Here is a 137,265-nt window from a genome sequence, read left to right as displayed (position 1 = left end):
GTTGTTGTTGTTGTTCGAACTTTCGACTTCCTGTGCCCAAAAGGTTTGCACTTTGCGCCTGCTATTTGGTTTGCAAATTTAATGCGTTCGTAAATTTTCGACTGAAATTTCATTTGCGTTAGTTCATTTCGAGTGCTCCCTCCCTCACTCTCCCTCTCTCACACTCCCTCACTCTCTCTCTCTCTCTCCCCTTCAATCAACCTAACTAGAGTTCGGGCAGGCCCTGGCTAGTTACGGTTTTTAGTGCCATCATCATTTAAGCCTGAGAGAGAGAGAGAGAGAGCATATCATCCTTTCGTACGCTTCTGCCATTTGCTAAGAATGCGTGCTGCATTTTTCGTAAGCTCAGGAAATTAAGTTGGCAACTTTACATAAATCGTTATAGCCAACTAAACTTGGCAAACGGTTTCAACTTTGCATTTTCCATTTATGATTCTGCTATAGAGTAGCTAGCTACAGCAATACTAGATATATACCTAAGTAATGGGAGTATATGCGACTATATCCAAAGTTCTTGAAGACGAGAGGCGACAACTACTGTTTTATCACCAAGTTCTAACTTAACTTCACTAAGTAAACGTAACTCTCTTTGGCAACTCATTCAATATGATCAGTCTAAAGTTATGTGATCAACGACTGCGACGATCATCATGATCAAAGACATCTATCGTGTGTTTTTTTTAGAGTCCTATAAACTTAAATCAAAATAAAATAAAAAAAATATTCTTAAGAGCAATGAAACTAAATTTATTGTTTAGATACTTTTAAGACATTGTTGTTTCAATATAATTTCGATTACAATCATGATTGTTATCAAAGAAATTGTGCTGATAAAAATCATCAGAATTGTACGAGGAATACCTTCTTGGACAGGGCTGGATCTCAAGATTGATTCTATATTCAAAGTCAGAAGTCAATTATCTTTTCATATTTGGTATCCAAAATGATGTTCCATAATGGCAAAGAGGACCTAGTGCACTAGTGGGGAGTGACCGGCCAGGAGATACTCTGAACCCTGCTCAAAGCTACGAGCCCTGTTTTGCTATGCATTCAACCAAACTCGCAGACAAACAGATCGACTCAAGAATATATATAGCTCAAGAATTATATACATCTTCCGTCTGTTACATACATTTTCACACAAACCAATATACCCAGAATTCACAGTTTCACTGGATTTGCCATTTAATCAATCAGTTTTTTTCCATTGCAATTCCTTTGCACCTTCCCCTCTACCTTGTTAGCCAGCTTAAGACAACTCCCAAAGTTGTATTCAAATGACAAAGAGCACGAAACGATGTTCCAGGCAGTGCAGCCCTGGCCATCATTTATGTGTCTTTCTATTGCTCAGAGAGCAGCGCAAAGAGTTCCGCGTTTCGTGTCTTTAATTGAAGCTACATATTCGCGCCGTAATTATTTTAGCAGCGCTCTGTAACAATGCGAGCAGGAAGCAGTTAGCATTAAATTATTTCAACTAATTTGCCGTAAATGATATTTGGCAATGCTCATTATGAAAATGTGTGTGTGTGTGTGTGTGTGTGTGTAGGTGTGTGAGTGTGTGCCGCTGGCTGTGCGTGCTCATAAGTTTGACAGCACAAGGAGCAGCAGCAGCATCTGGGCCAACATGTGGTATGAGTGATGGGCTTCTAAATAATAACAGACTGTTTATTTGTGCTGTTTACCTGGCGTGGGCGAGGCAAAGGCGCGGCCTGCAATGTTTACTCAAATTTACTTCAAATGTAAATAATTAAATGCTTTGACGCAAATTAAAAGTCAGCAGAAAAGGGAATACTTCAACATTAGTGCTACTCCATAGAAAAATAAAAAAAATAATAAAATATTTCCTACTCAGAGCCCATTTATAATATAAATGAAATCGGAAGCGATGAAAGTTTTGTTCCTTCCGCTGCCGCATTTCGTTGGTTTTTTAGGCAATTTAATTACATTATGTCAGTGGCATTCCCAAAGCCTTTCCAATTATATATCAAATGAAAATTAATACAAAGCCAAGACAGCGAATAAACAGCCAACATGAACATGCATTTAACGAAATTGGGCTCACACATAAAAAGAGAAGAGAAAAAAATCCAAAATAAAATAAAATAAAAATAAAAATTAAATATATCTTTATATATATATATATGTGTGTATAAATATCTGCAAATTAGCTTAAATTTTGCACGCACGACTGAAACGCAGTGGCCCGCTCAGCTCAGCTCGATGGGAAGTGATATAATTGCTGGGGCAGGAAACGTTAACTGACTGAAAGAGTGACTCGACTCGACTCAACTCTACTCAACTCGACTTCACTCAACTCCAACTACAGCTCCCGCTGCCGCAACTACTACTCAGCTTAACTGGCAACGGGGATTCGAGCTAGAGCAGATGAGATTATGCATTGGGCAAGTGTAAGACCAGCGAGCTGATGCCTTACATTAATTTCGCATGTGAGAAAATAGTTTATAAATAACTTTTGCCAGAGCAAAGTTAAAAGAAAGACAAATTATGAAAATAGCAAATTAGAAAATGAATATACTCTGTCCACAGGTGGTACAGGGTATTAGAAAGAGCGCGAAAAATAAAATAAATAAAGTATTCAAAGTATTCAAGTTGGCGAAGCGCCCAAAGTGTTGCACACTTGACTGCGTACAGAGCCTGGAGGAGAGGGGCAGGGGGCGGCGGTGCGGGTGTGTGTGTGTGTGGTGGGAACGGAACCGAAACAGTCTGTGGGCGTGGCCAATGCCAATGCGGCTGTACACGGCCCCCATAGCCAGCAGCGTTTCGAATGATGAAACGGGAGGCGCCAGGCACAGATAAAAATTCATTTCACAAATGAGCTTTGCGTTGGCCAAAACCAAATTCAAGATCCATGTTAACTGGGTGTGGGTCAGCTCCTTGCTCTGCGGGAGACTGTCTATGTGTGTCTGCCTGTGTGTATTCCCATTGAGTCCACGTGTGTGCACACATATTCATATTTTACGCAGCTGTAACTTGCCGTTTCTGTGAATTAGCATACCCGACATATTAATATATTTATGTATGCATCAATATTAATATGCGCACAGCGACTAGGCCAATTTACTGGCTGAGAAGGTGGACAGATGTGCTAAATAATTAAGGCTGGGATGGGTGTTATCTCTCTCAGATATGTCTCTATACACGTCTGTCTATCACTTTCTATCTCTATTTATCACTATCTATCTGTCGTTCTCTCTCGCTGTCTTCCCCTTCTTCTTGCCCATACATCTCTGTGAATACTTTTCCCATTGTTACAATTTTCCTCTTTATTCATGGCCTTCTCTTTCTACTCCTTCTCCTTCTCTTTCCTCTTATCTCATTCTATCTTCCGTATTTCGTTCTTCTTTCTTTCTTCTTCCTTTCTTCTTTTTTCTTCTCTTCTTCTTCATTATTTCCTTCTTTATCATTTCTTTCTTTCCCTCCCTTTCTTTCCTTTCCTTTCCTTTCCTTTCCTTTCGTTTCCTTTCCTCTTCTTTCCTTTCCTTGCATCTCCTTCTCCTTCTCCTTCTCCTTCTCCTTCTCCTTCTCCTTCTCCTTCTCCTTCTCCTTCTCCTTCTCCTTCTCCTTCTCCTTCTCCTTCTCCTTCTCCTTCTCCTTCTCCTTCTCCTTCTCCTTCTCCTTCTCCTTCTCCTTCTCCTTCTCCTTCTCCTTCTCCTTCTCCTTCTCCTTCTCCTTCTCCTTCTCCTTCTCCTTCTCCTTCTCCTTCTCCTTCTCCTTCTCCTTCTCCTTCTCCTTCTCCTCTCCTTCTCCTTCTCCTTCTCCTTCTCCTTCTCCTTCTCCTTCTCCTTCTCCTTCCTTCTCCTTCTCCTTCTCCTTCTCCTTCTCCTTCTCCTTCTCCTTCTCCTTCTCCTTCTCCTTCTCCTTCTCCTTCTCCTTCTCCTTCTCCTTCTCCTTCTCCTTCTCCTTCTCCTTCTCCTTCTCCTTCTCCTTCTCCTTCTCCTTCTCCTTCTCCTTTTCCTTTTCCTTTTCCTTCTCCTTCTCCTACTCCTCCTTCTCATCCTTCTCCTTTTTCTCCTCCCCTCCTCCTCCCTTCTCTTGCAGGTTATCAATGCATACCACAATAAATGTTACTGAACCCACGAATCAAATGATTTATTTTATTTTTATCGCCTACGTAAATGCAGTTCGTAAATGTGTAACTAAAATGGAATACTTGCTTTGGGTTCTCGATTTGCGAAATGTGCAAAACTCGCCACTGCTGACCCCATCAATGGGTGCTGCAGCTTTGGTGGAGCACTGGCAATTGGTGCATCGTTTCGGGCTTTTATTTATTCATATTTGATAGCTGCGAGTTGTAGCACTATTTTCAGTTAAGCGCCCGCCTCATTGTTGCATCCATTACAGTCGGGCAATGCACAATAATGACCTAAGCTAACTTCCTATAACGGGGAGCCCCACAATTGTGTAGCTGCCTCCGTGCCCCTTCCCCTGGCCCTCTGTCCAGCCCAGGCCACGGGGAGAGACAGCTTGGCGGAAATTTTGTTGTGGCATTTCGTACTCTGGGGCGAGCATGGGCGCGGGTGCGGACGTGGGTGTCGGCGTGGGCGTGAGCATCTCGTACTCGTGACTCCTCAACAAATATTTATATTGCGCACTCGAATATTCAGTGAGCAAATCGACGCTTGGTCAGCAATTGCATTTAAATAGTTTTTCATTTGACTGGGCAATTCGAGCTGCTCTTATGCCCGGACCCAGCTTCATTTGGACCGTGTTTATTACTAGTGTCCCTTTTTCCAGTATTGTGGACTTTTGCTCTGTCAATGGCTAATTTGCAGATAATTCTCAATTAGTTCTTGCCTCTGAGAAAGTTTTTTTTTTTGGGACTTTGTGCATGGTTCAAGGTATTTAAAAGTATTTCAATTATCGTATATAGACTAGATGGAATCTCAACCCATCCAAATACTCTTCGTATCGGTAAATTAGTCAAGTGTTCAGAAGATTCCTTAAACGAGCTGCGAATTTCTCTATCAAAGTCATTTTTCACTCATTAGACAAGTGAACATTTTTGCAATTCAATGAAAATCGCATAGAAAACTTAATGAACAAGAGAGAAAGAGTAACAGAGCAAGCGAAAAGTTTTGCCTTAGGAGAGAGAGTGGACGTATTCAAGGCTTTTATGCAAATGCGGGTAGTTTGGACTTTGGGTACAAGTTTTCTGGTTTTGAGAATTGCAGAGAAAGGCGAAAAGCTGCTGTAGAATTCAACTGAAGCTGTTGTAGAATTTCTCGTGGCTTCGCTTAATCTCAAATTACTTTTACATAATTTCTCCATGTCTCGATCTCTCTCTCTATTTTACGCTCTGCCTGCTTTTGTATTATTTCCGCTCTCTTCTTCGCTCTTCCTCTTTCTATAGCTCTCAGTATCCATCTTCCTCTATTTCTTTCATTTTCTCTTTCTTCAGGTACTCAGTCGCTCTCTTCGCCTCTTTTTGTGGTCTCCCTCTCTCTCACTTCTTTCGTCTCTTCCTATATCATCTCTGACTCATTCCATTGCATCTCTGGCTCATCTCTATCTCTATCTCTTTATTGTATATAATTTTTCATATCTTTATTTCTTTAACACTAATTTCTCTCTCCTCTCTCTCTCTGTCTGTCTATCTGCCCCGCTTGCATGCTGGGTATCTCTAAGTTGAGCAGTTTCAACAAAAACTGTTTTGCAGAACTTTTGTTTTTTTTTTTTTCTTTCACAGCATTTTGCAGCGTTTTGTTTATTCCCTTGTCCAATTAAACGCGTTTTGCTGCCCGCAAAAATAACAACAAACTTTTTTGATTAAAATTAAAAAAAGTTTTTGTTTTTTTTACTTATTTTTTGCTTCTGTGTGTGTGGGTTTTTTTGGAAGTGGACATAAGTTTCGGCGGGGCAACAAGTGGCGTTGAGCTGTCGTGTGACGTTGGCAGGCGATCAATTCGTGTGGGTATGATTACGGGGTGGGGTGGCGTGTGGTGAGGTGGTTAGTCCACAAGTGCATAAGGCGCTACGTAAGCAAAAAGTACGAAATAAATTACAATAACAATAAAATGAAGTGGCTGCCTAACGGGCAAGTGTCCTGCCTCATCGCGTCGCGTCGCGTCTCGCCCCGCCGCGTGCCAGCGCCTGCGGCTGCTGCGTCTGTTTCAATTGCAACAACGCCTCAAGTTGTTTACTGGCAAAACTTTAACCAGAAAAATTACAGCATCGCCGCAAATTATCTGCGCCAGTGTCGCAGCTTAAGCAGCAAGCAGCAGCAACAAATTGGCATAATTTCGATGTGAAACTTATTCAAAGTCAATTGTTGGCAGGCGGCGTCGCAGCAGCGGCAGCAGCAGCCAACAGCGAGCGAAGGCGCTATGCCACGCCCCAACACCAAAGCGCTTCAATTGCGCACTCACATTCAGCGACAACAACAACAACAGATACAAATGAGCATTTGAAACATTTTCATGGAAAACTTTTTCTTTATCCACGTTCGCCTGCGCGCGTTTTATGTCACTTTTTTTTTTCTTTCTATTTTTTTCGCGGTAGCGCGGAAGTCGTAATGAATAATTTTGTTTTCAACTGTACGGATAGCCCCGACAGCGGCACAAAATCTGAATCCATACAAATATAAGTCTGTATATGTATCTGGTTCGGATCGTCGGCTGCTGGGCTCAGTTTTTGGCTTGGTTTGGTTCAACTTTGCTTCGATGACAACTCGCCTCAGCGGCCAAGGCAGAGGCTGGGGTGGCGGCAGAGGCGTAGGCAGTCGCTGACAAATGCACAGGGGTCCGCAGAGAAAGCGATAGAGAGTACGTGATGGAATCAGTCGAAACAATTGTCTCTAAATAAGATTTCAATTGAGACGACTTTAAAACAATCTGAAATTCCTTAGATTAATAAAGCAGTTAATTGTGTGAGTGTGAGTGTGAGTGTGAGTGTGAGTGTGAGTGTGAGTGTGAGTGTGAGTGTGAGTGTGAGTGTGAGTGTGAGTGTGAGTGTGAGTGTGAGTGTGAGTGTGAGTGTGAGTGTGAGTGTGAGTGTGAGTGTGAGTGTGAGTGTGAGTGTGAGTGTGAGTGTGAGTGTGAGTGTGAGTGTGAGTGTGAGTGTGAGTGTGAGTGTGAGTGTGAGTGTGAGTGTGAGTGTGAGTGTGAGTGTGAGTGTGAGTGTGAGTGTGAGTGTGAGTGTGAGTGTGAGTGTGAGTGTGAGTGTGAGTGTGAGTGTGATGTGAGTGTGAGTGTGAGTGTGAGTGTGAGTGTGAGTGTGAGTGTGAGTGTGAGTGTGAGTGTGAGTGTGAGTGTTGAGTGTGAGTGTGAGTGTGAGTGTGAGTGTGAGTGTGAGTGTGAGTGTGAGTGTGAGTGTGAGTGTGAGTGTGAGTGTGAGTGTGAGTGTGAGTGTGAGTGTGAGTGTGAGTGTGAGTGTGGTGTGAGTGTGAGTGTGAGTGTGAGTGTGAGTGTGAGTGTGAGTGTGAGTGTGAGTGTGAGTGTCAGCTAATCTCATATATTTGTATTACGACATCGTGTATATATATAATACTTTATATGTGATTTAATCCACAGGCAAATTTCTGTTCCACCACTGCCACTGGCACTGGCATTTTGTCATCATAAATGAAAATATAAATAGCTGCTATAGTGAAAATCTGGTTTTTCATTTCGGGAAAAAGAAACTACAAAAACAAGAAACAAACAAGCGAAAAACAATCTTAAGACTGAAATGCGCAACGCGAAAGCAATAAAAAAGCGAAGACAAAATTTACGGGAATGCGTTTAATATATGCGACAAAAATATGCCCCATAAAACAAATGGAATTTTTAATAATTAAAATAAAATCATATTAATTTAATAATCTATGAAAGTATAATCACAATTTTAATAATTATGAACTCATTTAATAAAATAGTAATTACCATAACCGGGACAATTCTTCTGAATGCTCCAATTGGGCTTTAATACGTTGTTTTATTTAAAAAGTTTAAAAGCTCGCTTAAAATATGATACGTTTTTGGTTTATTGGCATAGTTTTGTCTACAATATAAATAATGCTCGTTTATAACTTTAATAAACTTTCAAAGCTTCATTTTAAGATCACATACATTGAAGTATTAGTAATGCCTTCAAAGCCCACTTAAAGCGCTAAGTCGATGTAAAAGCTGATTGTTTAGTTTCCGATACGCTTCATCATTTGTTCTAGCAGAAGCATAAAATAGCTTCAAAACAAAATATTATCAATTCCTATTTTAATAAAGCTTTAATATGCTTTTAACGCTGTGCCAAGCATTTAAGGCTTTGTCAACTAGTTGAGGCTTATTGCTGTGGTAAACAAAAGAATTGTATGCCTCTACGAATTCAGGCGAAAAGCTCTCTCTTAAGTCTTAATGTGCTTTTGAAGCTTTTTATCTTAAAAGTAGCGCATTTTGAGTTGTGCCTATGGCCGACAACACTTAAAGAAGAAGGCCAAGTCGAGCTGACGACTTGACCGCATAGTCAAAGCCATTTAAACCAGTTCAACTGCAGTCACGCTTTACCCTGAAGCCGGTTAGCCAGGCGGCTCTACACCCATTGATGCAACAGCAGCTGCGTTTCCGTGGCAATAAATGCGCCTGCTTCCTTTTTGGCTATCACAAACTTGTTTTGCTCATGCATCAACTTCAGCTGCATCTGGATCTGGACTAGCTGCTGCTGCTGCTGCGCTGATTTAGTTTTGTCTACCCACTCGCAGAGCAATTGCATAATGCGCTTTCCATGCGGACTCACGCATCGCACTTCCTGGCATGTGTGCATGGAGTCAATGCTCAATGTATTGGGTGAGCTAATTAGTTGCCAGGCAGACAGACAGCGGGACAGAGAGACAGAGAAACAGCGAGACAGGCAGCCAGCCAAGTGGCCGCCTTTTTTGGCCAACTCGCTTATGTATATAGTTTTATGGCCAGCTAACTGGGCAAGTGTGGCCAGCATAAAAAGCCAAACTATTCATCATGAAATACCATTTTGTGATTATGAAATGACATTAAATTTAATGACAAGCCAAACATTTGCACAATTTGATTTTTCGCAATTGCAATGCCCCCCTCTGCCTCTCCCTCTCCCTCTCCCTCCATAATTATACAATTTCAGTGAAGCTTTCATATTTCGACAAATATTTCCAACTGTCAACAGTTTTAAATACATATTTTTGGCTTCCAGTATATTCGATTTGTGATATCATAATCAGAGATATTTATATAATTTAAATTTTTGGTAATTGTGCTACTGACTCATTGGACCAAATTGGCAGCAAACAGTGTTTGGCTGTTCAAATTTATTGCTCATTCAAATTCGACAACTTTTGACATTAAAGCACAGCGACTTAGGAGACCTGTTTGATATAAACAGAGTCGCTCCAGTGCGTTCTTTAAGCTGGGCAATTACTTGCCAACTACATGGTAACTAGTACCAGGAATTGTCTTTCATCATGACCAAACTACATACACATCCTTGTTGACTCCTGCCTGACGAGTACTTTGACTGCATTCGCAGCGCTGCTCATACTCAATTTACCTGTTTCTGCTGAGATGCTAAACTGGGCCAACAAATGCTGCGCGTTGGCAATTGAAGGTACAAACCAGCAAAGGCGGCTCGAGTCGAGTCGAGTTGGGCATGTTCGACTAGCAGTTGCTCTGACTACAGGGCTTGTACTATGTTTCCAACTCTATATATTGGTTATGATTCTAATTATTATTAAACAAAAATGTCATCAAATTTTCTACCTTAATTTGCATGTTTTATTGCTATTAATAATATATTTACTTGCTTCGTTATGCCTTAAACTTGTCTAACTCTAAAAAAGACTTAACTAAAAGCGCAGAGCTTCGATAATAAATTTGCTAAAAATACAAAATCGATAATTATCGATTAAAAAAATATAATTAAATTGATTTACCTCTGCTTTAAGCTTTCATGAAGCTAGCTCATTATGATCAGGAAAATTTAATGGACTCATTGATGCTTCCTCTTTGAGCTGCTCCACAGCGCACCATAAATCCAAGCCACTCAACTTAGTGTTAATGAAAGCAGCAACTCAACAGAGAGCGAGAGAAAGAGAGAGAGATAGAGAGAATTGCTGTTGCAGCTCTTTCTAAGCCCTGTTTGTGGAGGCGCAAATTAAACTGTGTCGCTCGAGTCATAAACAGGCGCTGGTAGCTCGTCAGCAGAACGAACCGCAGCTGCTGTTAAAGGATTTTTGTTCCTTTTCTTTTTTGCATTTCAGGCAACGTTTGCACGGCTAATTATAACTGTTTTACACCGGTGCTTGGCCACTAACAGCAACAACAAGAACAGCAATAACAATTAAGGTTGATCGAGGCCAGGCACACAGCAACCATCTGATTCTTTATTCCTTATGTGGCAGCAGCTTTAAACTTGCCACTGCCACACGTAATGTGTGTGTGTGTGTGTGTGTGTGTGTGTGTGCGTGTGTGGGACTGCAAATTGGGGCTTTCATTTGATGTAACGTAGGCATTATGGACATTCATTGTTGTTTCTGTTGCTGCTGCTGCTGCTGCTGTTGCTGTCGGAGTCACTGCTAAGTTTTACTGAAAGCCACTTGAATTTATTAGGAACACTCATAAAGTCATTGCTGCTCTTGCTGTTGGCCAACGGCTGCTAAGTGGGGGCACGCTGGAGCTGGTTTTGCTGGGCAACGCTTGCCAGAGGATGGTGAATGTGCTCAGCTGTTTTTATAGTGCCAAACTCCTAATGGATGTCAAATTTGCCATGCGCTTGTGTAACAGCAGTACGATGTGCCGCAAGTGAAAGGGAACTGCTCGACTAGGAAACACCCTGCAAGCCACAAATGCCACAATCCGAAATGATGAGCCAAGCGCAGATCGAACAGGCTCTTATAATACCACTTAATTGGACTAGGTCCATAGAAATGACTGGAAATCCATATACCATGAAAGTGAAGTGTCTTTCATCTATCTACCCCACTTCGAAGCACTCTCAAGGGCATTGCAGGGTATGAAAAACGGGCAAAAATTCCCATTTAATTGATTAAAATATGTAAAATGTCGATAACTCGACTGCTGCTTTGTCCTCAAGCGTCACTTGAGCTGCTACACTTGCCTTTGTCCGTCCTCCATGGTCAATTAGTTGGAAGAGAAAGATTACAAAGCAAGTTCACCTTGGTCACTTGACGCAAATACACTTTGGTTTTGTCTTACCTGAAGTCTTATCGTCCTTCCCACATGTCCTATATGCTCAGCTGGCTTGCTTTGCTCACAGACTTTTATGTTTACTTTAGTTATGGAAGAGCATGAATTCAATCTGTACTCAATGTTGGAATATCTTGACACCTGCCAGCGCCAAGCTCACGCTGATTCTGCTTTATTCTTATGCTCTCCATGCTTACCTGTCCTTCAGTTCTTTGATCTGGCTTATTTGCTCTGCATCCTGCAACCCGCCCACCCCCCTAAAAACTGTTTAACTTTGTTTAAAGTGCATTGAAATCTCTTCTCCATGTTTACTTTAGCCATGCAAGATCTTTGCTGCAGTAACTTGACACCTGCCAGCTCCAAGTTAACTTTGACTTTGTTATGATTCCCCTGCTCTCCATGCTGACATATCCTCCACGCTCAGTAGATGTTCACCAAGTTATCCAAGCAAAAAGCTAAACAGGCGCTAATTAAAGGGGAAATGGGCGAGCCTTTGCGGATAAGGATTAATAAATAGAAGCTGAGCACGCAATAAATTCCAATGCAAATATGAAGCACAAGCTCGTAAACTAGAAGCAGACGTTAATGGCAAAAGGATAGCAAAGCCACAGAGCCAGGGGCAAAATGAGAAAAGAAAATGGGGCTGCAGCTGCAGTTGGTGGCAGGAACAGTGCCACGACACGGATGCTGCTGCTGCTGCACAAAGAATGACAGCAACATGGCCTGCAACAGACAGACAGGCTGGCAGGCGGGCAGGCGGGCAGCGCCAGGGACACGGACATGGACATGGACATGGCGGGGCGTTGTCGTGTACAAAGCAAACTAGATGCAGCTTGAGGCAGCTACAGCGTTGCCCATTGCCCGCTGACCAGGCTAAGTCTTCATAATGTTTGTTGAGCAGAATTTGCATTTTGCGGGCAGCAAAGTGAAAAACGAGAAAACTCAGAAAGCCCCGCCAGCGACAGCTAATTGGTAGCAATTGCTGTTGCACTTGATGCTCCAGGCAAGGCAACAGCAGCTCACAGCTCAGAGGCGCTGACAATGGCCAAGGCCAGCTAATTATAAGCACTCGATTATGGTCGCGATTATGCAGCAAATGAAAACAAATCCCCGAAACGAAAACGAAATGAAAACGAAATGAAAACGAAATGAAAACAAACAGCTGAATAAACGCTCTTGTTGTTCAGGTGCTTGCACCCATGTTGCAAGCTGCATGTTGCATGCTGCCACAGTGCCTATAAAATGTGCTGCCGTCGCATTGCCAATTTCACTCTCACTTTGTTAGCTAACACGCCAGCAGCAACCGGCAGCCGGCAACGAGCATCGAATCGCGCATACGCCGCGTATACGTAATATTTAATTACTCGCGTCGCCCGCTAATCATATTGAATCTCAAACCAAATCCGTTTTTAATACAGTGTGAATACATGAATTAAAATTTTTTGTGTTTGTTTTGTTTTGTTTTTCTTTTTTTTTTTTTTTTGTCGTTGAGATACATTTAAAACAAACTCAATAAACAAAGCGTCCGTAAACAATGTCGCTTTTAAAGGTGAATACGAAATGGCTAAAAAAAACTGTAAATATTATAGCAAACCACAACTTTGTTTACTCCATAATTCGCGACACTATTTACGCTGATTAACTTGTGATTTAGTTTATAAATAAATTTATATATATTTATTTATTTATTTATTTAATGTGCTTAAATTTGATTCCAGCCTTTGCGCACGAATGGCTAAATGCTTCATAATTCTATTATTTATTATGCAAAAATCATGGCAAAAAAACGAAAATTATAAATTGAACAATATTTATGTATATATAAAATTATGTGTTTGCACTTAATTAATTTTTAAACTATAGATAATTAATTTTAAATTTAAATAGTCTAGCATTTCAGAGAAAGATAGATTGAAAGATGGAGAGCAAGAGAAAATAAATTAATAGTTGGATAGATAGATATATAGATAGATAGATATATAGAGAGATAGATAAAGAGATAGATACAGATATGTAGCCAGATAAATAGAGATAGGTAGATAGATAGATAGATAGCTAGATTGATGGATAAAAATATAGATAGATAGATATATATATACGTAGATTGATAGATTTACAAAGAGATAGATAGATAGAAGGCTATATAAATGGATAGGTAGATATGTAGATGACTAGCTAGATATATGGATAGATATAGATATATATAGATATAGATATAGAGATAGATAGATAGTTAAATAGAGAGATAAATGTGTATATTCCCATATATATTTAGCTACATATAACCTTAAAGAATTTGGTATTTCAACTAGTATACTCGCTCGTCAAATGAAAAGAGTATATTGGGCTTAAGCAATGTCAACCTAAAGCCTTGAAATTTGAAATTTATACGCGTGTTTATTATTGTCTAAGATTTATATTGTCTAAGATAATTATATCATCTAAATATTAGACAAATCGAGAATTTCGACGATATAATTTGTGAAATTTGGAAGGTTTAATATAGATTCAAAATGTTTAGGCTTTTGTTTCTTACTATGCAGTTGCTGTAGCGACTTGCAATGGAGTATTGGATAATAGGATATAAAACTAGACTTATTTCTTCGGGTAGCTCGGGTAGCTTCTATATTAAAAACTCCCATTAGTGCCATTGGTTTATTCTCTAAATTCTTTCATGTGTGGCAGAATCTTCTGGGAAGTATGTTCGGTTGGGAGCACCGCTTGTAGAAATATGTCTCTCTAGGCTCATAAAATTCTTCAGGCATCACTATTGAACTGCTCCACATCAAGGCCTACATAATATATGGAAAATATTCATGCTTCAGTGCCGTCAGTTATTTACTGAGTCATAGGCAGTTCACGCTAGCAGTCAGCTGCTCAAACTATAAGCAAATGCCAAAGCTGAATATGATAACTTGAATTTTGCTGAAAGCAACAAAAATCTTAGACATAAACATTTGACGGCGGCCAAGCCTTGGCTGCAATTGAAATCAGATGCAGATCGGACGAGAGCTGCTCTGAGAGAGTTGCGAGCTCTAAGCTCTTTCATTTACTCAACAAAAAAGAGAATCTTTAAAGTACTTTCACTCCTTGGGAGGGTCACATGTGGCATGTTTACACTTTTGTCTCTGTGGATTTGTAATTGAATTGCTTTGAGTTGTGCTGGGCTTATCGCATCTTGTATACGATTCGAATTTATGCGCAGTTTTCGTTGCTTGAACATTTGTTTTCAATGCCCAAATGCCGTGTCAATTGACAGAATTGTTTGGGTTAATGAAATTTGCGCATTGTTTTAGCAGAGCTGTGTTGTGTGTGGTGTTCACGTGATTTGCTGTCACAGGCTTCAGTTGGCCATAAAGTGCATCTGGTCGACAGGTCGACAGCAACTTGGCTCTGGGCTGAGCAAAAACAATGTTTGAAAACTAATTACAATTACAGCTGCTAAACAACTTGAACTGCGATCAGGTTCGTTGGCACGTGACACTAGACTCCATGTGTGTGTGTGTGTGGCAAGATAATTAATAGTTTTTAATTATGTTTCACAGTGCAATTATGATTGTAATTTCAACAGCAGCGGCAGCAACTGCAACAACAATTTGCTTAATCGTGTGCGCTGTCGCAATTAAAATAATAATTCAGGTCAATTTAATAAAATTATTAAATGAAATTACAATGCAAAATCAAATAGTCAAACTTGCAACGTGCAACATGGCCTCAAATGCTGTTCGACTCTCGCTCTGTCATGGAAACGTGCATTAAAATCTTATTAAAACTGTCATTTTGAATGCGCTTAATGAAATAATAATAATTTTTAAATCTGTCTCTCTCTCTCTCGCTCTCGCTCATTCTCTCACTCTCTACCTGTCAGCTTGCAGTCTTTGCGCTGTGCTGCTTCCTGCTTGGTCATGCCGCCGAGCTGGAGACGAAGCCAGCGGCTGAATTAGTCCAAGCTGAACCCGTTGCTACCACCAAATTAACGCCCAGCGTCGAGGAGCCAAAGAGCAAAACCGAAAAACGCGATTCCTCGGATCAGACAGGTGAGTAAAGCTGCTAAAAACTCTGAACATTTCTATGCTTAAGGCCTTGAGCTGCAGCTAAGACATGTGATGTGAAGCAGGCATATAAAATAACAAACTATATATATTTCTACTATATATATATTTTTTTATTTAAGCATTTGATAATTTATATTCAAATGGCAAGCCTTATTGATTATAAAAACATCTAATTTTTAACAATAAGTTAAGCAACTGTTTAAATATATTTATCAGAAATAGTATCACTCTAGCTGGGTCACTCTATGTGAGCATAGATAATGAAGCATTGCTTACCTAAAGCTTAGCAGTCATAAAATAAAACAATCTGATGAATTCATTGTTTCACTGTTTCACTAAAAATAACATTATTAATGAAAAAAGTTGAACGTTTCTAAATATTTGTTGGCTTAGCCAAAAGATTTTAGCATTCAGGTTTAGTTCTAAGTCGAGATTAACAGAACTAACTAAACGCAAACCGAACTCTACTTTTTGCTACATCTCAATCTAAGCTCTACTTTTGAATCATTATCTATGAGCAGAATAGTTCTGCTGCTAGTCAAGCTTTGATTTACTCCAAGGTGCGACAACTTGATATTTGAGCCATAATCTTTGCTGAGATAAAATTTCTTCTGAAAGCTGTCTAAATTGCATTTTGTTGTGCTTTGAAGGCGCAGCTAGCGTATGCCATTATAAGCTGTAAATTACAGGGTATATTTAGGTCTTCTTATGATAGTTAAGCCAACTTTTGCTTTAATTAATTTGCTTGGCTCTTGCAGCTTCCGTTTATACAAGCAAAGCAGCCAAGGAGACGGCCTTTCGACCCATTTACCCATCGGCCGCCTACTATGAGGCCGCCGAGAGTGGGCCAATCTTTGAGCCCACGACAGTGCGCTACACGGCAGCCGATGCAGCACCACAGGTATGCAGCAGCAGCAGCAGCAGCTACAGCAGCAACAGCAGCAGCAGCAAATGCATTTAATTAACACAACACTTGCAGAGCTACTACGATAAGCCGGACATACGGTATGTGCCGCCCACAGCCGTGGAGCAGAAGGGTAGCTTGCCAGGTCCATTGCAATTTGCACCACAGCAGCAGCAACAGCAACAGCAGCAGCAGCAGCAAATTCCGCATCGATTTAGATTCGCTGTGCCGCCGCAAGTGGAGCTGTATCAGCGAACAGCGAATGCCAAAGCGCCGCAGAGTCCAAGCTACAGCTATGTGGAGGCAGAGCCAAGCATTTATGAGCGCGCTGGGCCACAACAATATCAATATGCAGCAACCGCTGCACCGCAGCAGCATTTACCACTGTCCGGGCATCGCATACAGTATATTATCGCCATACCGCTTTCCTATATGCGGCAGCTGCAGCAGCAATTGAGCGCCGGCCTGTTGCCAGTGGCGCCTAGCACCGCGGCCAGCAGCACCAGTCCCAGCAGCAGCACCACCACCACCACCAGCACCACCAGCAGCACAACAGCGCCGCCAGCAACAGTTGCCTCCGCTGCCAGCCAGCCCATCATGCAGCTACTCGGGCCATTGGCACGCGACCATCAAGGCATCTACAGACCATATTATCAGTCGGACTTAGTTAGTGCTCCCTCGGCAGTGCCCACCCCAATTGCCGCCTATGGGCAGCATTATTTACAGATACCTGCCAACGTATTGCTGGCTGCTGCACAGCAGCTTCAACAACAGCAGCAGCAGCAGCAGCAGCAGCAGCAACACCAACTGCAAACTATTTATCCGAAGGCAGCTCCAACAACGGCTGCTCTCTATCAGCCCATCATTTATCAGCAGCCGAAGCTGGGACCTCTGCACCAGCCCCCACATCAGGCCCAGCCCCAGCTGCACCTGCAGCGCATCTATCAGCAGACCCCAGCGACCTATGTCGAGCAGCCGGCGGGCCAGCAACACTCTTTATATGGTAGGTAAACTACTATCTAGAAAGGGAAATGATCAAATCTCGAAAACTGTTCATGATGCATTCAGTTCGTTCGTCCGTCCCTCTCGCCCGCCCTCTCTCCGTTTGTCCATCCGTCAAAAGTTATAGACTTAATATTCTCTGAGTAGACGCGTGCATGCCCTTCGCACAACAGGAGTCAATTTTTAAATCTCGAAAACTGTTTCTTGCTGCATTCTGTCTCTCCGTCACGCTGTTCGTCCGTTCGTCCGTCCGTTTGTCCATGCGTCAGTCTGTATCCAAAAGTTAAAGACTTTCTATAAATAGATTCTTGTAAGCCGCACGCTTTGCAGCATTGCATTTCTATCGATAACTCGTCACAAGTTCTTAGTATCGATAATAATCGATTATTTACTTTGACTTAATAAGCTCAGCGAAAGAGTTGAATCTACAGATTATGCTTGCTGCTTATTTAGCTCTAACCAAGCTAACCAGCCTCTGGGAGCTCAGAGTATACACTATAACAGTAACATTTTAGGCATAGCTCGAATACTCTTAGAGCTAGAAAACCTTAATTTGGTTTATAGCTAGATGTGAACTCTAGGCAGACTAAGCATAGCTCACTTTTTGGGTATCTGCTTCATTTGGTTTAAGTTCATGATGATAAAAGGCCTTAAATAGATTCCATATCCAAATTTGAACTGGCAACATTTGCAACTTGTGCCCTGGTCTGCCGTTGGTGTCTGGGGCAATGTGTCGCCGGTTCATGCAGCTAGTCAATGGAACATGAATCGCAGCTAGGGTCAAGCCACGGCATTTGTGTTCACTGTCATGAGACAAAGTCGAAAACTAAACAGCGAATTACAGGCATGTTGCTGCCGAGCGGGAGGGCAGCAACATAGCACAACACAACCGCATCGACATTGCAACTGGCAATTAGAGTGAGCTGAATGCAGCCTGGTAATGCCAGCGCTAATTGAGCCGCGAGTGAATTGCCTTTGGCATCGAGTGCTGACGCTGCCGATGACAACTACAACTTGCAGATGGCTGGTTAACGATTTCAACAATTTTTCAGCATATCCGCTGCACCAGCAACACCAGCAGCAGCAGCAGCAGCAGGCGCGACTATTGCGGCTAGGGCTTAAGCAGGCGGAACAGCAGCATAAGTATGCGTCGGCACCGTCAGCAGCAACGCCATCCGTTTCAGCGCCAGCAGCAACGGCACCAACAACAACAGCAACATTGGCGCTGCCCACACCAGCAGCACTGCACGGCCAACAGCAGCAGCAGCAGCAGCAGCAGCAGCAGCCCATTGTCCACTACAATCCAATTTATGTACAGGCGCCAGCCGAACACCAACATCAGCAGCAGCAGCAGCAACATCAATTTGCAATATTGCCACGTTTTAGCAATAATAACCCAAAGGCGACATACAATCTAGGACATGAATCAACGCCGCCAATTCATGTTGTCAGATTGACAGCAGCGAGCGCATTAGGACACCAGCAGACGCAGCCGTTACACCATTACCAACACTATCAGCCAATGCAGCAGCAGCACTTCTATCAGAGCCATGCTGGGCCCTTGGCCAGCTTTGTCGAGGAGCAGCAGCAGCAGCACCAGCAGCAGCACTCGGCGAGCCCAGCCGTAATACCATATTTTAGCCATCCGGGCGCTGTGCATTATGGCACGCATTTATATCATCCGGCCTCGGCAGCAGCAGTCAGCACAAAGCAACAGCAGCAGCAGCTGCAGCAGCGACTGGCAGCGGCACCAACCGCAACAAGTGGAAGACTGGCAGGTGACACTGGCGCAGGTGCTGCTGCCAACAAGCAGGCAACGGCCGCTGCGAATATTGTGAAATATCCCGAAGCGACATCAAAGGCGGCAGCAGCAGTCCCTCATTTATGATAGTGTGTGTGTGTGTGTGTGTGTGTGTGTGCGTGTGTCCATGTGTGTGTGTGTATTTTTTGTGCAGTATTTGCTGCGGTTTTTTCTTAATGCTGCTCATTGCTAATCATTTGGCATTATCTTTCAGCTGCACAGATTTTATTATTATTTTTTTATTTTGGTTTTATGTTTCGTGTGGCTCTGCTGCGTATAATTAATAAAGTTTAATTGCCTTAAAATATTTTTTTTTGATGCTCTTTAAGTTCTGCCAACTGTCGCTGTGGTTTTCTGTGTAAATATTTTAAGCCTCAAATATACTCGATATGTTTATAAATAATATTTGCAATTTGTCTTTCATTGCTTTATGTTTAAATATCGATATTGTTAATCAAACTATTTTTTTTGCAGAAATTAAAGCTTTAAAGTATTCCATTTAATGTGCGCTGGCAAATAAATTTGTTTCAATTTTTTCATTTTCCACTTATATTCAATTTCGCTCAATTTCACTCATATTTCACCTATCTAAGTGACTCACTCAACTCGAGCGAATTACTCAGATATTTTTGATCCAGAACTTGAGAGCTTCAAAAAAATTAGTCTGGCCTTACTAGCTTTCCGCTCTTCTTCCACTTTTAGCCGTGGAAATTGCATATGTAATATTTAATTTATTGCAAGTTTGCTCACTCGAAAAGCTACGCTTGTATAACTACTCTATAGATTTTGTTGGCTTATGCTCTAGAATTTAACTTTAGTCCAGAGAGATATATATTCTTGATCAAGAATATCCGCATTTTAAATATATTTTCGACAAAGCAGACAAATGTGTACTGAAGCTCTGCTTACCCTAAGGAGACACAACTTTATCCTAGTGAAATTCTCATACTCAAAACTTAATATAAGATACACACTAAATGTGTATATAGAAATATATATGTATATATAAAATGCCTCGGCTTATAGTGTACATGATTTAAAGTATCTTATGGATGCAGAGCAGCGAATGGCAATCGTAGACAGAGCCATTTTAATAACGCTGATAATTTATTGGCAATGACAAATCGTAAATCGCATATCCATTAACCGACTTATGCGGGCTTTGGCTGGGGCGCGTCTCATTGTCGTTTAATTGAAAACATTTCTGCAAATGTGATTAAGCTGAATGCGTAAGCTCTGATTTGGTCATAAGCGGGATGTCAACCGCAGCAGTGGCATCAATTAAAATTTTTGCATTTAATGAACGCCGATTGAGAACTAAAGCAGATGCCATGCAGATGCAGCGTGCTGCTTTTCTTTTTTTTTAATATCCTGTAAATTCATTTAATAATGAGCAACGGGATTATGTAATAAGCGCTTCAAAAGTCCATGGCCGGTCCATTGCGTCGCTTCAGTGTCAGTGTCAGCGGCTCATAAAAGTCACAGACCCGCAAATCCGTTGACAAACACAAGCAAAAAAAAACCAAAATAAAAAAATGAGCACGGATAAAAGGGCTAAAAAGGATAGTTATCTCCGCCTGGCCAACGAAGCAGAAATGGATATTATCTGTATACGTTTTTATTAAAATCAGTTTAAAAAGTTCAATGCAGCTCAAGCCCAATGACAGACAGATCACTGACTGCGCTACACTCTGAGCTGAGCTCACAAATGAAACTTGCCTAATATATATATTAGTATATAGAACTGCAGGTAGCATGTAAGTCTATAGATGTGCAGCTCTGACTGAGGTAACAGAGGTATTCAAGTCGTATATAAAAACTCAAAGTAAGAGTAAGACAGTGAGAGAGAGTCTGACAGAGAGGGAGAGTGTGTGAGAGAGAGACCAAATATATTTCAACTTCTTCATTTTGTGATTGGCCTGGCCATAATATTTTCAATTTCTTACTAAGCTTTGCCCTGATTTTTAAATTCTCTGTTTACTGACAATCAATGCTCTGCTCTACCCAATGAAATCAAATACAGTTTGCTAATAAATTTCATTTTTTTTTTTTTAATAATTTTTTTATTTATTTTTTTCGGCTCTCTAAACTTACTTGCTTATTCGTACTTCTCTTCTTTGCATTCCATACTAAACTAAAAGTGAGCTTCCTTTTATTTTTCCACAGAAAAACTACGCTTTCCTTGTCTTTGGCTAAAGTTTTCTACAGTGCAGCACTACTGTTTTCATGAATATATATATATATATATATATATATATATATATATATATACCTCATTTATATGACATTTTCATAATTATATATTATCAACTGCTAGGGTATTCGCCGCGTTGCTGGCGGCACTGGCATAAGATAAACAACTTCCGCTGGACGCCATTGGATGACACTTGCATAAAATGCGCATTTCCGTTTGCAGCTGAATGTGAAAATGGCGGCGCGAGCTCGCACGCATGCACTGGCCGGAACGCAGCCCGTCGATGGCCATATGGGTGAGCATTCGCCTCAATGGACTCGCATGCCCAGTAGGTGAGCTCAATGTGGGGAGTAATGCGAAATCTGCCCGGATATGTGACAAAAGAACGAAATCAATTTCTGCTTCAAGCACAACGAGTATCGATATTTATCGAGCTTAGCTTAGATCTAGTGGCTGAAGTAGCCTTGGTGCTCTGTGCAAGGTATCTTCTAGTCGATAGCAGTCCTACCTTTAGCAGTGCGTGCCAAATATTTTAAATAATATAAAGTCTTGCTGTGAGATTGTGTCTGTATCTGCGTATGTTTGTGTGTGTGTGAATACTCTCCAATTTTTACAAGGCTTTACAGGCATTTTGCCAGCTTCACACGATGCCCTTTAGCTCTTTGATTTGGCTTCATTCAACAGCGTGAACATAGTATAGGCTCCCTTGATAACCTGCAAAAGAAGCAATAAAATAAAACAAGATTAAGGACTTAGCAAAGAAATTAATATATTATATAAAATATATATTTCGTTATAGCATGTCCGATTTGCTCTGTAATATTGTATAAAATTGTCTATATTCTTGTCTGTTCTTCTGGTTGGCCGTCTGTCTGTCTGTTCGTCCCTAAGTCTGTTCCTTCATCTGTCCATCTGTCTGTCCGTCCGTCCATATGACCATCTGTCCGTCTTTCCATCGGTCTGTCTGTCGGTCTTTCTGTCCGTCCGTCTGTCCGTCTGTCCGTCTTTCGGTATATCCGTCCGTCTGTCTGTCCGTCCGTTGCCCGTCCGTCTGTATGTGCGTCCATCTCTCCGTCCGTCTGTCCGTCCGTCTGTCCGTCTGTCTGTCCGTCCGTTACCCGTCCGTCTGTCCGTCTGTCTGTCCGTCCGTCTGTCCGTCCGTCTGTCCGTCCGTCAGTCTGTTCATCCGTCTGTCCGTCCGTCTGTCCGTCAGTCTGTTCATCATATTCGTCTCTCCACTCTACCTACCGCGAACAGTGTTGTCATGCGCACAGGCAAAATATTACCAGCCACAATACAAATGGGGCGCTGGGAACGCATTAGCATGAACTCCAAGTCGCGACGGAAATAGACGGGCTGATTGATCCAATTGGTGTCATAGATCGCATGGGCCATCTGCTCGCCCTCGTGGGTGACTTGCTCGGAAGCATAGCATATCACCAGCGTTTCGATAATGATGCCCACTAACGTGAAGAACACATGAAATATCCGCAAGAAGCTCATCTCCATGTAGATGACTATAAAAGAGAGCGTGCACAGAGCGGTAGCCGTACAAACGAACTGAATGATGCAGGCCATAGACAGCGAGGTGTTTAAGATGTTCAACAATCTGTGAATGGATGACAAGCGCTAAATATATATGTAATATAATATGCAGCTGGAAATATATTTACTGCAATATGATCTGATGGTCCTTGATGCACTCGATCAGCTGCAGATGCGTCTGCTCCTGCGTCGTACCCATATAGCCCAGTTTAGCAATACGCAGGGCCAGCGCCTTGCAATGAGCTGCGACCATAATTAGATAGACCACCGGATACGTGTCGTTGTTTGCGGCTATTAGTGCTAGCAAAAATATTCCCAAGCTTTGCATTGTAAAGGTTAGGGCGTAAGAGCTTTGGGATTGCTGCCAGTCCCACGGAGTCCAGGACGGAAAAGGCAATTGCCGTTCGGGCCCAAAGACAGCAAAGCAAATGCCACTAGCAAAGACCGCCAAAAACAGCCTCAATACATAAAGACAGATTTTGTTCGACTCATCGATTCTATCACATATAACTTGACGCTCCGATGACGACTGTAGACGTCCGTCCAACTGGCGCAATACGCCATGCATCTCCAGCAAATGGCCACGCACTCGAATCACATTGAGCAGCTTCAACTGCTGCACGAAGGTTATGGCGGCCAAATAGAACGCCTCGCAGAACTCGGTCAGTGAACGACTGAAGAAGCACTCGAAATAGAACGATACGGGCATACACATCGTGGGCAGCACATTGACCACAATGCTGTAAGCCCCATATTGACGTGCCCAGAGCGAGTCTCCTGCAGGCGGATGCAAGCCAATCAAGCGCCAGAAGCACCACTGATACTGAAAGGCACGCGTCGAGTCTATATCGCTCAACATCTCGTCTGCCATTGCACTTTGCTCTGCGAACATTAGCTCCTTTTTATAGCCGATCCGCAACGCTCCTGATTTATGCAAATTGCCAACAATTTGACTGAGACCCTTCTCCGTCCATTGTAATCGTCTGTCATCCATTAATGGCCACAGTTTAAGTGCATCTATTTCAGTTCTCAGAGCCTTTTCTTTGAGCAACAAATTATCGTGGACTTTACTAAATTATGCATACCAAGTAGCACCTATAATACAAATGTTCTGCCCTTTGAAAGTGCCGAACTCAATTGTTAATTCTATTCCATTTAACATTTGTACTCTAGCTACATATATTCATGGTGCTAAGTAAGGTTGCTCTAATCGATAGCTTGAAAGTTTGCACATGGAAGGAACGGATGAACTGAAGCGTCCGCACAACGCCGGGTTATTTCATAAAAGTATATGTGGGTATTTCTATGAAAGAGTTGTGAATGCTCCCTCAGCTTATGAAGATCACTTTATCGAATCATTATACGATCTATATAGTTGCTATCAACTATACCAAAATTAAAGACATTTTCTTAAATATTCTGATATTCTGATATGTACCTAATCGATTGAGTGGTTAGGATCTACAGGATCTGTATAGGTGCAGGTATTTTTTAAGCTCAGCAGTTGGGACGACAAATGGATTTTAGAATAAATATAGTTCTATGATCAGATGTCGTAGCTGTTAAAGGATCTCAAGGATAAACATAAAAAGGGAACTAGTTCAGCTTAAGAATATAAAATCTATAGAAAGCCATAGATGATAGGACTTTAATGGCTTCCGAGTTGGATATGGCAGATGAGAAACATTTAGAAGATTGTTGGCTACCGAGCTCAGGCAACAGTCAAGATTCGACTAAAAAAAGAACAAACTAATTACTAAAATATGCATAAATAAAAATAAATATACTAAATGCATGTAGAATAACTTTTTCTTTAATTAAGAACGCCAAACCAGTTTGTTGACCAAATTCGAAACGTTTTATTTGGCGATTGTGTGAAAGCAATTGTATTAGGAATTGTGAATTGTGAATTGTGGGCGTGGTCTGCATTTGGAGTTGCTCGGATAGAGAGCTGGCTGGGGGCGGTGGCGTTGCTTTGGGCTGCTTGCACAGGTGTCAGGCGAGGCGTGTATTCAAATTAATAATGCCAAATTGATTACATAACATTTGTCACTGGAAATCTGGTTTTCGGACGAGTCTAGCATGGGCTTAGCCCATCCGTCAGATACACCGCAGAGCGTCATGATTGAATATGATTGATTTAGGCGGCATAAATTATGAATAGGCCAGGGGTCGACTCGGGTTGCCTCGGGTCGCCGCAGTGCCGCAGTGCCGCAGGTATTCTTGCCACTCGCCTCCAGTTTGATTTTGTTTGCCGCCCGGGCCAACGCGACCTTGGGCATTTGACAAATGAGCTGCGTAAGCCGTAAGATTTGCACAAGACGCACAATTAAACGACTGCCAGGCGGCAAATTGACATTGGCTGTGCAAAAGGACACAAGTGCCCAAGGCCAGCAGCTGTTGGCCACCTTTTGTCGTGTCGCGTCTCAATTCTCCAAAATGAATAATGTCAATTGCAGGTCAATTATTGGAAATCGAAATATACTTGTGAAACTTAGCAAATGGCAATTTGACAATTTCAAGGCGATTGCCAATTGGCCCAAACGTGATTCACATTCAAAGCGTCTGCATTTCAAGCAGTTGTCGCACTGCCAATTAGCCACGGGGCACGCTTATCGGATTGAGCAAAAATTATTCTACAAATTATAGAAACCCTTGAACTTGCCTTGAACTACTATAACATAGACTATAACATATTTATTAAGAGTTAAGTATTCTTAACTGCATCTGTCTAGTCTTATTTATACATAATATAATATGGACTTATCGATAATTTTATATTGCTTATCGAAACTACATTCACATTATATTGACTCACAATAATTACAAAATATAGCATATTGAATAAAAGGTTTGGTGTTACTAGCTTCTATTTTTTGTTATCGATAACATCGATTAACGATTAAGCAGAATCACAATTGCAGCTCAAACTCTTCATATAAATATTTATTACTTTTGTGAAATTAGAACTAAGACGTCCCATGCCACAGCTTGCAGTAAATTTTATCTATAGCAATTATCGATTAATTTATCATATATCGAAATGTTATCGATAGCAAATACCGGCTAACATAATATATGTAATTATAAATTGCATCGATTTATCTTGGCTTAAGTGACTTACTTATCAAAATGAATAAAGTTTCAACAAAAATTTGATGAATAACAACGATAAATTCTAAAGTTGATTGATAGACAACATATCGATAACTGTGAGTTGTGCCAGATAATAACATAGTTCAGTTAAGCGGCTTACTATAATACAGCTACAAAGTGAAGTTCTCTTTCGGTCTGTTAAAAATCATTAAAAATTATTTAAGCGCGTTTTTTCCACAAATTAATTTTATTTAGAACTTTTTTCGGGCTTTATTTGCTTTTGTGCGCTGACATTTCAGCCAGAAAAAGTTTAAAAATAAAAGCGACAAACCTAACAAGTTCCATCCACATTTGCTGTATTTATTTAGGCATTATTTTCATTCTTTTTTTATTTATTTTTTATGAATAGATATTTGTATAAATAATAAAAAAAATTCAGAAAGCAAACTTTGTCTTTTGGGCCGACGGAAATTAAATATAATGAAAATGAACAAATCTATTTACAAGCAAGCCTACATATTTTCTGTTTCCTACAGACTTCCGCTCGAACTTAAATTAAAAACAAAGCTGAATGGAAAAAGAAGAGAGTGCGCGACTAGGGAATACCCTACAGACCGTGTCGTGCACTTGGCTATGCAAAGAGGGTCAAGAAAAGTGGATTACTTGTGTCTATATAACTAAAGATTGTTATCGATTTATGTGATATCGATTATTTAATAAGACTTAACTTCGAGCTTACCTATAAATATAATTAGAGTCCGATCTCATTGCTCCTGATCTTGAATATATCTATTAAGGTATTCGTCACGCCTCCCCCCGCCTGTTAGATGCATTTCACTCTGAATTTTCATTTTCAATATCCACACGTGTTCTCTAAACCTCTCGCCATCAATGAAAATATATATTTAAATGTAATTAGCTAGTTATACATCTAAGTATATATATATATACATATATGATATGTTAAAGAGATACGAATCGCATCTGTATATCGGCATTTACAAGCCCCGTGTTTGGATACGTGGAAAGGAAAAACAAACGCCTTCGTTCAGCTACAAATTGCTAGCATGTAGGCATTAGCATATGTTGATAATTTAGTATACACCTGACCATGTTTGGCAGCTGTGTAATTAATAATGCGCACCCAAATATATATACTATATACATATATATATTTATGTAGCTAAGCAATCAAAGGAATGTCTTAACTATATCAAATTAAATTACGAATCGCCAATAAATTAATTAAACGAGACGAACTTTTGGCAATTTGTTTAAGAAAAGCCAAAAAAAAAGCAGAGCTATGAGAGACTCTTGTATACCCTGTAGCAGTTATAGCTTTTAAGCCAATGATGCAGTAACATAGATTTTCTAATACAAAACAATCTTACTTCAGGGAACTTCAATTAACTGTGAGAAATTAATATATACTTTATATAGTAGTTCGAAATATAAATATATAAGCACAAGTCTAAAACGCAGCTAGTTCAGGTAATACATAGCTGGAGAGAATGCAAAACACTTCAAGTAGAAACATAGAGACCCAAGTATGACTTCATTATAGCTATAGAAAAATATATATGAAAAAAGTACAAAATATAGTTTCCCTAACAAAAACTTATGATTGCTTAAAATCAATTATACTCTCTTCTCTTTCTTGTAGTGTCTTCCTCTTTCGTTATATACCTCTCTCTCTCTTTCGCATTCCCTTTCTCATTCTAATTCTTATTCTCATTCTCATTCTCATTCTCTTTCTCTCTCTCCCACACTTTCTATTTCTTATTCTGCTTGTTCCACTTTCGCTCTTTTCTCATTCTCTGTCTCTTTCTTCCTCTTTCGTGCTCTGCCTGTTTCACTCTTACTTGCTCTAACTACATCTCTCTGTCTCTCTCTCTCTTAGTAGCTTGCTGTTTTGCTCTCTCTCTCTCCTACTCTCCTTTTCTATCCATCCCTCTCTTCCTTCCTGTCTATTTCTCTCTCTCAGTCTCTCTCTCTATCTTCATCTTGATCTGTCTCTCCCGCTCTCTTCTTCTTTCATCCTCTCTCGCTCCCTCTAATCATATGTTCTCCTTGAGTTGTCTTAAAGAGCAGCAACTACAGGGTATCTAATAGCACACCACATTTTGTTTAATTGTTTCTTTGAGCAACTCATTAAGACAATGTTTGTCTTGTCATTTGTAATGCATAATTTTATAATTTCTTAAGCTTAAACAAAGTTAAATATATATGAGAAATATATATTCTGTACATAAGAGCACATAGGTTGATATAACAATTAGTCTTATTAGGTGCTAGATGGCACAAAGCCAGTTTTGAGCTTATAATACAAAGAATATGAAATAAAGACGCCCACGCATATGATGAGAGCCTCCTAACCAGTCCAAAGTTGTCAAGTACGCGCTTATAAATAACCCAATGGCTAAGCTGGGCGCTTCACCTGGTTTAATGAATGAACAAGCAAATGTGAGTGAATGGCTGACTGACAGACGGACGGACTGACAGACTGAATGTATATTCGCAAAGAAGCAGCAAATGTGATTTTCAGCTCAGAGCAATGCTGTTGCCATCGCAGTCGGGCGTAACTGACTGCAAAACACACGCCAAGAATAGCTCAGCTTAACTAAGAATCCCAAAATATGCCTAATTTGCCACATTCTCAGTGGGCAAATTCCATAAATCGTAAGACTTTATCAGACGAAGGCGAAAGTACGACAAACCCAATATGCCCGCTTCGCCACATGATCAGGCATTCAAGCCAAACAGAACGACAATAAAAAGCAGTTCCGACTGTGGCAAACAGAGGCCCAAGTTTGTCAAGTCAACTGAGTCGTGGATTGAGTCGATGACTGACGTCTGGATGACGCCAACATTGTCTCAATTCTCAGCTGTTCTCGGCGACCTTTTTGGAGAATGAGAGAGTGAAAGAGAGAGAGAGAGAGCGGGAGAGACAAACTGAGACTGAGCTGGACGGAGGCGTTTGCCTGGCCTGGACAGAGACTTATAAATAGCCCAAGTCCGTCTAGCAGGCGCTTCAGTTCAAATTTAACGCTTCGAGTGGCATAAATATTTAATATAACTTTTGTTATTAAATAATACTTAAAAACACATATATATAACGAGTCTTTTGTTGTTCTTAAGAACTGTAGCTAGAAAATGGTGAGTGCCAAGTACCAAGTGGAGACAACGTTTCAATGTAAACAAAACGCTTCAAAATAATGATGTTGATTTTTTTTTTAATTTTTTCTTATTTTTGTTTTTAAATACAACACAAAGACAAGACATAAAAAATGCATTAACTACGCTACGTGAGCAATATATTCAACAATAACAACAACAACGATACAAATAAATAAATAAAACGAAAACAAAAAAAATATTCAAAGTCGGCGTCACTGGAAAATCCCTCAGCTCGAGTTCTATTTGAAGTGTTTACTTCCGGCTAGGGGCGAAATGCCAATAAATTAGAGTGTTAGCTTAATGCCAGCCTGCTAAACAGAACAATTAATTTAACATGAATTGGCCAAGTTTAGCAAATTGTCATATTCCAATCGTAGCTGCCTCTGTGGTACGGCCCAGCAGAGAAGAGTTCTATAGTTCTTCCTCAGATTAGAGAAAATCTAGCTATATATATATATATATATATATATATATATATATATATATATATATATATATATATATATATATATATATATATATATATAGATATATGTATATATATATATATTTAAATATATATATTTTTTTTTTTCATTATATTGCAAAGAACTTTTATCATAATAAAATAAAAAGTAAGAGTGCTCACGCTGGGAGTGCCCAACGAGCAAATACCCTGAAGCCTTTGCCATGGCGATTAAGCGATTATCTGACTATGAAAAAGTTATTTAAAGAATATATATATTTATGCTAGATCAATTTATAAAATAAATTTGTTATCTTTGGGTGTTGAAACATAGGAAATGTGCTCAAATAGGTATAGCTTAATATCGATAATTATCGATTTCATTGTTCCTGCTTACAAACAGATATAAATCGGCTAAGCCATTGATATTGATCAATATATATATACTTAACATATATATGACTTTGCTCTAAGTAATCAGCCACGCCCCGTTTCAGATAAAACCCGTGCCCCACTGCCCTCTTAAGGCAAAAATGAGTTTTATAGGAAAGCTTGTAATACTCCTAACTATTTATTTGTATTGGCACTTCAGCAAATGACTTAAGCTCAGTTAGACCTAGGCGAATCTATCATGGCAGATCAGCAGATTTACGCTTCGTAGCTTACGAGCCAATTAGATCAGAAGCATGGCTAAAAGGTGTTACCGAGCTGAGATCAGTTCGAAGTGCCGATAAAATTTGATATATGGTACACAATTGAGGAATTTCATTGGAATTATTATCGAACGCCCACGCTCTGGTAATTGACCTTGTGGCAGCTGCCGTACAACTAAATTATATTCATGCCCAAACGGGCCAAAAGCGATTCCGTCAACCAGCTGCCAATTTGCATAATCTGGCCAAAGTGATTTGATTCATATTTAAGCTGAAATCGAACAAGTTTCACTAAATGTGTCATGCGCCAGGCAATGATCAGCTGTGTGTGTGTAAGTCAAGATGACATTTCTATATAGGCCACAGAGCAATAAAGCCATCCCAATTGCCCCAGCTACCAAAATTGGTAGCAGCTGCTGCCCAAGCGCAAAAGTTTCGATTTCAAGTAGCCCAGCTAAATCGTAGCATTGCCTTGGCCGGACATTGACTAAATGTTTAATCGTCGATGACGTCTTTTTTCGCTTTATACATACAAATATATATGTATGTAGGTATGTATATATATACTCTTTCAGCGGGCATTATGATTCAAGCAGAAGCTTATCTCTAGCTAGCAAATACATCTTAGCCACATTAGTCCGTAGGCTGACCAAACAAGTCTGATACTATTTGCGATAACTATATTTTAGCAGTTGTTAAAGTTATCGATAACAATTTACTTTTTAAATATTCAGTAAAATTTGCCATTTGATATGTTTGTATTATTATACTTATAGTACTTAAACGAAATTAAATAAAATAAGATTACCAAGAATCAATTCAATGCCAAATTGTCATACATTTGTGAATCTGGCACCTGAAGCACTCGAGCACTGCCAGCTAAACTGATGATGGTTTTTGAGCTATATGCAACTTCATACATAATGGCATGAAAGAAGCTTCAAGATATTATAGACACCAAAGCAGTATCTTAAATCAGACTGGCTCTCTTGTAAATTATAATCCTATCGCTCTTAGCTGGTCAACCTAGATAGTCACAAAAGGCATTTGTGTATCGAAAGCCTTAGAGTTGAGGGTATCTAAACTTCGTTCGATTGTTTTTTATATTTTGTTTTTGCTTTTTAAGTAGATGCGGTTGGCTCTGGTCAATCCCATGACGCATTGCGTCGCACGTTGAGCGAATCGACGAGTCATACTATGTTATAAAACCTGATCTTTGACTAGAGACACTTTGTTAAATATAAACAATATAAAATGGAATATTTAGAGGGTATGTGCCAGTCGACTGCATAGAAATCGCTGCTAGAGTATGAAAAAATGTGAACTATTCCAAAATTTTAATGCCTCTTTCTCATTCTTTCTCTCTCTCTCTCTCTCTCTCTCTCTCTCTCTGCAGCTTCCACAGCCATCTCAGCTTCTGGGCGTGGCATTGCTACTGCTGGCCCTGAGCTGCCAGAGTACAGTTGGGAAAAAGTTAGAGAAACGCTGTGTCAACTGCTCATATCGTACGTATTATACCTACGGCGATGGCCGTTCCCTGCAGCGCGTTATCTATCAAGATCCGGTCTACACTCGTGGTATTTAAAGAACAAAAGCAATCCAAGCACATGTCTTACGTCTATGCTAACAGAACAGCACCAACTACTGACCCAACCATGTATCTGTGTGGCAACTGTATCTAAACTATTTGATATACCTAATGGAGAGCAGGAATTGTTGTAGTTACCTAACTCAGCGAGTAGCATCATTAACACACGCACACTTCCTCTCCCTGTCGCACTCTCTCACACACAACACTGACCCCACTTATATGCCATCTAATATGTACATACGTATAAAATCACATAGTATAAATTAGCATATCACACAATGCACACGAGACACGTTTATGCAATGTTCCACACCTTCTTCCCACTCGTCCTTGGATTGGTGGTCCTTTAGCTGCCCAGACTTACGGCTGCAGTGGAAGTCCGTGCGGCGTGAATGCCGTTTGCCAGGAGGCTGCCGGCGGCCGTCCGGTCTGCTCCTGCCCGCCCGGCTATAGCGGTAATCCGCTTACGCACTGCAATCGCGGCGAATGCCTCGACAACGTCGACTGTCGCGGCGACCTCCAGTGCAAGGATAATCGCTGCGTTAACCCTTGTGTCGGCGCCTGCGGCATTGGCTCCAACTGTGACGTGAGTGCCATATCGCCCTCTGACCATCCATTGGCTAAACCACAAACTATCTACCTTTTTCTGTTTTTTGTTTTTTTTTTTTTTTCTTTTTTCGCCTTTTCTTCTGCTTTCAGGCCAGAAATCATGTCGCCGTCTGCAGCTGCCCCGCTGGCTACAATGGAGATCCCTACACCGCCTGCCATCTGAATGATCCAGGTAAGTTTGTCTATACCTTCAGCACTTGATACTCTCTGCTAACAGATCTAGGCTGAGTTGTCTTGACTCATTGATCAGATAAGATCTTAAGGGCAAACGAGCATAGCTTCGTATAGCTAGAGCCCCAGAATTGTTAATAGTGCGCTAAGATCTGTTAGAATTAGTAAGGGAATTCGGAAAAACTTGTATTAGTGAGCTAATGATGACCCTCTATCATATCATATATGCCTCAAACTACTCTATGAAACCAGCTCTATAGATTGACCTATATATTAAGACAAAGCACTCTGACAATATCGCTCAACTAAACTCGTTTAGATTCGAGTCTTCTGCAGTCCACTAAATAACTTAACTTGGCTAATATGGCAAACTGCTAGCTAGATACTATAATATACTACAAGTATATATAGTATATGCCCTGCTATACTACAAGCATATAGTATCTACCTATGGCGATTCAGTTCAGCTAACAAAATAAGTTTATCAAAAATAAATAAATAAATAAAACAAGAATCCGGGTTCAAATCCCAGCTAATAGTTGAATTGATAGCTTGCACATATCACCCATATCTATATAGACAACAATAACTTGTCGTTATTGTTGTTGTCAATTGTTTTAAAGTCAATTAACTGGTTTCGACCAAAAATCGCCTTCTTTGGGGCTAGGTCGCAGTAAACACACTTCGTATGTAGGTTGGATCTGCTGTCATGCATAATAACAACAACAACTATAAACGCCCAATGTGAAACGCACTTGCTCTTTGTAACTTTATGGTAATTAGCTGGGTATTTTGTTTCGTAATTGTCAAGATCAAGGACAGGCCAAGTAGGCGAAGGCGACGCCACAACAGCGCAGCAAACCAGAAGCGAGCGCGAGCCGCGTTACGCGCTTCAAGCAGCTAGCCAAAGGTATAGCTGAAATGTGAACCAGTTTGAGCACATGTGACGGAGCAGATAATATATATATATATAACTATATATATATAAAATAAATTACAGGGTATCTCATAGTCATTACGCTGCAGTTACTGGCGCATGTTGCAATTCCAAGCGATATGAGATTAATTTCTAAATAATTAAAATAATATAATTATCAAATTGAGCATCGATTTCGACTTTAAAACTGTATTAAATGCAGGCTTAAGCAACATCGATAACAGCTATGGGAATCGATAATTGCTTTTATTGAAAAAAGCATTGAACAAAATACAGCAAACAGCGAATACAGCCGATTGCAAGCTTTGTTAGTAATTACCGATAATTACGCCTATAAAATGATCGATAACAGCATAATTTAGCTGAAGTAAATCAACACAATTTGAGCTTACTTCAAATTTGTATGTTATCGTTATACATCAGATAGGCCAAGCTGCTAATTAATCGATACGTGTTCTAAACACCTAACGATAGTTACATTTACAAACTAAACTTTGCAATTATCGATAATAATTGGTTACATAACTAAATGTTAAGAAAAACTATATACAAATATATATGAGTATAAGCCAGATAGTTTTTACCTAACATATATCGATAGATTCCATTATCGATAACATTGCATAGAAAAAGCGGCTCAACTGACTGATTTTATATAGATGTACCTGGAAGTGAGTTAGGTACTCAATACTTGTCGCCTATCGATAACTGCACTTATCGATAACTGCACAAAGTAAACGATTGTAAAGAGAGGTCGCTCCTTAATCTACATATATCTGAGACCTTAAGCCTAATGACAACAAGCCTTGGCGTTGCTTTCCCATTGTAGTGTATAACATTAACCGTAATTTGAAATTTGATGTTGTTGTTGTTTTCGTTGTTGCTGTTGTTTGTTTATTGTGTGATTTATGCAGGTTCATGTTATGCATATACAGGTCTTCGGATGCCTGGCATTGACCCCTTAAGGACGCCCGCTCCACGCTCCAAGCACACACCTCGCTCTTATCCTCACACGCACTTGAGCATAACAAGAAAGCGCAAATAATTGTTACTGGGGGGAGTAGGAGTGGCAGTGGAAGTGGGAGTGGGAGTTGCAGCTTTAGTTAGGTGGCGTCCCACTTGAAATGGCACTGAATAAATCGGCATTGAGGCCATTCCCGCACATTCTGACCCTGTTCAAATACATAAGTAGTCAAAGCTCATTTATGCGCATAATTTTTACTTATAATTTACTTTTTCCTTTCCTTTCGGCTCCTTTCCAGTGCGTAGCCAGTTGGAATTTTCTGTTCCTTAGTTCCTTAAGCGCTTAGTTCGTTTGTTCTCTGTATGCGATTCATTCATTCATTCATTGATGATGATGATTATGATTACAATGGAGGCAAGTTTCTAAATTGGTATTTGTTGCCATGACAAAAGTTGTGCCATAATCGCTGCAATGGCTAAGAAAAAGTCAACTAAGAGCCAAATGCTTATATTTATTTATAGAATTCCTCAATTTGATACGCGCTGCCCAACTGCCAACTGCTTCCTATTCAGTTGCCCCAGCTGCTCAGCTTGGTGCCCAAATGACTCTGGCAGCCGCTAACTAAACTATTCGCAGTTCAGCAAGCGGTCAATCTCTACATATATATATATATGTATATATATATATATATATATGATTTACATAATATGGCATATATATATATATATATTCATTTATTTGTTCATATATTTTCAAGCCCTCAATTTATGGGCTTAAGCCCAATGCTAATTGTATATGCTAATAAATCAGATTTGAAATACATTTTCATGCAAATTGGAAATTTATTTAAATGCTGTAGATGCAGGCAAGCATTTCATATATATATATATACATCGACAATTATATATATATATATATATATATATATATATATATATATACATATATATTTAACAAAAATAAATCAATTATTCACTTTGCTACAAAATACGTTTTCAATTCTAGAAAAAAAATATATAGATATTCAAAATGTTATTGAAATACGAAACAGGCGAACTACGGGCCGACCACATAGACGTTATAGTAAAACAAATTACAATAAAAACATCTGGAGCTAACATCTGACATTATTCTCTGTACTCGTCTCGTAGCCTCATTCATGCTTTTTTAGAGCCAACTCAGATCCATAGTTCCAAAGTGCATGGCTTAGACTAAAGACTACAAGTTAAGGGACACCAATTCTCAGGCTCAGTATTAGATCCTCGTGCGGATGACTGCTTATGGGAATATTTTCAGGCGCAGGACGATTCAAGATCAAGTGGCAAATAGCTAGAAGATATCGATAACTGAAACAGCTGCAGAAATATAGTTATCGGAAATAGTAACTCAAGTTATATGGCTATAATTATAGTCGATTATAAGAAAAGCTATCGATAACTGTTGACATGCAATTATCTCAAATAGTGGCTGCTCTAGGTATAACCGATTAGAATTAAAGTGATCGATAACAACGGAAATGTAGTTATCGAAAATAGTATATCAATGCATTTGGGTCCTCTAAGTATAATCGATTGGAATAAAAGTTATCGATAACTTATTACATATAGTTATCGGAAATCATATCCCGATATATATAGCTGCCATAAATATATAATCAATTATAATATAAGTTATCGATAACTTAAATATAGTTATCGGAAACTGTATCCCGATATATGTGGCTATATGTGTAGTTATCGGAAATAGTAACTAGATGTATGTGGCTACTATAGGTCTAATCGATTATAATGAACGATAACTACTGAATCTTGGTATATTCCTTATAACTATCCACCTGCTTTCATACAATTTAATAATTCTTTGCAGAGGAACAGTGCCATCCGAGCCCGTGCGGCATTAACACCAAATGTGAGATTATTAATGGAGTGCCCACCTGCTCCTGCGTGCATGGCTACCTGGGCAATCCGCTGAGCGGCTGTCGCCATGAGTGCGAGCGGGACAGTGACTGCGGCGGCCGTGACATGTGCAGCAATTTCAAGTGTGTGCCATCGTGTGGCCAGTGTGGCATTGGCGCCAACTGCCAGTCGGTGTCGAATCATCGGGCACTGTGCGAATGCCCCAAGGGCTATATTGGTAGTCCGTATACGGAATGCCGGCCGGAATGTTATGGCGATTCGGATTGTCCGGCTGGCCGACCGGCATGCTTCTATGGCATTTGCAAGAACACTTGCGATGGCGCCTGCGGCGTGGGCGCCGATTGCAATCTGCGCGGCTTGACACCCGTCTGCAGCTGCCCGCGGGACATGACCGGCGATCCATTTGTGCGCTGCCGCCCCTTCACCAAGGAGGATCTGTGTGAGCCGAATCCATGCGGCACCAATGCCATTTGTGTGCCCGGTCACGACAACACCGGACGCGAGCGACCCGTCTGCAATTGTCTGCCTGGCCACACCGGCAATCCGCTTTCCCATTGCTCACGCGTAAGTCAATAGCCCAATAGCTGGCAGAGCCCAATAACCAAATCTGTGTGTTCTAGGGCGAGTGTCTCAGCAACAATGAGTGTCCGGACCACAGAGCCTGCATTAATTATCAGTGCGTCGATCCATGCATTGGCAAGTGCGCCACAGGTGCCAGCTGTGAAGCGAAGGCACATCTGGCAGTCTGCCGCTGTCCACATGGACAGACGGGTGATGCGCTTGTCTCCTGTCGCCAGACACGCACCTTCCCAGTGGCCAAATACCACTAAGCTGGCCCATCATCTATCTGAGTGGTTGGATAACAAACGCCGGCCGCACTGCCTGCCAACGCACTTTACACTTGCAGCTCACAAATCAGCTTACAATCAAATCGCAATGAACGAAATCTTAATTTAATGCACCTAATTCACTGACAATTTTCGACTTACACTGCAATAAAATGAGCTACATATTTATGTTTTATAATAAAAAAAACTGTTATATATTATTTCTTGAATAGTAAAGATTAGGTATGATTACATAAGCTGAAAATATATAGTTCGTTTAATTCAAAAATGGTGCCCATTGTCAGCGCACATTCGATACACAAATATGGCTGGCTAATGTTATCGATAGGTTGCCAATATCGCACAAATAGAGTGCTGCCACCTATTGAAAATCGCATTTAGAAACTGAATTCATTCAAAAATGTATATATATATATATATATATATATATATATATATATAAATGAAAATATATAAATATATAACGACAACGGAACGTTCTTTAAAAATTGAATTAATTTTTATTATTTGATAACGTTCATATCATTTTTTGTGTCCTTTTAATATGTATGTATGCATGAATTCACATGTATATATATCTACATATATACGTATACAACTAACCCTAGTCAAGTACTACATATATATACATTTATAAATATATATATAGTATTTAACTGTGCACTTTCTAAGTCTGTCCTTTAAATAAGTATATTTGGTGTTGTAACACAACAAATATGTATACGATTTTCGACTTTAAATTTTTGATGAGTCTATATAAAAATATATATAAAATACGCTCTCATATACAAAAAAAAGTATATATCAGTTTCATATCTAATTGGCCTTTCTAAATAATTTGCAAATTAATTTACAGTCACGAATACGAAATGAATCTGCAATTGTAATTAATTAACTAAATGATTAGTGAACTGAGTTATATGGAAGTCGATTAGCAAAAATATGGAAGTTCTTAGCTATGATCTATATATATATATATATATATATATATATATATATATATATAAGTTAACACAATTGATCAGCAGAACGTAAATATTGAAGCTGACCATGCATTCTCAGCATAAATGCTTACGACACCAGCTGTCTCAAGCGGACATTGCACAACAGCGGAAGCGTCCACGCGCAACAATGTTGCTGACCAGCGACCTAGTACTGTATGCAATGCCAGCGTTTTCAGGGCTTAGGGCTAGCTTCTATTATAAGAACGATTGTCAAATAGAGTTAGTTGATTTTTGGAAATAAAGAACGTCGGTCATCGCCACGGAATTCACAAAGTCTTCTCATTTTTCGAATAAGTGTTAACGCCGATACTCCGTACGCGCTTAACATAATTTCGAAATCTTAAAATAAATAACTGGCGCCCAACGAAATCGGAAAAAAAAAACCCGAACTCAATTAAACAAATATTCAAAAAATAATTTGTGAAAAAAACCCGAACTCAGTTAAACAAATATTCAAGAAATAATTTGTGAAAAAAAAAAAAACCCGAACTCTATTAAGAAAATTTCCAACAAATAATTTGAAAAAAACCCGAACTCAATCAAACAATTATTAAAAAAATTTGTGAAAAAAAAAAACCCGAACTCAGTTAAACAAATATTCAACAAATAATTTGTGAAAAAAAAAACATTATAAATTACAACTAATACGCAACAAAAAAAGTTCACCGAGGGATTCATCAAACCATCAGCTCTACGAAAATAATATAAGAACATGTAAGTAGGGTGTTCAAAAAAAAAAAAAAGAATAATAATAAATAAAAATTGTAAAAATACAATTCCAACTGTTCAACTAAATTTTAATTGTATAAAAAACACTACACATATCTTATTTGCATGTTATGAGTGATAGTGAGATACAAGATTTAGTAAAAAAATTTCAAAGTATAGATACAGGTGAAAAAATAAAAATGTCTTTATCTAACGAACAGTTAAGAGCGATTGTAGAAGGCGCAGTTACAAGCGCATTAAGAACCCAAAAAGAAAACTTTGATCAGAAATTACGCGACATAGAACAACGTATTGGTTCTGTACAAGTTAGCACTCCTGAAGTAGAAACATTTAGAGAGGCCGAGATCAGGGCAAGCGTCATTTGCAATGAAACCCTTGACATAATGAAATCCCTTCCAGAATTTGAAGGAAAAAATGAGACTTATGTATCATGGAGGAAAGCTGCGCATACCGCATACAAAGTATATGAAAAATATGATGGTAGCTCGAAACATTATCAAGCTTTAGGAATATTAAGAAACAAAATTAAAAACGCCGCCGATATGGTACTCTCTTCGTTTGACACTCCTCTGAATTTTAGGGCCATTATAAATCGGTTAGATTTCACGTACGCAGACAAAAGACCGATATACCTAATTGAACAAGAGCTGTCAACACTCCGTCAAGGAAATCTGACACTACTACAGTACTATGACGAAGTGGAGAAGAAACTGACTTTACTCATAAATAAGACAATCATGACCTATGACGCCAACGTTGCCTCTTCGTTAAATGAGAAATACAGGGCAGACGCTCTACGAGTATTCATCTCAGGTACCAGGAAAACTTTAAGTGATGTCCTATTCTCAGCTAGACCAACTGACCTTCCGTCTGCACTGGCATTAGCCCAAGAAGTCGAGTCTAATCATGACCGGTATATGTTTGCCACGAATTTTGCACGTAGTTTAGAAGAAAAGGCTCAGAGAACAGTACAAAAACAACAAGGCAGAGATAGGAACCTAACTCAAGACCCAAAATACAACCAGCCAGGGAAAAGCCCATATTATAAGAAACAAGAATTCTCACCACGACGAGAACAAGTTGAACCAATGGACGTTGATACATCCGCTCGCTTCGGACAGACGACCCAATACCAGCAAAACACGGCTCCCTCAAAGCAAACTCAGTGGTCGACTCAACAACAAAACACAAAATATGAAAGTTACAATAATCAGGGACAAGCAAACAAGAGACCAAATAATAGTAGTGCACGACTCACAGGACCGAAGCAGCAAAGAGTTAACTATTTAGAAGCAAGAGATTCAGAATATGAACAGGACGGTAATAAATATCGGACCATCGCAGAAAATGAGGCAGAAGACATTGAAGACGAATCCGACGAATATGACCAGGTCCATTTTTTAGACCTGGCTCCCTGCTACCGTTCATAGAAAGATCAGTGGCAGGAAGGACAATAAGATTACTTATAGATACAGGGGCCTCTAAAAACTATGTTAAACCATTAAAAGAATTAAAACATATTAAGCCAGTAGAAAAACCCTTTCGAGTAAAATCAATTCATGGCTATAACGATATTGACAGGAAGTGTACAATGCATCTTTTTAACACAAATACAACATTTTTCTTACTACCAAACCTTACGAAATTTGACGGTATAATTGGACTTGATTTACTAAACCAAAACAACGTTATATTAGATTTCAAAAACAAGAAGTTAATAACAAACTGCACTTCCGAGACTATTAAATTTCTAAAATGCCCAGCCGTAAATTTTACGGATGTCAAAGAAATAGAAACCCCTCAAGCCATAACGACAAACTTTCAAACAATGCTCAAGAAACGAACAGGAGTCTTTGCGGAACCAAATGAGGCACTCCCGTATAATACCAACATCATTGCCACCATTAGAACAGAAAATGAGGATCCCATATATTCCAAACTATACCCATACCCAATGGGCGTATCGGAATTCGTAAACGCAGAAACTCAAGACCTGTTAAAAAACGGTATAATACGTCCATCTCGTTCACCGTACAATAACCCCGTTTGGGTTGTAGATAAAAAAGGTACTGATGAACAGGGAAGGAAAAAGAAGCGTTTAGTCATAGACTTCAGAAAACTTAACCAAAAAACAATAGACGACAAATATCCAATCCCCAATATTGCCTCTATCTTATCCAACTTAGGAACAGCAAGGTATTTTACAACCCTAGATCTGAAATCCGGATTTCACCAGATCTTACTTGCTGAAAAGGACAGAGAAAAGACAGCCTTTTCTATAGGAAGTGGAAAGTATGAGTTTTGCAGGCTCCCTTTTGGCTTGAAAAATGCACCCAGTATTTTTCAAAGAGCCATTGACGATGTGCTCAGAGAGCAAATCGGAAAATCTTGTTATGTTTACGTCGACGACGTAATAATTTTTTCTGAAAACATGGAAAACCACGTCAAACATATCGCCTGGGTCTTAGATAAGCTATACGAGGCCAACATGAGAGTTTCGCCAGAAAAATCACACTTTTTCAAAGAAAGCGTTGAATATCTAGGTTTCGTGGTCTCAAGTAAAGGTATAAAGACATGTCCAAGTAAAGTTGAAGCGATTCGTAACTACGAATTACCAACAACTCTGTTTAACGTCAGATCATTCCTCGGCCTGGCAAGCTACTATAGGTGTTTTATCAAGGACTTCGCATCTTTGGCAAAACCTATAAGCGACATCTTAAAAGGCGAAAACGGCAAAGTTAGCGCAGGACAATCAAAGAAAATACCAGTAAAATTCGACGAGAGTCAACTCACGGCATTTGAGAAACTAAAAGAGGTTCTCGCATCCGAAAATGTAATGTTACTCTACCCCGACTACAAGAAAGCGTTTGATTTAACAACTGATGCTTCGTCCTTTGGTCTAGGGGCAGTCTTATCCCAAGGTGGAAAACCAATCACCATGATATCAAGGACATTGAAAGATAGGGAACTTAGCTTTGCAACAAATGAAAGAGAATTACTTGCTATAGTCTGGGCCTTGAAAAGCCTCCGAAACTATCTGTACGGAGTAAAAAATTTAAATATCTTTACGGACCACCAACCCCTGACGTTTGCAGTATCTGACCGTAATCCAAACGCAAAAATCAGGCGTTGGAAAGCTTTTATAGACGAGTATAATGCAAATATCTATTACAAGCCAGGGAAGGAAAACTACGTTGCTGATGCGCTATCGCGGCATAATATTCATGCCTTGGAAGACGACGCACAGTCAGACAGAGCTACAATGCATAGCGAAGTATCACTCACGTACACTATAGAAACAACAGACAAACCAATCAACTGTTTCCAAAACCAAATTATAATTGAAGAAGATAGAGTAGCCTCTGATCGTACAGTCATTATATTCGGTAAAAAAATCCGACATACAATTCACTTCTCAGACAGAAATTCGTTAATCGAAAGAGTTTACGATGTAGTCAAAAAAGACGTCGTTAATGCAATCCATTGCGAGTTACCAGTACTGGCATTCATACAACATAAACTAATAGAAACTTTCCCAACAACAATATTTCGATATACAAAACATATGGTAAATGACATTTTTGACAAGAACGAACAAAAAGAAATAACTGTAACAGAACACAATCGAGCCCACAGAGCAGCTCAAGAAAATGTAAAACAGATTTTACAAGACTACTTTTTTCCAAAAATGACAAAACTAGCTAACGAAGTGGTTGCAAATTGCAAAATCTGTAAAACAGCTAAGTACAACCGTCACCCACAAAAACAAATACTTGGAGAAACTCCTATACCTTCCTATGTGGGTGAAATGCTACACATTGACGTATACTCAACTGATAAAAAATACTTCCTTACATGCATAGACAAATTTTCAAAATTCGCAACCGTTCAACCCATTGCTTCAAGGACAATAATCGACATACAATCGGCAATTTTACAACTTGTAAATTTTTATCGACATATCAAGACGATCTATTGCGATAATGAACCCTCCTTAAAGTCCGAAACAATAAAATCACTATTAAACGGCCAGTATGACATTCAAATCGTAAACGCCCCACCACTCCATAGTACTTCAAATGGACAAGTCGAGAGATTTCATAGCACCCTCAGCGACATCGCAAGATGCCTAACAGCTCAAAGAAAAATTACAGATACCGTTGAAACGATACTCCAAGCAACTATTGAATACAACAACACAGTTCACTCGGTAACAGACAAACGTCCAATCGACATAATCCACTCATCCTCCCCAGAACTTAAAATTGAAATAAGAAATAAAATTCAAAAAGCACAGCAGCTCCAAATAAACAGGGTAAATGAAACAAGACACGATAGACAATTCCAAGTAGGCGATACAGTTCTTGTAAAGGCAAACAGACGTTTAGGGAACAAATTGACACCACTGTACAATGAAAACAAAATTGACGCAGACTTGGGGACAACGGTCTTAATAAAAGGGAGGGTGGTCCACAAAGACAACCTAAGGTAAACAAAACATTAAACCCTTTTTATTTCTTTTTATCTTTAGGATTTGGGCTATAATTCTCTTCGCCACAACGGTAGCGGCGAAACTTACCGATTATACGAACACAGATTACATACCGATCTCAGACGGATATGTAACCATTTGGACGGATTTCCAATATTTAAAACATTCAACTAATCTTACTCTATACTCAGCAATAGTAGAGGACACGAAGAAATTAAGACAAAATTTTCCACGATCACATATGAGACAGTTATTAGACACAGATATACAACATATAGAAGCACTAATAGCCACAGTAAATATCCATCATAGACATGCTAGGAGCATTAATATGCTAGGCACCGTTCTTAAAGTCGTAGCTGGCACGCCAGACTCCGACGACTTGGAAAATCTTAAATTTACACAGAAAGAACTTGTAGAATCAGAAAACAGGCAAGTAACTATAAACACAAAAATGCAAGAACAAATAAATAAGCTAACCGACACAGTAAACCTCATAACAAAAACAAAGCAAATAGATACAGAACATTTGTATGAGACACTGCTCTCAAGAAACAGAATAATTATTTCAGAACTAGAAACCTTGATGCTATCAGTAACACTTGCAAAGGTTGGAATTGTAAACCCCTCCATATTAGATTCTTCTGACTTAAAAAATATTGTTAATGAACACCCTATAAATATCACTATTACTGACTTAATGGAAGTATCTCAAGTTAAAGTCTTGCTAAATAATAACTTTTTACACTTTATTATAAGATACCCTAAGCCTAACATAGTATGTAAAAAATTAACAATATACCCTGTCCAACACGATGGCATTGTAATCAATTTCGCCGAAGACTACGATATAGCTGTTTGCGACAACCATGTAATATCAATAGGAAATTGTAGCACAGCCCTCACAACAACGTTCTGTAAGAAATTACCCTATACAACGTGCGCGCAACAACTGCACTCAGGTGGCACTGCACATTGCTCAACTCGACCCAGCCATCTTGAACCTCTAACCATCATCGACGATGGCGTTATCATCATCAACGACAGAGTGGCTATAGTTGACGAGCAAATGGTGAAAGGGACATTCCTCCTTACCTTTGACAACGAGATAAAGGTAAACGGCACCGTATATAAAAATCCAAAAAAATACGTGAGGAAATCCCCGAGACCAGCGGCATCCACGCTTCTAAATATAACGGATCATCAGGAAATACCGAGCCTGCCGTACCTACAGAAGCTAAGCATAAAAAACATCCGGGACATTGCTCAAATAGAAGAACAACTGGTAAAAAGACCAATAATATCTGGACTAACCGTGGTCATCATTCTACTTTCCTGCTACGCCTCAATGAAACTTTATCAAAGACATCAGAGGAGCAAACGTCAACTTGATCTTCAAGCGGTAATTAACAGTTTGAAGAACTCCGAGGACGTCATTCACCTAAGTGGGGGAGGAGTTAACACAATTGATCAGCAGAACGTAAATATTGAAGCTGACCATGCATTCTCAGCATAAATGCTTACGACACCAGCTGTCTCAAGCGGACATTGCACAACAGCGGAAGCGTCCACGCGCAACAATGTTGCTGACCAGCGACCTAGTACTGTATGCAATGCCAGCGTTTTCAGGGCTTAGGGCTAGCTTCTATTATAAGAACGATTGTCAAATAGAGTTAGTTGATTTTTGGAAATAAAGAACGTCGGTCATCGCCACGGAATTCACAAAGTCTTCTCATTTTTCGAATAAGTGTTAACGCCGATACTCCGTACGCGCTTAACATAATTTCGAAATCTTAAAATAAATAACTTATATATATATATAGGTATGTGTATATGTATATATCATAGGCAGGATAGGATCAGCCGAACTGAACTGTAGAAAAATAGTTGCAACTGTGAAAAAATACAATCTATTTATAATTTTAACAATATTCTTTTGATATATACTAAGTCTGTAGTATTTCCAGTTTCCATAACGAATGTCAGCGATGGGTAAACCATATTAAACCATATTCTAAATTTGTCCTCAATTTGTCGTCTGCTGCATATTCGCAATTATTGTTTGATTTCTCGTTATTATTGTAAATACAATTTTCTTTGTTTTGCTTCCTTTTCTTTTATATATATATGTATATATATATATATATATATGTATATATATAAATATATACATATATAAATATATACATATATATATATATATATATATATATATATATATATATATATATATATATATATATATATATATATATATATCTATATATATATATATATATATATATATATATATATATATATATATATATCTATATATATATATATATATATATATATACATATATATATATGTATATACATATATAAATATATTCTTGTATAAATATGCAATTTGTTTTTTTGTTTTGTTTTCTTGTTTACTTTATATTTATACATATATGTATATATATATCTATATAAATATATACATATATATATTTATATTTATATATACATACATATATATACATATATATGCATGTATGTGTATAATATGTATATAAATTGCTAAATACAATTAATTGCGCTTTACACTTTTTAACGGCTCTGAGGCATTATTTAAAAAATTAAAACAAAAAAAAACAAAAAATTTGTCTTGTGTATGTGTGTGTCTGTGTAAACTACATATGTTTGTCTAACTGTGTTTAAGTTGTATGTGTTTCTGTGTGTGTGTGTGCCAAATGAACCTGTACTACGCGCCCCCACAACGTAACCTCATCAACATGCTATCGATGCTGCTCCTGCTCCTGCTCCTCCTGCTGCTGGTGCTGCTGCTGCTCCGTCGCTTTCAACTGCAACATTTATTAGATTTCCCCTTGTTCTTGTTTTGTTTAATTATGATGCGATCCTTCTGCTGTTCATCAGAGGCGGTGCGTAGCTTATGATCCAACACCTGTCGCGTTATGGACAGAAACATGTCCTCCACATTGAGGTTGTCTTTGGCGGATGTCTCGAATAGCTCAATATCCATTTGTCGCGCAAAGCGCTGCGCGTCCTCCGTTATGACCACCTTACGATCCGGATCATCATTCTTATTGCCCACTGAAAAAACAAAACTCATTTCAATTTGCTTCAATCGCGCCTTGACCTTTAGAGTCACTCACCTAATACTTTGTTGACCACATCGCAATTGTTCTGAATCTCCTCCAGCCAACGGCGTACATTCGCAAAGGAATCCCCATTCGTGACATCATAAACAATGATGACGCCGTGCGTGCCGCGGTAATAGGTGCTGGTGATTGTACGGAAACGCTCCTGACCAGCGGTATCCCAGATCTGGAGCTTAACGCGCAGGCCATTGATCTCGACGGTGCGGATCTTAAAGTCCACCCCAATTGTCGTTATATAACTGCCCGAGAATGTGTCATCTGAGAACCGTATGAGAAGCGATGATTTGCCCACACCTGAAATAAACAACAAATCATTGAAAATTTGATCGATTGAAAGAGCTAATGAAGTCCTCATACATATAGAGATGTATTTGTTTACATGAGCAAGTGTGCAACAATAGTTGAAGTTTTCTGTTTATACAACAACAAATCATTTGGTAGCTGGCAGCTCTCTAATTACAATTTGAGTGGCACCCAACGCCCTAAGAGCTGGCTTTGCGATCTGTTTATAAATTCGCATTAAATGGAGACATTGGTGCAAAGGTAATTTAAGTATAGAATTGTCAACAAACGTTATATCTAAATAAATTCCATTTAGAAATTAACAAATACGATAACAAGAACGTCAACTGCGTAACGTTTAGTTCCTAATCGATTTAGCCTCATTTACATCGATAACAAATGTTTTAGATGAAAGTGAGACAGAAAGAGACAGACAGAGAAAGAGATTGGTGGGAAAGGAGATGCCACAAGATGGCAAATTGATTATGTTGAAGTAGTCAAGCGATTTCTAATTTGTTTTACATTACACATTGAGCTAACAGCAGACAGAGAAGGAGATAGAACGAACAGCTGATTGGGCGCAGATAAATCCAAACATAAAACACAAACAAGGAAATCAGCCAAAAACACAAGCCGAAAATACACAAAATGGGATTGAGCACAAGCAGTGCAGGTTTATTCATGTTTTCTTCTTCTTTATCTTTTTTTAATGGTTTGTTGCTATTTATAACGTTGTTGTTGTAGCACTGTTGGGCAGGTGAAAAAAAGCATGCAGGCATGTTGTATGTGCAAAATATACGTATGTATAAATGTGTGTGTTTATGAATGCATATAGCATGGGTATGGAAATATTTGCATTTGCACTTACCGCTGTCGCCAATTATAAGCAACTTGAACATATGATCAAAGTGGCGTGCCATTTTGGAGTTGCTGTTGTAATTTACAGTTAGTCGGCGTTAAGGTTGACGCTGGCTTTCCAGTTGAACAATGCAAAAATTTGTGGAAAAAAAATGTTCTGCTGCTGCGGTTGCTACTACTTTCTGCTGTTTGTTGTTGGTGTTTCTTTTTGCCTTGCCTGTGCCTTGCTCCCACACACACACACACAGACAGACACACCCACACACATATACACAGTCGTACGCGTCGGCCTCTCGTTCGCACTCACAGCGCTGACGATGCCTACTGCTGCTGCTGCTGCTGCCGCCGGTCACTCAAATATGATAAACTGTTGTTCTTGCTCGCGGCTGCTGGTGCTGCTGCTGCTGCTGGCTCTGCTGCTGCGGGCGTGTGCGTGTGATAAGCTCGCTATTGTTATAAATGTTGTTGTACGAAGAGTTTATAGTTTTACTTGTTATTTAATTTACGTTAAATTCGCGTTAAAGCACTTAACGCAACTGCTGCTACTGATGTTGGTGTTTCTTTTTGCATGTATTTATCAGCAATTCGATTGGGGAGGCGGCATTAAAACGTCAGACAGAGGCCGACTTGTTGTTATTGTTGTTGCTGCGGCTGATGTTTCTTCTTCTGCTGGTGCTGGTGTGGCGGTGGAAGCGCTGCAGCACTCTTGCTAACGTTGATTACGTTGAATGTTTTGGCTTCTAGCTACTGTGCATGTTTAAAAATATTACAAATACAAAGCTATTAATGTCACACTGACATCGAACACAACGCATACGCACAATAAATTAGCAAGTTGTCCTATCTCTTTCGCACACACAATGCCAGCAAATTATGTTTTTCTTTTTTATTATTATTTGACGTCGTTTGTTGAAATCCTACACACATATATGCACTTTTCTGTTTAAATTATATTTGGTTTATTTTGCACCTGCTATGCTGACTGCCTTCAATAACTTAATTACATTTATGTCCCTAAATTATATGCATTTTATGAGTAAACTATTACTAACGCACGTATATATATGGAATGGAGTACGGATATAAAAAAAAAGACATCGATCTATCGATTATACCAGCGATATACAAATATGTGTGGTGTTTTTCCACACTGAATATATCGTTTATGACTAAGGCAGAGTGCAACATAATCATTATCTGAAATATATTATAATGACCTGCATCAACATCTGAACATAACTCAAATATCTAATGCCACTTCGAAATAAACAGCACTTTAAAGATCATTTACCAATACCAAGAGGCGCCGATTATTATTTAGTCTATTATTTGCCTGGACAATTATATCGATATATTTATTTTATATCGCCTACGAAAATCAATGTCATTCTCATTGATTCCTCATATTGCAGTTATCTCCGACTTTTGACTTTTCAAATAAAAACAAAATGAAAAACAAAAAATATATTATGAGATTTTATTGTCTTAAATGTGTTTAGATTTCCACTTGGATATTCCATATTCATATTCTGGAATTTAGTCTCTAAGTCTGCTATGAAAATGAGCAAGATACAGTTCTCTCTCCTTCTCTATCTAATTTATAGAAATGCATGAGAAAATAGAAATTTTCACCCACACATTTTAATATATCATATATGAAAAAAATTAAAGAAAAATAGTTAGAAACTAAAAAATAATAAAAAATTAAATATTTGAGGAATACAGAACTATCAACACTTAATATAATTCCTACTTACTTTTCATAAAAATAATGTACGAAAAACTTATATCATTTTATTGATATATACAATGGGAAGCGATCTAATCATTACCTGCGCGAGCGAGCGCGAGTGCGATTCGCCACACAAGATATATCGAATGGCGAACTGACCTCTGTGTTGCGCGAGCGCAATCGCTGTCGTCCTCGCCAGATTAAAGGACTTGTATCCATTTGGGCGCGGTCTGGCGATTGGCGATGATTTCGAGAGGAGCGTCGCTCCACCAGTTCACCTACTGGCGATCTAGATCGAGTATGACTTGAACGCGAACGAGTGCGCAAACGGGTGCTCACAGTTTCAGCGGCGAGAGTACGACGATTGCCCATGCCTCTTTGTTGAATGTTGCGCGTGCGCAGTTGTTCATTATTGGGCTGCATTACGGTTGGCGCTGCAGCTGCGCTGTTCACATTATCCTTCTCATTTTTAAACTGTGTAAATTTTGATATATCCCAGTCAAAATCCGATTCAGAGTCGGACTTTGTTTCGGGCTTGGTAGGGCGACTGTGTGAGCGAATGGTTGCGCTGCTCAATGTTGCTGAATTCGCCATCGAAAGAAACTTCTCAAGTGGATCCAAATCATCATCGTCATCATCATCAGCGTTGTTATTATTATTGTTAGCATCATCATTATCATCATCGGCATTGTCCTTGTCCTCATTATCATTGTCATCATCATCACTGTCATTAGCATCATTATCCTCATCATCATCGACGTCATGAGACTCAAAAACCTCTAATGGCCTGTTCAAAACGACGGAGCAGTCCTCGCAGCAAAAGTCCTGGTTCTTGATCGATGTACACTCAGTGTGCACCGGATTCGAGCCGCACATTATACAATATAATAAAGTTTCCATGCTGCCTTTGCGTCCATTTGCGTTGGCACAGTTTCGGGCAGTGCAGTCTGTGGGTAGCACCAGCTGATCTGCATATGCATCGTTATCCTCCCAAGATGCATCGCTGTAGCGGCAAGAAAATAGATGATGCTGAGAAAAAAATCCATTTTTAACTCTTTTAGTTTCACTTACCGATTCGGCACGGAAATGCCCCACAAAGCAACCAAATTGAATCTCTCGGTATCATTGCACAATGGGCACTTAAAGAAGTAACCAGCCGAATTGGCGTACCGCTGCAGACAATCCTTGTGGTACCAACCGTTTTTGCAGCACTTGCCATAGATATACTTGGTGCAGCAGAATCTATGATTTTTCTTGATCAGCGTTTCAAAGCAAATTACACAGGTATCATTGTGCTTGGGTCGCTCGGGGTACGTATTTACGTGCATGTTGCAGAACGATTTGAATGTGCCAATAAACTGATTCTGAGAGCAGTTCTCCAAGCCACAATAAGTGTGGAAAGTCCGACGGCAGCCGCTCTTACAGCAGCCAACGTTGGCGCCTCTCCTGTTGCAGTAACAGCAGTGCTGCAATAAGGCAAGTATCAAAATATATTAATATTGGCTTCCGATCGAAACACCTGTCCCGAACGTTATGTTTAATGCGAGCATACGCATACTTTACAATCCAAATAAACATCTTGCTGATATTTTTTGCAAAGGCTATGCGATGGCTTGCGTTTAATGAATGTAAACTAAAACCCTTACCAAATATTTGGTGCGTTCCGATTCAGCTAGAATGTCGTTATATGTAAAGTTCAGAATACCATTGCGGCCATTGCCCCGTTGCACTAGATTCGAGCTCAAGTACTGTAATTGATTTATTTGTAAATATTTTAGGTGTTTGGCTTTTCGTTCATACATACTAAACAGTTTTGATGGACTGCAATCTCTCCACGAAGGTATAGTTTGCCTAGCCGTAACTCATCGACTGCGGCTAAGCGGCAAAGTATGCATTTTCTCATGCTTAATAATTATTTTATCCGATTTAATAAATCTTTGTTATGTTCACAATGGGTACAGCCCAAATTTTGTATTATGCGTATGTAAACATATATTGGCGGGAATACTATGTAGAATGCTGACGTTTATTAGCACTGTTCAATGTTACAGTGTTAGTTAAATCTTGATTAGCGTGTTATCGATACGTATAAAACAGCGTTGCCATACAATAAAATGCGCACAACCAGGCGAGAATTGGCGGCAGAATGTTGAAAATTGGTGTTTTTTTTTAGAGAAAAAAATGACAAATTTTTATAAATAACTACAGTATATTACATTTTATCCGTATACACATTTATCTCAATATGTCAAAAACACAATCGAATATATATATATATATATATATATATATATATATATAAACCTTGATACACAATGGTTGGTTAACTTCTTGAAAACCTAATACAATCTGAATACACATTTAGCTTAAATTTGAATGTTTGTAAATATATTTAAGTCATACACGCTATAATTCCTTGGTACATGCATGCATATTCTTTTGGATAATTAATTATTTGGACAGTCGCACACAATCGACAATTACGATACAATTATTACACAAATTTTATAGTAAAATACAACTAACCATAATTTGATTGCCCTAACGACTTAACTCCTATTAATGACTAATTATGTATATATAAATATAACTAGATTTTACACATTTCTCAAGCGATCAAGTTCTAAAATGCATTGCTATTTCCTTGATCTCCATATATGTATATATATTGCGGCTTTGTAATGAACCAAACAGTAAAACAATAACGAGTAAGGCGATCACTCAAGTAGAGGGAGAGAGTTAGTATAGTTAAATCTTCCAACATCTCCTTATATACCTGCACGCTCCAATGCAGTTAGCTGGCTACCCAGTCGTTCCTCCTTGGCCTTGCGCTCTGCGCTAATTTTTTTGGAGCTCTGATAAGTGTTAAGAAAGGTCTGAACATCGATTTTGCCATTCAGAAAATGCTCGACATGGCGATCGCAATCACCGTCCGCATTTGATGCGGCTATTTGCAGAAGTTCCTGCATGGAAAACGTTTGATTACAATCGGGAAACATTATTTCAAATCTATGATCAATTTACTCGAATGTGTTGCGGGGCATATTCTTCCGATTTCTTTAAGTACTTTTTATTTAGTAGATCGCATTTTTCACCGAGCGTCTTAAGTGCCGTATAATCGTCGCTAAGCCGTCGTTTTAATTCAACAAGATGTGTGCCCTTGCTTTCATTTTCACCTGTAAATTGGATAAGGTTTTGATTAGGTAAGTTTTATATGGATTCAGACGCTAACATACGTGATATGTTCTCCACTTGATTCATCATGGAATCAAGTTCCTCATTTAAATGTTGTACCACTGACATTTCCTCAATGAAATCATCGAAAAATTCAGGATCCCGATCAAGCTGCTTCAGCTCATCCAGCGATAGTGTTGACAAATTTGGCATGTTATCTTCTTCAGCTTTCAGTTCGGAGTTAACTCCATTGCTCTCATCGTTGCTCAGTTGCTGGTGCTGCTGCTGTTGCTGCTGCTGCTGCTGAGACGTCTGCTGCGCAGTAGGCATCTTACAGATTGGCAGCAAATGGCTAAAAAAATGTTTCCTTTCTGTTTGACAATATAAAAATATCATTTAGGCCTACTTTACAACATTTGTATATAGAATATGGTATTACGAATTTACTCACTTGTTGCTTGGTTAAATGAAACGTATGTAAGTCAAGTTGTCGCTTGATAAATTGAAATTAAAAATGGAGTTGTTGTTCTTTTTAATGTTATGTTATAACAAAAACAACATTCAATCAGCGTTTTCTTGAAGGAGTTGCCACCTTTTTTGATATTGGATACCAATCAGATGGTCAACTAATGTAAATTCAAATCGTTTTATATTGAGATATATATTATATAGATTATTTCATAACAATTGCTTTATGTAGACACATCGATTTTCATCAATAATTCAAACATGTTTTTTTTTGTGTTTTGCTATTTTTGATGAGCTTGCTCTAATCCTGATGACACTTTAATAAAGTTGACTACCCTGGACAATTGGCGGTAAACTAAGCCTGTAGATGAGCACAAAACATACAGACAAATATATACAATGAAACAGCTATAATAAATATTTTTGAGAAAATAGTTCAAAATCATGAATTTTTATAAAAAATGGATCAATATTACTTGCTTATGACTGCACTGTCATTCGTGTTGCTTACATTGGCTACTCTAACAGTTAGAGCATCGCTCATCTCTATCGTCGAACAGCTGATTGCTGTTTTTCTTCTATTTTATAATTTTGAGTATCGTGTTGGTAAACTGAAGATAAAAAATTTTATATAAGAAACGTAAAACCTAAAACATGGCGTTATTTCAAATGAAATGGCTCCGTCGCTTTGTGCGCCGGCACACAAATCCGATACCAGAGCAACGTGCCGATATGTGGAAGCGGCGCTTGAGCATTGGCTATGCAATCCTAGCCTGGCAGGCGTTCGGAATGGTATGCTATATGGTCTACACTGGCCGCAACGATTGGGCACAATATTATGGCTACAAATCGGAGGAGGATATGGCCCTATCACCGTCTCAACAATTTGCTAAACATATTCGAGTGGAAGGCACCGGCAAAATTATACGTTTTTCAGGATTTTCTAAAGTTGATGAAATACCATTCGACTCAAAAGCCGTTGAGCATGTGAAGGACTGAACTGAGCAGATAACTTAATTGGTAATTTACCTAATATGTTTTTTTTCTGTTTATTGTTGCAAAATAAATTTGAAAAAAATTGTCTAAATATGAACTATATTGGTATTTTTACGTAAATTAAAAGCGGTCACACTGACAGCGAACAGAAACAGACGCCGCTGCAGCAAACAAACAACCAAAGACAATGCTGCTACCACGCGAGCAGCAATAAACATACAAATTATAGGAACAATAATCTTTAAATAAAAGTAAATATAAGCGCTCGTGAATGTGTTTTAAATAGTTCATTTTATAAGCTTTATAACAGTTGCTGTCAATACTGACCTATTATTTGTACGTCGCGATGCATTTCGTCTATAAATAAAACAAGAACAACATCATCTTCGGAATCTATTTAATGAATATTAATTGGCTATCAAGCGTGCACTGCAGTCGGAGATGAAGTCGAGGTCACAAAGTCTGCCTCTCAGCCTCCTCTTCATTTCTTTGTGCTATGCCAATGCCGTGTGTGTGTTTATGTGTATGAGAAATAACGGGACTAACAGACAAACAACAATAATAAATGGCATTTGCGCTGCTCTTGTCTAATTGGAATTGTTGTGCCAAAGAAATGCTTAAAATAAGCTCCAGCCGCAAATAATTGCTAATTAGTTGGTTTCTATTTTTTTTAAATTTGAGGTCTTGCAAGGCTTCATTCCCGACACGCATACGAATTTCTAATGCAATTAACGTGCGCTTCGCTGCCGACGTCGCAGTCGCAGTCATCGCCGCTGCTGCAATAGCAGCTGTGTTCCAAACATAAATGTGTATTTTTTTAAAATATTTTTTTATATATTTCCTAGTGTATTTGTATAAGCATAGGATTTGTGTTTTTTTTATGTGGCTTGCTATCTCTTTAATTTTATATTGTGATTGCAGGAGAGAGAGTGTGAAACAACGTGGTCGTCTAACGGCATTTAAGTGTATTGGCAAAGCTACTAAAGAAAACTCATACGTGCACACACAAAACACACATACACATATGTATATACATTGTACATATGTGTATGTTAAATGTACCGTTGATTGATTATTACTGTTGATTGCAGCTGCCTCTTGCATTGCATCTCTTGCGGGTAAGTGTTGAACAATTATTACAATTTATAGCCTATCTTCGTTCACCATCTCTGGCTGGCGAACTTTGAAGATAATTAAAAACTCATTAATTATAAAGTCTGAGTGAAATTTTTGTAAAGTTCACTTTCCAATTCTAAGACACAATATAACCACAACAAACACACTAAGAAAGCAAAACGTAAATCATTAACTGGCTATGTATAAATATTAAACAGAAATTTGTTTAGAAATTCAACAATAACAACTTACAATAACAACAACAAGAGCTAGACGACAGACTACGAAAGAAAAAAACGTTAGTTTCTATTTTTACCTTAATAGCTGGAGTAAAACTGAAACCTTTTTTCTTCTAAAAATACATAAATTTCGTTGTCATTTTTCTATCGAGAAACGAAAGGAAAACGGATTATAAATTCGTTTTTTACAATCGAATAATAAAAGAGCGTTATACAAGCGCCGCGAAATGTTTAGCATATGGTAGAAATGCGAACAAAGCGTGCGACAAACTCACACAAACATAAACACACATGTCAACAGAGCATATTTCGAGCATGCAAACTGGAATGGGGAATTGGAACGGGTGGAGCAGGAGGAGAAAAGGCATGAATTGATATTGAATGGAGCATCGAATAGCTAGGCACCCTACGCTGCCATTAATTGGCAACTGTTTAGATAAACATGATATTAACAATACTAAACGATGTGTTTAATCAAGCTAACGGCATAGTTAACATCAATTATCGATGCCCGTTAACTGACATTGCTAAATGTATTTTATTGGAAATCATTAAATATTAAATACGAAATTACATTATTATAAATATTTGAAATATATTTAAATTATAAATTGATTTTGTAATTGATCAATTAATGTTAATGATTACGTTTAATCGTGATCTAAGCACAGCTCTATAACTACAAATTATATATAAAAATCGTAATTCTCTGTTAGATCAGAATTTGTAATTGCATAATTAGACAGCTAATTATAGATGCATAATCGGCTGCCCTTTTTCGTACACTCCAAACGGGTAGAGCACCGTTCGCGCAGGAAAGCCTTACACAGCATAGACCTAGGTACTACGACGAAGCAACAAATAAACCACGAGAAAAACACAAGTTAACGCTTACAGACCATAGACTGGATCGACGCTCAAAGCGACTTCTGGGTTAGCGTTTTTTGTATACCCATTAAACGGGACAAATGGGTCTGTAAATGGGAGAAGAAACGTAAAGAAAATGCCTGAAGCTCAAGTTTTTTTCGACCATAAATCGAGACGTAACAACTGAAACAATTCCTTTTTTCTTCTTTTTTAGTTTTGAAACCAAAAACCAGTTATAAAGCGTCAGAAATTGACTTTCTTGCATTACAATTTTGATAGAAAATCCTGTGAAAATATCGGCTCTAATATAAAGCTCTCAAATAAGATTTCATCAGCTTAAGATTTCTATCATTTAATAGATATGTTCTAAAAGTATTTACCCAAGAGATACATTTTATAGTACATTCATCGACGTGTACACAGAGTATCTAGCAGTCGTACATGCCCTGCGCATCTATCTGTTTTTTTATTTCTTTAATAATCTTATGTCATGCTCGCTGACTTGCCGACTGGCGGACTGCCTGACTGTCTGCCTAGTTAACTGCCCACTGGGTTTCTCAGGTGCCGCTGCCGCTGCCAAACGTAATGCGATCCGTTAACGCGGATCACAGGTGCAAAAGGGTGCGGGGGCACCCACTGCCGGTGGGGGTACCAGACGACGCCTCTAAGCGACGCGATAAGCGACATTTGTTTTGCGGATGGTCATAGACCTCGACGAGTCGTCGGACTGGCCAGTTAGCTGGCCGGCTGGCTGACCAAAAACCGAAACTTAAACAATAAAAAAAATAGAAGAAAGAAGCAAAAATAAATACCGCACAGTGCCGACGCGGTTTGTGGCTTTTGCGGTTCCGGTGCCCCACCTTTCCGCTGGCTACCTCGATTCGCTCGCTTTCTCAGCTCGATAAGCGCACGCAACAGAAGCAATCGGGTCTAAACAATTCGGTCCAAAGAGATGATGTAAAAAATAAGACATCAGAATGGAACCCGAGTAATCTACCGTATCTACTACTACCTGAGCGCATTGTTGATTGCGACCGTCTGCTCGCTCCGCTAAATGCCAAAGAATACGAAAGAAAAGGGAATACAGATATATATATTGTATGTGATATGATGTATGAAATAAAATGAAACTGAACTGTCATCAATGGAGACAGGTTGATTGGCCCAGAGGGACCGGCAGATCATTAGCGCCTGGGAAACTCTCAAATCGTCCCCTGAGTGAGCCGACATTGTGTAATCGATACAAAGATATACGCCCCTCCCCCTCCAGCACCTTTTTTAATACTCGTTCACGCATTGAGAAGGGCATACTCGGTTTGTCTGCCTAAATATTTCCCATTATAAATTTAGGCAAATCGGAAAAAAATTACATTACAAAATTTTCAAAATTAAATGAGCTATTCTCACTCTCTATAGATTAAACTAAATGGAAATCTACCTATATATTCCATAGAATCGCCAAGATCATATATTTTAAAAAACAAATATATAAATTTTCCAATATATATGCGTGGTAGCTAACTTTCAGAGTTGGAATTTTTCAAGTCCTCTATGCCCCATACATAGATTGATAGATATATTATATAAAAATAATAGGATCGGTTCATTAAATAAATGTAAGTGAAAAAAAAAATTGTTTCCAAATAAATTTTTTTAACAAGGCTAAATTGTTAGCTGTTTTTATATCCATTTGAGAGATCAGTCGATTATTATAATTTAAGATATTTCAAGTTCTCTATGTAAATTGTACTTCTGAACAGATTTGAGATTTTATATTACGAAAATTGAGCATATGTATATATATATATATATATATATATATATAAATATATATATATGTAGATATATATATATATATATATTTATTTATAATAATCACATTATTTATTTATGAAATTTGCATTCTTTATATACATTTGTATATGGTTACTTTTTGGGTTGTGTTTGTTTTGATTTGCTTTAAAGTGGCATGATTTGTGGATTGAATGATGTTGGTTCAATATACCAGATCTGCGCTCCGTTTAGTGGACAACTAATATGAGGAGCGTAGAGTTGTGTCTTCAGCATTTGCGCTCGCAATTTCATTTGAAGTGTTTGGAATGTTTTTTTCTATGTTAAAAATACGTATAAGCTTAGTCTGTTCAATGCTATTGACATGGGCAAACCTACGTTCTGGCTCAGAGCTGAGGCTGTCATTACTGCTGGAAACCACATTAAGGCCGCAACTGCTCCACAATGTGGTCAGAGATGATCCAATGTTTTCGAGTGCCGTCAGCTTGTGTCCCCCCTCGAATATATCTGTCGTTGGCATGTCAATTTCTTTTTCTTTCGTCTTTTCATCTGGTATAGGGCTGCGCTTAACATTGCCGTTTAACATATTCTTAAAGAACGACATAATTTGGATCTAACTCGAGGAAATATTTCGCCACACGGGACAGCAGAAAAAAATAAACACGTACTGTGCCCCTAATTGTTGCTTGCACAGATTTATAAAAATATGACGACAAAAAAAATAAATCACGAAATATTTGAAGAACCGAACTGTTTAGATTTTGCTTTAAACTGAAAATTCAACTATCATTTTTTCAACACATTATAAATTTGAAATTTGATAGAAAGCTTGCTTATTTGTTTTTCAATTTTTGATCGTTTTTATGACTTCGCGCGTTTCTTATAAGTGTTGTAAAATACGTTTGCAAATAGTATTGAACATCGGGCTACGCATGCGCTGTTATCTAAATGCATAACATAGGTCTGTTGTTAACAGACGCGCGCGCCGAATCAAACATTTTGCGTTCCGCAACTACGGTCACACTGCTGACAGTAGATTCGTTCAGAAAACGCGCGTCGCGTCGCGTTCGCGTTTGTTGTCAGTTTCTCAGCTCTTTTTCCGTGCGCGCTGTTTTTATTCTCTTGTCTTTTATTTTTGTTTGTTTTTTTTCTAGTTCTTACGTTCTAAGTTATTTACATGACTAGCACTTTGCTTTGGTATGCTTTATGCGTATATATATATATATATATATACATGTGTGTGTGTTAATCATGGCCCTTTTACAGTTATTTGTTGCAAACAATTAAAGGCGCATATATACAAATTTGTGTGTGTGCATACATATCGAAATCCAGAGCGTGTGTACGTGTCTCCATGCTTGGCTCTGTAGTATTTGTGTGTATATGTGTGTGTTCAATTCATTGTTAAGCGGTTGCGACGGCTTAAGCTGCTCTGCAGCTTTTTTGTTCTTCTGTGTGAATTACACGCATGACATTCTTCAAGTGCTGTAGTTTCTTTTTAATTTACTCTCGTCAGCCGTTTCTCATTACAGTGACCGTTTTCAGTGGCTGCCGCAGTAACAGTTATATTTGTATTGTTTTTCTTTTCTTTTTTTTTTTTGTAAAATATACGCACACACTCCAATACGTTTGCATCCTGTTTGTAGTCTGCACTCTGTCTCCTGCTGCTACATGTGCAGTGTTGCAAAATGTGTGCTAAATGGGCGCGCGTGTTATACATATTCAATTATTATTATTATTAATTAGCATTCAAACGCCAAATGAGTTCACGAGCTTAGTTCTGCGACTTTTTCCGTGGTAATTTGTAATTATCTAATGACTATGGCACTTATCGCTGTGCAAACAGATAGATAAACCAAAGCCACTCACACAACAGCATTAAGACAAACATGCTCATAAGTATAACAATTTCTACACTCGTCTAATTGACCCACGCACCTGATTAAACTCGCATGTTGTCAGTAATTAACGAAATTGCGACAGCCCAACACATAAATCAGATTTGCGTGCATGATGTCATATATTTTGCATTTGTTTTTATGTTTGTGTTTCAATTTAAATGTCGCTGTGTCGTCAAAACTTGAAAGCCTTTAAACAAAATAAACACAACTTTGCGTATATCGTGTGGGCAGCAACAGATTTCGAATAAAGAGATGTCACGGCAAAAGTGCTTAGATGCTACGTCACGGCTGCTAGGGCAGCACAAAAAAAATTAACGAAAAACGATTCTTAAATTGAAAGAAATTTCCCAAAAAATATTAAAAATTATCCAATATTTCATTTGATTGAACATTATATTTGAACAAATATATAAAATGATCTGATTTGATAACGTGACGTCACGATCCAATGGGAGCGTTGAATGTTGTACAACTCTTTGCTCAACCTTAGCTTACAAAATCTTGAATAATGGCTACCATTGGGCCGGCCGGCCATAAACGGGCAAGAGGCAGTTTTTATGATGCATATATATGCATGCATGTGTGTGTGTGTGTGAAACGCGTAGATTATATGTAGTAATTCCCCATCTTATTGCACATTTCAAGTTCTCGATTCACTAGATGAGTAATCAACACGCTGGCCACATTGATGACAATGAAAACTGAACCACATGAGCAAATATACTCACACCCATGCATATAAATAGATACATTTGAGCATTTAGCTAAACGTCAGCCAACGTATGCAGTTGGAGTCCCATTTGTGATTCGAATTTCAATTGCAAATAATTGTTAATTGCATATAAATGATGTGGCCGTGATTTTAGTTTGTGTTTATCTTAGTGCTGACTCGACCGCTGTTATTTAACATAACAGTGCGCTGTTACGCGCTCTCTCTATCTCCCTTTCGCTTAGTCAATCTTGTCTGCTCCCCCACTCACAAATTTCTTGCACACACTGAGAGCGAGCGCAGCTTAACAATAACAACAATGCATGTGATTGTCAAAAGAGTCAGCAGCAGCAGCAGCACCAACAACTGAAACGAGTTATTGTTTTTAGTTGGCATGCAACAGTTGTGCGCTGTTTTATTAGCATCTGCTTTGAACTTTCATTCATCGTTTGGTTTTCGCCTTCACTTGCATTGCATTAGCTGTGAATATGGCTTGTAGATATTTTACTTTCTTCTCCTGCTTCTCTAACTGACATCGGCTAAGGCGCACACACACTCACGCACACATAACTAACTGAGCAGAGTGTTAAAACTGACTTAACCATGTGATAACAGCAGATAAAGCGCGATAACGACTCATTTAAAGAACGATAATAAACGAACGACGACGACGCCGACGTTGCCAAATTTCAAGTGCAACGATAAATAAATAAATAAATTGAAAAAGAAAAAGCAGCAGAAATAACAAATTTCAATCAAAGTTGAAAGTTAATGATTAACGTTTTGCACAACCACCAACAACACAAACCAAACGACAACGACAACGTCTAGTTAATAATACAACAAGATGATTAAATTAAAATCATTATTCCGCAGAGGACAAGGAACCTCGAGTTCTGCCTCCTCCAACAACTCATCGCACAAGCAACAGCAGCAGAATTCGAACAACAATCGACAGAAATCGCAGTCCAGCACATCCCTGAACACTGCGCATGAGCAACCACAGCAACAGCAACAACAACAACAACAGCAGCAGCAGCAGCAGCAACTAAACAACTCTGCGACAACAACAAAATTTTATTCAAATCACGAGGCGACCTACGAACGCGGCGTCGATGTGGGTGACGAGGCTGCGTTGCTGTTGACCACACAACAGCAGCAACAGCAGCAGCAGCGACGCCAGGCGCAACAGCAGCTGAGCAACACGCTGCCGCAGAAAAAGTCCAAATTTAAGGGACAAAAGCAGCCAAAGCAATTGCCACAACAGCAGCAATTAGAGCAACAGCGGCAGCAACAACAACAACAGCAACAGCAACATCAACCGATGACGTCCATTGCTGCTGTGCCGACGCCAACACCAACACCAAACAACAGCAACAGCAGTCACAGCAATAATAACAACAATAGCAGCAACAGCGCATTGGCCGCGTTGCAAGATGGCGGCGCTGCTGCCGCTGCCGCTGCTGATTTTTACCAGCAATTAGCAGCAGCCGCAACAACAACAACAGCAACAAGCGCCGCAGTCAGTGGCAACAGCAGCGGCAGCCACAACACTGCTGTCAACAAAGCCTTCCCAGCCGCAGCAGCAGCTGTTGCTGTTGCAGCCGTTGCGGCAAGCAGCTACCAGCAGCAGCAGCAGCAACAACAACAACAGCAGCAGCAGCAGCAGCAGCTCATCAACAACGAACAACAACAACAGCAACTGTTAGAGGTGCGTTACGTGAAGCAACAATTGTTGATCAAAATATAAATATATTGCTTAAACATTTTCAGGCTAACAACAAAATGCAGGAGCTGCACATACAGCTGGAACGAATGGGACGTGAGCAACTGCAACTGGAGACGCGCATCACAGAGCTGCTGCCATACCAAAGCGAGGTGACCAAACTGAGGGGCGATCTGCTCAAGATGCAGGTAAAATCAAAAGGCAAAGCACTTCAGAAGCAATCAGGCTCGAAACTCAAAGCCTAGCTAGACTTAAGAGATGCTCAGGATAAAAAGAATTAATTGTATTAAGCAAACATATGCCACGAAGCTATATTGGCCACATCTCTGTCCGTCTCTTGTCAAGCAGCATGAATAATTAAAAGCAGGTCTTCTCGCTGTAGCTAGTTCCAGACGGCTTGTCGGTTTGTTCGTCAACTAACCACACAAAAAGCTGTCAATTATTGTCTAACAATTGTTGATGTTGCTGCTGTTGTTGTTGTTGTTAGCTGCATCGGATTCTGGTCGACAGACAGCGCACTGCGTTGCGTTGCGCTTCGTTACTTTAGCCAATTTCTTGATATTCAATATGTTCCTTTAATTGAGAAATCGTCGCTCAGCGAACGCCCAAAACAGTCTCTGCCAAAAGTATACGTGCACCTGAAAAACAATAATTGAACATTGTTCGCATTAGAAAATCAGGCCAGCAAAGCAGGCGTAGTTGTTTTCGTATCAGGTTTGAGTCGTATTTCTCTCAGTTCATATACAATTTGTGCTTAGCGTTAGGCATGTTTAGGAAATCGAATCAAAATAATACTCATAAATTCACGACTGTCTCACACTTTTTGCTTATAGAATCAACTAGAGAAAACACAAATGGAGATTGGCAATTTGAAATATGAAAATGAGTCTTTACGCAATCGGTTGCGGGACGTCGTCAATTCGCCACTGTCGGACGCGGAGAAGCATCAGATCATTCAAGAGTCGCAACGCTTGCACAGCTCGGCGCCCGCCTCCATAGCACTGCCCAATGTAGGTACAATATATATATATATATATATATATATATATATATATATATATATATATATATGTATAAATATCGATGGCATAAGTAACAGTCTCACTTGCATTCTATAGTTGAACGAAGCTGCGCACGATGGAACGCCATGTCTCACGCCGGACTGGGACAAACACTCGTCGTCGAGTGAGATTTCAGTAGCATGTCTGCAGGACAAGATCATACAGATGGAGGAGACGCACTACTCGACAAATGAAGAGTTGCAGGCAACGCTACAGGAATTGGCCGACCTGCAGGCGCAGCTGAGTGACACACAAACAGAGAACGAACGTTTGGCCGATGAGAAGGATGTGCTCTTCCAATCGCTGTGTCGCCAAACGGAAATGCTGAATGAGTCGCGTACACAGATCAACACGCTGCAGGAACTGTTGCTGCGTGACACAAAGCAGGCCGAGGCGTCCACCACGGAGCGCGAGAAGAAGTTGCTCGATTTGATAGAGACGACGCAGGAGGAGCGTGAGGCGCTCATGCTCAAGCAGGAGGAGCTCAACGCTGAGCTCGGCGAACTGCGGCAGTCGCGCGACACCGCTCAATTGGAGCAGCAGCGACTGCGTGAACGCAACGCTCTGCTCGATTCGCAGCTGGATGCGGTCAATGCCGAGCGCAAGCAGAGCGAAGCGCAACTTTCATCGGCCAAGGAGGAGATCTCACAGCGTGCCATTGAGATGAGCAGGCTGAGCACGCTTTTGGAGAACGCACGCTCCAAGATCGAAGAGCTGGAAGCTGATCTCGCACGTGGAGACAAGACTGATCTAAGCGATGTGCTCGACGCGGCGCGTCGGGAGAAGGATGCCCTCGAGGAGCGGTTGGCCGAGCTACAGGATCAGTGGTCGCGCAGCCAGGCAGAATTGCGGCGTTTGCGCGAACAGCTCGCTGGCCTCACCGAGGAATGCAAGGTAGCCAAAAACAATGCCAAGTGCGCTGTCTCGCATCTGGAGTATCAGCTGGAGCAGCTGCAATCTGAGAAGGATAAACTAGCCGGCGATTGTCAGACACTGGAGGAGCGTATCAATGAGCTGCATGTGCAGTGCAAATGTCATCAGGACGATAAGGCGCAGCTGCAGCAGCTGCTGACCGCAACGCAGCGGCATTTGGGCGATGTGGAGTTGCAGCTGGCCGATAGTGAATCCCGCCTGGAAAAGGAGACGCAGCTGCGCAAACGCGACGCTGATGAATGGCAACAGTTCCAGGCGGATCTCCTAATGACTGTGCGTGTTGCCAACGATTTCAAGACTGAGGCGCTCAGCGCACGCGAGCAGCTGGTGCTCGATAACAAGACGCAAAAGGAAAAGATCCGACTGCTCGAACAGCAGCTGGACAAATTAACCAAACAGCGTAAGTAACCGACGAGAGTTTTTCATCTGCGATTTGTGGCTAACCCTCTGAACCTCGCAACCTTCACAGAATTGCAGCAGACAGAAACGCAGCAATCGGTGCTGACATCTGTGCAGCAGGAGATGGCATCCCGCCGCAGCAAACTCAGCTTTAGTCGACAGGACTCGCGGCTCTCTGTCAAAACACTTATCGAGAGTATCGAAAACAACAAACAGGTAGAATTGATGCTCAATACACACAATGTGCAGCCATTGTTTGCTAATGCTTCTCTCATCATTATCGTTTTACAGCAAGGCAAAACGGATGAGACGGAGTCGCATTATAGCTCGACGTCGAGTCTAAACAGCGGCACTCCCGAGGCGGGCAATACGCCCATTATACTGCCCGGATCAAGTGACTGGCACGAGAGCGTAAGTTGCAATTGAAATTGGAAATGCTGTGCCTTGCCTAATCAGTTGAACATTTGTGCACAGCTTCGTCTACCTGTGCTACAGAGCAGCAATCTGCATGTAAATGTGAACACAGCAGCAGCAGTTGCTGCAGCCACAACGATACCATCCACAGCAGCAACAGCAACAGCAGCAGCAACATCAGCTAACACTACCAAAGCAACACAGCAACAACTGCAGCAGCAGCAGCAGCAGCCGCCGCAACTGCAGCATCAACTGTCGCAACAGTCAATGACAAGTGTAACATCATCATCATCGACGCAGCCATCCACACCAAACACGCCCAGCAGCCTGCAACAGCAGCCGCCCAGCCTGACAACGCCAGTGCAGACGCCAAATAGCGCCCTAGTGAGCAGCCTCAGCTTTGGCAATGTCTCAAAATCCGTTATCAGTGGTAAATGACTCAAGATAGATAGATAGATAGATCATGATTATCAAAGAAACATAGATTTAAATATATATTTGTTTAATTTGTATACTAAGTTGGCCTATTCGACATTGTTATTTGCAAAATAGTTGTTTAGTTAATGGCTTAACATTATGTGTATGCCTTGCAGGTGAACGCAAGGATCCGCTCAATATGCTGGCTAAAAACGGTGGCTCCAAGCGCAATGCGCTGCTCAAGTGGTGCCAGAATAAAACCGTCGGCTATCGCAACATTGACATCACGAACTTCAGCTCATCGTGGAACGATGGGCTGGCATTCTGCGCCATTCTACATTCCTATCTGCCGGATCGCATACCCTACGACACGCTCACTCCGGCCAACAAGCGTCGCAACTTTTCACTAGCATTTGCCGCCGCCGAGTCGGTTGGCATCAGCACCACCCTGGTGAGTCACTCGCATTACCTTCATTCATGATCAATCGTTTATTAATCGAACAACCCATTGCAGAACATCAATGATATGTGTCAGATTGAGCGACCTGACTGGACGCTGGTCATGTCCTATGTAACAGCTATCTACAAGTACTTCGAGACATAATCCCGACGCAGAAGAACTGAATCTGGAGCTAATGTGCACACACCTTTTGTATATGTATTTCTTTTCCTCTATGCAACTATTTAGATTTTTACAATTCCGGGCAACTTTAACAATGATAAACTGTTTTAAGGGCTTAACTTAACTAAACAAACAGAGCTCATTCTTAACTATAGTGTGTACCAAGCTTATCTTTTCCATGCTATTCTTTATTGCTATTAACTTTTTTTTGTGCAACTTTTTTGTTTACTCATAATATAGTTATAGTATGTACTGTCAGGTTAAAACATTTGCACAGGAGTTGTGGCAGATTTTAATACTTATTGTCAATCGCTGATTTCAGAGTTTATTTTAAATATACACATACATATATCTATATAGATATATACATATTTATACATATACGAATATAGGGAACCTAGAGAAATCGAATGGCCGATTAGCTTTAGCATATTTATTATAAAAACACACAAAAACAAAATAATTGTCTTTTTTCTACACTGATTCTATACTGAATTATAGATCATCCATCTATAAACAAATCTCGATCAAACAGGAGCAAAAATGTATATTTCCATACATCACAGTTTGAGAGTCACTGCCAGTTCATATATTCAGAGTCGATTTTGTTTGGCAATTATAGAGTATTGAGTCTAATTGCAAATTTCTTGCCTGCTCTAATCTTCAACAAAATAAATGATATCTTTAAAAATTGCATTTGACATGATTATTTTATTATATTCTATAAATATTTATGAATTGGGCGCGCTTCAAGATATTTGGAAGCCAACAAAATATCAAATATATATAACACTCTGTTAAGTGCTAAGCTGTGGAGTCACTGTTAAGTGAGGAGTAGCTCTGGTATAAAATGATATCTAGCTCCGATAGGCTCTATCGATAGCTTGCAGTTCTAGTAAGAATATCCAAATTCCTTAATAAATTTTAAAGCAAGGCAATTGCAATGATAAAATTAAGCAAACAATAACAATCAAAGTGTGCTGCAATGGAAGCGACGGAAGAACAACTTATACTAGCCACTGGCGGCTACGACCATACCATCAAAGTGTGGCAGGCGCACACCGGCAACTGCATTAAAACCATGCGCTTTGTGGAGACTTCGGTGAGGGACAGCTGAAAGCGAAGCCACGCATTTTAAATGTAATTTATATTTTTCGCAAACAGCAAGTTAATGCACTGGACCGTACGCCGGATAAAACACGCCTAGCCGCATGTGGCTATCAGTGTATACGTTTGTATGACTTAGAATCCAATTGCACGGCGCCGGTCATCAATTTCGACGGTGTTCAAAAGAATGTCACACGGCTCGGCTTTCAGGAGGATGGCAATTGGATGTTCACAGCCGGCGAGGATCATCGTGTGCGGATCTGGGACATGATATCAGCACCGCCCCATTGTTCACGTGTCTTCGATTGCCAGGCGCCCGTGAATGCCGCCTGTCTGCATCCCAATCAAGTGGAAATTGCAATGGGCTCACAAAATGGCGGCGTCTACCTCTGGGACGTAAAGTCGGAGGTGCACGAGCAGCTGGTGCCCGAGGTGGATGCCTCAATACAGGATGTGGCCATTTCACCAGATGGCCATTATATGGCCGCAGCCAACAACAAGGGCAACTGCTACATCTGGCAGCTGAGCAGCAGTCCCAGCCAGCATTTGAGCACAATGAGTCCCAAAAAGAAAATCCAAGCACACAGCCGTTCCATACTTCGCTGCAAGTTCAGTCCCGACTCGCGTCTCCTCGTAACAACATCGGGCGATGGCACCGCCTGCATTTGGAAAACGGAGGACTTCACCAAATGGCGCGAGCTCTCTATTAAAAACTATTGGGTCTGGGATGCTGCATTCAGCGCCGATTCCAAATGGCTATTCACAGCCTCCTCCGATGGCATTGCCCGTCTCTGGAAATTGCATACGAAGAACTGCGTGCGCGACTACACGGGCCATACCAAGGCAATTACGGCTCTGTCCTTCAAGGATGAAATTGTGGCCGACTAACTAATAAGCATAGCCTTAGCTCTAGCTGTAAAAGAATAGACAAATAGGTATACAAACAGAGAAGCAACAAATTAGTCATGTGCATCGTCCACTCTGGCTGATGCTTGATAATATTGAATAGGAACAGCAAAGAACCGATTTAAAGATGAAGCCCAATGCTTCAGAATGCGATACTTGAGAGTAAATCCTTTTGGAGACAGTCGGGTCCGAGGCGAGATTTGGAAGGGCAAAGAAAAAACCAGAACTGACTTGAGTTCTACCTCTAAAAATGCGTTTTTGCTTTTGTGGCGACATTTTTCATAAATTTTTTTATATATAATCTACTGCTAATATATATATATATGTATATGTATATGTATATATTATATATATGAGGAAATGCAATTTAATAAAAAATCCTTATAGGCATACAAAATACAAAATATATAAATACAGAAATGAATAATTAATTTGCTTGGTTGGGTGCGACAGAAAAAAGCATAATGACTGGGGTCCGTCGGAGCACAAAAACAGAAACCAAACCGATACGATACAAAAGGAAAAGGAATAGGAAACGATTCTTCAATTGACGTTCGCAGTGAATTCACTCCACGTAGGGAATGCCTTGTGCCACAATTGACTCCTTAATGGGATCCGGATCATCGCCTAGCCTGTAGCCCACAATGCATGTGACGTCCACCGGCTTGCCAGTAGGATTCAGCAGCAACATCACTTGATTGATTGGCGGCGATGGGCGGAATGGTTTGTGCCCAGCCATAATGTTGCCCGTGGCTGGCAAAAGGCGCACCTTACAGGGCTGCAAGTGGAGAAGGACACAGGATGAGCTAAGCTTTCTTCTATAAGTCGATTTGGTTCGGCTCCACCCACCTTTTTCACGCTCGCCTCGAATTGAAAGTCTTTGACGGGCTGGCGGCTTTTGTTTTGGGCCGATATCACAATTACGGACACATGGCAACTGGGCCGCTCGCCCGTAATATTGAGGCACAACAGCATATCGTCGTCGTCCAACATAACACGCTCCTCGCCAATGCCCTGAATATTGTCTAGCTCTATATTGATTTCGCTAAGGTGCTTTACTTGTTTTATGGCAGCTGGCGGTGCTTCCACAATCTCCTCTTTATTTTCCTCCACCGTTGTGGGCGGCGGCGGCGGCTGCCACTGAGGTTCCAGTCGAGGTTGACGATGTGACTGACTAGGTGCAGCGCTCAGCAATGGTACATCATCCAAAGTCTCTGGAGCAGGCTTCTCTGCAGGCTTTAGCTTATTGCGCTCGCACGCCAAATCGTTGAGCGATAATTTCTCTGGATCACGCTTAAAGCTGCTCATGCGCTCCTTTGCTGGCAGTATCTGCTGGAACAGTTTTTCGCTCAGCATATCGATTTCGGGCAATTTGCGCAAGGCACCAATCTGCTTGACATCCACATCCGCAGCGCCACAGCCATTGTCCGTAGCGCCGTTGCTTTCCTTTTTCGTTGCACTGAGAACCTGTGGTGCTAGCACGTCGCCAATGCCAGCCAGTTGAAACTGGTCACAGCTTCTTTGCGACTGCTCCTTTGTGGTCTCGCTCTCGGCCAGAGCGCTGCTAAAGATATCACTGAGATCCTCCAAAACATTTGTCTTTTTTGGGGTATTAGTTGCAATAGTCGCGGTGGTCTCGGGCTCGGCGCCACCCAGCAGTAAATCACCCAGAAGTTCGTTGATCAAAGTTGCATTGCTGGAGCCCGTTGCAGTCGTTGCTGCACCTGCTACTTTAGATGTGCTTGTGGTCGCAATTGTGGCTGCAGGTGGAACAGCGGAAGCTGCGCTTTTGGCCGGTGACGGCAAAAGCTGCTTGTATCGTGCCAGAATCGCCAGCAAGGCTTTATTGGTCTCCAGCGTGTCTTCTGTGAATGGCCAAGGGTAAATTGTGAATATATACTTATAACATATTGTTAAGGTACACTGCACTTGCCTACTAGCTGGGTATCCGAGTCACCCAACAGCTCAGGCAAATGCTGAAAGATGGGCTTATGCTTCTTGCAAGTCTTGTAGAGCTCTCTAATGGTCTCATTGACATCACAATCATCGGGATTATAGTTGTCTAGCATTTGACTGAGCAGCTGCATGGCCTCCTGCGCCTCAATGAGCACAAGTCGATGCTGGGCAAGCAAATCATTACGACGCGCCTCCTGTGCCATGCGATATTGCAGCAACAGATTGGCGCGCTTGTAGTTCTCCGTATCCTTGCTCTTGATCAGCTTGGCAAACATGGCCTCGTCAATCGTGCTGAGCACGCTCTCTCGCTTGGCCAGTGCAGCGGCCGTTTGGCTGTGATCGATGTCGTCTTCCTTGCGCAGCATATCGTACGCCTCCCGAATCTTTTGACGTTGTGGAAACTCGGTGGTCCACAGCAGCAGGCACTCCATGATGCGCTGTTTCACCACAAGTGGCGTATCGGCTCCATCGTATTTCTTTAACACCAAACGTATTAGCTCATTCAGAAATCGGAATTTGGCGGCCTCCTCCTGAAATACATCGCCGCACTGGGTCATGCATTCCTCCAGCAGCTAAATGTAAGGTTTTTTTTATAATTTGTTTTTATTAAAAAGAACACAGCTAACGAAAACTTGTGTCATAATCGCAAGCCACAAAATTGTTGTACATGTATGTGTGCGGAACAGAGAACACCTTTGTGTGTGCGAGTCGGGGCGTCAAACTTACCGCAATTGCTCGCAACGCCTCGTTCACATTGCTCGAATGCACCTTTTCCACAATCATTGCTTGGGCCTTGTTAACCAGTTGACTGTTACTGCGGACCACAATGCAAAACATTTGCACGCCGAGTTCATCGACTCGCTCTTTTGTTGGATTCGTTGCACGATCTGCATTGCGTTGTAGAAAAAGAGGATTTTAATAATAGAAACAAAAACGGTAAACGCTGGAGTAAGAAAGCGAAACTCACCCAACATCTCTTTCATAATACTCTCGTCAGTTGTCATCTTTACATTAAATGCTGTCTATTGGGCTTAAAATACCTGCGAATATTTAAGGAACGTACGTTTTCCGGCGTATTTAAACAACAATCATATTGTTGTAGTTGCTTTAATTATTATTAGAGCCGTGCCGTGAGCCGACCAAAATATCGATAGATATGCATGTATAAGCTTTCGTATTTAGTACGCAGTTAATAACATTACAGTGAAAAACAGCTGTAGAGATAGTACTTAACACCTTAACATTATGTAAAATAATAAGTATTCATAATATTGCATGCATCTTTACATTTATAGAAGTCATTTCTGCAAATAGTACATATCGAAATTATATATGATCGAAAGACAGAGCACTTCATATCTTTAATTTAACAATAGCGTTAGAAAAGTTGTTTTATGAAAATCATATTTGATTTCTTCGAAACTAAAGCGATTAAGTCATTATATTCGATTGCTCATCGTTTTGGAAGCTCATTGCAGACCTGCATGTAAAACACAACCCTGTGCTCTGGCCGGAAACCAATTTTTGTGGCATTGACGCACACTGCCGCAACATGTTCTTTTTCAGGCGTACGCCTTTGCGCATACATCGTACACCGATTTCTTCTGTGAAAAATGTAAGATTTTTTTTGTCAAAATAAAAGTGTATAAACATAAAAACTTAAGCAAATGGATATTAAACAAAGCGGCGATCTGCTGCACTCGAAAACTTCGTGAAATTCATTGTGCAAAAGATAATAAGTTGTTGGTTTCGTTTGGCCACGCACAATGAGGTTAAAAACGGTGCCGTTTTTTTTTGTTTGTGTGCGTGTCTGTGTATGTGTATGAGCGCCCACCGTCGTCTCCACACGTGTTTGCATATAAATGCAGGCAATTTTTATTAAATTTTTTTTTTCAAGTCCATAACTAAAACCGCAGCAGTGAAACGAACGTTGTTGTGGTATTCAACTGGACTATATTATACGCCATGATATACTATTCCTCTTAAGGGTATCGGCTTGAAGATATTAACCTTAATAAAGTCAAAAATCAACAACAAATAAGTACACAAATTTAACTGAATGAGCGTATAATATTGTTTGGATTTTGGTTACATTGCAGCATGGCCGAAGTAGCTGAAAACGTTGTCGAGAACTTCGAGGAGCCGGCGCCATTGGAAACGGAGGCTGCCGAAGCTGTGCTCGACACAAATGTGGTCGCCACCACTGAGCTTCCAGAGATCAAACTGTTCGGTCGCTGGTCTTGCGATGATGTGACTGTCAACGATATCTCGCTGCAGGATTATATCTCAGTGAAAGAGAAGTTCGCACGCTATCTGCCCCATTCGGCTGGTCGTTATGCCGCCAAGCGTTTCCGCAAGGCACAATGCCCCATTGTTGAGCGTCTGACCTGCTCCCTGATGATGAAGGGCCGCAACAACGGCAAGAAGCTGATGGCCTGCCGTATTGTCAAGCACTCTTTCGAGATCATTCACTTGCTCACTGGCGAGAACCCACTGCAGGTAAGCAAATCGTGCACTACAGACGATTTAGTCCAAACACCGTGCCATGCTAAACTGAGCCCATGCTAAAAACAAACCACGCGGGCTACAGGTAGAATGCGCACGCAGACTAAACAAATGTTTCAATATCCTAGTGTTTGAAGCGCAACTCTTCCTACTCTCTTGGAACTTGAAACTACAAATACAAACTATGAAAACAAATCGAGTATTCAGGCTATATATTAAGCAGTACTATTCAGTCCTCCTCAATGCCAAGCGACTTATTGTTAATTGTTTTTTGAGCATCTTTAATTGGACTCATATTAAATATGAGGTTTTAATATCCTAGTGCTTGAAGATTTGAAATCTCTTCCCGCTCTCTTGGAACTTAAAACCACATTAATTTTATCACATTTGTCAGAGATCGGCTTATGTCCACAACTAAAACCGCATCAGTGACTCGCACGCTGGTGTGGTATTCAATTGGACTACAGTGAACCCCATGGTTAACTATTCCTCTTAAGGGCATTGGCTTAAAGATGCACACCTTAATAAAGTCACAATCAACATATGAAACTTTTATACAGAATATTATTGAATTATGCACTCTAGTCCTACTCTATGCTAGCTAGTTTCTAATCAATGCTGTGCTAAGCATCAATTTTAATTGGACTCATATTAAATATGACGTTCTAATATCCTAGTGCCTGAAGATTTGAAATCTCTTCTTGCTCTCTTGGAACTTAAAACGACAGCTATTCTCAAGGAGTTCCAAACCAGTTCGAAGTTGGTCCAACTCAATGCCATTCAAGTGCAATTTACCACTGTATTGAGCATCTTATCTTAATTGAACGCATATTAAATGAGGTCTTAATATCCTAGTGCTTGAAGATCAGATTCTCTTCCCTCTCTTTTGGAACTTAAAATCACATTAATACTATATTTATCAGAGACTGCATTATGTCCACAACTAAAACCGCATCAGTGACTCGCACGCTGTTGTGGTATTCAATTGGACTACATTGAACCCCAAGGTTAACTATTCCTCTTAAGGGCATTGGCTTAAAGATGCAAACCTTAATAAAGTCTAAATCAACATTAGAAGCTTACATATACATCTGTATAGAATACTCGTATTGTAGTCCAACTCTATGCAAGTCGGCTTAAAATCCATGCTGTGCTGAGCATCTTTTTTATTGGACTAATATTAAATAAAATGTTTTAATATCCTAGTGCCTGAAGATTTGAATCTCTTCTTGCTCTCTTGGAACTTAAAACTACATGAAATAATCTAGACAGATATTTGAAATAGCTTTTCATTATAATGTGTGTAGTCTGTTTAACGTGTATTTATGTTTTGCCTGCAGATCTTGGTGAGCGCTATCATCAACTCTGGACCTCGTGAGGACTCCACGCGTATTGGCCGTGCCGGTACCGTCCGTCGCCAGGCTGTGGATGTGTCGCCCTTGCGTCGTGTCAACCAGGTAGGTCCATTTCTTGGCTGTTCTTAATATTCTTCATTTTGGCCAGCAACGATGGCGCGCAGTTCGAATGCGGAGACTGCGTTCTTATAACGTCCGGCTATAACAAACATCTATCTTATCCGTAGCGTCACAATGTGTAATAAACCGACATTTGGCGTATGAACTGAAGAGACATTTTTCATGCTTTTATTTTAATAAATTGGAAATATTTTAATAACTTTATTCATTATAGGCTATCTGGCTTCTGTGCACTGGTGCTCGTGAGGCTGCCTTCAGGAACATCAAGACCATTGCTGAGTGCTTGGCCGATGAGCTCATCAATGCCGCTAAGGTAAGCTATATGTATATATAGGTATATACCAACTATTGTGCAAATCAGTCGTCCACTCTAATGCCTCGCATTGTATGACCAAAGTGTGTCGCCTCGCTTGTGGACGAGATTAGGATCTACTCGGCATTTGTTGCTCTTTGAGAAGCAGGCAACAATCAATTGTGTGTTTCCCCGTAACGTTCGTTACATTTGATTACTTTTTACATGAACATATGCATATGTATTCTTTAATATGTCCAGTCTAATTCTGCATCATGTCAATCGGATAATGTAGCAGACTCGCTTTTGGACAAGATCAATATTATGTCTTTTATTATCCTTGTGCTTGTGGCAACACTCAGCTCAATGCACACGAGAAACGTAGAAGAACAAATAATTAAGCTAATGTTTAACAATTCGCTATGCTGGTTAATCCAATTTGTTCGGATTTTACATGCGTATATATATATTCTGTCCAGTCTAATTCTGCATCATGTCAATCGGATAATGTTGCAGACTCGCTTTTGGACAAGATCAATATTATGTCTTTTATTATCCTTGTGCTTGTGGCAACACTCAGCTCAATGCACACGAGAAACGTAGAAGAACAAATAATTAAGCTAATGTTTAACAACCCTCTATGCTTTTTAATGTTTAATTATCTAAACTTATCTGTTACATCTCTATTACAGGGTTCATCCAACTCGTACGCCATCAAGAAGAAAGATGAATTGGAGCGTGTTGCCAAGTCTAACCGTTAAGGATGAACAACACATATACAAATAACAAATACCGTTTGTTTAATGTTCGATTAAAACTTGATACTTTACGTTTGATGTAAATTTGTATGTAAACAGAAGCGTTTTGATCAATTTTAAGCGTGCATTGAATAAACAGGTGGGGTGGCCAGGAGCTAAAGATACACATGAATTCTTCAGTAAATAAATCTGTGTAAAAATAATAATAGGACACAACGCTTTTTTTTAATAGCTATAGAGTTTATAAATAAATCTTTTAATTTTGTACGTACCAACACAAATACGTCACGAGCTGAAAAGAAGCAGTTTTTTACGTTAGCCGATTTCAGTAATTTGTGCTTGGTGCTAAAAAAGTTGGCAACGTTGATTTGCAAAGTGGAGGCTCGATAACGATTGCGATCACACTGAAAAAGCTGTCTGTACAACCCTGAAAAATGGTAGCTCAACAAGGTTGCCAGATCTTGCTACCATTTTGTAAAAGAAGCAAATTTGAATTTTGCAAATGACTTAAAGCGCTAGGTTAGATAAAATGTTCAATGTGAATACAGTAATTCAAACTCAACAAACTGCACTTGGTACAAATACAAATAACACTTCAAACGAGAATACTTCGAGTGAACGGCATAGCCAGTAAGTATTGTTAAGCTTTTAGATACAAGTTCAACAAGATCGCATATCAAACGCACAAATAGATTTCACAGCCAAACATTAGTCCAGCAATTTTGTCGAGCAACGCACCTAGGAAAATTGATTGAGGGCACCGTCAACAGCTTTCTGAGCAACTATAGGCGCACGCGTAAACCGGAGGACGCGCTGGGGCCGCTGTTGCTGCGCCTAGATTTCAACTACGCAGAGCTGGTGAATCACGCACCGCAGCTGCTGAACCTGGCCGTAGCCGAGCCTCTGCAGTTTGCCGAGGCGATCAAGTACTCTGTCTACGGGCAGGTACGCGACTTGCTAAAATCAAACGCGAACCCCAACGAAAGTTCTCTCAAGGCAATTGACATCGCGCAGCTGCATACGCAGTGGCGTCTGCTGGATTTGCCACTACAATCGAATTTAGTCTTTGATCCATCAGAGTGGCTGTACCCACTGGGCTTGGCTTTGGTGGATGGCATCTTGTCCGCTCTCACGCTGCCGGAGGTATTAGTGTGAGTTACTTGTCAAACATTTATAGCCCTGCTTGAAAGACTTACAATCTTATACATTTACACAAATGAGTCTTATCTAGGCCAGCTGGAAGCTTGCATCTGTCTTCAATATCAGCAGGGCTATTGAATCTTCATCTTAATGGGTATATCATTTTGTTGTTTGTTCTAGGCTGCAATCAATTTGGTACTGCGCCAGCGGTTGTATGAGAAATGCTATTCAAACCAGCTCCACTGATGGTGAGTAAGCCCATTCGATAGCTCAAAAGCTCCAAATACAAACGAGTATCCGTAGTCCAGATGCTAATCAAAGTGGGCGTTTACTGTATGTAGAACACAATATATTTGTTAAACATTTGCTGGTCATTCAGTCTCACTACGTCTCACATTTAAGATCATCTCTAGCATTATTCTACGATTGTAAATTTAATATATATTTGTTTTGTTTTTCGTCCTGCCTTGAATCTCCAGCACCATTGTGCCCAAACTGCTCGCGTCCTATGAGTGAATACCAAAAGCTGCGCGTAACAGAGAATTATCGATTGCTTGCCGTTTTGCCGAAAGCCTGTGCGCAGACTCCGCGTACTGTGGATCGCATCTATCGGCCGATTCTGGTGCGCGTGCGTGGTAAGTGTCACTGAAAAGCATCATTAAAGGTACAGACAATAATGCCGCTCTGCTTTCTCCACTCATCAGCTCATACGTACGATTGTGATCTGAAGTTGGGCGCCAATTATCTGATCACTGGCTACTACTGCGGCACGGCTACCACGTATCAGTTCGAAGCATGCCATCTAAAAAGAGTTTAAGGACCACACAAAATCGTCGTCAGCCCGTTCAGCTGATTGACTTTTTGCGCGCCGACGTTGATCATCCAAACTCGATGCAGTCGACGAGCAGCCCATCTGCTGTGTTAGTGGCTATAATATTTTGTTTAATCATAGACAAGTGTACTCATTGTTTCTATCTTCAGGACGAACGTCAGCCCCGTCTTAAGCGCGTTTCACACAACTGAAGCCCCCATTTCTGGTGACTCCAGGCGTTTCAGGGCCAAGGCGCCCAGCGATCAAAATGCGAATAATAATAATGTCGTTTGCTTTACTCCGTGCGATGAGGATTTCCCCGCTGTTGGAGCCGTTCGTAAAAAGCCCAAGCCTATTCGACTTCCGATCGTTGCCCCAGCAGAGCCGCCAACTACTTTACCAGTTGCTCAGCCCACTAGTCAGCGTGTTGGCGGTGGCTCTCATGTTCGTCACTCATCGTCGGCCCATTCGATCGACAAGCAACAAGTGGTTAACAAATGGCTCAAGTCTGTACAGCAGCCTATGGTTCAATCTCAGCTATTGGCGTCGCCTTTGCGGCCCTCGGGGCTTTCGCAATTTGAGGGCTGTATTAGTGCGCCGGCAGCTGCCGCACAGCATCAATCGCTAGTCATGAATGTCAATGAGGCTCCACCAGCATTTAGCTCCAACCATTTAATTGGACAGCAGGAATCACAGTCGCAACTTATGCAAATTGCGCCACGCCCGAATGTGTCTTTCTCACTGCCGGTGGGCAGTGTGGTGCACACCACACCAAACATTCGCTCTATATCTGGAGCAGAAAATGTACATCCACCGAATCGCCAATGGCGTCGCAACGAGCGCCGCATGCAACGTGAGCAGCAACCGCCGGCTCCGAGTTCGCGTATTGAACATTCGGGCTTGCCGTCGCATATCCCCGACGAGCTGATGATGCAGCCTAACCGTTCACGCAACGAACCTGATGACAATGATGCGTCCTTTATGCGTGAGCTGCAGCAGGCACTGGCCGCCAATTCACTGCCATCGCAGTCCCAGTCCCAATTGCCGCTGGAAAGCATCGCTGCGCACAGCACGCTGAATTGGAATGCCAGCGAGTTTTGTCCTAGTCAAAGTCCGATGAATATTAGGGAGCCAAGGATCAGCGTAAGTAATTAATTATGCACTAATTGTTTTATTAACTCTTTTACGCCTGCAGGAGCGCCGTCGTCGTCAGCGCTTTCATCGCACACTCAAGCCCCATGCGCTGTTCGAGCTGGTATCGCTGCCAGCCGAGGGACTGCCACAGTCGCAATTGCAATCGCAGTCAATTGCCAGTAGCCAGGGCCCGAGAGCCACATATAATCTATCTTCCAGTTACTCTCAATCGAGCAGCGCACCAATTCCTGCCGGCTCTACAGCCCCACGCAGCCAGCAACTGCCGCCAACCGGTAATGGCAACCAGTCGGTTTTTCGGCTCAGCAGCCTCCCCAGCACGGGTATCGGGACGGCGTACAGTACCATCAACAGCAGCAGCATCGCCAACAGCAGCAGCATCGCCAACAGCAGCAGCAGCAGCAGCAGCAGCAGCAGCAGCACCAACAGCAGCACCAGCAGCACCAGCACCAGCACCAACAGCAACAGCAGCAGCAGCACCACCGCCATTTCCGTGACAATATGCGATCCCACCGACGCTACTGATATGTTGCATAGTCGAACACTATTGGATATGGATCCGGAATCTCAGCAAAGTGAAGCGTTTCTATTCCTCGAACCGGGCAATATTAACTTGCCCGTCAAATTGGGTGCCAATAACGTGATGACTGAGAGGAGAACCGGGCCACGTCATATAATATTTGTAAAATGTGACAGCCCACAGCGTCGCAACGTGGAGGTTGATTTGAATTTTATGCCACCGAGCATCAAACAGTTGTATGGTCTAATCTGCTCCAAATACTCCGACTATTCCTTTGTCTATGCGCTGAGTGCGCAGCTGAACCAGGACTGTGTACCCATGGAGTGTTATGTCTACCTTAAAATGGCTCTCTTGAGCAGCCTGGCCAGCCTTGAGCTGGACGAGATGCGTGCGCCGATTTCGTTGTGCATCATCAGCAACGACAGCTACATGGCCCATTTGCTGCTGCACCACATCGGGCAACTGGCACCCCGTTTCATTGGGCCCCATGAAGGGGGTCAGCAACCCATACAACATACGGCGTTGTCATCCCGTTACAAATGGGCAATGGCCAGCCCATTGCTGTTGGCGCAACAGGGCGTGTACTACGCCGGCGACTGGAATCGGTTGACGAGTGCCCAAACCGAGGAGCTGGAGAAATGCATGGAGAATGGCAGCGTTCCAGTGCCGCAGCTACAGAGCGAGCAGCCGCTCAACGCGGCCATTTGGACGTATTGGCAGCCGGAAAACGCAGCCAACCAGTCAACGGCGTTCGCCAAGCTGTGTCCGTGAGTAGCTGAATTAGTCAATATATATATATATATATCTATCAATTATCTCGCTTCAGCATCTTTGGCCTGCCTGTGTACATGGATGCGCAGGCGAATAATACGTTGTGGGACTTTGTGCTCGGCCAGCATCAAAGGGATGTCCAAGACGAAATACACGATGTATTCAATATACCCAAAGATGATATCAGAACAATGGTCAGCTTCCTCCATCAGCGCCAGGTGGCCTTCACGGGCGAGGCGGAACAATTGCTGCAAAAATACTATGTTGTCTCGCGCATCGAGCAGCCAAGTGAGCGAATCTTGCATTTCATTTCGATTCATGGTACTCATTCTCTCTCTCTCTCCCTCTCTTTCTCGTTATGTCTGCATTTGTCTCTGTTGCGCTTGCAGCTGCATTCAGCAGCAAGACTTATGTTGTGCTAAAGCAATTTGCTGAATCGATTGCCAAGCTGTCCATGCGACTGCTTGTGCTGGAAGCCGATGTGGCCGTTGCCATATTCCACTGCGAGAATTTCGTGCGCAGCATCTTTGGTGCTGGCAACTGTCCGCCGCCTGCTGTGGTCAATTTGAATGTCATCTCCCGTGTGGACCCGTACATGAATGAGTTCGCGCGCTGGCTATATCAGTATTTGGATCGCTATGAGGACGATATGGGCATCGACAAGGCACAGCCAAAGCGTCAGCGCATTGACAGCTTCTAGGAAGGTGAAAACTAAATGTGACATTGAATGTTTCACAGATGAAAATACTTAACCTTTAGATATATATGTATATAATATATATATATATGCGAGCAAATAAACGAATATCTGTGCCAGCATTTAAAGCAGTTTACAATAATTTTTTCATCAACTGAATATCTCACTTTATATTTGTTAAATATAAATGTTATTTGAAAAATGTAATAAAAATCAATTATCGGTTTACAAACGATTCTTTATTTGCTATTTGCCGTAGCGCCTTACATTTGCATAACTAATTTAATTATGTTAATAGTTTTTGATTATCATTTTATCAGTTTGCCTGAGCACAAATTGTTGAATCATGGTTGGGGCAGGAGTTTACCACAGTTGCTACTCTCCAACGTATTTGTTGCATTGCGCAGTTTTATAAAAAAAAATACAAATTTTTATTGAAACTTTAATAGTAGTTACATAGTCAGATGGATTCATTTGGTTAACGTATATAAAAAATATTGTATATAAGTAGTTGATGAAATGGTTGCGTTATATGCGTTGGGCTGTCTGTCACACACATACACATACACATACATATATATATATATAGATATATATATGTATATAGTATTTCTGTGTGAATGATATATGTTTTGTATATAAATATAGTGCTTAGTTTACTAAAATTATGACAAATTAAAAGCATAAAAAATACATTCTTCACTTTGGTCCAGTACTGAAATCTCGGATTTCGTTAGTTGCCAAAATTGGTTGCTTCTAGTTTCTTGGTATTTTATGTTTCTGTTTCCGTTGTTTTTCTTTTTACATACAGTATATATGTAGGCTATCCTAACGACTATATTTAATTGTCTTACATATCTACAAGTTTACAATTTAGTTGAGCTAAAACCATTTCAGTGTGTTTGGTAAGCCGCACAGGGTTTCCCTTGCGCTTTTATCAATAGTCCAAGTTTCCCTGTGCGCCCGTTATAATGGCATCGATCCAGATGCGTGCCGCTGCATCGGAAGCCGCCTGCAGGTTATAGCTACGCTTCTTCGTCTTCACAATGAACGTACAATGCGGTCGACCGCTCTTCGAGGCATTCAAGTGATCCAAATACACCTCGTCAATGGTCTGTATAATAGAGTAAGAATTATTTTGATGCTCTTAACTGATCTGCTGCTCTATCGACTCACGGCAAAGTAGGCGCCACCGCGTGGCTTCCGCTCCGACTTATCCGAGTAGTAGATGAGGGCGCTGCGCTGCCTATCGAGCACAAACCAACGACGCGACCAGGCATGAAATGTTGCGCCCAATTTGTGCAGGTAACTGAATGGAGCATACAATTTATAGATATCATTAAAATATATATATATGTCTATATATGTTTGGCTTTGATAATTACCCGCGACAGCTGTGCGCATCGACAAACACATGCGGACAGAGATCGATCTGATGGCCGGCTGTCTCGATGTGATGGCGCAGGTTCAGGTCTGGCGAGAAGATGGGCAGGTAACGTGTCAGTGGACGCTGATGCTTGGGCAGCATCCGCTTACGTTCGCCGCCATTGGCGCTGGCGCTGCTGCTGCCGGTGCCGGCGCCACTGCTGCTCCCACTGCCCGCCGAGGCCGTGTCCTGTGAGTTGCTATTGCTGCTGGCGCGCTTGTTATCCGGCATGCCGGCATCGCCGTTGGCGGCAAACTTGGGCGCTTCGATGGCCGCCTCACAGTTGTTCGCCTCCGACAGCGGCCGCGGACTGCGCGCCACCGTGCCGTGAGCAGCGCCAGCAGCCACCAATCCATGATGCTCCAGTTCCGGTTGCGAGTGACGTTGCTGTGGACAAAAACGAGCGCAATTAATTCATAGTGCGACGAGCGCTGTAAGTGGGCTAAGCTCTATAAATAGCCAGCCAAGCAGCGGCCACGCATAGCCAAAGCAAAGCAAAGCATCTCTTTCTCTCCCCCTCTCTGACTCACTCTCGCTCTTTCTCTCTCTCGTTTGCTTTCTATGTCAAAGACAAAGCTGCGCATTCCGCTGGCCAACGGCCAATGGCCAATGGACCAATCCGCTTAACCCTCAAATGGGTCTAGGGGTTAAGCATCACGAGCATACGTAATCTTGAGCTGGATTGAGGCTTTTGATTTAAGCTAATTTGCTGCAGGGAGAGAGAGACAGAGAGAGAGAGACAGAGGTAACCCTTAATCAAGGACAAAAGGACAATTTCTATTACAATTATATACAGATGCTTATCTATAGTCATATACACACACACATACCAACATACACCTGCATATACACTTTAGCACTTGGTGGACGGGAAAACGTAAACATTTAATTATTTATTTACATTTTATTCAGTTAAAATCTACATAAAATGGATCAACTAATTGCTAATTAGCGCACAGGTTAAAACAGTTAAGACTGGATTCTACATTTTGTTTATATAATATATACGCACACATAACTAAGTGCTCATGGAATGTGAGCAGTGAGAGCAAAAATATAATAAATTATTCAAGTATATTTATTTATATTATTATTTTATTTTATTTATTTATTTTAATTTGTTTATTATTTTATTTATTTATTTAGTTTTACATTTTAAGTATTGATTTATGTATCCTAATTTATTTATTTATTTATTATTTTTTTATATTTTTATTTTTTTATTTATCTAATTTTATTATATTTTATTTTATTTATTGTATTTATTATAAAAAATTTTCATATTTTGTTGATTTACTTAATTTTAAATTAAATTGAATTTTATATTATTTTATTTATTAAATTTTTTTATTTTTTTTATTTACTTTTTATAAAACAAATTTAATTTAATTTATTTCTTATTTATTGAATTTTTAATGTTTTACTCATTTTATTTTTTTTTTTTATTATTTTATTTTTAAATATTTTTTTTTAATTTATTTTATAATGTTTATTAATTACTTTATTTAATTTTCTTTTTTTTTATTGTATTTTATTTTATTATATTTCATTTATTATTATTTATTTTATTTATCTTCAACTCAATTATATAAAGTCTTTCATTAATTAATTTGGGTCTTTGGGCTCTTGACAATGTTCGGATTAATGAACTGTGCGAATTATTGAACTAATATTATAAGTTTAACACAAGAAATGAAATGGAGACAGCAAAGACGACATAATTTTCATACTTTTTAGTGCAGTCGAAGATAAGTGAATCTCGTAATACAATTATCTAATAGAAGAGCTGCTAATAGAGTAGCTCTCTCACTTAATGGAAAATGCAATTGCATGAGCACAAGTCAGATTGATAAGGCACAACACACACACACTCACTAGATAATAGAGCTCAGTGCGCTGTCTGGCATTGGCATCCATGCGACGATGCTGCACATAGGTCATCCAGACGGACATGATGATGGCGATCCTTTGATCTGGTGTCTATGTCCGTTAATTGGTTTTTCGTATTTCTGGGAATTTCTTGGACGCGTCTCAACCGTGCGTAGCCGACCGTATGCGAATGCGGAATACCGAAACCACAAGAAAACAAAAAAAAAAGCTGAAAACAAACGTGAATCTATGGCCAAGAATGAAACGAGGCGCACACGAACATTGTCCAGTCGAGGCGCTGGACCGGGATGCGAGAGTTGTCGATCGGCCAATTATAATGGCAATCGTAATGGGCCAGCACAATTTATGGGGCTATTGGCGCTGTGCGAAGATGCTGGCAATAATCATCATTGCTACTAGACCCGAAACTTGTAAACAACATTTGCGATCAAGGTAAACAACAACAACAACAACAACAGCAACAACTACTAAGAAGTGCGCATAACGAGCAACGGACAGAAACTGACGACCGCAAACGAAAATCGTCGGCGGCGAGTATAAAAGAAAAAGATTATTATAAACTTATTAATAAAGTGTAGTCCATATAGAAAGGAACAGCGCGCTACGAAACGGATCGGAATGGAATGGAATGGAACGGAACGGCTCTGCGGACTGCGGGGGCGTTTCGAATTTAAAATAAACATTGCTAAAAAGAAATGAAAAAATATCTAAAATAGCAAACAAATTGACGAGGCGCTGAATAGCTGAATAAAACTCGTGACTAACGAGCTGATGATCGATTGCCAGAGAGCTTCTTGCGATTCAAAAGGAGAGAGAGAGAGAGAGAAAGAGTATCGCGTAAAGAGCAGAGTAGGAGAGTAAGAGAGTAGGTGATTAGGAGAGTAGAATGAAGAGAAGAGAGAAGAGAGGCGAGAAGGAAGGAGCAAAAGAAGAGAGGAGAGATGGGAGAGTGATAAGCAAGGAGAGAGAGAGAGTGGAGAGAGAATGAAAGGAGAAAGACAGATAGAATGGATATAGAAGAAGTAGTAACTGGACAAAGTGGCGATTGGAGAACATAGAACATAGTAAAAGAAACATTGGTGAGAGATAGAGAGTGAATAAGTGAGAAAGAGAAGGAGAGGGACGATAGTGGAAGAGGGAAGGAGTGAGAGAAGTAAAAGAAGAAAACAATTAACAGTGTTGCAAAGGGCTAAACAGAAAGACATACAGAAAGTAGAGTCCTGAGAGGAGAAAGAGTTCGTGTAACGAAAGAGAGAAAGGATACGAAGAGATATGGAGAAAGCAAAACTGAAACATAAGAAGTCAAAGCGACTCTTAAAGAGAGATGATAAAATAAGGGGAGAAAAGTAGTAAAAGAGATGAATAGAGCAAAGGGAGAGTGAGAGGAATGAAAGACAGGGAATTTTAAGATTGAGAAATATATATATATATATATATATATATAGAGAAAGAAAGAAAGAGAGAGAGAGAGAACAGAGATAGACAGGAAGTGAAAAAAGCAAATACAGATAGAGAGTAAGAGAGAGAGAAAGAAATGAATAGAAAGGGAAGTAAAGCGAGAAAAAGTGGGAGAAAGAGGGAGGGAGAGAGGGAGAGAGAGAGGGAGAGAGAGAAAGAAAGAGAGAGAGAGAGCATAATGGATAAAAAAGTGAGAAAAATCTTTTAAGAAAGTAACGACAGAGAGAGAGAGATAGAATGAGTAAGAGAAGGAAAGGAACGGCAGAGAGAGAGAGAGAGATAGACAGAGAGTAAGTGAAAGAATGAAACGAATGCGTGAGAGAGAGAGAGAGGGGGGATAGAACATGCTCCAGCTGATGTGCGCACAAGTTTGGGCCTAATCTATAATCATGCAATTACTTAAGGCTAAATAAAATGTGAAATAGCCCAATTCGAATACAGAAACTTGGACCGACGCAATAGGCTAAAGATAGCACTTGGATTATGTCTTTGAGGGATCTGAAAATGTAGTTTCCACCTTTGAGATTACATGAAGTGCGTTGAGATTTCCAGGCAAATAACCTTTATCTCTGCACGTTGTTTACCTTTTCTTTTGAGCAAATATATTTATACGATACTAAATATATATATTTGGGGCCTTATTTGCTTTTTATTTAACTTTGCGTGAATTCCTAACAGTTTTTACTGTTGACACGCGGCAATTTTAGGATTCTTATCGTTGCCAAATTGCGATTATAAATGGCATTTGTATTGAGAGGCTAAAAGTGCGCCTTTGAGTTAAGGCGGAGTCAATGTTATATATGATCTGATAGGTCATATCATATATATGCAAACATATTAGTATTTTATGCAATTGCAGGGTATGCAGCACCGTTTCAAGTGCAGCACAATTCAAGTCTTCGCGTACAACTCACATGAGCCAAGGGAATTGTTTATGGCAGATTCGTGTTTACACACTCGACCAGGCACAACACACAACAAACGTCAGATTACTTAAGTTACGACGTGATATTTGGGCAATGAATATGCCCGCCCCCTGCCCCTGCGCTCGCCCACGCCACTTCCCCTAGCAAGGTAGTCATTATATGGTCAGAGATTGAGCAGAGTCTGCTCAGAGGCAAATCATCAAAATCGTATCGACGATTGATTGTGGGCTTCGTAAGTCTTGCCAAAGCGAATGTCGAGCATTTGCAGTTACAAATTACACAGGTGTGCGTGTGACCTCGACAGGTAGCAGGTAGAAGCGAGGGCAAGGGGGGAGCCACGTAAATTGAAGAGTTTTGTTTTGCTTTGCTTTGGCCTAGGTTAACTTTCTTGGCTAACTCACCTGTTGATTTGCTGTTGGCGTCGACGTCGACGTCGACGTCGTTGTTGTTGCTGCGGTTTTCGAACTGGCGCTGCCATCACCTGACGCATTTTTCTCTTTATCATGCTGTGCCTTATGTTGTTGTTGTTGTTGTGGAGCTGTTTCATCGTTGAGCTTCTGCATTTCGAGCTTGTCAAACAGTTTGGCATCTTTGCCGCCGCTGCAAGGATAAGAAGAAGAGAGACGTCGAGACGTTAGGCAAGTTGGTTGGCTTCACTGGCGCGGGGCTTCTAGCTGCCGTACCAGCATGGAATCAGCGCATTTAGCTTATCCATTTCGATGACTAATGCAGCGACTGCGACTGCGACGCGCTGCGCTGCGCTGCGTTCGACTGACTAAGCAACAGGCGCTGCGTATCGAAAGCAGACGTCAAATCGGAATAGGAATCGGAATCGAAATCGAGTGCGGGACGTCTATGTGGTATGGATGAGACCGGCGGTCACACAATGCACAAATGCGACGTCTGGCAAATAAATGAACGCGCTGCCACTGTCGCGCGAACACACTTGACTTCTATGAGCAACAGATAGGGTGAGAGAGATAGACACACACAGAGAGAGAGAAAGAGCGAGAGAGCGAGCAGCAAGTGAGAGTGGCGCAAACAAGCAGTTGATAAGCTTATCAGCAGCAGCAGCAGCAGCGACTGCAGCACGCTTGAATTTCAGGTGTTGCCTCCGTCGTCGTCGTTGCCGTCTAACTAACTAACTAACCAACTAGCTAACCAACTGACCGACTGAACGACCAGGCGACCAGGCAACCAAACGATCTTCGAATAACTTTGAGAGCGACAATCGGCATCGAATTCGATAATGGGTGTCGTGTGTCTCCGTCCGTGAGTAAGCCAAAAGCCACACTAATCAACACGCAAAGCATTTGTCATCTCTCTCTCTCTCTCTGACTCTGACTCTCTCTGTTTGTTTCTCTAACAATTTGAAAATCGACACGTAATTTGAAAACTTAAAACCGGTTTTATTTTCCATCTTAAACACAATCAGCAGCAGTCGACGTCGTCGTTGTCATCGTCAGCGTAGACAGCGACAGCGACGTCGACGCCGTCGCATTGTTTTGCTATTAGCAAATAATTTGATTAATTATAGAGACAGCGGGTTGAGTGTGCACGCCACCCAAAAGGCATTTACACTGCACAACACACAAAATACAGAACTTAATTCATTAAGATTTAATAATAATTAATCATGTTTAATATTTGTTATTTTTTTAATTTTATTTTCTTTAATTTTTAATTTTTTTTTTATTTTTGTATTTTTTATTTGCTTATTTTCATATTTTTATATTTTCATATTTTTATACTTTTATATATTATTTTTTTTATTTTATATTTTATATTTTATATTTTATATTTTATATTTTATATTTTATATTTTATATTTTATATTTTATATTTTATATTTTATATTTTATATTTTATATTTTATATTTTATATTTTATATTTTATATTTTATATTTTATATTTTATATTTTATATTTTATATTTTATATTTTATATTGTATATTTATATTTTATATTTTATATTTTATATTTATATTTTATATTTTATATTTTATATTTTGTATTTTATATTTTATATTTTATATTTTATATTTTATATTTTATATTTTATATATTATATTTTATATTTTATATTTTATAAACAATAATATGAACATATTCAAGTACTTTGTAGCACAGTGTAAGGGTGGATGCATCGCAGCTTGTGTCAGCTGCACAATTAATTAAGATAGGGTCAAGCATGTGGAACGAAGAGTGCGCCATGCCGGAGGTTAGGCAACGCGAACTGAACTGCTACGGAGCCGACTTCAGTTGCGTTTAAGCCGCGTTGATTCAATTAGAGCAAGCGAACGGAAGGGCGGACGGACAGATAGACGGACAGATAGACGGACAGACAGACGGGCACTGTGGTGGGGCGGTGGGGCAAAGTTTGTGGTGGTAAAGGAACATTCACTCACTTGGCGTTCAGTGGAGCGTGCTTGGGTGGCGGTCGTGGTGGCTCAATCGTCGACTCTGTTGTCTGCTGCATGGAGAGCAAATACTGTGTGCGTGCCTCGTCGTGGCTCTTCTTCTTCAGATCGTACATCTTTTGGCGCTCGTGCTCAATGACCTGGTGACCTATATATATATATATATACAGATTGATGTATGTAGATGTCAGAAATTGAAGCTCAGCTTGCTTGGAGCGCCGCTCACCTTGCTGGGCCAGCAGCAGCTTTCGATTGCGTTCGATTTCTTTGATGCTGTCGAAGATTTTGGTGCTGGCTCCTTGGCTGGTCGAAATCGGCGCATCGTTGGCCACTTTGCAGCTGCGGTCGATGTCATCCTGCGAGGGCACGCGCCGCTCCAGCGGATTCACTTCGAATCGATCGCTGCGCAGCGATAAATTGAAGCTAATCTGCTCACAGCTGCCGGCGTCGTAAATCTGCAACGGCGCCCGCTTCGGTGTGCTCGTCACCTGCCCACCGTGTGGCAGTTCGATTTTGTTGTTGTGGAACATGTTCTCGTTGACGCTCTTCGACATTAGATCCTCCTGATTGTGCCGCTTGGGGCACAATAGCTCAGCGGAGCCGAACAGTGACTGGGACATGACGCCATTGATCAGATTGCTGCTGCCATTGGCAGTGGGCGTGCTGCGTCCGCTTGTGTTGGACACTGCGTGCGACTCCTCCTCTTCTGGCTGCTCGTCGCGTCCCAGCTGTATGTGCAACGACGCCAGCTCCGTTTCCAAGATGAGACGCTGCTCCTGTCGCTTGAGGTCCTCGTGGCAAGCATGATGCTCCGACTCCTCCTCGAAATATTGAAACTCCAGATCCTCAAATGCCTTACGATCGCTGTCCAGCGACTCGCACACATGCTCCAGCTCCTCCTTCAGGCAGGCATTGTTCGGCTTCTGTTTCAGCATGGCGCGCAGTCTGAAAAATCAAAAAATTACGATTAGAAATTCGAACTTCCCTCGTGCTTTTCTAGTCAACAATTGGAAAACTCAACTGAAGTTTAACTCTAAGTGAACTGTTCTGTAGAGTTCTATAGAGTCGGGCATACGAGTAAAAACTCTGTCTAAACGCCATTAAATGCTATTAATACCCTATATCTGCTACAAAAGGGAGTCTTCAACTAAGAGGCTGCGACAATTTCTGGTATAAATCTCACTCGTCAGTGCTATGTCTTCAATCTTCAAGGCTGCCCTCGCGTTCTGTTGCTATAGATAACGCCTTCAGTTTTGATCCGGTTTCATTTTCCCAAGAATTCGTTACTCATCGGAAGAATTGTAAAAACAAAGCTGATAAAAGGGTATCTTCACGTCGATAATACCGAATCATGCCTAACTAACATTAACATTTCCTTTTTCCTTTGCTGTTTTTAATGAATGAATCAACCTTATAAAGCTGTCAATTTGCATAGGTCCAGATAATCGGCTGGAAACTATAAGCTTTTATGTTAGCCAAATCTTGTATGCAAATGGAATATTTCCTAATGGAATATTTGTGTCAGATTACGCAGTATCTACCTAGCTACATAGGTTTACATATTTAACTAATGTATTCTGTTGAGCTCTTTCTACTTACAGGGTATTTCCTTAACTGATTTTACCATTCAGTTAAGGTATTTGGTTTTACAGGGTATTTGCTTAACTAACCTACTCACTGAACTTATATTTTAAAATGCTATAATTAAGTTTACAGAGTATCTCCTGAAGTGGATTCAACAAATGACTTCATCTAAGGTATTTGAGTTTACAGGGTATCTAACTAACTGCTGCATACATTGAACCCATGCATTCAGCTGATGTGATTGGATTTACAGGGTATCTTCTTAGTTGTTCCACATATTCTACAAATTCAGCTAAGCTTTTTTGATATACAGGGTATTTCCTTAACTAATGTATTTTGATTTAGGCATCTACACATTATACATTCAGGATTTACAGGGTATTTCCTTAGCTGATGTACCTCCTAATCTAATCTATCTATTCAGCTGTTGTCCTGGCATTTACAGGGTATCTTCTAATCTAATCTATCTATTCAGCTGTTGTCTTAGCATTTACAGGGTATCTCCTAATCTAATCTATCTATTCAGCTGTTGTCTTGGCATTTACAGGGTATCTCCTAATCTAATCTATCTATTCAGCTGTTTTCCTGGCATTTACAGGGTATCTCCTAATCTAATCTATCTATTCAGCTGTTGTCTTGTCATTTACAGGGTATCTCCTAATCTAATCTATCTATTCAGCTGCTGTCTTGGCATTCACAGGGTATCTCCTAATTTAATCTGTCTATTCAGCTGTTTTCCTGGCATTTACAGGGTATATCCCTATAGCCTTATCCATATATCTACATCTATATACTCTTACTTATTCAGCTGATCCTGCTTCATCTCAATGGACTGCTTCAGCTTGGCCTGCTGATTCTCCTCCATCACGCGAGTAGCATTGCGCTGCGCCTCCAGGCGATGGATGCGATTCTGCAGGGCCAGCAGCTGCTGGCGAGGAGTCGACACGGGTTTCGCTGTGGACGTGGCCTGCAGTTCATCTGGCGCCAGCTGCAGGAGAAATTGGAACGTTAGATATATATATATAGAGAGATGGAGTATATGCCCTATGGATAGGTTCTACCTCGTGATTGTTGGCGGCGTCTGGCAGTTCGCCCAGCTCCTGCTTGAGCTGCGTGTGCCGCTGATCCAGCTCGCGCCGCTTCCTCTGCTCCGCATTGATGCTGCGCGGCGCGGGCGCAGGCTTGCGACTGGGCTTGGGCGATTGGCTGGCGGATTCGTTTAGATTGAGCGTAAGATTGTTGATGTTCTTGTTGGAGCGCTTGGCCGGATGTTGCTGCTGCTGCTGGTGCATTTGCTGCTGCTGCTGCTGCTGCTCGATCTGCTGCTTACGCTCGAACGATTTGAACAGCTGCTCGTAGTCGCGTTGCTGATTGGGCGCCGGCGGCTTGGGCGCCAACGGCGGCTTGACCAACGCCATCGTTGCTGGCGCCGCCGGCATCGGCGTCTGCGTCGGCGTGGAGCTAGCCAGCGCAAAGGCGCTACTAAAGGATGCATCCTTCTTGGGCGACATGCAATTGGTGCGTATTTTGGTGCGCGGACTTTGTGGCACATACTTGGTCGTGCCGCTGGCCAACAGATTCTCTGACGAAGTGGCAGCGGCTCCTCCAGTTCCGGCTGTGGCAGGCACATGCAGCTGGCCATTGATCTCGACTCGATTCGGACCCAGTATACGGACATTCTCATAGCCGGAGGTGCTGCTGATCAGGGCCAAATTGGAGCTGCTGCCCGCATGCTGCTGAAACGCTGGCTTCTTGTCCCGGGGCAGCGAGCCGTTTGTCTTGATACGATTCTGGACAATTGGCGAGGAGGTAATGCTGCCGGCGCTGGCATTGTGCAGCGCATGGCTGCTGCCGCTGTTGTTGGCGCTGTGCTGCAACTGTTGCTGCTGCCGGTCCGCATACTCGGTGCAAATCTTGAGCATATCCTCGAGCTCGGCGCCGCTGTTCAGCTCCGTATTGAGGCCGTTCATGGCGAATATTTGCAGGCCGCCGGCGGTGTAGGTGCCCGGTTTTGGATAACGATCATATCGATCATTGTTCACCTTGCCCAAGAGCTCTGGCTGGCCCAGCTGCTGCTGCTGCTGATGCCCCAACTGTTGCTGCTGCTGCTGCTGCTTGAAGACAGCCGCATTGCTGGGTACGTTGCAGTAGCCGGCATTATGGCCAATTCCGTTGGCCCCGCTGCCGGTTAGGGCTTTGGCATATTGATTGTTTAGCTGCTTCTCGCTGCGATGATTCTCGGCCAGATTGCGGGCGAAGCTCGCATATTTCTGGCCGAGCACATCGCGGGCGGGCATATTCACAGTGACCAGATCGGAGCTAAACACCTTGGGGCACTGCACGCCATGCAGATCCATGTTGTGGCTATTGCTGTTGTTGCCATTGCCGCTATGCTTGATGGGATTGATGATGCTCTCGTAGAAGCTCTCCATTTCCAGTGTTTGGCTATCGCTGGGTCGCGACGATTGCGTAAAATCGATGTGCGGCATGGAGATGCGCTCGTTGGAGCCCATTGCTGAGCGCATCATTTGCGCCTCGTCCGGATTGTTGAAACGCAAATAGTTGGAGTTGCCAATGGTTATCATGGCACCCTGTGTCAACTTCGCCTCCTCTACGTCATCCAAAGGAGCGCCGTCGATGAGCAGCCGCGCCTCCGGCTCTGGCACCAGAGTCACCTCGTTGCCCTCGCTTCTATATATGGTGCAGTGCAGTGGACGGACTCCGCTACCGTTAAGCGAGATGCTACAGCTTGGCGCCGATCCGATTGTTGTGTCGCCTGTCAATCAAAAAATGTGTTTTTTTTTTGTTTGTTTGCTTTTGTTTTTGTTTTTGTTTTTGTTCTCGTTTTTATTGTAAGCACTGAGCAGTTACAGTTACAGCTGTAAACTCTAACCGTTATTGTCGCCCGTTTTACCGTTGCGACAGTCGCTCTCGTTCGCTCGCACGTGCGTTCGGCTTGCGATTGAGTAGAGCAGAGTAGAGCAGCAACAGGCTGAGCCGAACCGGGCTGAGCTGACAACTGCGGGCGCTCTTATCTCAGCTCGCGCTGAGAGCAACAACAACAACAGCAAGAAGGGGACGTCCTCGCCAAGGCATGTTACCGCTATACCGTTGCGCCGTGTCAAAGATTACGCACACTGGACTGCGTTTTATTTGTTTGGCAGCAATAATTTATTGATTGCAATTCTTCGAATTATAATTAACGGTAATTCCGTCAAGTTTGTTGAAAATTGTTGTTTAATGAACTTATTAATTTTAATAAAAAAATTTTCACATTTTTATTAATTAAATAGCTAAAATTTAATTTCAGCAAGACGAAAATTTGGCAAGATTTTTTTGAGCAATTAAATAATAAATGAAATATAATTTTTTCTACAAAATGTAACTGCATTTTAAAGCAAAATAAATTTGTCTTGTAACTTAGAGCTAGTTTTCAGGTGGAAATATTTGAAAGCTTCTAACGATATGATATGAGGCTTAGACGCATAATCTTTAAGAGCGCTATCTTTATGATGGTATTTTGGACATACACTTGCCAAGATCCTAAAAGCTTAGAGACTCTTTGGCCACACTGTGCGGATCTTATCGCAGCGCACAATAAGAGTTCCGAAAAATATGTGTTGTTGTTGTTGTTGTTGTTGTTTATTTTTATTTCGTGCGTGGCTTTCGCGCGCGTTTCATTTGCCTTTTGAATTGTTTTCTTGAATTTGAGTTTTGCTTATCGGCTTACAAATGACCTTGGTATGTGTGTATGTTTTATGTATGTGTATGTGTATGTGTATGTGTGTTTATGTCTATGTGTGTATATACTTACCTATATGTATGTAGTGTATGGTGACAGCGGTGCTGAGGCGACCGCCGCCCAAGCTAACCAAATGGGGATCAGAAGCAGCAACACGCAGCGACGGATCCTTTTTCGTCAATGACATCTGCAAGCGATCAAAAGAGAAGTGCGAAAAACATCAGCGATCAGAACGAATTTGAATGCGAAAAGGAGCGACAACAAGATGACGCGATACGTGTATTTGGCAAGGCGTGAAATTGTCAACTGAGATGCCTGTCGGCGACTAGTTCAAGTCAAACACAAATAATGTACACCCAGACACACACACACACACACAGGCACACGCATGTACACACAGATAGAATTACACCTACACGCGTGCGCAGCTGCTCTAAATTGCTTTTGTTTCGTTTCCTTCATTCTTATTATTTGCAGGACGCTCGCTCACTCTCTCATACATGCACACATACGACACACACACGCACACATGCATTCACACTTATGCGTACATATATGGCAGGCGCGCGCGCGTCAACAGAGACACGTGCGTGCGTGCGTCCGTGCGCGCGCTCTCTTTGCCAGCTGCGCGTTTAGATGCTGCTGCGGCGTCGGTGTTGCCAGATCGTTAGAGCCCATAGGAAATCAATTGGAAAGCTAATCAATCAACGGTGTTGGGCAAATAAATAAAGAATGTGGCGTTTGATAACACGCACGCACACAGACACACACAGGCACGCATCAAATACTCTAGAGAGCATGCGTGTGTGGGGGAGACATGGAATGTAAGCGAGCGACACACACTCATTTAAGTTTTTACTTTTATTTTTGGGCGCGGAAATGACTGCGGTGGGCCGTTTACGAAACGTTTCAAGCGCCAAATTGGGTCATAAGCACCAATAGTGGCCGAGAGGCTACTTGAGAAAGTGAGACAGAGAGAGAGAGAGTGAAAGAGAGAGAGAAGGAGGGAATGTAGGCAGGAAGCTTAGTCAACGCAACAGCTACAACAACAACTGCAACAGCAGCAGCTAAAGCAAAAGCAAAGTGATTAAGCTACATCATCGTCATCATCATTATCATCATCAACAGTATGTGTGCCTTTGAGAGTCTCTGAGTGTGTGCGTGGTATGTGGGCCAAACGTATGGATAACTAAGAAATGAGAGCACCACGCTGCGCGCTGATAAAGCTTTCATTGGACACGCATCATTTTCATTTGTTACAATGTGCTGTCATTGTTGTTGTCACCGATTTTACTCCCGCCACATAATCACTATCAGTTGTTGTTGCTGCGATTGCGCGTGTTATAATTACAGTTACAAGTGCGTATCTGTTTAAGTGTGAGTGTATACGCGCGACACACCGGCTCTGTATCGGTCAGCGTACATCTATGTAAACACACATACACATACATACAGTCACATGCATGTGTGGACAGTAATTTCGTTAAGCTCTGCACAATTTGATTGTATAATTACACATTTGTGGAACGCATGTAGATCAACTCATGATATGTGTAATGCATGTGGATTGCAAATCATCTAAACTGCTGTATTAATTGTAATTTAAATACGATATATATTCATCCACACATTTTGCGATCCACAATTTACTTCGCGTGCTGCAGCGAGCACATGCTGCACACACCGCACACACACACTTTCCAGTGGCGTCTAGACTGCCGCCTGGTTTGACAACAGACTGGCCAGTGGATCGTTTCCACTGCCATTCCCATATCCATTTGCCCATTACAATAAACATTATGAAATGCATTTTTTGTTTTTATAGCTCACTTTGCAGTTGTTGGCAACGCTTTTAGTTTGCGTCTTTTTTTTGTTTTCGTTTGTTTTTTTTTGTTTTCTTTTCTTCCGAACGCCTCACACGTCATCTTCGGCATAGTCAGCGTCATCAGACAGACGGGCAGGACGCGACGCGGTGGGCGGCGCGGGGCTGACATCAAGAGTGCCAAGATACATATGTAATAAATAATCAACGAAAACAGCAACAACAACAACAGCAGCAACAATGAGCTGCCATATGAGTCACAGAACTGCTGCAGTTACAACACCAAGAAGAAGCTGAAAGACGAAAAGGAAAAGCAACAACAAGACATGCGCAGATAGATTCCACAGCTAACTGTATTTGGCTCTGCCTTTGTATATTAAAGCTCTCATTTATAATGCGCTCTTCGCAGAGTGTGAAGTGAGGTATATTAGTTATATACAATTTATGCATTAATTAGGCATTTTTCAGTTTTAAAGTTTTGTAGAGTATAGCACAGTTGGTTACAGACAGTTTTTTTTTCTTATTTTTTATTTTTAATGGGGCATCCGAATTTAGTTTATTTCAGATAAGATAAAACGCAAAACAATTTTAAAAGATATATAAATAACGACTTCCGCAAGTTACGAATTTTCAAAAGAAATTCTTATAAATACAATTTATAAATGCATATATAATTGCAATGTTCACAATAATGTTCTCCATTTGATTGAGAATGCATCATAGTAAAATGCGTAATAAAAATTTTATTTAACAAGCTAAATTTTAACCGGCTAATTAGTCACAATCTAAACAGGCTGCATAATGAACTCTCGAAATTTGCTGGCAACTGTTTGATAAAAAGAGAAAAAGCGAAAACAAAAACAAAACCACCAAAACCGCACTTCATCAACGTATGGTAGATGGGAGAGATAGGAATTTGTGAAGCCACACAAACAATGGGACAAACAGTCAACAGAAAGCGTCAACGCAATTAACGTTTCATTTTTTGCCATTGCCAGAGCTTATGCATATCTAACCTCTACACACACACAGAGACTTGTATCTATACATCCCCCAGACTACTTATTGGAGTTCCAATAAACCGTTGGCCACCCATTTCCAGCACATCCCGCGGAGCTGATAAATTGTTTGCTTTCGCTGCAGCCGCAGTTTCCTCTCCCTCTCCCTGTCTCTCGCTCTATCGCACCTCTGTCCGTCTCAGTCACTCCTGCGCTGGCTGGCAGGTCGTAAACATTACAGGAAAAATGAAAACGCATACATTGCCATTTTTAGTTGCCTTTATTTATAGAGCGCAAACACAGCTGTGTATCCAACTTGAAAGTAAAAACACCGTTTCAATAATATTATAGTGCGGGCGACAGAGAGAGCAAATGAAAAGAGGGAAGGGGGTGTCTGGAATGAGCAGGCAATCGGCATATATACTCAGTCACTCACATACACAGACACATGCGCATACATACATACAAATGGGACGAGTCAATGCATTAGCGCACCAACTGTCAATACTCTTATTTTCAATTGGCAAACGCTGTATTTGGCTGTCAAATCATTTGGCTTTAGTCTTTTACTTTTATGTCGTTCATACTCATTTAGCTTGGAATCTGGACAAGGGCAACGGCGGGCTGTGGGCGGGCTTAAAGCGTTCGCTAATTGAATTTGCCTGTTAAGACAAAATATTTGCCATGACTTTACCGTGGGCTGGAAAGTATGTATGTGGATCGCATTGGCGTACAATTCCAAAGAAGAGATATTTCTCTTATGTTTTTCTCTATTTTTTTCGAGCTGTCAAAAAATGCGAATGGGTTGCAAAAAGTATGTCAAACATTTTTAGTGCTTTGGAAGAGCGTGGGTTTTTCATTTTTCTTTTCAAAGTGGACCTCACACTAATTCTCAGCTCATTTTCGTAAAATTTCAATTCCAATTAAAGCTTGACTGCTTGTCCCCTACCACTGTATATGCTGCTTTCGAATTTACTTGACCGCCTACACTTCCAGAGACTGATGATTGTATTGTCTTCTGTTGGAAGTTGCCTGGAAGTATTGCTGCAGCTTCTCTGCTTGACCATATGTGTGTATCTGCTATTTCACGCCTGCCTGTTCCCTCCGCACTCGCACGCTGAAGTGGATCGTATGAGTGAAGCGGAGTACGGGAAAGAGGGCGAGCTTTTAAGCCAATCTGGGACTTACCTTGGACTGGCAGCCAAATTGTGGATGGCATTTTGGGCTAGACATGCAAACTAGTTTTCATACACATTAGCCACATAAATAAAATGTGACACATGGCGGACACAATTACGAAAGGTACACGACATGTACAATGCCTTTATAATTATGTACACACATATGTATGTATGTATGTTAATAAAAATAAACATTTACCTACACGGACTGCGCAATTTGAATAAAAAAAACGGCATGCAGAGCGTAGCCAAAAATTTAAAATAAAAACAAATATGTTTTTTTTTATTTTGCTTTTATTTGAGGCCGCTGGGGTCGACGACAAATCTAAATAAAATCGCGCGCGATTTTATTCGCGTGCGTTTTTACTTTGTTTATTTTGTTTATGGTTTGTGAAGGTCACTCTGGCAGCAGTGGCGCCGACGCCTGCGCACAGAGGGAGTTAAATTTACATACATACATGCACCCATTCATACATGGCAAATATCCCATTCGTACGTGCGTGCAATAAGTAAAACAAAAAAGAGAAAAAGTCACACGAATGCACGCATGCATACAAACATACATACAAGCCGAACTGCATACAGGAATGTATACACACATATACTTAAGCACGTACGTATGTATGTATGAGTGCAGCGTGTTAAATTTAACGAGCTGCTGAATTTATTATTGTCGCTGTAAAAGGGTTTAAGTGACATGAGCACATACACATTTACATACACGCATACTTGTGGATATTAACGTATTAGCCCCAACCACACTTTGCCACCTAACGGTTAACTGTGGGGGCGCCACTTGAAACTGTCAAAAATGAAGCTGTTTAAATGGCTCCCTGTGTCTGTGTGTGTGTGTATTTGTTTGTTAAGTGGCTTGTTAATTATGCCTATAACTCGCCGCATTACCCAAACCATGCTGAGCAACAATAATCAGAGCCCTGCCACTCGAGACCCTCTCAAAATGACGAAAATCTAATTAACACAACAAACACTCACAAATTCTTAAAGATTCTCGAAATTGCCGCCTGGACGCTGCTTGACTCAGTTCGATGCTCAAATTGAGTTCAATTGAAGTAACTGTTTATCATTTGACAGCAATAACAATATGGCATCATTTACGCATATTCCACTTCACTTCCACGTCTGAACTCTCTTTCTCGCTGGCCATCTCTCTCTCCCTCTCGCTCTCTCTCTCTATCTTAATAGATTTACTCATACACTGGAAATTGCACAGAGCAAAATGTGAAATGCAAATGTTAAGAGCTGTTTGCTGATGTCATCAACGGAACGGCAACAACAAAGACAATAACAATTGCATGTAACAACAAAAGCACTTGGATTTTGAACAATCGTCATATACAAAACGACAAAACTTGATTTAACTGGATGACTTCATTAATGGCAGCAAACAAAGCGCGCATAAATATGCAAATAACTGAACAAATGTGTTTTTGCATACATATACATACATACATATTTACATTCATGCACGCATATAAACATGTAATCATAAAGGCAGCTACAAAACGCTTGCAGGCGTGCGTAAATGTGTGTGTGTATGTGAGAGAGTGTGTGTGTGTTTCGTGCGTGTGAGCGTGCGTGCGCGCTCGCTCACTGGCAGTCAGCGCACAGAAGAATAAACAAACAAAAAGAGCAACTAGAACAATACGCGCGCGCACACTCACGCCGCATTGTGCGCACTTGTCTTGCGTGTCTGGTTGAATTCGCGCAAGTTGGCAGCATTATTTCGCATTTTTTTTTTGTTTTTGTTCTGCAGGCGTAGGTGCGCAGAAAAAGACAATTCAATTGTAAATGTTAAGTGAAGTCTATTGATTCAATTGGCATCGACTGCGTCTGCGACTGCGTTTTTAATTAAAAGACAAGACAAACGAAGGCTACGCCTGCCATTCCAGCAACACATACCGAATTCGAACAACCCCCACACGGGTGATGCGTGAGGTTCTTGAACTCATCCGTTCCATAACAACTTGGCCTTTCCATACATGAATAAGGGCCGTTGTTATTTTGTCTTTGTTGCTGCTTTGCTGTTATTTTGCAAATGACGATGACAACAGCAACCGGAAAACGGATGCGCCCTATTTGGCTGTTAGCTGTATATATGTATGTATGTGCATAATTATATTAAATATGAATGCCTAAATTTTATGAATGTGCGTTTAGGGCGTGGCAAACAGCCATATTTATATCTTCTTTTTTCAATTTAGGTCATTTGGAATGGGAGCAGCTTGGAAAGGTGTTGCCATATTTTAAAAGAGCAGGAACTGGTTCGTTTGATGAGCGACTTAATCGATCAAAATGTTTACTATGTAGTTTGTGTATATTGAGTCAGATAGTTGGAAGTGCATAAAATTTAAAATGTAATTTGTTTATTAAACAATATATATATAAATGTATATGCATATATTTAATTATACATAAACAACTAAAGCAGTTAACAAGCTCATAGTCATACTTTTTGGACCACTAAATTTATTCATCAACTTGAACAAGAAAACTCAACTCACATACATATGAATGTGTGTGTGTGTGTATGTGTGTGTAGGTGTTTGTGTGTCATGCATCACGCACTCACACGTCGCGATGCACCATTAAAGATCAGTGTGACGGGCGGTTGACAAAGTGCGTTCGGTTTGAGCGTTTGCTCGGATGCAAATGTCCAAGGCCTTCGGTGCTGGTGCTTTGCTGTTTGTTGTTGTTGTTTTTGTAGTTGGTGCCAATGAACGCATTGAAACCGTTATGGCCGCCTTCAACACAATATATTGGCAATGTGCTGTTGCTGCTGCTGTTGTCGAAAAGTTTTCCCCTCAATGGAAAAACTATGCAGCCGGCAGGCAGAAATGCGCACAGCTGCAACAACAACAACACAAACACACAAAACGTGCATCGCATAAAAAGAAGTGTGAAATGGAAAAACACATAAAAAATAAAAAAGAAAAGAGAAATAAAACTCATATAGGCAGACACAGTTGCAGCCACACACACACACACACACACACACACACATAGGCTCACACATGTGAAACGAGAACGTTACAGGAATTTCATTTGAATTTAGTTGGCAACGCTGCGCGACCTGCCAATTGGCAGCTGCGTTTACCAAAAAGCTTCGCTTTCTAACTGCACTTTAAGTAGCGACACTTATAAAGCTCAGCTCAGCTCAGCTCATATTTGCATTTGCAAATATGTGTGTATGTATGTATGCAGCCATGCAAAAGTTCTTTACAGACATCTCATTGTGTTTATACCCTGTAGGTAAAGTGGATAGGGCATATAAAAGAGAACGTTGCGATTCTAAAGAAGTTTCAAATTTCGCAAGAAGACGGTTCTTATGCCCTGTTTGGCAACAGTGAAAGGGGCATATGTGCCCATACCGTAGCAGCTGGCTCAGTTCAATTTGCGCGTAAAACTGGATATACCCTAAATCGAACTTATATATTAGAGCATATGAAGCCGTAGAGTTAGAGTTGAGTTGCGAGACGGCACAACCGCTGCCCGCGAATGCGTGCAGAGTATCGCTCAGTCGGCACGGCACAGTGGTACGACCTGAGTGTAATTTGATGTGGCACAATCTCTTGCATCTTCGCTGAGGATTCAGATTTGAATTCGTATTCGTGTGCGCATTCGCTGAATCAGTTAACAATAAAAACTGCTGGCGTTGACGTCTGCTGAGCCAATTCTGAGGCACAAGTCACAGTTCGCGTTAAACGCGCTGCATGCAACATGAGCACTTCGTGGCATCCAATTGTGAATGCCAGCAAAAGGGATATAAGAAAAACTACATATACATACATACATATATACATATACTGAAAAGATGAACGAGACCCAGAGTTAAGCGCTTCATTTGAAAATTAAACTGAATCGTTTCATTGTAACTGACGCCCTTTCTATGCGATTTTCATAAATTCAAATCTTGTTTATGCAGTTGGTTGAAGTTCCCGTTTCACAAATTATATGTTTATTTATAGTTCTCTCATAACTGGGATCTATAATAGTACGTTTCCAGCAGTAGAGTTTAGAAAGGTAGAATGGATGTCCAATTGTGCTTTAAAGTCTACATTTCGTATACCCTGTTTTTGTTACAAGCAGGAGTTGCTATATATGGTCTGTATATAAAGTATAGCTAAAAGCATATGTATATTATCCATCAGGATCAACAGTCCTATATGTTCTGTCTTACGTCTATGTATAAGAAATATGAAAGCTAAAGCCTTTAAGTCTTATATGGACTTATTTCCAAGAAAACGATAGAGAACATGATCGATCTTTAGCTAAATAAAAATAAATGTGGTATCGTATAGATACTTCCAAATCATGTTCATTTTCTGTATGTAAATATATTAACAAATAATCTATGCTGAGTCCAGGGTATCTGCTAGTCGAGCAGTGCTCCACACAACTTGCTATTATATTTAATTCTAGTTAAATTATTAGGAAAGTTTCTAGTTATCTATAAGGTATTACTGCTCACAGTTGGTAAGCCTATGAAGAACCGTTAGGCTGCCAGTGTTGTAAAATGAGTCTATTAGCATTACGGTAATTTCAGAGCTTGTCGCTTGTTAGGAAAGATACAAAATTGGCAAGGGCGACACAATTGGTGTCACTGTATATATATATATATATATATATATATATGTCTGTGTGTGTTTGGCGCTGGGTTCCCATTTTGGCCCATTGCATTTGGCTGGCTGTCAGAGACATGTGTTTTTTTGTTTTTGCCAATATTTTTTGGTCTATGTCTTGCATCGTTGATGTTTATACGAGCTGCCTAATGGCAAACGGATGACAATGACAATGATGATAATGTTGCTCATGCTGATGATGTTGCTGCTGCTGCTGCTGCACATGCATCTGCATCTGCAACTGCATCTGTTGCTGTTGACAATTTAATTGTGGCGCTACACTAAATTTTGTTGCGCTCATAAATATTTTTGGTCGCAAGTGTCGCTGGCGGCATAATTATGACAGCCACTGTGTGGCACACAGTCTTAATGCTTATGCTACCTGGCCGCATCGTGTACCTTTACGCAATCGAAAATCATATAATAGCAGCTCAAAAATGCTAATTAAATACATTTGGCTATGATTCACAAACATCTGCGGAAAGGGAAGCGACGAAAACAGTTCGAAAACCCAATTTAGAAATACTCTATTCGGAAATGTATATACCTAAAGATACATTAGTGTGATGTAAAAGCTCTTACTGAGTTGGTTATAGTCTTTGGATATATCTGAAGATATTGTTGCCTAGATTTCGATCTATATATCATATACTGTGCTATGCATTCTTTACCATCTGTATATAATGTATATCTATAGTATATTATATATATATTATCTATACGATACATCACCTATATAAGAGTCGGTCTTACGCAAATGAGCTAATATATTTGGTATATATATATATATATATCTTTGTTCGGAAGAACACAGAATTGGGAGAGAAGAAATCTCAAGTCGCCAATAGAGGAGTTCTGTAGCTCAAGAAATAATTAACAATTCTTTAACTTTTGACTATTGAGCTCGAACTAATCTAACTCAGTCCTAGCTTTACTTCTTAGCATATTACATTGGCAACTCATAATACCCGCCCAGCAAGAGTAGTCAAACGAGGCGTGGTCACAGAGTGAGGCCAAACAACGAAAAGCAAGACCATTAATAAATCAAGTTGTAGCTGTCATAAGTTTCTTACAATATTATAGGGTATATGCTGGTATACGTACAGGTATAACACGCGCAGTACTTATGAAAGCAACTGAATAACTGTAAATGTGTAACAAACACAGGGTATATGCAACCGGCCAAAGTGATATCAACAAACATTGCCCTTTCGGTATCTGAAAGCTTTAAAAAAGCACGTTTGAGACACTTTTTACACTGCTCGGAATTTCGAAAGATATAAAGAGAAAAATATATAAAAAATAAAGGTGAAAAAAGCCACAAAATGTCGAACAAAAGAACAAGTTCTCAAGCAAATAATAAAATATGTATCTTTTATGTAGATGTACATATATCTATGTATGTATATATGTGTCATTATTGTTGTTTTTATCTTTTGCTTTTTATTCAAATTGAAATCTTTTTTTTGCTCAAGCCGCCAATTTTTTTTAAATTTACATAATTTAATGGGAGATACTTCCATTAGTGTGTGTGTTTCTTGTTTTTATGGCCTGTGGAATGCATGTGGATTCTGTTCGTATCGAATTTGAACTGTTAGAGAGGACAACCGCTAACTGGAACTTTCTTGAGCTGCGAAAGTGCCATCGTAAGCAGAAGCCCAACCCAAATAATAACAAAACCAAAAAAAAAAAAACTTGCGACTCGTCGTCTCTGCCGGCGTCTGCAATAACTCCTGCAGCGAGACGCTCTCACTTGAGAATTGTATGCCGCCGCCGCCGCTGACGTCGCCGTCGTCGTCTGGCAGTTTGTCTGCTTTTGTGGAAACCGGCTAAATTCCATTTGATTGGGATGCCTTTGCCTTTTCTTTTATTTTCTCATGCTGCATTTCACTATTGAGTTTCTGCTGACGTCGCAGTCGCGCAGCTGTCAAGGGCGTTGGGCATTTGGATAGCCGACGCGGTCTGCAGGCAGGCAGCGACGCAGCTTTCGATACCGTTATGATTATTGTAGTGGGCGCAAATCTTATTGGTCGGCCACTATAAGCGCAGCTTGGAAGCTGACGCATGTAAATATATATGTGTAAGTGTGCTTTGGAAGTGAACTTGCATGCACATGTACGTGTATGTTGCTTACCTTTTACGTTGTTATTTTATATATCTTTTGCCGCCTCAACTGTTGCTACAGTTTATTAACTGTAGTGGTTGTTGTGTTTGCCAGCGTTGGCGTCGTCGTTTGGCTCTTGTGGTGGTTGCTGCTGTTGTTTTTGTTGTGGTTGTTATTATGTAGCGCGGCAAAAAGGAATGCATTGAATATAATTTAGTTCTTTAATTCAATTTTCCCCATTAATTTTGTTGTGTGTGGTGCATGAAATTTGCATCTGAATGCCGCGCGCAACATCACACAAGCAAAAGCAAGAGCAAAGGCAAATGCAAACAAATACAAACACACCGTCTGTGTTGGTAAACGAGTTTACTTTACTTTTGGCGTTTTAAAACCGCAATAACAACAATAACATCGACTTGAATTGATCAATTACAACGCACGTAAATCACATTTACGGACACTTAATTCAAAACTTTTTTGTCTCGTTTAAATCAAAACAAGGCTTCAATGCACAACAAAAACAAATGGTAAAAAAATAATAATTGTTAACGCACGCAGACGCCGTCGTTGCCTGTCCGCTCAATGAGTTGTGTACGACTGAATCCAAAAAGACGAATGTTAAGTTAACAGAGCAACTGAGAACGCAACAGTTGGTTAACAGTTTAAAAGTGAGAGAGAGTAAATGATAACAATTATATGTACACCGAACAAATCGATAAAACAGACTATTTTTGGTAAATATAGAGGTATATTTGAATAAAATATTTTTATGTACTATTTGGCTATATTATTTATTTAATAGAGAACTTAGTAAACAAACATGGCTCTTGTAACGTAAAACTAACAGAAAGTATGTGCAAAATGAGTAACTTAAACGCAAATATCAGTAGACCAAACGCATAAAGAGCAATTGGAATTTTTGCATTTTCAATTTTTGCGCCAAAAAATGTATTTCCAATTAGAACTAAATAGATGTGTTTTTTTTTTAACGGCCTAATAAAAATGTCTTTTTAATATAAAAGTATTTTTATATAATAATTTGTAAGACATATTTGGCTTTAATGGCAGGAAACTTTTTAAACAATTACGGCTTATTTAACGTTAAGGTAACAAAACGCATGCGCCAAATGAGGGACAAACGCAAAAGTGAGTTAATCAAACGCGTTAAGAGCACTTTTACATGTAAATTACAAGCGCACTTAGCGCCAACTTATATTTATTTATAATAAAAAAAAATGTTTTCTTAAAAGTTCTGTTACTACACCTTCCCCTCAGGGACCTTAGCCGACTTTTTTGCTTTCTTTGCTAACTTCTTGATATGCTCGCTTTTGTCCAGATTGTTCTGGAAGAAGGTCGTCTCCTTGCGAGCCTGCGAAACCTCCGTCTGCAGACGTTGCTTATGGACGGCCTGCTCGTAGTTCATCCGTTCGGTCAGGTGCACCCACTTAAAACGAGGCAAATATTTCATGCTCCACAGCGAGTCGAAGAACTGCGACTTTTTCCGAGACGAGATTTGCTTGTTGTTTAGTAGCGGAACAATCTGCTTGGCCACACGTTTTGACTCAAACTCCACCCAACCTTCAGTGAAATGAATGTTGTATTTCTTACGCTTGTTCTTTTTCGCCTTATCGCCACCTAAACAAAAAACAATACTTACATATATTATATTGGGAAAGTGTGCACGAGTTGTCACTCACCTGGTTTCTTTTCCGGCTGCAAATATACACGCCCGATCTTGCCGAATTCACCAAGTATTTCACGGAGACGTGTCACATTCATATGCTTTGGTATATTTGACACATAAATGATTCCCTTCTTGCGTTTCTTCGTTTTGGCGGTTGGTTTAGCGCCGGCATTGAAATTGGCCAAATCCATTTCGTCGTCGTCGTCCTCATCGTCTTCTGTGTTGGGTGCAGGGGTAACTGGTTCCACAATCTCTTCAGATTTGCCGTCAGTTAGCTCGCTCGTGTCCACTGCCATCTCCTCATTGCTTTCCACTTCAATGGGCAACGATTTGGATTTTGATTTTGACTTTTGCTTCATTTGTTTTTAGTACAAAACGTGCGAACTGTGTGACCGTGCGTGCATAACATGAAAATCACACATATGCAATGTTTATTATTTACTCCACACAATGTTAACTACATTTAACAGAATGTTTATAACACAACGTAATGCAATTTAACATTTTTAGCACATCTACGTTAAACTTTAAAACTTCGATAACCATTCTTCGATATAATCAGGGCTGAAGTATTTCCCGCATAAAAAGAACTGCTATTGATAAACAGAAAACTGAATTTAGTTGTTTTTAAGTGTTGGAATTCAGTTGATCGCAATCATTTCAAAATGCCAGTAAGTTGTAGTAGTGAAACTTATCGCATGACAAAATATTATAATAATCGATGAGTAATTATGGATGTTATTTTATTTTATGTCTATGTTTCGTTTACTTAAATAATAAACGTTATTAATAATGTAATAGGCTTACCACTCGGAAATCGAAGAGTTCCATAGGCAGGTGGGAAACATGGCAATCTTGCCTCTTCGCACCAAAGTACGGGGGCCAGCGCCCAGCGTGAATGCTGATAACGACATTATCGATGAGTCACTTTATTATTTCAAAGCAAACGTTTTCTTCCGCACATACGAGGTCAAGGTAGGGCTGCGTCTACATAGAAAATTAAATAATATTTATTCATATTTTTATAATTGCAGTCAGAGGTGGATCGCGTACTTATCTACATAACTCTCTACATAACCGAGTGCCTGAAAAAGTTGGTGCGCTGCACGAGCAAGGATCAGGGCCAACAGGATCTTTATGCCTTGGCCATTTCGAGCTTTGCTTTACCTGGCGATGCGGGTTTCCCGTTAAACTCGGTCTATACCAAGCCGGACAATGCCGATCTCATGCGTGAGTATTTGCTGCAGTTGCGCCAGGAGACCGGCTATCGGCTGCTTGAGAAGGTCTTCGATACCACAGATGGTAAGCCAAACAAATGGTGGATGTGCTTCGCGCGCAGGAAGTTCATGGAGAAAAGCCTTTCGGGTCCCGCATAATAAGAATATTTCGAAAATCGACTGTTAAATCAATTTGAAGACTGTTAGAATGTTGTTGCAGCCTTGCTGCATGCTGCGACAGTGTTGGTAAACGACCACCGTTCGTTACTAAGAGGGCGCCAATTTTAAACAATCATGTAAAAGACAATGTGTATTCATACATTAAAATATATATATTTTTTGTTTTATTTTCTAGCTGTTTCATTTCACCATATCCAATTAAGCAAAGCTGCAATACGTTATATTTGGTAGCAATATAAATAGATTGTGCAAATTAAAATGACATCATTTTAAAGGCTGTTAAGGCGTTGCAGCCCTGTCGCTTACTACGACAGTGCTGCTTAGCGCCCAACAACTTTACATAGTGCGCCAATTTAAAGTAAGCTTTTAACAGACAATTTACGATCATTTATTAAAATATATTTTTTGTTTTTTTATCTAGTTGTTTCGTTTAACTGAAAGCTTATTAACAGTTGACTATTAAATAATCGGGCCACATACGAAATAAGCACGGCAGGCATATCTTAAAATTAATAACAAAAAAAAGTTATATGAAAAAAAATTACATAGACATTAGACTTAAAACTACGAGGACATTTAAACATTATAAGGTATTCACACGGTTACAGAATATTTACAAACTATTTGGCAAGCTTTTGGCCATAAATTGAGCCGAACTATTTAAACTCTCTAATAATCTCAACGACGCTCTGATAGGTGCCAGTGACAATTCCCAATATTGCGATGGTCAGAATGACGATATTCTTCAAATAGATCCAGGTGCCAAGGCCTTTCGGTACCTGGGTGCGTGTAACAAAGTCAATTATGATTGGTATGACAAATGCCAGTGATGTTGAGCATAATGCACCGATTAGTGAGATAAATAGGTTCAATTGAGGCACAACCAGGGCGACACAAACTAGAAAACAAAAGCCAAAAATAAATACATAAATATTAATACTCATTTCGTTGTCCACTTACAGGTCATCATTATCATGATGAAACGCAGTGCCACCTGCATTGTGATCGGATATTTTTGAGCGCAGCTATTGTTCCGCTTTACGGGCGGCCACAGAATCTTCATCATGACGAAAAACTGTATGGGGTAGCCAAAGAAGACACCCAAAGCGGCAACCATTTTGACAACTTGCGACATGCTGACAAAAGGCAATTCAAATATGATATACATTAGATATGCTTGGAGTGAACCATGTCTGCTAAATACATACACATCCTCCACGTCCAGATTGAGCGTTATGCTGCCAGCAACATCTTCGCCCCAGCGCATATAGCTGACGAAGCCCGTAAAGATGAATATCGATGTGATGAAAAGCATCGTTACATTGAGGACACCGAAGCGACTACTGAACTTTTCCGGCTCACGCATCGAATTGCGCAGCGGCAGGATCAGTGCGATGCCCTCGTATGAGAAGAGTGCGGTGCCAAAGAAAAGGGCCAGTTGGCTGCCGCCTGTAAAATAATTTCGCTCCTTTATCGATGGCATCGGGCCCTCGGAGAAGGCGATCGACAGCGTGGCAATCAACCCAAAGAGCAGCGCACAATTGGCCAGCAGCGATACTGGTGAAATATATTTTAGGTTTGTCATCAACGATGGTATCATCGCGGGCAGCAGAGTGATCAGCATTACCAAGCTCATGCTGATGTCTATGCCATTCTGTTGCATCACCTGAAATGTATTTAAAAGTGTTAGTGTTGCAAGGTGTCTAAGGGCTTGGCACAGAGCAGTGTTGGTAAAGTGCACGAAATAGTGCGTTATTTTGATTTGATTAGGAATTAAACTGATATATAGTAAACTAAATGAAATGTGAACCATTTCGCGCTCACCTGATAGAGATTCTCCGTAATGAAGACAAAGTAGATGGCACAGAAGCCGAACTGCGTCACACAGAGAAACATCTCGACAATGAGCTTCATGGCACGCGACATGCAGCGCAGCGGCCGCGGCCCATATTCGAAGCACTTCTCGACCGTCTCCGGATAATCGTAAAAGGTGGCGCCTGGCGTTTGGGCAACGGCCAGCAGGGAGCCGCGTATGAGCAGCCGTTCGCAATGGACGCACATGATCGCAATCACAGGCAGCATCAAAGTGGAGCCGATTAGACCGCCATTTTTAAAACAATCGCCCATGGCAAAGAGGCCGGCGCCTACGCTGCCCTTGAACAGATGTGTCGCTGCTTCCAAATTGCTTGTGGCATGACGCCGCTTCACAGTGCTCTCCACGTCCACCTTTTCTGGGTTCTTACCTGTCGGTTGTTGCTGCTGCTGCTGCAGCTCTGGCTTAGTTATTTCCAATGTTCTGCCCATGTCGCCTGTTTCGATGACCTTTTCGGCGCTACACTCTCGCTGCTGCAAAATGTAACTTAGTTTAGCCAATTTAACTAAATAATTGTGAATATTTAATTTTTTTCAACTGTTGAGATTCGTCTCGAGCGACACAATTTGAAACACAAAGGCGAGTGCAAAAAAGAATTGGAAAAATGCGAAAGTTCAAAGCAGAGCAAAAAGTAAACGGTTTCTTTGGATTGGAGGATAAGTGATCGAGTATGTGGAAGAGAGTGCAAATGGGGCTCACTGTGCTAACTGTGCTGTTAACCCTAGAAAGCCGGCGGATTAGACACGGCTTTCAATTTAAAAAAGTGGTGCATTCCAGGGCGAACATTTGTTTTAATTTTCGATCGGCACGTGTATTAAATTCACTTTTTTTTCTATAAGCACGATATGAACAAAAGCACCAATTATAATTCATATTTTTTTAATTAATAGTTTGCGTATAAAAACACAATAAACACATAAATAAAAAATTACAACAGAAAAACATCTGAACAAAATAATAAAATAATTTGGCTTATTTATATAAGAAAACATTGACCTTTTTTTTGGAAATTAAAAAAAAAACATCAACAATTTGTAATTATATAGAAGTGCTAAACGCGTCATAGAACTTCTAATTGGGGTGTTAATTGTTTCTGAAGTTGAGTGAGAACTTAGAATATATATATATTTATTGAAAACACTGCGATATCAGCACTATATGACACTATAAATCAAGGAGAGTGTTCTATAAGTATTGCAAACGTAATATCTGTGGGTTGTATGAAACGAGAATTGGCAACAGTGAGTGCAGATAAGCGGCCACCCATATGGGTACAAATCATAATGGCAAATCACAAATCAATTTAATGCTTAAATTAAACAAAAAAAAATTATTGATATATATTTTACTTTTAGTATGGGCGCGCGCGCTGTGCGATTTTTCTAATTTTTTTTTATTAGAAGCGTGTTGACGCGCCAAGAACTCAAACCAGACTCAATTCATAATATTCGAATTGGCTAAGAGCAGAGTATGAAAAGTCAGGCAGAGCGACAGTGACGGCGACGGCGACGATTGCGACTGCGACTGCGACTGCGTCAGCTGCTCTTGCATATGTAACAGTATTTTTGTGCTTGTGTGTGTGCGCGCGTGTGTGCTAACGGCATTTTTGCTTTCATACCTTGCACTTGAGGGCGAATGCCTGCCTAGGCCTGCGCCTTTGCCTCTCTCTCTCTCCTTCGCTTACGTTCTCTCGCAAGCGGGCAGTGCTGTTATCGTTGTTATTGTTGTTATTATTTTTGTTTGCTCATTGGCACGGGATTTTCTTTTTGCATTATTTTTGTTGTTGTTTTTTATCTCATTTTTTTGCAAATTCAAGTTTAGAATTGTTTAAAGTTTTGATTGTTCTGGTTTTGCTTTAAAAACATTTTTTCTTTTCGCTTTTTATCGAACATTGAAAAGCTGTTTAAATCGGTTAGCTTATCGCTAATTTTACTTTTTCAGCATTGCAAGCAATTAAAAACAAATAACTCATTTAACTTTTGTAATAACTCATTTTAACTTTTTGTTTCCGCACTTTAAAAACTTCACCATTGCCTACGTCGAATCCAGTCATAATCATTTAAAAATAGATTATTTAATTTTTTTAAATTTGTGTAAACAACTAAATATTGCGCGAAAATTATAATGTATAAATAAATAAAAATATTTGATTAAAAATGAACAAAAAGTCAAGGCTTTGCGCGAACGTGTTTAAAATGTAAAACGCATTGGAATTTTTTTGTTTTTTTTTTTTTTAAATAAAATACTTACAATATTATGCATATTGCTTTTTTTATATTAATACTTGGTTTATACAGCTTTATTTAATTTGTTTGTTTTTTTTTTCACGAAAAATTTGTTGTGTAACATAAATGTTATGTATGAATGTATGAATGTATGAATGTATGAATGTATGAATGTATGAATGTATGAATGTATGAATGTATGAATGTATGAATGTATGAATGTATGAATATATGAATATATGAATATATGAATGTATGAATGTATGAATGTATGAATGTATGAATGTATGAATGTATGAATGTATGAATGTATGAATGTATGAATGTATGAATGTATGAATGTATGAATGTATGAATGTATGAATGTATGAATGTATGAATGTATGAATGTATGAATGTATGAATGTATGAATGTATGAATGTATGAATGTATGAATGTATGAATGTATGAATGTATGAATGTATGAATGTATGAATGTATGAATGTATGAATGTATGAATGTATGAATGTATGAAGGTATGAATGTATGAATGTATGAATGTATGAATGTATGAGTGTACATTAGTGTACATCTACATACATATGTAGATATACATGACCAAAAGTCAGTTAGTTAGTTACTAAGTTAGATTAGGCAGCTTACAGCTAGTTAGTATTGAACTCTATGTATGGGCAATTAAATAAATGATTGACTAAGCAAATTGAAGTCAATTGCATTGGAATATGAGATTCGTATCAAGTATCAGGGTCAAGTTATGGGCAGATGGAAGCTTCACCCAAGCTTCAGATGAGTAAGCAAGTCTGATATACCCGCCTCTGAGCGGGCATCAGAAGTCAGTGACTGTGCGGGAAGGAAGTGAATGAGGGCTGTGTTAAATGTTAATTAAACTGGCACCGATGCCAATTACACGTCTCTGGTTCAAGGATGTGCCGTACAATGCGGCGTATGAGCAATTTATGCACGTGCCATTCGGGCAATGCCGCTATAAACACATGTGTTATTCTATGTGCATGACAATATACCAAATTCTTGGCCGTACGCCTCCGTTGAGGGCCAGGCAGCCGCATATTTGCAAAGGCGCATTGCATTTGTGATTGAGCAATCACCGATTGATACACCTGCCCAGCTGCCCCGCGCACTTGCAACGCATGGAAATTTACAACATTTAATTGATTGATTGTCTGTTGTTGTTGTTGTTGCTGCTGCTGTGTAGCGCCAGTTAAATGAATTGCATGGAATTCATGAGTTGGCTTTTCTGACCATTTCGTCTTCCATGCACAGATATATGGCGCGCATTGATAAACAATCAGTGCAACAACAGTGGAAACAAACCAATCGAACGATCTATCAATGTTTACGGAATTCTACAATTGGATTATATAAGCCAGGCAGCGAACCCAGCCAACCCAGCCAACCCAAATGCCCAACGGAAGCATCAGAATTCGCTCACTTTGGGATGGGCAAAGATCGCACAGATCGTGCGAAATATCGCTCAAAAATATTGTATATATATAGTACCTTTATATGTATTGGCTTTTTTATTAGAATCATTCAATCATTTAGTGAATCAGTCAGCCAATCGATGGGTAACTCAATGATTAATCGATTAGTCAATCAAACTACCAATCAATCAGTCAAGCCACCCATCGATCGAACAATCAATCAGATCAAATTAGTAATCAATTAATCAATCAAACAGTCAGTCAATCATTATAGGCCATCATTTACTCAATCAGTCAATCAATTACTCAATCTATCAATTAGGCAGTCTATCAATCCATCAATCAAACTACTAATCGATCAGTCCAACAATCGTTCAATCAATCAATCAGCCAGTCAATGACTCAATCAGTCAATTAGTTAATCAATCAATTAGTCAATCAATTTTTTTGTCAATCAGTCAATTAGTTAATCAATCAATCAATCAATTATTTAATCAAACAGTCAGTCAATCATATCTGTCCATCAATCAATCACCCAATCCATGGAACGCTCAAGCAAATTCTTCAATTTATATAGATTTACGATGTTTGTCGTGTCCCGTGTTCCGGGTAATAAAACACGATGTTCGCTTGGCTCCATTGTCGATTCATCAAGCTTCACATGGCTTTGGGCCAATTCGAAGGTCGCTGGGCGTGCGCTGGGCAATGGCAAAACGGTTTCGATTAGATTGATTTAGTTTCATGCGGATTAGATTAATATCAAATTCTTTGAATTCGTCACACGTTTTATGATCAGCGGCAGCAAAAGATTGTTGAAACGTTTCACGTTTACAATCGGGCGATACTTGGACTGATAACTATATTATAATATATATATATATATGTATATATATATAAGTACACAATTATATAGCCATAACTGTAGCTATCTAACGATTCAATCTGAATAGATTTAGATAATATTTTTTTTTCACATTCAGCTATTCATTCGACTCTATTGCAATTCATCAAAGGTCAAGTCTAGTTCAGCCAACTTCATTCGACTCCAAATGAGCAGAAAAACATTGTCATGGGGTGCTGATGGGGTACTGACTGCATAATACGCGTTCAGGGCTGACAAACAGTTAAGTTTACTTTGGCTCTATCTTTGGCGCAGGTCAAGGATGATTTAATGATTTTAGCTCTATAACTTTGGAAGTTAGATATGTGATTTGCCACGCCTTTCTAAAGAGGTTTTATGCACAAATTTTGGTACATTTTGAGCTAACAGAGAGAGGGAGAGAAAGAGAGAGAGAGAGAGAGAGGGAGGGAGAGAGTAAGAGGCAGAGAGAGAGAGAAAGTTAGAGTTAGGGAGAGTGAGGGATAGTGGGAGATAGAGACGGAGAGGGAAAGGGAAAGAGAGAGAGGGAGACAGAAGAGAGAGAGAGAGAGAGAGAGTGAGAGAGGTAGAGTGAGTGAGGGAGAGGGAGATCGCGAAAGTAAGAGGCAAAGCCAGAGAGAGGTGGAGTTAGGGAGAGTGGGAGACGGATAGAGAACGTGAAAGAAAGAGAGAGGAAGGCAGAAGAGAGATAGAGAGAGCTATAGATGCATACACTATATAGATATTTATACATATATACTCTACATTTCTATATACTCAATGGATCTACCGTTCTCTGACTAAAGCCCATCAACTTCAAGTTCCATCTCAGCCCAAAAGAAGAAATAATAAACGATCTATTGCTTTGCGGGCTATGAACCCATCATTTATTTACACTTATGAAGTAAATATTTATATATAATATATGTAAAAAAAAGATGCTAAAATAAAAACAAAAAAAAACTTTGCTCTTCACGAGACGAACTGAAACTAAAAACTATTTCGCGGCACATGATTCATAAGTAACTGTCATATATCGTCGTCTCATTCGTGGCACTCGTATCAGATATATATGTGTATAGTGGTGGTATCGCATGACCGATACGCATAAGATATATATATAGTTAATAATCTATGTTAAGGCTATTCGAGCCTGTTACTTTGTGGGGCACGGGCTGAGTCGCAGTCGCGTTGCTAATGGAGCTCCTCCTCGCCGAAGTGCTTGACAATCTGTTTGAGGCTCTCGTAGGAGCCGGTGAAGAAGCCCATTAGGGCCAGGATCAAAATGATTAGATTCTTGAGGCAGATCCAAACGCCGGGCCCCTTGTTCGGTTCGCTGCGCGCGATCAGCTCGATGACCGGGGGAAAGACCAGCGCCAAGGCCGTCGAGCACAGGGCTCCAATCAGCGAGATGAATAGCCCCAATGCCGGCACCAGCTCCGCTATGGCCACTATTATAGATGGGAGTTGGCTTAAGCATATCCGTTCAGTGGCTGGCTCTACTTACGCGTCAAAAGCACCAGCAGACAGCGAAAGATCAGCTCGCCGGCCAGTGAGCGGCCCTCGATGCCGCACACCTGTTTGGCGCTCGGCCACATGATCTGCACGGCGACAAAGAACTGCAGCGGATAGCCGAGCAATACGCCCGTGGACACCATCAATTTAACCGACTGGGCCAGGCTAACAGCGTGTGAAAGAACGTGTTATGAATATGATATGCGATCTCTTCAAGCGAGCTGGCTATAAAAGCGATCCTGAAGATGGGCGCGTGACACGAGGCAAGTTTCGATCTTACTGAGATAAGGCTGAAGCATGTCGTTGCAAGTTGAGTTTCGAACATAACGTTTCAGCTATCGAATAGCGCACATATCGAATGGCTATCGTAGATTCAAATTCGATATATTGTATATTACGATATTGAATAGATTTGATGCCTAGACAGAAATTGTGCTTTGATCATATTATCTGAGGTAAATAACTGATTTTCGAATATATCGAATATATCGATTTTGAATTGAATTGAACTTAGCATATATTGCATTTCACTAGATATCGAATAGAAATGATGCCTAACCACTTAAGTGAATATTGAGTAGATATGATCCCATATAGATCGTTCACATTGATATCGAATAGTTAAAAGCAGTTATCGAATGGTTACAATAGCTGAATTCAGTTTTCTGCATTGAAATGGAGCTTTTTATATAGCTGGAAATCGATTAGATATCGCATAGGAGCAATCATCTTAAGTGGATATCGCAATAAATTGGCCATATCGAATATCGCAGCGTTATCGAAATGATAACGGACTAATGTCTAAAGTGGATACTGAATGAAGTTTTCAGTATCTATACCAATTATCGTCCATGCTTCTTTAGCCTTACTCCAGACTTAGTTTGGTCTAGATTTGGCTTTGTTGGGACTATGCCGTTAGCACGCGTGGCTCACGCGCCAATCTTCAAGAGAAGCCATTTGATTGGGCTGGGCTTGCTCACATGGTATCGCCGAGATTGAGTGTTAGACTGCCGCCGACCTGTTCGCCCCATTTCATGTAGCCGACGGATCCGGCGAACATGAACATGACGGAGACGAGAAACATGCCCACATTGAGGACGCCCAGCGTGCTCTCAAACTGGCGGGGCTTGCGCATGGCATTCTTCAGCGGCATCACCAGGGCAATGCCCTCGAAGGCAAAGATGGCGGTGCCGAAGAAGAGCGCCAGCTGGGAGCCGTTCGTCCAGTAGGCGCGTTCCGTCACCTCCGGCAGCCCATCCTTGAGGGCATAATACAGCGTGATGGCCAGTCCAAGGATCATGCAGACATTGGCGAACAGCGACACCGGCGTCAGCCATTTGAGATTCGTTATCAGGGAGCTGAGCAGCACAGGCGCGAGGGCCAGCAGCATCACCAGATGCACATCCATGTCAATGCCGTACGCTTGCAGGATCTTAGGGTGCGGGAAGGCAGGAATTCATCAGCTGTCGCCAACTGAACGCCCACTGCTGCCAACTCACCTGCTTCACATTGGTGCTGATGAACACGAAGTAGATGCAGCAGAAGCCCAGCTGGGTCACGCAGATGAACACGTCCACCAATCGGCCCATGGTGCGCGACCAGCCACGCAGCTTGATCGGCCCATTCTCGAAGCACTGCTCGACAGTCGCTGCATAGTCGGCGCAGACGGCATCGCCGCGCAGATCACGCATCTTCTTCGAGCAGGCGATCAGCACGTGCTGGCAGTGGATGCAAATTACCGCAATCACAACGGTGAGCAGCGGCCCCACTATCAAGCCGCCGTTCTTGAACGCGTCGCCCATGGCAAAGAGGCCTGGTCCAATGTTGCCCTTGAACAGATGCACGATTGTCTCCAGATAGCTGCATTTTAATGAAGGCATGCAAAATCGATAAAGGATATCACACGATGTGATCGGTTATCGATTATCGGTTATCGGTAATTGGTTATCGGTTATTGAGTCTGGTTCAATCATTCAGGATAGGATTAGCCGGGATTGGGTTTTAGCCGGGATTGACACGTCACACTTAAGAGTCAAGTGGGAAATCGATAAACGATAACAAGCAAAATTATTGATTTAGTCGCTTGGAATAGGATTAGCCAGGCTTGGGTTTAGTCGAGAACTGAACTTCACACTTAAAATTACAGTTAGCTGCGGTGTTATCACCGTACATTTCTCACCACGAAAATCGATAAGCTATCGTTTCTTGTTATCACACTGGTTATTATCGGCACAAGAAATCGGCGTAGGATTAGTTAACATAAGCACTTAATACACACTTAAAATTATGGTTAGCTCAATCTACAAAGTTAGTCAAAGCAACTCATAAAATATGCAAAATCGATAAACGATAGTACGCACGATTATCGTTTCGGCTTGGTCGGGATAGGATTAGTCGGGACTTCCACTTCACAAGCAATACTATTGTTTTTAGAAGCTGGAAGCGTAGACACATTTTTCACTATACAAAAACGATAAACGATAACAGATAGAACTATCGAAATAGTTAAGCTGTATCAGGCTTAGCGCTTTACTACAAATGATGGCAAGCTGAATCAAGACACATGCTAAATGGAACCTTTTCAGCATGCAAAATCGATAAACGATAACACAAAGTTGGTTCTGGATAGAATTAGCTTCGATTATTACTTAAGCCTTAGAGCTATGGTTAGGATGGGTTTGGTTTTGTTGGTTTTCTGGGTTAGTTGGTGTTAACATTGGTGCCCATTTGTGGTAAGGGAAGTGCATAGATAGTGGTAGTTAGATCAGTTAGCTTGGGATTGGTTGGGGTTGCCATCAGCTTGGCTGTGGCCATACCTTGTGGGCGGATGGTATTCCTCATCGCTGCCAGCCTCCGGCTTTGAAGCTGTGGCTGCCTGCGCTGCTCTCACATCGCTCTCTGGCGCTGTTAGCTTTGAGTGATTGGAGCTCATCGCATTGTAGTTCGCATTGTTGGGGTTTGTTGAAGTTGTTGTTGATTTCTGTGGGACGCTTGGCTCCTTTGTATATTTTATTTTTTTGAAAAAATAGAATCTGAGCTTTAAAATGCAGTTTGCAATGGGTAAAGGAGGAGCAGAAACACTTTTGGATTTGTTTTTTAGACTACCAAAGGTTGAACAGAAAAAGTTTTAATAATGAGCTAAGGCTAAGTTTAGCTGAAACGTCAAAAGTCATAAAGGTGAACTAATCTATATTATTTTATATTGTTTATAACTTAATAAAAATATTGTTTATTGCTTAATAAAAGGTATTATTATAATGAAATATTTTTAATTTTAAGATTATATAATCGGGTATGCCCGACTAGCAGATATAAATGGAATACTAAAATTCTAACTTATATCTATGCATACACACACATACACACACACACAAACTATAGCTGTGTTGATGTTTGAAATGAAATATTTGGAGTTTTAAAGATTTTTATATGCCAAAGTCAATATCTGTGTGTTAAGATTTTCTGCCTTTTGAGATATTAAATTGTAAAAATTTATTTTCTAAAAAATGTATCTGAATTCTAGTTCTAAAAACAGGCAATATGTGTAAAGGAATAACTGAAATCTGATATCAATTGTTATCGATTTTGTGCAAACTAACAAAAAGTTATCGATAATTTGAAGAAGTCAGCTGAAGGGCTAACTTAGTGTCTTCAAATGTATGCCACTAGCTTATATACATACTGAGATTGATTTATTTATGCATATAGAAGGGAAGTACGGATGGAGTGAAAGGGAAAGTTGGATGGGAGAAAGGAAGGAAAGTCGCAAATAGACTGGAAAGTTGATGCAAATCAAGAAAAATGAACTATTTATTAAGTAAGTCACTTTTTCTTTTCCTAATTTCAGTAGGCTCGAAGAGCTCTATTGACTAACCTATGGCTTAGTCAATATACTAAATTGTGCTCCAGCTATTTCGACGATTAAAGAGTTTGCCTAAAAACAGTTACTGCATTCAAACATTCATATATATATATATATATATATATATATATAGATTCTCTATAGGTATATTTGACTAAGTCTGGGTCAAGTCCCGCTGTGGAAGAAAGGCGTTTTAATAGCTGCTTGCAATTGGAATAATGATCGTGCCTCATTAATAGCAGTTTGTTTTCGCTGGGGAACGTGTGAACGTGGCCAATTAAAGCAATTGTAAATCACAGTACAGGTAGGGGGAATTACCTGATTGCTAGATGCAGCGATATGAATGCAATAAAACTACGTTACAGTGAAGCATGCCAAAGCCAAACACTTGCGTATGTCATGCAAACTGGGCAGATTCTTTCGGCTCCCATGAATGGGATCGTAAATGATAAGAAAGGTGTGCTTAACTGAATCGGCACTGGCTATAATTTATGATGCCGAGAGCCATAAATTAATTCATTCGATTTCATTGAGCATTCTGAACGATCATAAAACTTCCATTAATTTCGCAGCGAGCAGAGATTCGGAAAAAAACCAAGGCAAATTATTTAACTCGTATTACAGACTTTACTAAATATATATAGTATATATATGCATATGAGATACAATATATCACGTGTATTACCTATGTAAACTAGCCGAGAACAAACTCAACTGGTTTGCAAAACGACTTTGAGAAAATATATGAAAATCAATTGGGCATGCTCGACTAGAAAATACCCTAACAGTGCGCACAGAGCTGCTGTTGCTGTTGTATATAGAAATGGAGAATCTGAAGAGCTGAAGAGCAAAACAAAAACTGATTTTTGATGGCAATTACTTTGAGGGTAGACAGAACAGACCTAGTATATAGCTCAGATCAAGGGTCGAATATTTGAAATTGGAGTTTTCTGGGCAAGGTATACGATAATAGAATTTGCTGAAAATTTATGTCTGCTCTAAAGGAATTTATTAATAGAACTCAGCAGTAATAGTCTTCAAGTTAGGCTTAGAAATTTGAATTTTGATTGATCTTAAAGAAATTAGATGATTTATTAAAAAATTTAATCAACATTTACTGCATCTGGCATGCAGGTATTTCTATTTAGGAATTCAGGCCTTTGGCGCTTTAATTCAACGAGATATGTACGAATAACATAAGCAAATGAATCTGCTTAGCCTGATCTTTGCTATAGACTTTAGAGTGTGGATCATAAATGATCAAGAATAAAATTCCAGCAATGTTTTCTGGCCTGAATGGCAAGGCATTTGTTGAAGCTGAATAGCTTCTAATAAGCTTATAAATGGAACTGATTACCAGGCTACGAAAATATTCCATAATAATAAAAAAAATCCATTCAAGATTAACAAAGTTTCCAACAGGAAGCGGTAACAACGGAAATTTTCACTTCTTTGCCTGGGCACTAAACTGATAAATTGATAAATTAAAAAAAAAAAAAATTATAAGTTAATTACTATAAATTAGTGTCACTCTCTATAGCAGATAAGCGGAACGCGCGTAGCTCTCTCGCCCCGGCGCAGAATCTTGGCGCCGATAATATGCGATAATACGTAATCAAGTGGGTTCAGCAGTTGCTTTTGGCTGACAATGTATGATATGCAGGTGATACAGCTGATACAGGTGACACAGTTGGCAGCGCTGGCTGCGTATACCTGATATGCCAGATAATCAGACGAATAGCTAAAACTGGGTCTCTGCGCTGGTGGAAATCTAGACAACAAATAAGAATTTGACGCTTATCGGCAGCTACTCAACAAAACACTTCAAAACAAACGGCATAAATTGCTGTTGTATTATTTTATTATTTGTTGTGCTGTTGCTGTTATTGTTGTTGGTTATTCCACATTTGTTAACACCAACAGGAAGAACAACGCGTCGGCTGGCATGGAGCAATACTTATCATGTTTAGCAACAACAAAAAAATTGCACTTTGAGTGCACCCACGCACGGTGTATGAGTTGGCGAAGGCCTGATATATATCGAAAACTACAGGGTATTGGACGAATACGTCAAAGCCAAGTTGTTAAATGTCTGTGATTTCAGAGGGGGGTATTTTTCATCAGTTTGATCAGCTACAACAGCTGAATCAACATGGTCGCTCTAAAACAGATTTATACATATATATATATATATATATATATATATATATATATATATATATATATATATATATATATATATATGTATGGCTGGCTGATAACTATATCTTGTAAATGCATGTAAATAGCAGAGAAAAATATGATTTGCATGGGCAAATCTTGCAAAATTTTCAAATTATTTTTTTTTTTTTGTAATTTTCTAAACAGTTTTATATAGATTCTGCAACATTTTTTAAATATTCATGTTTCATGTGCGACTTTTTTTTTGGAATTTTTTACATATTTTCAACAAATTAATTTTCCTTTAAAATATTTTTATGGAATATTTTTTAGCAATTTGATTTTTACTAAAATCTTTTTACAATTTTCAAATATATTTTATTTTAATATATTTTAAGAATTTTAATATATATTAAAGGTTTTTAAAATTTTAAGACATTTTTTATTATTTTCTAATTTCTTAACTATTTTTGGCTAAATCTTCCAAAAAACTTGAAAAACAGAAGTTTTAATTTTCCACATATTTTATTCGAAACTTTCTGAAATTTTTATAAAACTTTGACTGAAAGTTTTCATGTTAAATTAAACAAAACTTTTATACTTTTCAAAATGTTCAGAAATATTTTAAGCATCTCTTTTTAAAGCTCTTACGATATCTTAGCAAAGTCTTTGCACAACTACTAACTGAGGCTTATATATATATCAAAGGGTTCTATAATTTATGGAAACAATTTTTTTTCTATAAAAACTCTTCAGTTTCTAGAAGACATGTTTCCAAGCTTTAGAATTTTCTGAGCAAATAAAATGATGTAAATTTGTAGGATATTTAAAGTTCGGCAACCAGATATAGCTATTTATTCTAGTTGTTATTCATTTGAGAGGCAATGGCAGTCTGATTCAGTCGATTCAATGGTCTTTCAGTGGAAATTTTCCATGCTCGACAAGTTTTTCACTGCGACTGCCTCTGCAATGGCAATTGCAATGTTCATGGACATGGAGTACAACGGGAGGGAGGGGAGCGAGAGCTATAGTGTCTATATCTTCATAATTTTTGATAAATCGACTGTTAAAGAAACGGAAGCGCTGAGCACTAATTGAATGTCTCATAAGAGCCCAGAAAAAGAGAAGAAAGTTCGTACACTTAACCAAAATATATATCGTTTCGTTTGTCTCTCAATTGCGTCAATTGACAAGAACTTTGACAGCCTGCCTAGCTGCATGTTAAATGCGTACGAAGTCAGTGCATCGCTGATAAGTTGCCACGCGTTCACTCACTGATAAGGCTGTTAAAGGAAACTAACTTTTATTATTTTTCACTTTGCTTGAGCCTTAAGAGCCATGGAAATGGTAACGATTTAGCTAGGACTTTTCATATATATTAAATGAGCTGTGGATATAGCATTTTCTGATGGAGACTAACTGGTTATAGATAGAGCTTAAGTTGCTAGACTCCAGGGGAGTCATTGGAAGTCTTGAGTCGACAGACTTTATGGAATCAGATTGTTTCTTTGGGGAAGTCATTTAATAAAAATTGAGAGGAGAGGAGAGAGGAGAGGAGAGAGGAGCTTAAGTTTCTATAGATACTAATATGGAAAGTTCACAGATCTAAAAAGTGCTTATATAACAGTCATATATAGGATAGTTACATAATACTACTTGGTTGTAGATAGAGTTTACTTTGAGGGACTCTACGAAAGTGATAGTTGAACTCTTTATTTTGCAAATCTTGAAAATCTGTAATTTTGTGAACTGTAAACATTCATTATATAAATTGAATCAGATTGGCTCTACAGCGAGATTTGGAATCTAAGTGGTAAACTGATTAAGTTAACTTTAAGTAAACTCTTTATGAATAGCTAGAATATTACGTCAGCATCTTGAATTAGAGTGGAACAGAGCGGGATGAGAGAGAGAGAGAGAGAGTAATAAAAACCAGATTTTTTAAGAAGCACAAAGTCTTGGTGAGTTGATTACTATAAAGATAGATATATTATATAAAGTTAGAGTAGCTCAATTATGTAATATTTCTGTTGGCTTTTTCAGCTGAGAATTTGCAGAAAGATCTAGAAAGATTTACGTGTGGTAAAGCCTAGTCTAGTGCTTAGTTGACTTGATTTGACTGCATATATATATTATATATACAAAATTTATATACTATATAGAAAATATATATAGTAGCTGTATCTTACTTATGAACTTGCCTCGATAACAATCGAAACTTGAATAAGACAGTTTTTTCGTGCAGTGTAGCTGTAAGTTTTGTTGGGTATTTATAGCTCAAACGCCCCCTTAAAAGGACGCCTCTGCTGCTACTGTGCAACAGCTGTCCAGGCGAGTTGTTGTTGCTGTTGCTGTTGCTGTTGCAGTTGTTACAGCTGTTGCTGTTGTTGCTTTAGCTGACTTTGCACTTCAATATGCATTTGTTAGGCGTGAGAAGCAAATGAAACTGGTTTTTTTCCTCTTAACACAAAAAAACAAAACAAAAATTTAGCAAATAAATAAAAAAAAAAACAAATAATAATGTTGAATACGCACACAGCTTTGACTGATTTTACATAAACGTATGTATTTATGTATGTGTGTGTGTATGTGTGATGTATATTTATTTGACACTCATTTTGAAAGTCTTTTAACGCACACTCACGCACTCTCACGCACACACTTTACACACCTCTGCATCCATTTTGGCAGCCGCTGCTTGTTGCTCGCTTGTTGTTGTTGCTTTTGTTGTTTGCTGCTGCTGCTGCTGCTGCTGCTGCTGCGGTTAAAATTCGGTCAATGCACGAGAAGCGCTGGCAAATAAATGAACGCGTAATTTGGCAAATTCTTTTGGCGCGGCGTTTTTTTAATGATTTATTTTTATTGCCGCTTGCATTCAGCTTGTTCTGCCGCTTCTTCTTGCCACTTATTGTGCTGCAGTTGCACTTGTTGCTGTTGCTGTTGCTGTTGCTGCCTTTCTTTCGTTCTTATGTGTGTCATGAGCTGCTGCTGCTGCTGCTCCTTCACATTAACGATCCTTACTAAATGGCTCAGAACGTGGCGTGTGTTAATCGCTTCACGAAATCATCAAGACTGACGGCCCGGCCCGCCTCAGATTGGCGCGTTGCTGCCTTTGCCTCTGCCGCGGCTGTCGTCGCTGCTGCCGCCGCGTCGCCGTCGTCGTCGTCATCGTCGCTGCCTTTCGGACACTTTGTGTTTGGCGGCTGTCGCTTCTCTGCCCCCACATCGTTCCACTCCCTTTCGTTCCGCTCGCTTTCCAAATTCCCCCTGCCATAATGTTCCACTCTCTCGCGCTGGCTCTCTCGCACCCATGGCCAGCATCTGGCACTTCCGTGGCTCATTATGAAAATATTTGTGACGTCGTCATTGGAATCGGAATCGGAATTGGAGTTGAAATTGGAATCGGTTCTAATGCCTAACCGGTTTGTTTGTTTTTATTTTCTTATTTTATTTTTCATTGTTGTTTCTTTTTCGTGCACCCCCGCCTTAGGCAGCTGCGCAGTCGGGCGACCAATTGAGCGCCTGTCCAACAGGTTGTCACTCAGCCAGGCGACATGGCCAGGGCATCGGCTGCGGCAGGGGAGATCGTTCATGTTGTCGCAATTGCCCTACAAAGCAGTCAAGGTATATACATACATACATATGTGTATATCTATCTATATATCTATATGATCTCTCAATGTAAAGATAGCTCTTGAATGGAAAGCGATTTTCATCTGAGATCTGAGTATGGAATATGGCATACTCTTGAGATTAGAGTGTATCATTGTTATTATAATTCTTCAATTTGCAATCTTTTTTAATTGGTTTAATCGTATTACAGGGTATTTGGCAGACTCGTCGAAGTGCTAAACAAACAGCAATTGGCAGCGCCTCAAGCACACGCTCAAGTATTCACGCTGTCAACAAATGATCTCAAATGCCAGACGGACGAACAAATAGACGAAATAAGGAAACGAATCTGCATGGTGTTGCTAGGGTATTTGCTATTCGTTGCGGCAATAGACACATGGACCCTTTAATGAAGCAATTCGTTTATATATTTTATTTTTAATGGAAACGCCGCCTGTCTTTTGACGAATTAAGATCCCGGCTGTTTGGCGGTGCACACACAATCAGACTCACACACACACACACACACACACACACACACAATGCCATGTGTGTTGTTGCTTGTGACAATGGCATTTGAGACTGTCGTCTTTCATAAGCACAGTTTGTACATATTTTAATTGAAAGTGAGGAGACAAATTGGCGCATTTCTTTGAGCGCAGTCCGTTCCGCTGGAGGACGTGTCGCATGAAGTACCACTGTAGTTGACCTTGAAGCGTCCATAGGAGAACTAGGCGTAAGTTTAACTAGGAGAAATCGAATTCTATGTAAAGGAAAGGGGAGGATAGAGTGTGATTTAGAATTAGAGAGAGAAAGAGAAGGAAGGAAAAAAATGAGAGAAAGGACAGAGAGAAACAACGTCACAGATTGTGAAAAAGAAAGATAGAGCGATATAGATGAGAGAAAATTAGACAGAAAGAGACTGAGAAAGATGGATTTAGAAAGGGAAATAGAGAAAAAGAAAGAGAGAAAACATTTAAGAGAGAGAGAGAGAGAAGGAGGGAATGGAAGAGAGAAAAAGAGAAATGGGGAAGAGACAATGAAAGACATAGATAGAAAAAAGAAGAGAAAAGGGGAAAGATAGAGAGAGGGAGCATGAGAGAGAGAGAGAGAGAGAGAGAGAGAGAGAGAGAAGAGAGAGAAAAGAGAGAGAGAAGAGAGAGAGAAGAGAGAGAGAGATAGAGATAGAGAGAAGAGAGAGAAAAGAGAGAGAGAAGAGAGAGAGAAGAGAGAGAAGAGAGAGAAAAGAGAGAAGAGAGAGAGAGAAGAACGAGCATATATTGGATATACTATCCAAAATAAAAAAAGGAAAACCTATTTCCGCTTTTGATATCCTATATATCATCATGTATGAATGTCACATGTAGTGTGATACTTCCTGCGCTATTCGAGAACTGGCAGGGTATGAGAAGCATGATATAAAAGCTGGAATGGGGTCTTCGGTTACATTTCATTCAACAATTTATTTTTTTCACTGAACTACAATATTTATCCATTTGTTTATTAGTGCAATATTAAATAAATAAAGGTTGCGCCCACTGGATGTGGGATATTAGAGAGTGTATCAAGTTCATATGCAGCTCTGTTCATGGCTAGAAGTGAAAAGTGAAATTGACGTAATATAGAAAAACATGAAGAAAAGAAATAGAAATAGAAATATACCAAAGAAACGCTTAAATGAACGACGCACAAATACCCTGCTTTCAGTTATGCAATATGCAGTGAGGCAAGTTTTGAGAACATTTTATATAATTGAAGAAATGAAAAAAAAAAGAAAATTTATATATATATATTATATATATATATATATATATATATATATATATATTTATATAGAATATATGTACTCACGTAGGCAAGTCGAATCATGCAAGTCCTACAACTAGAAGCCAAATCTATCAACAAAGATCAATCAAATGGATTTCACCTGGCAGAAGACTATATCAATTACTGTAATTACTGTCTTAGAGCTGTAATATTCAAGTTAAAGATAGACCCATTAATTATATGGCTTAATACAGTCGAAAATATGTGGCTTTTGAGTACATTTGGTCGTCTTAGCCATCAAGTGCAGGTATTCTGCAGTCGGAGCCAGCTTCGCTTGGTAAGTGTGAGAGCTGCACAGTGTCGCTTGGACAAATATTGTAGGTATAGGGTATACCAATTGGCTAACTGGCTTAATAACAATTTCACTTGCGAATAACATATATATATATATATATATATATATATATATATATATATTTTTTTTTTTTTTTTTTTTTTTTTTTTTTGTTTGCATGCCAAAGCTCACTTAACAAAACTTTAAGAGCGCAAACTTCGTTCTTACTTAGATAATCTTGATTATGATTGCTCTTACTAATTCTTATATACATATATACATATATACATATATATATATATATATATATGCTTGGCCTCCATCTGCATGGGGGCCTGAAAAGAAAACATGCAATTAAAATGTTTTGCTTTTCGCTATTGTTTTTATGTGGCTTGCGATGTATTATATTATGATTAACTGTTGCTCAGCCGTAAATAGGTACGCTATGCTAACTATATGCTTACTATCTACTTACTATCCATCTCACACTGCTACGGCTTTCGTTCTCTTTAAGTGATGTGCGCGTGACACGAGCTGCATGACACGAGATATAGAGTTTTCATCAAGAACTTTATAAAATTGTTATCTTCTTGCTGTGATTTTATCATAAATATTTATTAACGTTCCATGTGAATGAAGTCTGTGAGAGCTATGCTTTCATCGGCTTAAGAGTAGGCAGCGTGATCTAAAGCATATATATCCAATGTGGGCGTGTCTAATTGAAATACAATAGCTAAGCTGAAATCAGCAAGACCTTAACAGCTCCACTTACTACACTTTATCTAGGGAAAACTTGTTGTTAACTGAGCTGAGCTCGTGCCGTGACACGGCATGAGCACGCGCCCAGCTCTAAGCGTTTGAGCCGCAATTGCCGTTGTCTTAAACGTTTTTTTAGTGACGCTCGAGTTGTTACAGTTCATAAAACTTGTTGCTGCTTATTGTCATAGTTGTTACACTAATTATTTACTGTTGTTTTTAGTTGTTGTTGCTGCTGCTGTCGCCACAGCAACTTCTTAAGCGAGATTCTCCAAATCGAGCCACGCCTGTCTGAGCGAAAGTCAAAGGCCAACGCTGAGGGGCGGCCGTAGAATAATGTAGAAAGTGAAAGAGATCTTCTTGAAAACAAAAACAAAAACAAAAACAAAAACAAAAACCAAAACTAAAACAAAGCAGCGACAGCGCCAGGCTCGCTTCGTTTGCCTGGTTTAAATGCGGACAGACGTGACGACAGACGCTGGACTGGGACAAGTCCAACCTGTCTCTCCGTATGGCATCCTGTAAGCCCCAAACTGTCATTTCGAATGCCTGTCAGCCTTTATTGCACAGATGTCGAGTCCAGTTTTTCCGATGAGCGATAAAAAGTGGAACTCACGTCAAGCAGCATGCGGAAAATGCTAGCCGATAATAAAGAAGTCTTTGCACAGTGGTGCCAAACGCTTGTTGTTGAGTCACAAATTTCGCAGCCAAGTGCCTGAGGTCTGACGTCAACGTATCTAAATTTAACCACAAGTTAAATTGGCTTGACAGGCAACTGGCACTGGCCAAATGTTTTTTCCTTTGTCACATTTTCTTTTCGCTTCAGTTTTAATAGCTTTAAAAGCCTTAACATTCCATGACGAAGACCAGTTAAGTTGGCTGCAGCTGAGCATCTCACACAACACTAAGTTGGCTGCGCTTAGCTGTTTTACTTTTGTCTGAATATATTTGCTTACCCTTTACGTGTCGCATTAGGCATTTTCCTTCAATTTCCTAAGACGTATTTAATCTTAAAAACAAAACAATTTGATAACTGGAATTACTTCTAATGCCTCCCGAATTTTACTGCCAATTCTAAGTGGTTAACGCCCCAATTTATGCATGAATAGCTTGTTTGAAAACATTCTGATTATACACATAGGCAACATATTGACAATATAATCACTTTCGAGTGCCTTAAGTACTTGTCTAATGATATATATTATATGTAAATCATGTCAATATCCGGATGTATAGCTATAGTGAGCTCAGTGGTTCGAACCACGCTAATACTAATAGTAATATTAATTCAGATACTAATACAAATACTAATACTAATACTAATACTAATACTAATACTAATACTAATGATAATGATAATTATAATAATAATGATAATGATAATGATAATGATAATGATAATGATAATGATAATGATAATGATAATGATAATGATAATGATAATGATAATGATAATGATAATGATAATGATAATAATAATGATAATGATAATGATAATAATAATGATAATGATAATGATAATGATAATGATAATGATAATGATAATGATAATGATAATGATAATGATAATGATAATGATAATGATAATGATAATGATAATGATAATGATAATGATAATGATAATGATAATGATAATGATAATGATAATGATAATGATAATGATAATGATAATGATAATGATAATGATAATGATAATGATAATGATAATGATAATGATAATGATAATGGTAATGATAATGATAATGATAATGATAATGATAATGATAATGATAATGATAATGATAATGATAATGATAATGATATGATGATGATGATGATAATGATAATGATAAGATAGCAATGATAATGATAAGATAGCAATGAGTTCTTGGATTCCAATTGCATTGCACACCATTTTGCCCCACTGTGCAGCTGTATCGTTAATTTTCATCTATGATTAGATCGACAATTTGCAATGCTTCGATGATTCGACGCAGGGCAACTAAATGCCATAACCACAACAACATCTACGACAAGGCAGCCAGAACATTGGCCAGGTGAAAAGAGAAGGTGAAGGCGTTGGAAGAGGAGGCGGAGGTAGAGCAGGCGGAGGAGGTAGCTCCCCACTCCCCACTCCCCACTCCGCACTCCGCACTCCGGTAAGCGACATCTTCACTCAAACGTTACGGGCAAACTTCAAGCAGCCGAAACTCGCTATATGTGGGGGCATTTGAGTTTCTCCTGCGCTTGCGAGGCGTTTGCTTTTGGCGGCGGGTCGGTGGATTTGTTGGTTTTGGGTCTTTGACTGGGTCGTTTTATTCATTTGTTAGCGAGACTCGCAGCCAAACGGTCGCGCACGCGTTAATACCAAGAATTTCTGGACGAGCTTAATCCAGTTGCCTCGTTAGCCTCGTTGGCAATCTCGTTAATAAACGCAAATTTATAGAGAGAGAAAGAGAGAGAGATAGTTATATATAAAAAATATATATAGACACACATATATAATGCCTGCCTTTCATATAGTAGTAAAGCTGCTAATGCTGCGCCTACTGCTGGCCAGTTTGTCGGGTCTGTCGGGTTTGTCGGATTTGTCGTGTGCCGCGTACGACTTCGGCTATCATCCCAGTGCCGAGGAGTTTGATAGCCTGCTGCGCGAGACGCGCACCTGGACGCGCGATTTGCTGGCCAACGAGCGGCGGCGCGAAGCCTTTGTGCCGCGCTACAACTATCCAGCTCTGGCGCACAGGCAGCCACAGCAGCATCCACTGGAGCAGCAGCAGCCGGAGTTAGACTTTCAGCTTTACAGCGATGATCAGAGCCTGCAGCAGCCGTTTGTCTATGAGACGGTAGCATCTTTAGAGCAGCAGAAGCAGCCACTGCCAGAGCAGCATGTGCAAAGCGGACTCATCGAGATCACTGATAATCTAGCAGCAGCGACAACAACACGAAACAGCAGCAGCAGCAACAGTAGCAGCAACAGCAGCAGCAGCAACGGCAGCAGCAGCAATTTTCCCATTTTTTTCACCAATCCTGCAACGGGCATTGTCTATGCCATTAGCGAGGTGGGACGCAACACCAAGTCGCAGCCGTGGCCCAGCAATGGCAGCGACAGCGATGCCATTGACATCTATGTGACCAAGGCGCAGTACGACGCCGATTTGGCTGCGCTGCGTCAGCGCTATGAGCAGCAGTGCGCGCTGAATGCGGCCGCAGCGCAATCGGTGCTATCGACGCCCAGCCTGAGGCCGCCGGCTGCAGGGAGCACAGCCCGGCCGCAGATCATACGGCTGCAGAAGCCCAAGAAGTCGACAGCAGCCAATGCTAGCACAGCGGCTGGCCACAACAAATTGCTGCACAAGCCGCCGCCCATCATGGTGGCTAGCGGTGCGACGGGCAGCATTAGCGGTCAGCTGCTCAAGTTGCCCACGACGACGGCGGCACCGGGGGCGGTACCGCAGCGCACGCCGAGGCCCAAGCGTAACAAGCGCAAGAAGAAGAAGAAGAAGAAGACGGTCAAGCGGCGGCCAGGCCAAAAGCTGTCTGCCGCCACAACGGCCGGGCCACAAATTGTGCTGGGCAAGCGGACGACAACCAGCGCGAGGCCAGCGACGGCTGGGCACACGGCGACACAGCTGGAGAAGCCGCATATGCCGCTGCCCACGGTGGCTGGCACCGTGTTCAGTGATCAGCCTTTTGTGGTGTCCAGCGGGTTCATTGAGGTGCCGCATCGGCTGCAGCGTCGTTCGCTGGATGCGCTGCCCGCCAGCTCAGCGGGCGCGCGACCCGTGAGCAGCGGCCGACGGCGTCCGAGCGGCAACGGCGGTCGCCGGCGCAGCAGTGGCAGGCGGCACACTAAGCAGCAACAGCGCGCCACGCCCAAGCACAAGGAGAATGCGCCAGCTGGCGACAGTGGCTATCGTGTGCCACATGCGGTGCATCTGCTGCATGCCAAGCGCAACGGCAGCGCAGAGCATGGCAGCGGCAGGAAGCGCAGCGGCGAGGACGACTTCGATCTGCTGGAGCTGATTGCTGGCGATGATTATGAGGACAACGATGACAGCTACTTTGAGGAGGATGAGAAGGCAACGCACGTGAAGCGTCACAGCAGCAGCACCACCACCACCACCACCACCACCACCAAGATGAGGCCAGCGCAGGAGAACAGCAGCTCGGCGGAGGAGGGCGCCGACTTTGGGGCAATGGTCGAGGAGCAGCCAGTGCCAAGTGCGATTGATAGCAGCAACAAAAGCAGCACCACCAGCAGCACCGCTCAGCCAGCCACAGCTGAACCGGCCAGCAGTTCAGAGGAGGAGAAGCAGCAGTCGACGGAGAGCGCAGAGACGCAATCATCGACTAAGCACAGCCTGAGCAAAAAGCGCATCAGACGACGTCCGCCTGGCGAGAGCCACAATTCCGATGAGTACTACGACGAGGACAACGATGATGACGACGAGCAGGAGGAGGAGGAGGAGGAGCAGGAGGAGGAGGAGGAGGCCGCAAGCGATTCAGATTCATATTCAGATACAGGCATCGGCAGCTTCTTTCGCATGATCTTCTATCCCGTGCAGGTGGCCATGGCGCGCATCTTCGATGGCTTCGGCGGCCAGTCGGACGAGGAGAATGTGGAGGTTAGCTCGAAGCCGAAGTATCCCAGCTATACGCTCTATCACAGCGCGCACAGCAGCAAGGGCGACGACGAGGATGCGAATGCTGATGATGACGACGACGACGAGGAGGAGGACGATGATGGCGGCTCGTTGGGCAGCTGGTTTGGCTCCTGGTTTGGCCTGCGGCGGCGCACCAAAAAGATTGGCAGCACCACGGCAATGCCAGCGGCGCCACTGCCGCTGCCCACGCCAGCCCCACCCACAACCACTGAGCCACCCGGCTGGCTGGAGTCGTGGTTCGGCTTTGGCAAGGCCACAACGGAAGCGTCTAGCGAGGAAACGGACTATGACAGTGAGTAGCAACTGGATTGGGCTCGAGTCCAGGCATATACCAGCGAGGGTAGTTTGAAAAGTTGCGAGCAAATAAAATTAAAAATGGATCAAAATTCATTTCTTTTGAATTATGTTATATTGGTCGAATCGAGAATTTTTGTAACCACGAGGGTGGTTTGAGAAATATCTGAAATTAGCGTCAATTTATTTAAATATTGAAAGAAAATTAGAAAAATTCGCGTTTTTTTAATTTTAAATCATAAAAGGCTATAGTCTAATCGACAGATATTGCAGACATATACGAGGGTGGTTTGAGAAATATCAGGTTCTAGCATAATTTAGTTAAATAATAATTAAAAGTTACAAAAATGCTGTTTTTTTTTTATTTAAAAGTGTTAAGTTATCAATAGATATTTTATATATATATATACGAGGGTTGTTTGAACAATTAACGATTTTAATATGCATTTCATGTAAAAGAAAATAGAAATTTTAGAAACAATTAATTTTTTTGTACTGCAATCATTGTCGCATGAAAGTCACCAAAACATACGAGGGTGGTTTGAAAAATTCTGAAGTAAAAAAAGTTAGCAAGTTAAAAATACATAAATTAATAAATAGCTTTAAATGAATGTGTGCAGAATTTAACTCATTGAGCTATAAACTTTTTCAAACTACCCTCGCAAGTCAACTTTCTTTGACTATAAGTGGTCTCTGCTGACATATAATCTTATTAGAACTCATCTTCCATTTGAGTACGTCTAAATACTTTGCTTGAGCTTCTATGGCGAGGTGTGCTTAACAAGTTCTTGGTTAGTCTAGCATCAAGTGGAATATTCATTCGCTAGTTCTTTGTAGTTGTTGGAGAGCTTTCTCGAGCAAATACACTTAAAGTAGACGCAGCGAAAACCTTGCAACTCGCAAGAGTAGCAAGGCAATAGATACTTTCGATACTTTCTTCTTTAAATTGAGATTATGACGTAGACGTCAGGGATCATTAATGCTCAGTGGTTGGCTTAAACTGGGTATCGTTTAGTCAAGCGTATATATGTAATTAGTTAGAATGTAACTAGTTGAGCACACCTCGTTAGTTCAACTGATAGCCGGCACACTGACCCGCTCTCAGGTCTAACGGCAGCTCAGACTGCCGTCGGTCCAGAAGCTTCTGGCTCAACTGCTCAGCGAGTCTTCGTGGAGTCGGTTCACGCTTTCTGCACAGCCTGAAAAGCATTTTAATGCTTTTGACCCGCTTGGTCTGTCTAGTGTCGTAGATCCATATCTATCTCTATCTCTATCTGTCTCTGTCTCTGTCTCTGTCTCTATCTCTCCCTCTCTAATCTTGCAGAGTGGTTTGCCGGCTGGTTTGATCCGACGCCCAAGCCAAAGACGCGCCGTCGCAAAACGACAACGAGCACAACCACAACAACGACAACGACAACCACTTTGCCCACACCGCAAGTGCCCATCCTGACAATTGTGGATCCGTTGCGCAATCCACAGAATTGGATTGGCATCTTGGCGCATCACATTGTGAATGCGACCGGCGGCGGTATTGGCGGTGTTGGCGGCGTTGGTGGTGCTGTTGCCTCGAGCACCACAAAGAATCCGCTGCTGCAGGCGCTGGTCACACGCGTGACCAGCACGACAACAGCTCAGCCGGAGCTGCCGCGTCGCATCAGCTACGATAAGTATCAGATATGGCGCCTAAAGCCGCAGGATGAGCCGCAGGTGCGGGCACTGGAGCAGTTCAAGAAGGGCGAAGATGGCAACAAGCTGCAGTGGCTAAAGGGACCCAGTCTCAGGTAAGGGTCAGGGCCCTCAAGGCTTCCTTTCATATCTTCAATGCCATAATCGTCGATTGCAGAGGCCTCACCGACGTCCTGGTGCCGCCGAAGATGCTGGTGGACTTCCAGGGCACGCTCAACTTTGAGGGCATTGGCCACGAGGTGCTCATCTTTGACGTGGGCAAGGCAATCGCCTACGAGCGCAACAAGGAGGAGTATTTGTATACGACTCCAGCGGCGAACAGGCGACCCACCAAACAGCCAAACGCGCCACCGCCCATGACCTGGAACAGGTATTACGAGCACGACGACATACTGCACTATTTGGAAACGTTGCGCATGCGCCACACGCAGCTGGTTGAGCTGATTCACATCGGACGCTCCTTTGAGGGTCGTCCGTTGATTGTCGTCAAAATTAAGTCGAAGCAAATGGCCGCCGCGGCGAGCGCCGCAGCTGCGTCCAGCCACAAGCGCCTGAAGCACAAACGTCGCTCCGGCCGGGCCAATGCGGTGTTCATTGAGGCTGGCGCTCAGGGCTTGGCCTGGATTGGACCCGCCACGGCCACCTGGATGATCAGCGAGCTGTTGCGACTGATGCGCACGAACAGTGAGTAGTCCAGGGGCAATCAGAGATCACTCATGGGGCATACCTGACTGCAAGATACTCGTACTCAGACACGCGCCTCGACTTAGCCACTCGAGCTGGAAAGCCCAAGGCTCTAGGCTCTTCCTTGCTCAAAGCCCATACACTCCTTAGCCTTAGCTCTGTTCCTGTAGGCAACAGTTGCAATCCTCGCCTAGACTAAGCCCAGTTCAGGACTTTTGAAACGACTCCATATTAGATGAAAAACAAGTCTATATTATGTGGATATAAATATGGATTTTTGAATTGGTTCAATTCGTATGGTTCTGAAATTCAAACGTTCAATTTTGTGTCAGTGGGTCGTCGGTCTAGCGTGCAGCTGCTGCGCTTTTATCTGCGACGAAAAAAACTGTTGACATTGCCGCGCAGCCAGATGAGCCAAGTGGGCGGCTGCTTCATTTCGGTTAGAATGGCATTGCGTCGGGACCTGTCGAAGATCTTGCGGCCCTGGCAATCGGAATATCTCTTCTTTAGCGTTTGGCTGCATGAGCTCTTCGGCGCTGCTTGGTTAGACTGCGACTGCGACTTCGACGGTGAATGCGGCTGTGGGTGTGGCCGCGACTGCGACTGCGGCTGCGACTTCAGCACGCTGCTCCCCTTGCATTTGGCGACGACTGTCTTTGGCGTCCGGTGCAGCCACGACGGCGACTTCAGAGTCGCCCTGCCGCAGCTCGTCGCTGCGCCGACCCCGCTCGTCCTGACATTACAGCATCCGTGCGTTAACAGCGTTATGGCAAATGCAAGCACCAGCATGGCGAACACAATGCCCACGGCCACGTGCACGTTGCGATCGGCATTAATCAGATCAAGCAGCAGCTGAACGGCATAGTAGCCAAGTGTTATCCAAAAGGTGAACGTGCAAATAGCAAAGAAGCTGCCAAGAAAAGACCAAATTGATTAGCCCACAATAAGCGACTGGCAAATAGCTAATGCGCTCGGCGAAACAGGGTCTCGGAGAGACAGACGCACGGACAGTCAGTCGGACAAATGACGGACAGACAAACAGACAGACATGAACATGAACAAAGCCGAACAATCCTAGCTACAGGTATATAACAGCTTCAGCCATTAGCTTTATGGCATCTGATCAGACCAAGTCCGATCCGATCCCTCCGAGCCAAGTGAACCACTTACACCAGTATGCCCAGCATTTCAATCAGAAAGGTAACGGCCGAGTTGATAGTTTCGTTGCTGCATATCTGTATGCCCTTCTTGGACTTGCAGTCCGGCGAGCAATCGTTGCTGATGCCGCAGTTGTCATTGCAGTAGGTGCTGTCCACGCAGACGGTTTGGCCGCTGGCATTCAGCAGGCCCTTGTTGCCTTGCAGACGAATGGGCAGGCCTAATGTGTCGCGTCCACGCATTGGGCTCGATTTCAGGTGGGTGTATTGAGGGTAGTTAATGCTGCAGCCGGCTCGCTTCTGTACAACGGGGTCGTCCGGTCGGGGTATGCCCTCGGTCATGCTCGATTTGCGGCTGAATTCCATGGTACCAAAGGCCACAGACCGTCCCTCATCGGAGTCCAGGCTTAAGCTGGGCTTCTGATATTCAGCTATCTGCATATTTCCCCAATAATCTGGCTGTCTTTCGCCGATTATTCGCTGATCGCAGTGGCAATCACTAGCGTTACTCCCAGCCTGCGATGACGTCTCCGGTATCAATTCGTTGTTATAAAAGGTCAATCCCTGACCTAGGCCCCAGTCCCGGTCCATCGGATTAATTTCATCCACTCTACACATGGTACAGACTGGCCCCAGACTCGTGCCCTTATTCTGCGCCAAAGCCTTGGCCTTCGCCTTGCACTTCTTGCATGGGCAAGGCAATAGGTGCGACCCAGACCCAGAGCAGTTGCACCTACCTGACATCATGCTGCACTAGCCTAGATTTCAGCCAATCTAGTGAATGTTGTGAAAACAAATTTTGCCCAAAGACACTGACAGATTCTGGATACAAACTATTAACTCGGCTGGGGACTGACTACCCGACCGACATACCCA

The 137,265-nt window shown here is 40.7% G+C and overlaps 21 protein-coding genes and 6 non-coding genes across 31 annotated transcripts; 16 read left to right on the top strand and 11 right to left on the bottom strand.

Annotated features, from left to right (window-relative positions):
• Nucleotides 1–8,704: 8,704 nt before the first annotated feature.
• On the top strand, nt 8,705–19,014 carry LOC111598249 (putative mediator of RNA polymerase II transcription subunit 12). Its single transcript, XM_030224231.1, has 6 exons — nt 8,705–8,777; nt 15,041–15,202; nt 15,979–16,121; nt 16,200–17,127; nt 18,368–18,573; nt 18,745–19,014. The coding sequence occupies exons 1-6, from the start codon at nt 8,705–8,707 to the stop codon at nt 19,012–19,014; spliced, it is 1,782 nt and encodes a 593-aa protein (XP_030080091.1).
• Nucleotides 19,015–21,775: 2,761 nt separating this feature from the next.
• Nucleotides 21,776–23,660, bottom strand: LOC111598248 (putative odorant receptor 19b). The gene is made up of 3 exons (XM_023313412.2): nt 22,795–23,660; nt 22,370–22,730; nt 21,776–21,835 (listed from the first exon to the last, which is right to left on the bottom strand). Exons 1-3 carry the CDS (start codon nt 23,658–23,660, stop codon nt 21,776–21,778), a joined length of 1,287 nt encoding a protein of 428 aa, XP_023169180.2.
• A 5,167-nt stretch (nt 23,661–28,827) lies between these two features.
• On the top strand, nt 28,828–37,245 carry LOC111598328 (stabilin-2). Its single transcript, XM_023313528.2, has 6 exons — nt 28,828–28,918; nt 31,434–31,614; nt 31,979–32,214; nt 32,328–32,409; nt 36,176–36,789; nt 36,846–37,245. Exons 1-6 carry the CDS (start codon nt 28,916–28,918, stop codon nt 37,053–37,055), a joined length of 1,326 nt encoding a protein of 441 aa, XP_023169296.1. The 5' UTR covers nt 28,828–28,915; the 3' UTR covers nt 37,056–37,245.
• Nucleotides 37,246–45,839: 8,594 nt separating this feature from the next.
• On the bottom strand, nt 45,840–47,799 carry LOC111598266 (ras-related protein Rab-35). The gene is made up of 3 exons (XM_023313442.2): nt 47,598–47,799; nt 46,442–46,741; nt 45,840–46,379 (listed from the first exon to the last, which is right to left on the bottom strand). The coding sequence occupies exons 1-3, from the start codon at nt 47,647–47,649 to the stop codon at nt 46,126–46,128; spliced, it is 606 nt and encodes a 201-aa protein (XP_023169210.1). The 5' UTR covers nt 47,650–47,799; the 3' UTR covers nt 45,840–46,125.
• A 109-nt stretch (nt 47,800–47,908) lies between these two features.
• LOC111598247 (PHD finger protein 7) lies at nt 47,909–51,531 on the bottom strand. The gene is made up of 6 exons (XM_023313411.2): nt 51,124–51,531; nt 50,966–51,067; nt 50,391–50,785; nt 50,016–50,322; nt 49,479–49,793; nt 47,909–48,034 (listed from the first exon to the last, which is right to left on the bottom strand). Exons 1-6 carry the CDS (start codon nt 51,220–51,222, stop codon nt 47,909–47,911), a joined length of 1,344 nt encoding a protein of 447 aa, XP_023169179.2. The 5' UTR covers nt 51,223–51,531.
• A 187-nt stretch (nt 51,532–51,718) lies between these two features.
• Nucleotides 51,719–53,113, bottom strand: LOC111598345 (vacuolar protein sorting-associated protein 37A). The gene is made up of 4 exons (XM_023313551.2): nt 52,945–53,113; nt 52,556–52,864; nt 52,344–52,495; nt 51,719–52,282 (listed from the first exon to the last, which is right to left on the bottom strand). The coding sequence occupies exons 2-4, from the start codon at nt 52,821–52,823 to the stop codon at nt 52,088–52,090; spliced, it is 615 nt and encodes a 204-aa protein (XP_023169319.1). The 5' UTR covers nt 52,824–52,864; nt 52,945–53,113; the 3' UTR covers nt 51,719–52,087.
• A 374-nt stretch (nt 53,114–53,487) lies between these two features.
• On the top strand, nt 53,488–61,534 carry LOC111598346. 2 transcript variants are annotated; one of them, XM_023313553.2, is made up of 3 exons: nt 53,488–54,208; nt 55,049–55,075; nt 61,457–61,534. In XM_023313553.2, exon 1 carries the CDS (start codon nt 53,616–53,618, stop codon nt 53,958–53,960), a length of 345 nt encoding a protein of 114 aa, XP_023169321.1. In that variant the 5' UTR covers nt 53,488–53,615; the 3' UTR covers nt 53,961–54,208; nt 55,049–55,075; nt 61,457–61,534. The 2 variants fall into 2 exon arrangements, with proteins under 2 accessions (XP_023169321.1, XP_023169320.1); XM_023313552.2 differs by having other exon boundaries at nt 54,879–55,075.
• On the bottom strand, nt 58,093–58,752 carry LOC111598348. The gene is made up of 2 exons (XM_023313554.2): nt 58,349–58,752; nt 58,093–58,288 (listed from the first exon to the last, which is right to left on the bottom strand). The coding sequence occupies exons 1-2, from the start codon at nt 58,572–58,574 to the stop codon at nt 58,212–58,214; spliced, it is 303 nt and encodes a 100-aa protein (XP_023169322.1). The 5' UTR covers nt 58,575–58,752; the 3' UTR covers nt 58,093–58,211.
• Nucleotides 59,037–66,144, top strand: LOC111598349 (cytospin-A). The gene is made up of 10 exons (XM_023313555.2): nt 59,037–59,167; nt 61,196–62,291; nt 62,354–62,494; nt 63,140–63,316; nt 63,425–64,700; nt 64,770–64,915; nt 64,991–65,110; nt 65,174–65,543; nt 65,707–65,981; nt 66,045–66,144. Exons 2-10 carry the CDS (start codon nt 61,428–61,430, stop codon nt 66,132–66,134), a joined length of 3,459 nt encoding a protein of 1,152 aa, XP_023169323.2. The 5' UTR covers nt 59,037–59,167; nt 61,196–61,427; the 3' UTR covers nt 66,135–66,144.
• Nucleotides 66,145–67,018: 874 nt separating this feature from the next.
• On the top strand, nt 67,019–68,468 carry LOC111598344 (protein LST8 homolog). Its single transcript, XM_023313550.2, has 2 exons — nt 67,019–67,254; nt 67,317–68,468. Exons 1-2 carry the CDS (start codon nt 67,138–67,140, stop codon nt 68,145–68,147), a joined length of 948 nt encoding a protein of 315 aa, XP_023169318.1. The 5' UTR covers nt 67,019–67,137; the 3' UTR covers nt 68,148–68,468.
• Nucleotides 68,469–68,604: 136 nt separating this feature from the next.
• LOC111598277 (ADP-ribosylation factor-binding protein GGA2) lies at nt 68,605–71,250 on the bottom strand. The gene is made up of 5 exons (XM_023313454.2): nt 71,089–71,250; nt 70,848–71,008; nt 70,099–70,693; nt 69,015–70,030; nt 68,605–68,943 (listed from the first exon to the last, which is right to left on the bottom strand). The coding sequence occupies exons 1-5, from the start codon at nt 71,123–71,125 to the stop codon at nt 68,731–68,733; spliced, it is 2,022 nt and encodes a 673-aa protein (XP_023169222.2). The 5' UTR covers nt 71,126–71,250; the 3' UTR covers nt 68,605–68,730.
• Nucleotides 71,251–71,659: 409 nt separating this feature from the next.
• On the top strand, nt 71,660–75,357 carry LOC111598305 (40S ribosomal protein S5a). Its single transcript, XM_023313493.2, has 5 exons — nt 71,660–71,736; nt 72,221–72,620; nt 73,967–74,083; nt 74,316–74,414; nt 75,086–75,357. Exons 2-5 carry the CDS (start codon nt 72,222–72,224, stop codon nt 75,152–75,154), a joined length of 684 nt encoding a protein of 227 aa, XP_023169261.1. The 5' UTR covers nt 71,660–71,736; nt 72,221; the 3' UTR covers nt 75,155–75,357.
• On the top strand, nt 72,009–72,164 carry LOC111598362. The gene has a single exon (XR_002751368.2). It is a non-coding gene; the product is annotated as a small nucleolar RNA psi18S-1854 (small nucleolar RNA).
• LOC111598365 lies at nt 73,024–73,178 on the top strand. The gene has a single exon (XR_002751371.2). It is a non-coding gene; the product is annotated as a small nucleolar RNA psi18S-1854 (small nucleolar RNA).
• On the top strand, nt 73,553–73,707 carry LOC111598364. Its single transcript, XR_002751370.1, has one exon. It is a non-coding gene; the product is annotated as a small nucleolar RNA psi18S-1854 (small nucleolar RNA).
• On the top strand, nt 74,119–74,262 carry LOC111598366. The gene has a single exon (XR_002751372.1). It is a non-coding gene; the product is annotated as a small nucleolar RNA psi28S-2876 (small nucleolar RNA).
• On the top strand, nt 74,644–74,788 carry LOC111598367. Its single transcript, XR_002751373.2, has one exon. It is a non-coding gene; the product is annotated as a small nucleolar RNA psi28S-1192 (small nucleolar RNA).
• Nucleotides 74,862–75,006, top strand: LOC111598363. Its single transcript, XR_002751369.1, has one exon. It is a non-coding gene; the product is annotated as a small nucleolar RNA psi28S-1192 (small nucleolar RNA).
• An 84-nt stretch (nt 75,358–75,441) lies between the features above and the next one.
• On the top strand, nt 75,442–77,191 carry LOC111598304. Its single transcript, XM_030224230.1, has 5 exons — nt 75,442–75,781; nt 75,844–76,302; nt 76,472–76,539; nt 76,771–76,926; nt 76,996–77,191. The coding sequence occupies exons 1-5, from the start codon at nt 75,681–75,683 to the stop codon at nt 77,106–77,108; spliced, it is 897 nt and encodes a 298-aa protein (XP_030080090.1). The 5' UTR covers nt 75,442–75,680; the 3' UTR covers nt 77,109–77,191.
• Nucleotides 77,192–78,673: 1,482 nt separating this feature from the next.
• On the top strand, nt 78,674–80,358 carry LOC111598246. Its single transcript, XM_030224229.1, has 3 exons — nt 78,674–79,541; nt 79,601–79,833; nt 79,935–80,358. The coding sequence occupies exons 1-3, from the start codon at nt 78,781–78,783 to the stop codon at nt 80,243–80,245; spliced, it is 1,305 nt and encodes a 434-aa protein (XP_030080089.1). The 5' UTR covers nt 78,674–78,780; the 3' UTR covers nt 80,246–80,358.
• A 480-nt stretch (nt 80,359–80,838) lies between these two features.
• LOC111598245 (pleckstrin homology-like domain family B member 1) lies at nt 80,839–105,018 on the bottom strand. Of its 3 annotated transcripts, XM_030224224.1 has the most exons (10): nt 104,465–105,018; nt 93,762–93,876; nt 91,009–92,723; nt 90,748–90,935; nt 88,590–89,308; nt 88,352–88,511; nt 86,344–86,542; nt 81,628–82,055; nt 81,419–81,551; nt 80,839–81,356 (listed from the first exon to the last, which is right to left on the bottom strand). In XM_030224224.1, exons 2-10 carry the CDS (start codon nt 93,874–93,876, stop codon nt 81,180–81,182), a joined length of 3,834 nt encoding a protein of 1,277 aa, XP_030080084.1. In that variant the 5' UTR covers nt 104,465–105,018; the 3' UTR covers nt 80,839–81,179. The 3 variants fall into 3 exon arrangements, with proteins under 3 accessions (XP_030080084.1, XP_030080085.1, XP_030080086.1); XM_030224225.1 differs by lacking the exons at nt 88,352–88,511; nt 88,590–89,308; nt 90,748–90,935; ... (1 more) ...; nt 93,762–93,876; nt 104,465–105,018 and adding an exon at nt 86,626–87,124; XM_030224226.1 differs by lacking the exons at nt 86,344–86,542; nt 88,352–88,511; nt 88,590–89,308; ... (2 more) ...; nt 93,762–93,876; nt 104,465–105,018 and adding an exon at nt 83,544–84,087.
• A 468-nt stretch (nt 105,019–105,486) lies between these two features.
• On the bottom strand, nt 105,487–106,531 carry LOC111598306 (pre-rRNA-processing protein esf2-like). The gene is made up of 2 exons (XM_023313494.2): nt 106,132–106,531; nt 105,487–106,069 (listed from the first exon to the last, which is right to left on the bottom strand). Exons 1-2 carry the CDS (start codon nt 106,475–106,477, stop codon nt 105,693–105,695), a joined length of 723 nt encoding a protein of 240 aa, XP_023169262.2. The 5' UTR covers nt 106,478–106,531; the 3' UTR covers nt 105,487–105,692.
• A 149-nt stretch (nt 106,532–106,680) lies between these two features.
• On the top strand, nt 106,681–107,635 carry LOC111598310 (actin-related protein 2/3 complex subunit 3). The gene is made up of 3 exons (XM_023313504.2): nt 106,681–106,789; nt 106,920–107,093; nt 107,153–107,635. Exons 1-3 carry the CDS (start codon nt 106,784–106,786, stop codon nt 107,492–107,494), a joined length of 522 nt encoding a protein of 173 aa, XP_023169272.1. The 5' UTR covers nt 106,681–106,783; the 3' UTR covers nt 107,495–107,635.
• Nucleotides 107,636–107,925: 290 nt separating this feature from the next.
• LOC111598291 (proton-coupled amino acid transporter-like protein CG1139) lies at nt 107,926–124,197 on the bottom strand. 2 transcript variants are annotated; one of them, XM_023313474.2, is made up of 5 exons: nt 124,125–124,197; nt 109,340–109,861; nt 108,724–109,181; nt 108,476–108,651; nt 107,926–108,413 (listed from the first exon to the last, which is right to left on the bottom strand). In XM_023313474.2, the coding sequence occupies exons 1-5, from the start codon at nt 124,134–124,136 to the stop codon at nt 108,172–108,174; spliced, it is 1,410 nt and encodes a 469-aa protein (XP_023169242.2). In that variant the 5' UTR covers nt 124,137–124,197; the 3' UTR covers nt 107,926–108,171. The 2 variants fall into 2 exon arrangements, with proteins under 2 accessions (XP_023169242.2, XP_030080092.1); XM_030224232.1 differs by lacking the exon at nt 124,125–124,197 and adding an exon at nt 110,738–110,835 and having other exon boundaries at nt 107,927–108,413.
• LOC111598290 (proton-coupled amino acid transporter-like protein pathetic) lies at nt 114,782–124,196 on the bottom strand. The gene is made up of 6 exons (XM_023313473.2): nt 124,125–124,196; nt 118,248–118,429; nt 116,931–117,291; nt 116,412–116,863; nt 115,424–115,596; nt 114,782–115,367 (listed from the first exon to the last, which is right to left on the bottom strand). The coding sequence occupies exons 1-6, from the start codon at nt 124,134–124,136 to the stop codon at nt 115,111–115,113; spliced, it is 1,437 nt and encodes a 478-aa protein (XP_023169241.1). The 5' UTR covers nt 124,137–124,196; the 3' UTR covers nt 114,782–115,110.
• Nucleotides 124,198–130,405: 6,208 nt separating the features above from the next.
• LOC111598244 lies at nt 130,406–135,240 on the top strand. The gene is made up of 6 exons (XM_030224233.1): nt 130,406–131,686; nt 131,762–132,125; nt 132,186–132,321; nt 132,403–132,860; nt 134,187–134,643; nt 134,706–135,240. The coding sequence occupies exons 1-6, from the start codon at nt 130,406–130,408 to the stop codon at nt 135,238–135,240; spliced, it is 3,231 nt and encodes a 1,076-aa protein (XP_030080093.1).
• Nucleotides 135,241–135,484: 244 nt separating this feature from the next.
• On the bottom strand, nt 135,485–137,224 carry LOC111598279. Its single transcript, XM_023313457.1, has 2 exons — nt 136,403–137,224; nt 135,485–136,142 (listed from the first exon to the last, which is right to left on the bottom strand). The coding sequence occupies exons 1-2, from the start codon at nt 137,134–137,136 to the stop codon at nt 135,599–135,601; spliced, it is 1,278 nt and encodes a 425-aa protein (XP_023169225.1). The 5' UTR covers nt 137,137–137,224; the 3' UTR covers nt 135,485–135,598.
• Nucleotides 137,225–137,265: the final 41 nt, after the last annotated feature.

Source organism: Drosophila hydei, unplaced genomic scaffold, assembly GCF_003285905.1.
Source record: "Drosophila hydei strain 15085-1641.00,03,60 unplaced genomic scaffold, DhydRS2 tig00000415-arrow-arrow-pilon, whole genome shotgun sequence".
In the NCBI taxonomy this organism is placed as follows: Eukaryota; Metazoa; Arthropoda; class Insecta; order Diptera; family Drosophilidae; genus Drosophila; species Drosophila hydei.
The sequence above is the reverse complement of the archived record's forward strand: the minus strand, read 5'-3'. Positions and strand labels throughout refer to the sequence as shown.

Excerpts from the sequence above, each read along its gene's own strand:
- LOC111598279 (XM_023313457.1), bottom strand. The coding sequence starts at position 137,136 with ATGATGTCAGGTAGGTGCAACTGCTCTGGGTCTGGGTCGCACCTATTG. Across the intron at positions 136,143-136,402 it reads GAAATGCTGGGCATACTGGT|CTTCTTTGCTATTTGCACGT; the intron begins GTAAGTGGTTCA and ends TTTTCTTGGCAG.
- LOC111598248 (XM_023313412.2), bottom strand. The coding sequence starts at position 23,660 with ATGGATGACAGACGATTACAATGGACGGAGAAGGGTCTCAGTCAAATT. Across the intron at positions 22,731-22,794 it reads GACCATCAGATCATATTGCA|ATTGTTGAACATCTTAAACA; the intron begins GTAAATATATTT and ends ATCCATTCACAG. Across the intron at positions 21,836-22,369 it reads GCATGACAACACTGTTCGCG|GTTATCAAGGGAGCCTATAC; the intron begins GTAGGTAGAGTG and ends CTTCTTTTGCAG.
- LOC111598348 (XM_023313554.2), bottom strand. The coding sequence starts at position 58,574 with ATGTCGTTCTTTAAGAATATGTTAAACGGCAATGTTAAGCGCAGCCCT. Across the intron at positions 58,289-58,348 it reads CCTCAGCTCTGAGCCAGAAC|AAAAAAACATTCCAAACACT; the intron begins GTAGGTTTGCCC and ends TTTTTAACATAG.
- LOC111598245 (XM_030224224.1), bottom strand. The coding sequence starts at position 93,876 with ATGTCATTGACGAAAAAGGATCCGTCGCTGCGTGTTGCTGCTTCTGAT. Across the intron at positions 88,512-88,589 it reads GCTGCTGCTGGCCCAGCAAG|GTCACCAGGTCATTGAGCAC; the intron begins GTGAGCGGCGCT and ends ATATATATATAG. Across the intron at positions 81,552-81,627 it reads GATGCGCACAGCTGTCGCGG|TTACCTGCACAAATTGGGCG; the intron begins GTAATTATCAAA and ends TGCTCCATTCAG.
- LOC111598249 (XM_030224231.1), top strand. The coding sequence starts at position 8,705 with ATGCGCTTTCCATGCGGACTCACGCATCGCACTTCCTGGCATGTGTGC. Across the intron at positions 15,203-15,978 it reads CGATTCCTCGGATCAGACAG|CTTCCGTTTATACAAGCAAA; the intron begins GTGAGTAAAGCT and ends TGGCTCTTGCAG. Across the intron at positions 18,574-18,744 it reads CAACGCCGCCAATTCATGTT|CCAGCCGTAATACCATATTT; the intron begins GTCAGATTGACA and ends CACTCGGCGAGC.
- LOC111598310 (XM_023313504.2), top strand. Across the intron at positions 107,094-107,152 it reads TCCGCACATACGAGGTCAAG|TCAGAGGTGGATCGCGTACT; the intron begins GTAGGGCTGCGT and ends TTATAATTGCAG.
- LOC111598306 (XM_023313494.2), bottom strand. The coding sequence starts at position 106,477 with ATGAAGCAAAAGTCAAAATCAAAATCCAAATCGTTGCCCATTGAAGTG. Across the intron at positions 106,070-106,131 it reads GCAGCCGGAAAAGAAACCAG|GTGGCGATAAGGCGAAAAAG; the intron begins GTGAGTGACAAC and ends TTTTTTGTTTAG.
- LOC111598246 (XM_030224229.1), top strand. The coding sequence starts at position 78,781 with ATGTTGCATAGTCGAACACTATTGGATATGGATCCGGAATCTCAGCAA. Across the intron at positions 79,542-79,600 it reads GCGTTCGCCAAGCTGTGTCC|CATCTTTGGCCTGCCTGTGT; the intron begins GTGAGTAGCTGA and ends ATCTCGCTTCAG. Across the intron at positions 79,834-79,934 it reads CTCGCGCATCGAGCAGCCAA|CTGCATTCAGCAGCAAGACT; the intron begins GTGAGCGAATCT and ends TTGCGCTTGCAG.
- LOC111598244 (XM_030224233.1), top strand. The coding sequence starts at position 130,406 with ATGCCTGCCTTTCATATAGTAGTAAAGCTGCTAATGCTGCGCCTACTG. Across the intron at positions 132,126-132,185 it reads CGAGGAGCAGCCAGTGCCAA|CTGAACCGGCCAGCAGTTCA; the intron begins GTGCGATTGATA and ends AGCCAGCCACAG. Across the intron at positions 132,861-134,186 it reads CGAGGAAACGGACTATGACA|AGTGGTTTGCCGGCTGGTTT; the intron begins GTGAGTAGCAAC and ends CTAATCTTGCAG.
- LOC111598266 (XM_023313442.2), bottom strand. The coding sequence starts at position 47,649 with ATGGCACGCCACTTTGATCATATGTTCAAGTTGCTTATAATTGGCGAC. Across the intron at positions 46,742-47,597 it reads GCTTATAATTGGCGACAGCG|GTGTGGGCAAATCATCGCTT; the intron begins GTAAGTGCAAAT and ends TGTTTATTTCAG. Across the intron at positions 46,380-46,441 it reads TGTGGTCAACAAAGTATTAG|TGGGCAATAAGAATGATGAT; the intron begins GTGAGTGACTCT and ends TTGTTTTTTCAG.
- LOC111598304 (XM_030224230.1), top strand. The coding sequence starts at position 75,681 with ATGTTCAATGTGAATACAGTAATTCAAACTCAACAAACTGCACTTGGT. Across the intron at positions 75,782-75,843 it reads TCGAGTGAACGGCATAGCCA|ATTTCACAGCCAAACATTAG; the intron begins GTAAGTATTGTT and ends ACGCACAAATAG. Across the intron at positions 76,927-76,995 it reads GATTCTGGTGCGCGTGCGTG|CTCATACGTACGATTGTGAT; the intron begins GTAAGTGTCACT and ends TCCACTCATCAG.
- LOC111598344 (XM_023313550.2), top strand. The coding sequence starts at position 67,138 with ATGGAAGCGACGGAAGAACAACTTATACTAGCCACTGGCGGCTACGAC. Across the intron at positions 67,255-67,316 it reads TGCGCTTTGTGGAGACTTCG|CAAGTTAATGCACTGGACCG; the intron begins GTGAGGGACAGC and ends TTTCGCAAACAG.
- LOC111598305 (XM_023313493.2), top strand. The coding sequence starts at position 72,222 with ATGGCCGAAGTAGCTGAAAACGTTGTCGAGAACTTCGAGGAGCCGGCG. Across the intron at positions 72,621-73,966 it reads CTGGCGAGAACCCACTGCAG|ATCTTGGTGAGCGCTATCAT; the intron begins GTAAGCAAATCG and ends TTTTGCCTGCAG. Across the intron at positions 74,415-75,085 it reads AGCTCATCAATGCCGCTAAG|GGTTCATCCAACTCGTACGC; the intron begins GTAAGCTATATG and ends TCTCTATTACAG.
- LOC111598247 (XM_023313411.2), bottom strand. The coding sequence starts at position 51,222 with ATGAGAAAATGCATACTTTGCCGCTTAGCCGCAGTCGATGAGTTACGG. Across the intron at positions 49,794-50,015 it reads ATGACAATGATAATGAGGAC|TTTAAAAATGAGAAGGATAA; the intron begins AAGGACAATGCC and ends AAATTTACACAG. Across the intron at positions 48,035-49,478 it reads TGCGCTCGCGCAACACAGAG|CGAGCTTATCACACGCACAC; the intron begins GTCAGTTCGCCA and ends TTATAACAATAG.
- LOC111598277 (XM_023313454.2), bottom strand. The coding sequence starts at position 71,125 with ATGACAACTGACGAGAGTATTATGAAAGAGATGTTGG. Across the intron at positions 70,694-70,847 it reads AGGCGTTGCGAGCAATTGCG|CTGCTGGAGGAATGCATGAC; the intron begins GTAAGTTTGACG and ends CCTTACATTTAG. Across the intron at positions 70,031-70,098 it reads CTCGGATACCCAGCTAGTAG|AAGACACGCTGGAGACCAAT; the intron begins GCAAGTGCAGTG and ends GGCCATTCACAG.
- LOC111598291 (XM_023313474.2), bottom strand. Across the intron at positions 108,652-108,723 it reads AATCTGGACGTGGAGGATGT|CATGTCGCAAGTTGTCAAAA; the intron begins GTATGTATTTAG and ends GCCTTTTGTCAG. Across the intron at positions 108,414-108,475 it reads CATCATGATAATGATGACCT|TTTGTGTCGCCCTGGTTGTG; the intron begins GTAAGTGGACAA and ends TTTGTTTTCTAG.
- LOC111598345 (XM_023313551.2), bottom strand. The coding sequence starts at position 52,823 with ATGCCTACTGCGCAGCAGACGTCTCAGCAGCAGCAGCAGCAACAGCAG. Across the intron at positions 52,496-52,555 it reads TCAAGTGGAGAACATATCAC|GTGAAAATGAAAGCAAGGGC; the intron begins GTATGTTAGCGT and ends TCCAATTTACAG. Across the intron at positions 52,283-52,343 it reads ATGCCCCGCAACACATTCGA|GAACTTCTGCAAATAGCCGC; the intron begins GTAAATTGATCA and ends TTTTCCATGCAG.
- LOC111598328 (XM_023313528.2), top strand. Across the intron at positions 32,410-36,175 it reads CTGCCATCTGAATGATCCAG|AGGAACAGTGCCATCCGAGC; the intron begins GTAAGTTTGTCT and ends AATTCTTTGCAG. Across the intron at positions 36,790-36,845 it reads CGCTTTCCCATTGCTCACGC|GGCGAGTGTCTCAGCAACAA; the intron begins GTAAGTCAATAG and ends TGTGTGTTCTAG.
- LOC111598346 (XM_023313553.2), top strand. The coding sequence starts at position 53,616 with ATGGCGTTATTTCAAATGAAATGGCTCCGTCGCTTTGTGCGCCGGCAC.
- LOC111598290 (XM_023313473.2), bottom strand. Across the intron at positions 117,292-118,247 it reads GAATACCATCCGCCCACAAG|CTATCTGGAGACAATCGTGC; the intron begins GTATGGCCACAG and ends ATTAAAATGCAG. Across the intron at positions 115,368-115,423 it reads TCTGCTGGTGCTTTTGACGC|TGGCCATAGCGGAGCTGGTG; the intron begins GTAAGTAGAGCC and ends CATCTATAATAG.
- LOC111598349 (XM_023313555.2), top strand. The coding sequence starts at position 61,428 with ATGATTAAATTAAAATCATTATTCCGCAGAGGACAAGGAACCTCGAGT. Across the intron at positions 62,292-62,353 it reads AACAACAGCAACTGTTAGAG|GCTAACAACAAAATGCAGGA; the intron begins GTGCGTTACGTG and ends AAACATTTTCAG. Across the intron at positions 65,544-65,706 it reads CTCAAAATCCGTTATCAGTG|GTGAACGCAAGGATCCGCTC; the intron begins GTAAATGACTCA and ends TATGCCTTGCAG.